Source organism: Mustela putorius, unplaced genomic scaffold, assembly GCF_011764305.1.
Source record: "Mustela putorius furo isolate JIRA1106 unplaced genomic scaffold, ASM1176430v1.1 tig00000242_pilon_pilon_pilon, whole genome shotgun sequence".
NCBI lineage: Eukaryota > Metazoa > Chordata > Mammalia > Carnivora > Mustelidae > Mustela > Mustela putorius.
In genome coordinates, this window is record NW_025421325.1 from 13,517,385 (window position 1) to 13,661,563 (window position 144,179).

Genomic DNA, 144,179 nt, shown 5'->3' on the forward strand with positions numbered 1-144,179 from the left:
ATATATGCTGCAAGTATTTTGTTAAATTGCTTGGAAAAGAATTTGGATACAAGTAGAATTGAGGTTGAATAGGTCCAACCAAAGTGTTCCCAGTTCCCCGGGGGGCGGGGGCGGGGGGTGGCGGATCTCATAGGCTGCTTTCTTCGTGCACGAAATGCACTTTGTCTCCCAAAGAAAGAGTAATGATGTATCTTCACATGGTGATTTTCAGGTGAGGATTCCTTGTAAATATTAGCATTGCTGTTTTCCTTCCCTGATGAGGTAAGAAGCAAATTAGATAATGAAGTAAGACTGGCGGTATGAAGTTCTAATGTGAAGAAGCTCTGTAATCTGGTTTCCCTTCTATAGAGCATTCAGGTCGTATCTTTTTGTTAGGAAATTTGACTTCATAGAACATTAACTAAATATATTATGTTTGGAGCAGTATGACAATGCCATGGTATTATTGGCCCAGGTTACCTGCCTGCAAATAAACTTTTCTGGGTCTGGGTATGTATTTTGTTGTGGCTGTCTCTGCTTCTAGGGAGGTCGCTCATAAACACAATAATGAGAGGAAGACTATTCATCTCTAGCTGGACTTAAAGAGACAGGCCGATCAAAGAGGCTGGAAGCAGGAGCTTATGACACTTATGGTAATGGTGGGAAGATTGATTTGGCGGGCCCAGGAGTCTGGTCAGTCTGGATATGGGAATGGGAATAGCAGGGAACCTTAGCAATGCCCAGGGTGACAAATGATGATGGGTTCATTTAATGGACTAAGTGAAAAATCTCATCTGGAATTTTAATTGTGGCACAAGATCTTACCCTTCTCTCTTGACTCAGGTCCCAAACACAGGCCTTAGGTAAATAACCAAAGTGGGTTGGATTTAAGCCAAAAAATTTCTTTGCCAGGTAAGTACTTTGAGACACAAATAATGTTGTCTTTTATGTCTGGATATTGTCTCTCTTCCCACATTCTCAGCATTTTGAGAAAGAGACACTTGCCTTTTCACCTTTGCCTTCCCAACAGGTCCTGGACTAGTCTTTGGTAATTATCAATTGGTGCCTGGCTGTAGTGTTCTTAACACCGTCCTGTGATGAAATCATCGTTTCCTGGCCCTAATCTCAGGTTGTATCATATACATGCAAGAGAGAATGTATACCAAAGAAACTTCCAAATTTATTCCTCTCTCTCTCTCCTTCCTTTTTTTTTTCTCTCTCTTCTTTCCCTTTTTCTTCTTTTTTTCTTTCTCTTCTTTCCCTTCCTCTCTCCTACCCTCCTTTGATTTTCTCTCATAGAAATGTGGGGCTGGGTTATATTGTCTTTGTTTTTCTAAAACTTTGGTGATCAAACTTCCTTTTCTCCTTTTACATTGTAGTAAGTATAATACATTGATTTTGTTGTTGTTGTTGTTATCTAGTATTGTAGAGGGGATCAATTAGGGGAAGCACATTAATATGAGATGCTAAGTCAAAACATGTGGAAGCAAAATACTTTAAAATAAACTTCTTAGAAGCCAAGAGAAACAGATCAAATCATTTCTTACAATGAAACAAGGAAGTATAGAGGCTAGTCTGCACATATGCCTGTGGTGGGAGTGGGGGTTGAAAGTAGGTAAAAAATGTAAGTTCATGTCCAGAATGATATCACAGCACTTTGTGAGATAAATGCTAGCGACCCCCCACGTAATTGCCGTGTTTGATACTCCGCATGCCTTTGAAAAATCCTGTGGACTTTGTTTTTACCAAAGTTGGTAACATAGAGAGTCTGGCTAGATAATGAGCAAACTTACCAACAAAGTATGACTGCATTGTAGTGTATTAAACTCATCATCAGAAATAAATGTTTGAAAACAACACAAGAATAAATATTATCATGAATTTGGCAGTCACATTGTGGGAGGCAACACAAATACCTAGAAACTTATAGTAATTAAGTCACTGTAATATTAATAATTTTTTAAAAAAATAGATAGACAAATTTAAGTAAACTCCAATCCCCCTCCCTCTTTTCTCCTTACCAGAAAGAAAAACAAAACAGTATCGTCTATTATGCCAAAGAGATACTGGGACAGTTTTGTCTGTCAGACTTCAAATGAATTGTATTTTTATGGGTGGAACACTATTTTTGAAGCATTTCACAATGTTACCTTGTTCCATGGTTGCAGAAATGTAGCAATTATCCTTTTATTTATTTCATCAAATATGAATTAAGTATACAATCACGATGCCTTCCAAATGTTAACCTTCCAGTATCTCTTGAATATGACATCAGAAAGACCACTGATCAGGAATGTCTGACCTAATGTCCACTGCTGGCCCCACAATCACACCACCATGTCATAATTTATTCTAAGTTACCCGGGGCCTCCAACTAAGAACACAGAGTAATCTATATAGTCATCGTTAATTCATAGATTTCTAGTTAGAATAGCACATGATCCTGAATTACATTCTAAAGTCAAAAGAATTCAAGAAGAATTGCCATAGGGGCCCATCCACCCCCATATTCTCTTGCTGAGACACTCTCCCTGGAAGTGCTCTCTTAGCCATCCTTAAAATTCACATGTTTTTCAGCTTCAGTATTCATTTGCACATATCTACAAGAGAATGAAGGCTACATTTAGTTTAATCCAGTAGTCTTTTTTAGTCTAACAACTTGGACGTTACTTTCTTTAAAAATTTTACTTATTTGACAGAGAGAGACATGGCGAGTGAGGGAACAGAAGCAGGGGGAGTGGGAGAGGGAGAAGCAGGCTACTGGCAGAGCAGTGAGCCCAATGCAGGACTCCATGCCAGGGCCCTGGGATCATGACCTGAGCCGAAGGCAGATGCTTAATGACTGAGACACCCAGTGCCCCCGGAGGTTACTTTTGAAAGAGTTGGAATGTTAAACAGAATTTCCTGAAATGTTGCTACTCAAAGAGGAGTCTATGGGGCAGCATGTTGGAATCCAAGTCTGCTCAGAATTGCAGACTCTTGGGTTCCACTTCACACATCATCTGAAGTTGAAGAAATGAGCACATCCTTTCTGAGGTTTGGTGTTCTGGAGGTTTGATATGTGATGCCTGCTGTTCAAGGTTTTTGGCACTAGAGGGTGACATTGGGCCACAAGGCAGAGGGAGCAAGGCCTCCCTCCAGGAAGCAAATGGGCATCTTAAAATGAGGTACTATTAAACATTTTTGGTCGCATGTTAATTTTCTCTAGTTACCAAATAATGACTGACAGTTATTTAACATGAGCTATGTGGCAAGCACTTGGGCCAGACCCTTCATGTGAATGGAGTCATTTAATCCTCACAGGTGCTATTATTGCCCTACCTTAAAGACAAATTGGGCTTCAGGGGGTCAGGAAGTACGTTCATAGTCGCACAGCTGAGAGTGTCGAGAAGCGCTGGGTCAGGCTGAGTCTGTCTGACTGTGAGCCTGGGTTCCGATCCGCCACCTCGGCTCCCCTCTCTTTGCTTCTCTCGGCAGCCCTGCAGGGCCTGCATAATGAAATAAACAACTGCGACTCTGTTAAATAATTAAAATAAAAAAACAGAGAATTAAGTTAAAATTCTGTACATTTTTAATGCACTTTCTTTGTGACACAGGAGAGCACGGAGGTTATATCTACAGGCTCTGAAGTTATTCTGATCAATGTGGAGCCACTGTATTGTTCAATAGCCATGCCTAGCTGATGAGCCCTTGAAATGTGGCTACTGTGACTAAAGAAATGAATGTCTAATGTGCTTAATCCTGACTAGGTTGTCATTAAAAACTGCGACTTGATTCAGTTTGGAAGCATTTAAGTGTGCTTGGAATAACTTAGGTATGTGAATCTTTTTCAACTGTCGAGTCGTTTTGATAAAAATTTCATATCTGAATTAAAATGTAGCCAAAAGTGTAGAATACACATGGGTTTTCAAAGACTAAGTATAAAAAAAGAATACAAAAAATTTCCTTAACGATTTATGTATCGATTACATGTTGAAATCATATTCTGGGTACATGGAGTTATATAAAATATATTATTAAAAATAGTTTCACCTGTTTCTTATTTTACTTTTTTATCATGGCTACTAGAAAGTGTTAAGCAACACAACAGGGCTCATGTCATATTCCTGTTGGACAATGCCACTCCTGGAGTCCAATTGTTGGGTTCAAATTCTCACTGCACCATTTAATATCTGCAGGAATGCTGTGTCCCTCCATGTCCTCATTTGTGAAATGGCATAAGAATACTTCCTTTGCCTGGTTGTTGAGAAGGTTCAGTGAGTTAATATTTGTGAAGTGCCCACTGGGTGACAATTCTTCATGGGCCTTTTGTGTTTCTGCACATTTTGTAAGGCAGAAGCCCTGAATGCCTTTGTTCTGAGCTATCTTTTCAAGGATGCCTTGAACCAACCTTGGAAAACACAGTAGCTTCTCCGTCTAACTCAAAGATCAGATAGGTTTGCATAGTGTCCATTATAAAAGAGTTGGTACTCCTATGGTCAAAGTTCCTTTTCTGCAGCTCAACCCGCTGCGTGTGCAAGTACCCACCTGGCCCTTTCTGTGATACTGTATGAAATGTGGGGCTCAGAAAACTAGGTGCTGGTTATGGCTATTGTTTTGAGTAATAAACTATCCTTTGTCTCTGAACCAGGAGTGTCATATCTTCTGTCCGCATTCATGAAATTGTGGCAGGCTAGTCTGTTAGCTTCTAAGTAGAGTGAAATTCTCAGAAGCTTCATTATTCTTTTTTTGTTTTTTAAGATTTTATTTATTTATTTGACAGACAGAGATCCCAAGTAGGCAGAGAGGCAGGCAGAGAGAGGAGAGAGCAGGCTCCCCGCGGAGCAGAGAGCCCGATGTGGGGCTCCATCCCAGGACCCCTGGGATCACAGCCTGAGCTGAGGGCAGAGACTTTAACCCACTGATCCACCCAGGTGCCCGAAGCTTCATAGTTTTTTTATGGTACCTAGAATAGGTGCACTCTGTATGGGTTAGATATTATTACTTTTACCCCCACTTATTTCTATTTGGTTTAGCTGAATTGCTACCGTGTTATGCCTTTTGTGTCCACTTTCATTTAGGAAAAGATCTTTTCTTCACTTTTTCCTTGGGCCCCTGACATTCTTCTTGGCTATACCTCAATGCTCCTGCCTCACAGTTCCTTCAGGTTGCCTGTGGTAAAATCATCAGAACTGAATCTTATACACAACTGATGGATTTGATTTTCTCACTAAGTGCTGTTGGTTATTGCTCCCAAATCCTTCTTTTCCAGGAGAATTTTGGACAACTAAAAACAAAAGCACATAGCGGCACTCTCATGCCCCTGGTTCCTCTGCCTGTACTTTGGGAAGTTTGGCACATGATAAGAGGCAGCCACCATGACTTCTGTCCGCCAACATTCTGTGTGGATGGCGCTACTTCTTCACTTATTTATACTCAGAGATGGGCATGCCCATCATTACAGTGGCATAGTTTCTACACATGCATAATGGATTTTCACTGTACGATAAAACTATACCTAGAGTTAAAATTTTTATTGGTTTAGGTCAAAAGCCAATGTAAAAAATTTCAGAGCAAAGAGTATACGGTGCTCTTTAGTACTGCAATAAATAGTACAGTATACTATTTGGAATAAGCTACGGGATCAAAACAGAACAGAGTTACAGGGAATGTGAAACATTTCAGTGTGAATTATATAATTCACCATATATATATATATATATATATATATATATAAAATATATATGAGATTATCAAACAAATATGTCAACAAAACATTTAAACTGAACTGTCTGAATTGCCTTTAGTTCTGGCTTTTGAAGTAACCAATATAAAAAGACACTCTAGGGGCGCCTGGGTGGCTCAGTGGGTTAAAGTCTCTGCCTTCGGCTCACGTCATGATCCCAGGGTCCTGGGATCGAGTCTCGCATCGGGCTCTCTGCTCAGCGGGGAGCCTGCTTCCCTTCCTCTCTCTCTGCCTACTTGTGATTTCTTTCAAATAAATAAATAAATAATCTTAAAAAAAAAAAAAGACACTCTATTTCATATTGGTAACAAATTTACATTTAATTAAAATTTAATAAAATTAAACATTCAGTTCCTCTGGCACACCAGCCACCAGCCACATTTCAAATGCTGGATAGCCCCATGTGACTGGCTAGTGGCTACTGTATCAGACAATGCAGATTAAATACCTTCCTATCATCACAGAAAGCTCTAGTGGGCAGCCCTGCTCTAAAAAGTGCATAAATATTTGAATCAGACAGTGAGTATTGTCCTCTAGTGAATAGCATTAAAAGTTGCTTCTGAGGTATATTGACATCATTTTAGATATGTTTAGAACTCTAACATGATATTATACCTTTATAAAGGTATAAAACTCTATTTCTGAAAACTCAGTACAACACAGAAATGATTTTCTATTTTTTTTCAAGTCTATATCTTCATTTAAATATATTTATAGACAGTGATATTTTCCTTTTTAAAGTGTTTTCTCTTTACAGGAGTCTTTCACAGTTTTCTTTTATTACAACATACTCTCTTGGCACAATTTCCACAGCTTAAAACTAACATATATTTTATTTATTGGACACCCAGCCTTAGCAACCAAGTTTAAGTTGATTTTGAACAGATAGATGAATTCCAACATACATGAAAATATTGTACTTGTTAGTGTGATTATGATGCTATTGCTGAAAATGAACACAACAGCTATGGAAAGAACAGCGGGCAGCCCCGGCTTTGCATCATGAGGATGACTGACTGCCACACGCAAATATTTACTCTGTGCTCTTGTGTACATTCTCCTCAATGAAGCACAAGCCTGGAATTAAGATACAGGACGTTCGTTTCTTTCTCTTTTGGAGGCAGAGCCATGTTTCCACTGGAGACAGTAATACTATTCTGTCTTTGTAGTTAAAACAGCCTATAAACCAGGTTTTCGATCTTACCCTTCAGAGTGTGGCCCATGTACTGGCAGCACTAACATGATCTGGAATTTAGTAGAGATCTAGAATCTCAGGCCCCACACTGGACCTACTGAATCAGAATCTGTACTTCAGCAAAGTCCCTAAGTGACCGAAGGCACACTAAACTCTAGAAGCACCCCTTTAAGACAATGAAAAATGAGACCTCGGGATGTGTGATGTCATTTCTGGAATGTGGTGTTATGGGTTGTATTGTGTTTCCCTCAAAAAATTCGTATGTTGGCATTCTAACCCTCAGTACCTCAGTACCTCAGAATGTGACTTTGTTTGGAGGTAAGATCTTTACAGCAGTATCAAGCGAAAATGAGGCCATAAGGTAAGCCCAAATCCAATATACCTGAGACATGGCTGAAATTTTTTTAATTAATTAATTTATTAAAAAAAATAAATATAGTGTATTTTTATCCCCAGGGGTACAGCTCTGTGAATTTCCAGGTTTACACATTTCACAGCACTCATCATAGCACATACCCTCCCCAATGTCCATATCCCCACCACCCTCTCCTGTCCCCCCTCCCCACAGCAACCCTCAGTCTGTTTTTTGAGATTGAGTCTTTTATGGTTTGTCTCCCTCCCAATCCCATCTTCTTTCATTTTTTCTTTTCCTACCCCACCAAAGCCCCCACATTGCATCTCCACTTCCTCATATCAGGGAGATCATATGATAGTTGTCTTTCTCCGATTGACTTATTTCGCCAAGCATAATACCCTCTAGTTCCATCCCCATTGTCACAAATGGCAAGATTTTGATGGTTGCATAATATTCCATTGTGTATATTATACCACAACTTCTTTATACATTCATCTGTTGATGGACATCTAGGTTCTTTCCATAGTTTGGCTACTGTGGACATTGCTGCTACAAACATTCAGGTGCATGTGCCCCTTCAGAGCACCACGTTTGTATCTTTAGGATATATACCCAGTAGTGCAATCACTGGGTCATAGGGTAGCTCTATTTTCAGTGTTTTGAGGAAACTTCACACTGTTTTCCAGAGCGGTTGCACCAGCTTGCATTCCCACCAACAATGTAGGAATGTTCCCCTCTCTCTGCATCCTCGCCAGCATCTGTCTTTTCTTGACTTGTTAATTTTAGCCATTCTGACTGGTGTGAGGTGGTATCTCATTGTGGTTTTGATTTGTATTTCCCTGATGCTGAGTGATGTGGAGCATTTTTTCATGTGTCTTTTGGCCATCTGGATGTCTTCTTTAAAGAAATGTCTGTTCATGTCCTCTGCCCATTTCTTGATTGGATTATTTGTTCTTTGGGTGTTGAGTTTGATAAGCTTTTTATAGATTTTGGATACTAGCCCTTTATCTGATATGTCGTTTGCAAATATCTTCTCCCATTTTGTCAATTGTCTTTTGGTTTTGTTAACTGTCTCCTTTGCTGCACAAAAGCTTTTGATCTTGATGAAATCCCAATAGTTCATTATTGCCCTTGCTTTTGTTGCCTTTGGCGATGTTCCTAGGAAGAAGTTGCTGTGATTGAGGTCGAAGAGGTTGCTGCCTATGTTCTCCTCAAGGATTTTGATGGATTCCTTTCGCACATTGAGGTCCTTCATCCATTTGGAGTCTATTTTCGTGTGTGGTGTAAGGAAATGGTCCAATTTCATTTTTCTGCATGTGGCTGTCCAATTTTCCCAACACCATTTATTGAAGAGGCTGTCTTTTTTCCATTGGACATTCCTTCCTGCTTTGTTGAAGATTAGTTGACCATAGAGTTGAGGGTCTATTTCTGGGCTCTCTATTCTGTTTATTGATGTATGTGTCTGTTTTTGTGTCAGTACCATACTGTCTTGATGACGACAGCTTTGTAATAGAGCATGAAGTCCGGAATTGTGATGCCACCAACTTTGGCTTTCTTTTTCAATATTCCTTTGGCTATTCGAGGTCTTTTCTGGTTCCATATAAATTTTAGGATTGTTTGTTCTATTTCTTTGGAAAAAAAAATGGATGGGATTTTGATAGGGATTGCATTAAATGTGTAGATTGCTTTAGGTAGAATAGACATTTTCACAATATTTGTTCTTCCAATCCAGGAACATGGAACATTTTTCCATTTCTTTGTGTCTTTTTCAATTTCTTTCATGAGTACTTTATAGTTTTTTGAGTATAGTTTCTTTGCCTCTTTGGTTAGGTTTATTCCTAGGTATCTTATGATTTTGGGTGCAATTGTAAATGGGACTGATTCCTTAATTTCTCTTTCTTCTGTCTTGTTGTTAGTGTAAAGAAATGCAACTGATTTCTGTGCATATACTTTATATCCTGACACTTTACTGAATTCCTATACAAGTTCTAGCAGTTTTGGAGTGGAGTCTTTTGGGTTTTCTACATATAGTATCATATCATCTACAAAGAGTGATAGTTTGACTTATTCTTTGCCAATTTGGATGCCTTTAATTTCTTTTTGTTGTCTGATTGCTGAGGCTAGGACTTCTGGTACTATGTTGAATAGCAGTGGTGATAATGGACATCCTTGCCGTGTTCCTGACCTTAGCGGAAAAGCTTTCAGTTTTTCTCCATTGAGAATATTTGCAATGAGTTTTTCATAGATGTCTTTGATAATATTGAGGTATGTGCCCTCTGTCCTGACACTTTGAAGAGTTTTAATCAGGAAGGGATTCTGCACTTGGTCAAATGCTTTTTCAGCATCTATTGAGAGTATCATATGGTTCTTATTCTTTCTTTTATTAATGTATTGTATCACATTGATTGATTTGCGGATGTTGAACCAACCTTGCAGCCCTGGAATAAATCCCACTTGGTCGTGGTGAATAATCCTTTTAATATACTGTTGGATCCTATTGGCCAGTATTTTGGTGAGAATTTTTGCATCTGTGTTCATCAAGGATATTGGTCTGTAATACTCTTTTTTGATGGGATCCTTGTCTGGTTTTGGGATCAAGGTGATGCTGGCCTCATAAAATGAGTTTGGAAGTTTTCCTTCCATTGCTATTTTTTGGAACAGTTTCAGGAGAATAGGAATTAGTTCTTCTTTAAATGTTTGGTAGAATTCCCCCGGGAAGCCATCTGGCCCTGGGCTTTTGTTTGTTTGGAGATTTTTGATGACTATTTCAATCTCCTTACTGGTTATGGGTCTGTTCAGGTTTTCTATTTCTTCCTGGTTCAGTTGTGGTAGTTTATATGTCTCTAGAAATGTATCCATTTCTTCCAGATTGTTGAATTTGTTGGTGTAGAGTTGCTCATAGTATATTCTTATAATTGTTTGTATTTCTTTGGTGTTGGTTGTGATCTCTCCTCTTTCATTCATGATTTTATTTATTTGGGTCCTTTCTCTTTTCTTTTTGATAAGTCTGGCGGGGGTTTATCAATCTTATTAATTCTTTCAAAGAACCAGCTCCTAGTTTTGTTGATTTGTTCTATTGTTTTTTTTTTTTTTTTTTAGTTTCTATTTCATTGATTTCTGCTCTGATCTTTATGAATTCTCTTCTCCTGCTGGGTTTAGGCTTTCTTTGTTCTTCTTTCTCTAGCTCCTTTAGGTGTAAGGTTAGGTTGTGTATTTGATACCTTTCTTGTTTCTTGAGAAAAGCTTGTACCACTATATATTTTCCTCTCAGGACTGCCTTTGTTGTGTCCCACAGATTTTGAACCGTTGTGTTTTCATTATCATTTGTTTCCATGAATTTTTTTCAATTCTTCTTTAATTTCCTGGTTGACCCATTCATTCTTTAGAAGGATGCTGTTTAGTCTCCATGTATTTGGGTTCTTTCCAAATTTCCTCTTGTGATTGAGTTCTAGCTTAGAGCATTGTGGTCTGAAAATATGCATGTGGTCTGAATGATCCCAATCTTTTGATACTGGTTGAGACCTGATTTATGACACAGGATGTAGTCTATTCTGGAGAATGTTCCATGTGCACTAGAGAAGAATGTATATTCTGTTGCTTTGGGATGGAATGTTCTGAATATATCTGTGATGTCCATCTGGTCCAGTGTGTCATTTAAGGCCTTTATTTCCTTGTTGATCTTTTGCTTAGATGATCTGTCCATTTCAGTGAGGGGAGTGTTAAAGTCCCCTACTACTATTTTATTATTGTTGATGTATTTCTTTGATTTTGTTATTGGTTTATATAGTTGGCTTCTCCCATGTTAGGGGCATATATATTTAAAATTGTTAGGTCTTCTTGTTGGACAGACCCTTTGAGTATGATATAGTGTCCTTCCTCATCTCTTATTATAGTCTTTGGCTTAAAATCTAATGGATCTGATGTAAGGATTGCCACCCCAGCTTTCTTCTGAGGTCCATTAGCATAGTAAATTGTTTCCCAGCCCCTCACTTTAAATCTGGAGGTGTCTTCGGGTCTAAAATGAGTTTCTTTTAGGCAGCATATTGATGGGTTTTTTTTTTTTTTTTATCCATTCTGATACCCTGTGTCTTTTCATTGGGGCATTTAGTCCCTTAACATTCAGGGTAACTATTGAGAGATATGAATTTAGTGCCATTTTATGGCTTGTAAGGTGACTGTTACTGTATATTGTCTCTGTTTCTTTCTGATCTACTACTTTTAGGCTCTCTCTTTGCTTAGAGGACCCCTTTCAATATTTCCTGTAGAGCTGGCTTGGTGTTTGCAAATTCTTTCAGTTTTTGTTTGCCCTGGAAGCTTTTTATCTCTCCTTCTATTTTCAATGATAGCCTAGCTGGATATAGTATTCTTGGCTGCATGTTTTTCTCATTTAGTTCTCTGAATATATCATGCCAGTTCTTTCTGGCCTGCCAGGTCTCTGTGCCAATCTAATGTTTTTACCCTTGTATGGTAAGGATTTCTTTCAGGATTTTTTTCTTTGTCGCTAAGACTTGTAAATTTTACTATCAGGTGACGAGATGTGGACCTATTTTTATTGATTTTGAGGGGCATTCTTAGCATCTCCTGAATTTTGATGTTTGTTTCCTTTGCTATATTAGGGAAATTCTCTCCAATAATTCTCTCCAATATACCTTCTGCTCCCCTCTCTCTTTCTTCTTCTTCTGGAATCCCAATTATTCTAATGTTTTGTCGTATTATGGTGTGACTTATCTCTCAAATTCTCTCCTCATGGTCCAGTATTTGTTTGTCTCTCTTTTGCTCAGCTTCTTTATTCTCTGTCATTTGGTCCTCTATGTCACTAATTTTTCCTTCTGCCTCATTTATCCTAGCAGTAAGAGCTTCCATTTTTTATTGCACCTCATTAATAGCTTTTTAAATTTCAATTTGGTTAGATTTTAGTTCTTTTATTTCTCCAGAAAGGGCTTTTATATCTCCCGAGAGGGTTTCTCTATTATCTTCTATGCCTTTTTCGAGCCCTGCTAGAACCTTGAGAATCGTCATTCTGAACTCTAGATCTGTCATATTACCAATGTCTGTATTGATTAGGTCCCCAGCCTTCGGTACTACCTCTTGTTCTTTTTTTTTGTGGTGAGTTTTTCCACCTTGTCATTTTGTCCAGATAAGATTTGCTTTCTCCTCCTCTGGAATTTTGCTGTTATCCTTGGTGTGTGAATTTGGTCTTGGCTGGGTTTCTTGTTGATCTTCTGGGGGAGGGGCCTGTTGTAGTGATTCTCAAGTGTCTTTGCCCCAGGTGGAATTGCACCACCCTTACCAGGGGCCGGGCTAAGTATTCCTCTCGGGTTTGCTTCCAGGAGCTTTTGTTCCCTGAGCGCTTTCCATAGAGTTCTGGAGAATGGAATGAAGATGGCGGCCTCCCAATCTCTGGCCTGGAGGAGCCGAGAGCTCGGGGTCCTGCTCCTCAGTGCACCCTCAGAGAAAAGCGCCAACCACCCCTGTCTCCCTGGCCTCTGGTTGTGCTTGGAGGAAAGCGCTCAATCTCTTGCACTTGGAGAAAAGTACCCGGTCTCTTCCATCTCCATGGCCTCTGGCCATGCTCTGAGCTCACCTAGCCTCTGACCAGTTCAAGGTAACCCCGAGCTGAGAGCTCACTCCTCGACTTTGTTGCTGTAGCCAGCTTCCCAGCTCTAATACCTGCGAGCTCTGTGACACTCAGACATCCCCGGTCCTTCTGTGACCCCGCGGGACCTGGGGTTATGCTGCCCCTGCATGGGCTTCCCCCGGATAGCCTCTGGAGCGATGTCCCTCCCTGGAGCAGACTTTTAAAAGTCCTGATTTTGTGCTCCGTTGCTCCGCCGCTTGCTGGGAGCCAGCCTCTTCCCCCATGGTCTATCTTCCCGTCACTTTGGATTCATTTCTCTGCAGAGCCTACCTTTCAGAAAGTGATTGATTTCCTGTTTTTAGAATTGTTGCTCTGCTTCTCTTTGATTTCCCATTGGATTTGTAGGTGTTCACAATGGTTAGATAAGCTATATAGCTGATCTTCTGCTACCTGATATCATTGCAGCCTGCTACTTCTCTGCCATCTTCTATTTCTCTATCTGGCTAAAATTTTTTAAACAAAAGATACAAGATCTCCGTGCTTATTTGTATGTTATATATGTTATAGGTATGTGATATTTTTCTGCCTGTGGATCATATTGGTGATATTAATTTGTGAAGAGTTCTATTTGATTGGCTTAAAGAAATATACGTGCTTATATAAATTAAATAAACAACTCCAAATATTTTTCAAGTTCACATGATCAGAGATAAACTTTGATAAATAAAAGTTCCTTTAGGTTGTTGGTTTAATATAAATAGGCATGTCTTTGGAGTTATCGGCATTAAATACGATGCCGATAAAAAACTGATTCCACCTGGGTTTATTAGTCAAATAAATTCATGTCTCTCTGTTACAAAACTTGTTAACAAGAAAATCCACTTGAGATGATGACTAACTTTGCCTAATGTCTCATAAAGTTTCTGTGAGTAACGTAAACATAATTGTTGGGAACAAATGATTAAGATAGATAAAAATGGGATAAGACTTTTTAGATGCCATAATTATGTTTTATGGTATGTGTACTTGAAAAAGTAGCTTCCACAAATCTTTTTGGTAACTTAAAACTGTCAGGTTTTGCTAAGTTAAATTAAACATGGGAATTTCATTAAATATCTGGATCATTTTCCAAGGAAGATAAAACACTAAAACATTAATCACTGAACAGAGGTTTATCTACTTTTGGCTTCCTGTTGCAGAGAAACTAAGATAAATTCAAGACTGTGAGTTAACCATGTCTTGTGCCACGTTGAAAGATTGTACTTTTCTAAAGGGCATATGCTTCTAGATATCATAAAATATATTTATAAATCTGTTGGCCCACAATTGCTTACTTCTTAGCTTTCACTAGTAATTAAGGATTCTAAGAATTAATAATTCTAATTAATATATGTAAAAGTCAATTCATAGGAACAATAAGGAGGGAAAAATGACTATATGAGGAGGAGGCAAGGAAAGTAGGGTGTGTATTGTCAGTAAGAGAAGAGTAAGTTGTAGAAAGTTTGTGGAAAAGAAATCTTTGAAAAGGAATTTTAACGTGTCAAGCTGGCTAAGATTAAAATGAATTTATTTAAAAATCAGTTTTAATGTCAAAATATACTCATGCAAAATTAGATTTTTTTCTCTGTTAAAAGGACATTTTCTGAATCATTCTTCTGCTCTTAATGAGAAAGTGTAAGCAAAGTTTATTTACCTTTAATATAATTTATCTAGCAAACAGAGGTTCTATGTTTTGTCTTTATCAGGTCATTGATTACTTGGAAAAGCTATATTTTCTCTATTAAAAGAGCAAACAAACAATCACCCACCAGATTCTTAAATACAGAAAATGAACTGGCAGTTGGCGGAGAGTAGAGAGATGGGTGAAGAGGTGAAGGGGATGAAGAACACACTTCTTGTGATGAGCCTGAGTAACGCACGGAGTTGCTGAATCACTATATTGTACACCTGAAACTACTATAGTACTGTATGTTAATTACACTTAAATTAAAAAAGAACTAAGTCTTTTGCAGTCATGTCACCTTCTACATTTGTCTTTGAAATCTTTTGCGCATTTTGGTTAAACGAATAATAAAATATTATTTTATAATTTTCTGTGCCACACATTTTGATAGTTTTCCTAAACTTCCCCAAACCAAATCCCAGGTCTTTTAGACTGTGAACTAACTTGGGTTTTTTTTTTCAGAGGGTCCCTAGAATCTCAAAGGATTCATCCTCTTTCCTTATAAAAAGGGAGATGTTAAACTAATTAGGCTTATTTGATATGTTTAATTATATGGGAAAACTGTCAAATAAGAAGTAATGCTGAACTCTATTTACTTTATGTTTTTATAGGCATCTGTAAGTGTCCCCTAAATTATATACAATTTCTAAAATTCTCATCATGTCCTAAAATAATATTATCAGTCATAATTTTAAAATGTGTGTTACAAAAATAAGAAAAGAATGTCTTTCACATTTATAGGCTGTTACTATTTTATCAATGCTTTTACAAATGTATTTCATTTTGGAGTGCCTGAGTGGCTCATTTCGTTGAGAGTCTGACTCTTGGTTTCCACTCAGGTCATGATCTTATGTGTTGTGGGATCGAGCTCCAGGTCCACTCTGAGTTAAGTGGGGAGTCTGCTTGAGGATTCTCTCCCTCTTCCCCTCCCCTCACACTCTCTTTTTCTCTCTCTCTCTAAAATAAAACAAATCTTAAAAAACAACAAAAAAAATGTGTTTCATTTTCAGAGAAATTCTTAGGACTCTGACGAGTTCTTTAGAATACAGGTCTCTGATAACTTCAGACCACTGAATTGAATTTAAGGAACCTTTTCTCAAACTATCTGTGATTTACGGCAGTTTGGTAAAATCTTTGTGCACCTATATGAAACAATGACTTTTTCCCACCATTGGCACTTTTTAAAAAATTTTATTAACATATAATATATTACTTGCTTCAGGGGTACAGGTCTGTGAATCATCAGTCCTACACAATTCATAGCTATCTGATACCTCAAGAATTCAGAAACTCAATGACTACTCTTATTTTCATGGTAATATAACTACTTGCATCAGTCTGATAAGAACCTGTTCTTGCAGATGGGCAGTTGCCTTTTCCATGGCTAAAATTCTATTAGAAAGGATCATTCCCATGTGGAGAACCACCCCCAGTTTTTGAACTTCATGGTGACTGGGGAACCCACTCTACTGGCCAGATACTTCGGCAAGTTTGTGTTGTTTGGCCAGTTGTACAGCATTTTCACTGTGCTTATCACCTTCAGCCTTCAGTACTAACATGCCAAGGGCATGATTAAGACATCATTCGCAAATCTGTAGAAACCCTTCAAATACCCTGGCTAAAAGCACCACCATTGGTCCTTCTGAATCTCAGATCTACTTCTTCTGGAACTCCTACTCCTAAGCTCTCCTCTTTTGAGATAACCACAGGGTGCCCAATGGACCCTACTTTTATCCACAACTGATAAAATGGTATAATTTTAATATTGTAAAGACCAATTGTTTTTGTTGAAAATAACCATACTTTAGCAAAGCAGTCTTTCCAAAGTACACTCCCAGGAGACAAAAACATCAGACATCAAAATCTACAGCCTGAAGATTTCATCACTGGAAAAGACTCCTGCAGAAAGACTCCCTTCAACCTCACTGAAAGGGACCTTACCAAGAATTGAAGCAGATGTCATCTGAGGCAGACCGCTTTCCCAAGGTGACTGAACCAAACTTGTGTACCTTTTTTTTTTTAATTTAGCTTTTTTTTTTCCCCCCAGACCTCTATACCTTTTCCTTGCTGTTGCTTCTGACCTTATTTTCTCTTTCTTTAAGACAATGCTTTTATTCACATTTCCCAGTCTATCACAAAAGAGGAAAACCCTGGGGCACCTGGATGGCTCAGCTGATTGGGTGTCTGATTCTTGATCTCAACTCAGGTCTTGATCTCAGGGTTGTGAGTTCAAGCCCCATGTTGGGCTCCATGATGGGTGTGGAGCCTGCTTAAAAAAAGACAGAGAGAAGAAAAACGGGGTGGCGGGAAGGACTTTCTGGCTGCTGGATGTGTCACCAGAGACTCCAGTCTGTTCATGATGTCAGAGTCCTCTTGGTCTTACCTGTAATAATCCCTCTTTAACCCTCTTGCCTCCGTCAATTATACCTGCAAGACTATGAATGTTAACTGTTGCCTTAAGATATTACAGCTAGGTGTTCCCATACCTTGTTTCAACCTCTCCCTAGTCATTACTGTCTAGCTCACTAAACACCTCCACTTTTGAAAACTGTAGGATATTTGGTTCCCCATGTTGTTTTCCTTATTTTAATACGATCTATCCCCCTGCACCTATGCCTAACTCCTTTTTACAAGGTTTTTAAAAAGATCTCTTTAGGAGTGGATGGTACCTCACAGAATGTCATCCCAATTCCTCTGACCCCTTGCTTAGAAGGTCGATCAGGATATTTCAGCTAATGGGTCTTTCAATGACCAGACCTTAGCTGGGTCATCTGTGCTCTACCTGGCTTCCTTTCGGTCTGTGGTGGATAGCATTTTAATGGGCATATGAATGTTTAGATAGCTGGCGAATTGGAGATCAATGTCTAATAATATCTGCTAATATCTGTAACAACTCAGAAACCTCCCATGGTCCTCCCATTGGTCCACCCCATTAAGCTTCTATGGCCATCTTAAACAGAAACTTCCAGGAGTCACACATAACTCTGGGTTTGCCCCAGTTGGGACAGCCTTCCTTCCTTGGGTCAGAGTAAGTGCCAATGAACATGTATGATTAAAAACCTCTCCCCAATGTTAAGAGAGCCAGCCGATTTCACAACCAAAGCAGTAGTATACTCAACAATGGTCACTTGACTCAATGGCTAAGGTAGTTTTGGACAATCTTATAGCCCTCGATTACCTATTTGCTGAAGAAAGAGGCATTTGTGCAATAGCTAATACCACTTGTTATATCTGAATAAATGCCAGTAGTGGTAGAAACACAATTATATGGGATCAGGGAACAAGGGCACTGATAACAATAGATTTTACCCAACTCTCCATGATTGTTTGGTTTGTTCAGTTGGCTACTTTCAGGTCTTATAGTCATGGTTCAGAGCCATCATACAATTTGGATTTGTCATGTTACTTTTTTTTTTTTTTTAAGATTTTATTTATTTATTTGACAGACAGAGATCACAAGCAGGCAGAGCAGCAGGGAGAGAGAAAGAGGGAAGCAGGCTCCCTGCCAAGCAGAAAGCCTGATGTGGGGCTCGATCCGCAGACCCTGAGATCATGACCTGAGCTGAAGGCAGAGGCTTAACCCACTGAGACATCCAGGCATCCCTGTCATGTTACTTTTAATTCTGTTTTGCATAATTACTTTTAAACTTTGTACCTGTTGCCTGTCGAATCTCTGCAGAAGTGATACACTAAAAATAGAATGATGTTAGCTCAGTGTTTTGAGATGATTTCCAGTGCATACAGTCGAGACAAGATATGAACTTAAGAGTGGAAAATACCTAAGAGCCCCTCCTTCTACCTTTATTGTTGTTCAAATGTGGCTTCTATGGTTTCCATCTCCACCTACTTTCTCTGTAGTGTGGGACATAACTCTCAGGAAAGGTCCTTCCTGGCACCAAGATACATAGACAGACAAAAACATTTACTAAATAAACAACCAGATTCTTGAGCACTGATGCATTTGAGGGAAGACCTAGATCCAAAGGGGCAAATGTGAAAATAAAGGAAACCGAATTAAAAGGCAAGTCAGGAAGCAAGGAAGAGAGTTCTCACTCATGTACTACTTATTACAGCTTACTCTACATTCCCCAGCAAGAAGAAACTTACTTTACATACTCCAGCAGAAAGAAGGAAGATTTTCTTCTGGCCTAGCAACAACTCAGCCAATGAGAAGCCACCATAACCCCAAATTCTGCTGTCCTCCAAGAAACTTTTGTTCAAAACAATCCCTTCTTTCCCACAAGCCCCACTCCTTTGTTCTTTGGACTTGCCTTTGTTCATCATATTTTGCATGTCCCAAATGGTATTTCCTCTGCTATTCTCAAATAAACTAATTTTTACTAGTTAAGTAACTGGCTATTTTATTCTTAAGGCTGACACTTCTGTATCATGAATTGTTCACTTTTTAGATGATGTCTATCAGGCATTTATGCCCTGCCTCTCACTAGAATATGGTATCTATCTGTCAGGTAGGGTGCCTATAGCGGTCTTCTTGAGAATACAGTTCGTGAAGAGAGAATAATGTTTCTCTCAGATTCTGACAGCAAAATTAGACAATAAGGATCCTGGAGGGAATGGTAACCTCCCTGTAACAGTGTACTTCTTGTACACAAAGCAAATGATGGCCAGAGATTAGATAGTGTGGTAGAAATTTAGAGAGAGAGCTGTGGGAAACAGGAAAGGACTAAAAAATGAACCAAGTACTTTGATTCCAAGAATACATCAGAGAAAACAACAAAGACCCACAAAAGGTAGGAGAAGAGGCTGAGAGACTAGAAGAAAATGAATAAAAGTATCTTTTCTAGTTAATGAAATTAATGAAATGGGGGTAATTAACAGACTTCGAAGATTTGCCAATTTCAGATCTGCAATCTACATGAATCCTGGCTATAATAATACCTAGTAGCAATACCTGTTAGAGCCGGAAGGAACCTAAGTCTCTCATTTTATGCATAAAGAAACTGAGTCGCGGTGCAGTGAGAGACTTATGCATTGTTACCTGTCTAAATAATTAGAGACACAAGCCCAGGATCCACATCTCACATCCCTAGCCAGGGTTGCTGCCAATCCACCTGGCATGTATGATTTTTAGTAGCTATAGATCATAGAACACAGTGTCTATGATAATATAAATTGCTTTACATCAAGCACATGGATTTTGCATCAAGTAGTTTTAATTATAAGGCTATAAATATGTCAAAAGCATCTGACAACATCTTATTAAATTGCAAGAGTGAGTTCAAGTAGTTTCTGATGTGGGCATGTTCCCAAGAAGAATGAATTTCATAGGCAGGAGTTACCCAGGCCTCTCCCTTCCTTTTCCTGCCCCCTTTTTCCTTTTTTAAATTTTGTTTGTTTTAAGCATTGAAAATATTGCATAGAAATCAAACATAAATCAAATTATGGAAATGAAAAAGAAATATTTCATCCAAGTTGTTTTTCTTCCTTTTATCTTCTAATTTCTTCAAATGATAGTAGGATTTAATATCTAGAGGAAATTGTATGGGACTCCAAATAGGAAAACCTGAGGTTTTTTTCTGATGCGATACTAAGTGTAGCTGCTATTTTAAGTTGTACTTCATTTGGAAATGGTACATAAGTCTACAAAAATCTTAACAAGAAAAAGAGTGAAAAGAAGTAAGTTCAAAGAACTATCTCTTATGTTAGTAGACTCTTGGACAAAACTTGAAGCTGATAATTTCTTGTTTTGTTTTGTCTCACCCTCCCCATTTTTTTTAGAAGCTCAAGTACATATGTGAAGTATGATAATTCTTTTTTTTTTTTTAAGTATGACAATTCTTAATGACAACTGTGAGAGTAATGGCCTTTTTCATTGGTAGCTGCCTGAATAATTTAAGGGTTTGTATCAGGTTTAGAGGAAGGATTTCTCTGATTACATCTTCCTGTGATCACATTGGGATTCGAGGCAATGATTTCTGAATGTGTTCTCCTACAGGAGATCTCATCATGTCGCTGTGTAATTCCACTACTGTTATCTCTCCTCATCTGTGTCTGAAGCACTCTTATGAACACTTGTATCGGGTTCTAAAAAAGGAAGACAGAAACCATTTCAAGTATTTACAACAAAGGGAATTGAATGCAGGGGTTGTTGATTACCCTGGTGATGGCAGAGTTCAGAAGCCAATCAAGGAAGAGGGAAGGAACCCAGAGAAATTAGCAACAGCAAGAAACACTCGAGTCTCTAGGCTGTTACCTACGTATGATTATTATTTTCCTTATGGCAATTATGCAGGAGCTGCTCTAGGTCTGTCAGGTTTATGAGAGTAGAAGATATTCTCAGGAGACTTCTAATCTGGTTGGGAAGGACAGCCATGGACAGGAAACACAGGGTGAGTGAGGGCTAAGTGGTGGGGACACATGCTAAGAACCAGAGGGCAGTGCCTGAGGAAGACAGAACTCAGGGGCCTCCCAGGCCACTGTGAAATGAGCTAAAGAATACTTTTCATGGGGTGATTTTTATGTAACTTAAAACTTTTAGAGACTAATCTGGCCTCAGGGAGTATCTTTGAATAAATACCTTATAACACTGTTTATTCTCTTAGAAATAATCATGTCTTATGCAGAAAGAGCTTTTCCTCTCAATGGGTCAAAGAGATGTATTTATTCAGGAAGAAAGGAGACCCAGATGAAATCTTTTTGCTCTTCTAAAGAAAATTGGCAGATTTAAAATTTATGTTCACAAAACAGCATATCTGACCATATACAAAGACTCTTGCTAAGGTCCACTGAAAGCAACACAGCAAGGTCAACAAAGTTTTGGGGGTATCTGCAATCACCTTTTCTCATGTCCCACCTTTTCTACATGCTTCTTCGTTTCAATGTGGGCACTCAGCACTTTCAGGAGCTCTTGTACATTTTCCCTTAGTGAGTCTAACTGGATTAAAAGGATCAGATTTAAGTCATTTACAACATAGGATACATTTAAATCACCATAACATCCTATGGCCTTTCAAGATATATATATATGCAATAACTGATCCTTAATGTTGGCATATACTTTGGGGAATAAAGTTTTAAAATTAGAACATGAAAAATGGAAAAAGGCAAGGATATTTTGAAGAAGTAGTTTGGGTACAGAATATTTAAAAATAAGCATTTATATCATCGGTATGAGTATTTAGGAAAAACTTTCAAATACTAAAAAAAGAATTTTAGAATAGCACATGTACATCAGGTCTTAAGATAAAGTTTAATACATTTGATCATGTTAAAGGACACAAACACAGCCAATCTAACCAATTTTCAGGCATGCATTTACATAAATATATTAAATTAAGAAAAGAAATTGTACACTTAAACATCCTTTTCACCTAAAAATCATTAAATCCACAGATCAACAATAAAAACCAATTCTCTGCATTTACCACTTCAAGATACAATGTTCTATTTTAAAGATAACACAAATACACTTGTTAGAATTTATATGCATTATACATATATTATATATTACATAGATAGTGTGTATACATATGTAGTGTTTGTACAGATAGATAAATATATATACATGTGTGTGTGCACACGTACAGATACACACAGATGTACTTCAGGCCATCTTTACTATTCTTGCTGGATTCTAAAGTTGAGCTGAATTGGAGCTGGTTGGGTTTGATTATTGTCTTTTGCTTCGAACAAGTTCATCATACCCACTGGGTTCACAATCCCGCACAGTAAACGTCCTTGCCTTTTCTGTAGCACATAACCATGCTAGGCACTTCAATAAATATTTGTGGAATTAATAAATGGAAGGATAGCTGAATAATACAGGATTGATCCAAGAAAACCGCATGTTATAATAACTGGGTTAAATAAATCACATTAAGTCAAATTTAGAAGGATTATCTGAGTCCATCATTTTGGTTGTTTCTCTTCAGGTGAACATTTATAGAAATTCCAGCTAATACCTGTATTAACTGTGCTCCCTCAAACATGTACCTGCTTTCACTACGGGTTCCTACAGCTTTTCACCTTTTAACAGAAGTTCAAACAAGGGTTTGTTCTGGTATCTTCTGTGAATAAGATTACAGACAAATTGTCCCATTTGTCAACAACCCAGAGGAAAATGAACAGCTGGGAAAACTACAACATGTTGGAAGAATGATAAAGTTAACTATTCTTTAAAACTGGACAAAGTTAATCCCAGGTAAAGCCAGGAAAGACATAGGAGTTTCTTTGCAGATTTCTTTTATGCTAATTGATGATAATAATTTGGTAATTTTTTCACTTGAATTAGAAGGGTTTCTTTCAAATTAATAGTCTTCTTTAACATGTCCTAGGGAGTCAAGCCCCCCAAATTCCATAGTACATTTTTATCATTTACCTTGTTACTACATGGTTCTTGGTGCAAAAATGTCCTGTGAATATGAGAGATGGAAAATACTTGACTTCCCATAAGACTGTCAATTCAGTTTCTCAATAGTGCTATGGAAAGAATGTATTAATAGTATTAGGTTCTACTATACATGAAATCTTCATTTATTCTAGAAAAGACATGTATCAGATTTTAAGAATGAGATAAAGAGAGATCCAACATACTTATTAGACAGAGGCTACACCAAACCTGCAACACATCATTTGTGTGAATGGAAACTATTGGCTAGTTGTTTTTTAGTGTAAAAGGAAATGTATAGCAATTGGCCTCTAACTGTGAAGAAAAGCTTATTTTAAATTTATCCCTTATGAATTTCCCATCACTGTTAATGTTCTGCTTTTTTCAATCCTATGTGCTAAAATGTGCTTTAACTTAAAATATTATAGTCAATTGAGGTAACTCCCCAAGCATTTGTTAATTTGCATGTATATGTATACATGTATTTTGATTTTAAGTAATATATAATCGACACATGCAAAAAAACTTGAAACTTGATATCTGACTTTGTGATATATAATGGCATGTAACTTTAGAATTCACATTGAATTAATATCTTTTTTTTTTTTTTTTTGTAAGTCAGTGTGTAGTCTTGCAAGGAAATAAAAAAGCAGTAACAAGTTTTAGGCCTAAGGCTTTATGTTAATGTGATCAATCCATTAAATTTTTCTTTTTATCTTTGCAACCTGCTTATATATGACCTTCACAAAAGAAAGCAAGGTAAGTGATGGGTGTCCCTTGGGCTCATATGTAACTGGAGATTTTAAGATTTTAAGAAAGTGCTGATTTGATAAAGGAACACATATCTTAATGACAGCTAGGAAAACTACTGCTATGATTGAGAACAATACAGCATGACAACCCTCATGCTCTCTTGAATACAGCTTACTCTCCTTTACAGCTATTTTAAAGCAATTTCCAAAACTTATGAGAAGATATTTAAGAGAAAGAAGCTTGGAGTTGGCTAGGATTAGTGTTTGGCAGATCTTGTGGTCATGTTTTTAGTGTTTTTAATATGGAAATTCTTCTGTTCTTAAGTTTCTACCTTCTTTGACTTCATTAATTCCTGGAGGCGTGACTAATTTGGGTTAGTGTGATGAAGAGAAAGAATGTAAGATAGTAAACATTTCTTCAGGATATTCTAAAGAGGAACTTCCTGAAAGTATTGCCAGCATTCATAATAAGGGGCCCACTAACTTCCTACGGGTGATACAGAAATATGTACATTTTTGGGGCATGAGACTTTGGTCTGATTTCTCTGCCAGTTCAAGTCTCATCCCGGAGTCCCAGAGGTGGGCAAAGAAGAGCTCTGGAATAATCCTTTGCAAAACAGACTCTGTAGAGATGGTCATGCCTGAATAGGAAATAGCTACTAGCTTTTCCTACTGTTAGCTCAAGCTCTTGCCTGGGATATTTGTGTTTTCCTGTTTGTGAATGATGGAAACAAGGTGAACTGGAGCATCCAGGCTGGTAGTCATGTAGGCGTTTGGTTATTTCTCTCCGTAACTGTAATAGATCAATCTAGTCTATTCGTATTTGTCTACTGTTCATGATACAGCATCTGAGCAAATGTGACAGTGGGAGAGGGTATTTTTTTAGGAAAATAAAGAAAAGGTCATAAGCAGGAAAATCAATAGCAACCTACCACAGCACATCTTCATTATGGGTGCACTGAGGACATATCTGTTCAGTCAAATCCAATAGAAATGGGAGGGAAGAAGAGGTTAACGGAAAAAGAACACATAGGGGGTGGGTGGGAGAAGAGAGAGAAAGAGAGAGGCAGGGGTGGGGGTAGAGAAAAATACTATAGGTACACTCCATAGAGATGTCAGAACTGTAATTTATCGATCAGCCAACTACATCTGCCTGTGGTATACCTTATTTTCCACTTAAAGATTTGGCTTTGACTTCTCTTTTCTGTTTCAAAGTTAAGAATGTTAGAGTAATAATTAAGTTTAAGTTAATATTTTAAAAGACCCTAGATACAGCATCTAACCTTGTATCTTTTGCCTGATAAGCTTGTTATACAGTTTATGATGGAGAGATAAAAGCAATATCAAAAGAAACATATTAAAGTTGTTAATACATTGGTATGTAATCATTTTCAAGGAAATCAATAGAGATTTCTGCTCTGAAGTATTGAAATGAAACCTATTTAGGTTGTATTTTTGGAATGTGTAGGTTTCGCTGTTCCTTATGAAGTAGTCCATTATCTGAGAAGACTTCTGAGTATCTTTGTGATAAAATATTTTACAATAGCCACAATTCTAAGAAGAAAAGGTACGGATGGAACTTTTTATCAACACACAAGGTTTTGTTTGTTTGTTTGTTTTTTTAACTCTTCCCTTCTTTTCAATTTAATGATGTGCCAATTCTGTTTTCTTCTCATTACCTTAACTAACTGGCAAGAAAAAAGGTTCTATGAACCAGCACAAGAGTCTAACAAGAGCAGTGGTAGAGAGTTTTTCTCCAAACCTTTATAACTAACTACCCTAATAGCACTTCACATTAAATTAACACCCACAGCTTAAGCTCCAGAATGGACAAAGGGATAATCATATACATTTTTCTATCTCTTTATTTTATTTTTATCTCACATCTCACATGAATCTACATTCATGCCAAGGACATTTTTCTCCGTTCTGATTGTGTGCTTTAAGAACCAAGTAGATGTTGCCATTCACAAGATAAAACAATCACTTTTCCCTAACTCATGCTTGAAACCAATTCCTACCTGCCTATCACAGAGCATTTAAGATAATTCTCCAGTCACATAGTTTAAAAGTCTTATTGGAAAAAAAAAAAGCCAAAAATTGTTTTTGAAATGATCACAGAGTTTCAGCTTTGTAGCTGTCAATTAGCCACTGCTCTTTACGTCTCTGCCAAGAAGAGAAAGAAATGACTCCAATGACTTCACTTCTTTGCTCAGATTTAAGATCCATGGTTCTCACTATCTCCTCTTTTAGAAGATTTTGGTCTTTTATTCTAATGACTCACAATAGAAAAGGCAGTGACACCTGGGGTACATATGCTTTTCTAAGACATCGGAAACTCTTTCACTTGGGAAAGGAGTGTGTAAAAAGTCTGCGCCTGATCAGTTTTATATAGATATTTTTAAACAGGAGGATTAATGGCAATAGAACACCTTTTCTTTTGGAGAGATTCTTTTGAAGAGCTAGAAAGATTAAGTGTGTAAGAAGAAACCTCGGATTTTTCAGATTTTGCTCAATCTATAGCAGTGTCCTTATTGTTTTCAGTGCAACTATGAACAGGAGAATGTGTAATAAAACCACACGATTTGACAGATTTAGACAGCTGGCTCCCTTACCAGAAGTTCACATTTTGTTAATGTCACCCACACTGAATAAGGGACGATTAGATGGTAAGATCCATTTACAAAAATGGTTGTCAGGACATTTTTTTTTTTTTTAATTGTAAAACTTTCTGTGATGGAATTCAGTAAAAGGGCTATGAAGAGAAAGCAAGGGAGACAAAAGACTGCTATTAACCTCCAGATGCAGGCTACTGCAGGTTCAGGGCAAGATTTGTCACACTCTTGGGCCAATGAAGTGTTAGTCTGACTAGAAGGGACCACCCCTTTTCTGGGGTAAGAGGGCAATTTGGTCTCCATGCTCATTTAATCCAGAGACTTCTTTGAATAGACTGTCAATTGAATCTAAATTGTGCAAAATTATGCATGCACTTTTTAATGCAGGCTATTGTTCACTAAGCACTGAACCAAGATTTCTCAACCCATTTCCATTCGGCATGAGGTCACTTGAAACTTAAGTAATCATATATGGAAGACAAGAGCAGTGTACTTAAACAACCTTTCTACATAAATGCTCAGTGTGCTTTAATTGCAAATCTCTCACCTTAAAACAATAGAGAAACACTAGTTACACGATTTTATTCTTTTTAATTGAGGCTCACATTCCTATAGGTAAGGAGCAGATTTGGTAAGGAGTCAGCCTGTGCTGCATAATCTACGCTAGCGTACAATTTAGATTCTGGAAGAACAGATGTTTACAGGACAACTTAGAGCCGGTGTGCACATCACGAGAGATGTTTTCTCAGTAGTGCAAAGAGGCCATATAATTTTGTTATGATCTGAATGTGGAGCACTGGCCGTGAAAACGAGTAGGAAAAATGTCTATCAGAATTTTGCTGCTTTAAATTTAGAACATGACCTCTCTTTAAAAACCTGAACAGAACATTTACAAAAAATTATTCATACATTAACCAAAGAGGGTTTTCATCGAGTACTAAAGGAACATATACATTAAAACTCATATTTGGAGAGAATTATTATTTAAAAAATTTGTACAAGTGACAGCTTACATAGCCAAGATTTGTTAAGAACAAGTGAGCTCTTCCCCAGTGAGTTTTGTTCAGTGGGAAATGTGCAACATTCTAATCACATATACACTGACAGTCTTGCTATGGTGAAAAGCGCTTTACATAAGTTTAATGCTGGAATTTTATAAGGATTGGCTATTTTCTTGCTTTTTCATCCGTCGTTAAGGATTACATGTTGGCACAAGGATACATGGCTAGATTAGATCCACAGCACATTAAAGACTGTTTGCTCACTCCCCTTCTTTCCAATTAAGTTGGTGAAAAATATAACTTTAGTATTTTACAGGACAGGGCAAAGGTGTTTCATCTAGGTGATGTCTATATTATAAAATAAAATAAAAAATATAAATAGGTAACACAAACCCAGTGCCTATTGTTAGATACAATATATAATAAAAGCAGACCTTTTAGGAAGATTGATTTTAGAATATGCTGTTATGATTTAATTATAAAACACTTGAAAACAATCTTGAGATTAAACTAGAGTAACCAGATTTCTCAGCCAATGAGAAGGTAAGTGAGTAACATTCTATAACTGGATACACAGATACAAATGAAGATTACAATTTTATATCAAGTCTCCCATTTGGAAATTCATCAGGGAGTTCTGAAACATTCTCTCACATTATAATCCTTTAATATAAAAATATTGCCTTTTTTTATTAGATCCATCAGATTGCACAGTCATGTTTCAAAACTCCATTAAGTTGACTTTAGTTATTACAGACAGAAAATTCCTGGGAAGTCAAATAATCTCCTCTGGTTACATAAAAATTCCGTTATCAATTTACAATGGAATTTCTGTGTAAATTACTTCACACAAGGAAGTATATATTTTTAAAACCCATCTGTTATGCAACCACGCGTATAGGGGTCGTGAGTGTGTGTGTGTATGTGCCTAGGTGAACAAACGTGCCAACATACACACACAGGATCTGCCCATTTCTGGAAAATTATTTTTAAATTAATAAAAGAAAATGAAATCACAGGAAGTGTGTAGCGGGATAACAGTCTTTCTTTTTAATGACAGGATAAAAATAAATGCCCATTGGAAAGGAATATTCAAACAGTCCCAGAAACTATACAATGTAACTTGTTAGATCCAGCAAATAAGATGTCATGTCAATGATCTGATCAAGAATACCTGCCCGGGTCACTCGGCGGATGTTTCTGTCCACTTGTTCACACTGAGGACCAAGATATCCTTTTTTACAGAGGCACTTGTTTGGTCTAACACAGACACCTCCATGACGACATGCTGGCTCGCATTTTGCTGGGAGGGGAAAAAAAAACAACCAAGCAATAAAATCACACTATCATTCTGTATGTCAGAGACAGCACCAAGTAGGAGGCCAACAAGTATTTGATGAGTAGGGGAAGGGAGGAGGAAGAGGAGGAGGTAGCCAGTCACAGAATGATCCAAAAGATAATGAATACAAGAAGGAAAGCAGGTTATGCGGGGGCTAGAAGTCAGTAGAGAATGGAAGACATTTCCAGGGAAGCAGAGATCATGAGAAACAATTTCAATCCCTTGCGGAACTCTGTTTAAAATGAGGATTTCAGCTCTTTCAAACCTCTGTTCCACTAGGGCACTTCCAAAAGAGGGCCTTCCAAGTAACTCTATGTTCCCATGCCTCTGGGGCAGGACCTTAAAATGGGAAGGGCCAGGCCTGAAAGGGAGACCCAAGGGCTTCACCATCTTCGGTGCAGTATAAAGGAACTGTCAGTTCTCAGGTTAGATGGGATCTCTCCCATGTGGACCGCCTTGGATTTTTCTTTCTCTTTGCTCCCAGGGAGCACATTCTATGGTTTCATCTCCAATAACATTTTTTAGCCCCTGTTTGGGGCAGTGCGGTCAGCCAGGGAAGGATATTCATAGCAATCCTTTTCAGGGTTACTCTATACACAGGATCTCTTCGTATAAGGATTTTTACCACTGCAATGGTAAATGCAGCGGACTTTGCACCTGAGTGACTTAGTCAGCTAAATGTCTGACTCTTGGTTTTGACTCAGGTCATGGCTCCACTCTGGGTACGGAGGCTGCTGGAGATTCTCCCTCTCTCTCCGCCCCTGTCCCCCCAAGCCCCACTTGCACACACTCTCTCTAAAATAAATAAACAAACGAACAAATAAATTCCCTTTAAAAAAAAAAGATCTACTGCTAAAATGAGATGCAGAGATAAAGTTGGTTGTATATGTTAACTGTGTTTTATTGATGGGCTAAATCTGGGATGTGCAGCAACTTTAGACAGAATTGAATTCCTTGAACATGTTTCTTTATACTTTTAGGGGACAAGGTTATTTTAACCTTTTCAAATGCATTAATCAAAACCCAGGGGTCTGGGGCGCCTGGGTGGCTCAGTGGGTTAAAAACCCAGGGGTCCGGGGCTCCTGGGTGGCTCAGTGGGTTAAGCCGCTGCCTTCGGCTCAGGTCATGATCTCAGAGTCCTGGGATCAAGTCCCACATCGGGTTCTCTGCTCAGCAGGGAGCCTGCTTCCTCCTCTCTCTCTGCCTACTTGTGATCTCTCTCTGTCAAATAAATAAATAAAATCTTTTAAAAAAAAAAACAAAAACCCAGGGGTCCATGGCTGATAAATGAAAAGGAAAAAACAAGAGAATAATTAGAGATTTTTTTTTTTAAATTTGTAGAAGACAAACTATGTTAGTGTATGAATAAAGCTCTTGCTTTGTTGTCAAAAACATCATGAATAGATAACTTTTATAAAATGGTTCTGGTTTATCATATATTCAAACTATTTAAACCAACTAGTAGAAAGATGAAAGTACTTTACTGAAATCAAACTTTATGTTATTTCAAAGAATGTCTGTTTTCATCTACATCACCTATTATTATTATTATTATCTATAATGGTATGTATAATGCCACTTATATTCAAAATAATTTGTTTACCCTCAGTTTAAACATACTATTACTAGAAGGCACTCAGTAAATTTTTGTTATCTGCTAACTTGAGGTGACTTAAGAGGTTAGGCAAAATACAAAGTAAGAAGTACAACAGAATGAACACTGTATAAAAGAAGCAGAGAGAATAGGTATCGTCAGGCATTAAAGAGAGCAGAAGAAAGATATAGTATCAAGAATTAGAATATTTGTGCATTTGAACAGTGATTCTTATTTTTGAATCAACTATGGAAAAAGAAGACAGAAAGGGTCAATAAAAATAAATATTTGTTTTAACTGATGTAATTACTTAGAGCTTTGATTATGACAGCTCTCTCCTAGACATATAACCCTAGTATTAATCAACCAGATAGGGTTATCCCTGCTGAAGCAACTTAAGCTTAAAATGTATACTGTATGTGTGACTTTAAATGTTGGCTACATTTTGTTAGACAATATATAGACAAGTTGTGGTTATAATTTTTGAAACAAATGTATGTTTAGAATAAATAAAAAACAACATTTAGGCATTAAAGATAATATAAAATATGAACTTGAACACATTTTCATTGGCAAGAGATACTTTAACATCTGAGATAGCAGAGATCAAGTTCTTTTGTAAGATTATGCATGTGCTGGTTGTTGTTTGTAAGAAAATGCATTTGCATTTAAAAATGCACTTATCCTTATGGGAAACTTTTTCCAGTTTTACTGAGAAATAAATGGCAGGCATTGCTGTGTAAGCTTCAGGTACACAGCATGATGGTTTGGTTTACATATACTGTGAAATGATTCCCACAACAGATTTAGCATCATCTCATAGATAAAATAAAAGAAAATTTCTCCTGAAAATGCACTTTCAATATATACATCTTAAACTAGGTGTCTGAATTTATCTAACTTTCTTCACATCAAGCAGAATTTAAACATCGCTGCATGTAATTGAGGAAATCCCTGGTTAAAGGATAGAGTAACCCTGGGATAAATCTCTTTGGCTGTCTTTGAGCAGCTGCACACCTAGTTGATGGGTCACAAGGGAGTGGGAAAAAGAATTAAAAAATCTCATAATGTGCCTCTAGATAATTGCGTTTTCCCCTTTTATTTAATAACACCCACTGAAAAACCCTGTTTTTAGTGCACTGTAGCAAGAAAGCAAGCAGTAAAGTTAGGGAGGGCATTTATGGGGTGTCTGGAAAATGCTGGCACTTGGGAGAGGGGCTTTGCAAACACTAGGTCATTGGCTGGTGTGAAATCTCAAACCTAGGACTGAGAGCCTGTACACATGATTGAGTTGTGCTATGTTCATTCTGTACCTTTTGAAAGGACTCAATTATTTAGAAGTCTTTTACATTTACGATTAACTTAGAGAAGTGAATTGTTTAAAATAGGAACACGGGAAAGATTTCATTTGCAAGTTCAGAAACAGACTAAGCGTTATTATGATAAATGGATAAGTTTTGAACCGTTGATCATTCTAGAATAAATAGCTGATGTTAGGTTCTTGAGTTCCCAAGGACTGTCCAATGCCCGGTCTTTCCTGGGGACAGCAAAAACACTCACCAATTCTGCAGAAGTCCCCTTCCCATCCTGGGGTACAGCAGCACTTGCCCGTTGGGGTACAGTAGCCATTCCGACAGAGCCGGGAACACTCTGAAGTCAGTGTCTGCGCAGGTTGTACCATGGCTTTGCATTCCTCAGGCATTAGAGGTCTGCATCAAAAGACAACATTTCCATGTGTATGTTGGTTGGAGATCAGTATTAGGACGAAACCCAGTGATTTTGTAGCTTGCAAAGAATTTCTTTGCTTTCTAAGGAGAACTTTCTTTTAAGCGGCTCAGAAAGATCGACAACTTTCTGAGAGTAGAAAATCCACCCCAGCGAAGCAAAATCTAACTGACCGGTTTTGAACCAGAGAATATATTAAATATTAAAAGGGACTTTATCGTGATCAAAATTCATTAAAACTGTAATTATATTGATATTTTCCATTCAGTAGCTAAACATTTCTAGCAATTAAAATTCTTAAAAAAATATTGATATTTTAAAACATTTTTTCCAGATCTATAAAAATTATTAGGAATAGTATCTGAGATAGTTTTCACATGTTATTGGCATATTTGGAAATATCACATATAACAGAGCTGAAGCATTCATCTAAATGAGCACTTGCAGCCTAAAAAAACTTGGGAATCCATTTTTGTTTCATTTTACATTTCTCTTGAAATACCTGTCTCAGATCGATTTTTCTTGAAGGGGTATCTGTGTGTGTTTGTTTGTGTGTGTACTATTGACTCAAAATTTCAACCTTTATGCAAAAAAATCCACATATACATACATTTTTATATATACATATGAATTTATATATATACAGAGATATATTTTGTAACCTATGAATAAAAAGAATGCTATAAACAAACAGAAACAAACATCGTATCTGCTAAGTGAAAAGTCACAGACTTTAATTGCTCTACGACTTTAGAGATATCTTCAGAAGATTTTATAGTTCTTACTGTTTTCGACACAAGAGGTTGTCTTTCAAGCTGAGTGAGGCTGGAAGCATGGTCACAACCACTCATTACCTAATCTTGGAGAAACAAGATTTCTATCAGTCACTGTGCCTGTGCAGCAGTGTGGTGGAGAAGATTCTTTTCAGTTCAGGAATGTAAACAAACGCTCATCACCGCTCAACTCACCACCATTAAGATGGCCAAGGCAGTTGGACTCTTCAAGCACCGTTAAACAAAGAAGGTGATAATTATAGGTCAAAGCCACTAAAAGAAGTAAATGATATAGCCTTCGGAGATAAGCCAATAATTTGGCCCTGTAGACTCCAGTTTTCTCGAGATAGGTTATCTTGTTATGTCCTTCTGGCAATATAAAGTGATTATACTTTGGGGCCTGACTTCAGGCTGTTCCTACGATGACTCAAAATCATATTCAAAATATATAGTGACTTCTTTAGGTCCTCTCGCCAATAAACGTCTAGCTCTGTGTTGAAAGTACTATATTTGCAACTAATGTGACAATTCAGAAAACTCCCTTAAATCTATTCAACCTCTTTTGAAAAATCTAGAAGTGGTCAATTTATGTGAAAGGTCATCAAGGCATTCTATGGACTGCACGTATTTTCACTCAGACAACACTAATGAATAATTTCCACGTGTTCCCCAAGAGAGTCTTTTGGGGGTAATGGGGGGGGTTAAGATGGAAAAATAGTGAAATGGGTATGCCAAGGAAAGTGGAGGCATTAACTTCGCCTTCCTGTTTTGTTGCTCTGTGTTGTTGGCTCTAATTCTTCCTCAATAAAATTCTTACTTTGTGAAACCGTGATGTCATTTTTGATCACTAAAAGAGCTGTTTTTCAATAGCCATGAAGTCTCTTTGAGTCGATGGCATTTATCCTGCGAGGCTGTGGCATTCAGTAAACAGGTATTTTACTGGTAACTGAAATTCTGTTTGTGCAGTTTCTACTCATTACTCCCTCATTCACTGTCTTTCTGACTCATTCAAAAAGAGATTCTAAACTAGGGTGTGCCAAAAATACATTACATGTTGGGGCACCTGAGTGGCTCAGTTGGTTAAGCGTCCAAATCTTGGTTTCAGCTCAGGTCACGATCTTGGGGTCATGGGATTGAGCCCTGCATCAGAGGTCCATACTCAGCAGGTAATCTGCTGGAGATTTCCTCTCCCTCTATACAACCCCACATGCTTGCTCTCTCCCTCTCTAAAATAAATAAATCTTTAAAATAGATATGCTTATATATAAAATATGTATATTTATATATATTACATATGATATACATGGTACCTATTTTTATATGTATCATATCATGCTATATATGATGCAAAATATGCAGGCACGCAGCTCTCACACTACTTGACAATATGGTTTATGGCTGAGCGGATGAATTTAAAGAGGAGAGGACATGATTTAGAGCAAGAATGTAAATTATCTGTTAAACAACCACCACCAGAAGATGTTGCCCATCTGAGGCAAAGTGTAGGGACACTGATTTGTGTGCACCAGGGAAAGGAATGAGGATGTGACAAATCAGGACCCAATAGTGAAGTAAAGTTCATCAGGAGAGGCATCTGCCTCTTGCTTCCCTGCTGATCCTCCAGTTTGTTGCTTCGACTGTTTTTCACCAAACATTCAAATATGTGGAAATTCTGATGGCGGGGGTGGGGGGGGTGGGGGGAGGTGTTAAGTTGTTTTTTTGCCTAAGATTTAGTAAATGCTTATCTAGCTGTCGATATAATTATTACATCCTTGGGTCTGTTTAGTTTATATAAAACTATGTGGCTATGATATATGAACATGATTCCCATAAGATTTTATTTAAATACCCAGAAAATAATCTTTTTTTTTTCTTTAATGAAGTGGCTAACTAACATTCCTCACTTAGCATGTTAAAGAAATCCTCTCCCTCTCTTTAAACTGTTATTCTACTGGGAATCCATTAATGGAAAAATTTTCATGAAGGACAGCCCCGTCCCCCTTTTTTAAAGTAGGTTTTATTATTATTTTTTAAAGATTTTATTTATTTATTTGACAGAGATCACAAGTAGGCAGAGAGGCAGGCTGTTGTGGTGGCGGGGAGGGGGAGGGGGGCAGCGGTGCTCCCTGCTGAGCAGAGAGCCTGATGTGGGGCTTGATCCCAGGACCCTGAGATCACAACCTGAGCCAAAGGCAGAGGCTTAACCCACTGAGCCACTCAGGTGCCCCCAAGTAGGTTTTTATTTTTATCATGGGGCTTGAATTCATTACCCTGAGATCAAGAGGCCCACACTCTATTGACTGAGCCAGACAGGTGCTCCAAGGACAACCCATCTCTCATAGAATGTCACTTTTTTAAATGATTGTATTCCCCTTTCTCCTTTTCCATCGCCATTGAAACGAAAGCTTTCTGAAGGCAAAGGGACATATTCAATCCTCCTGAAGACTAGTCAGTCACTCACTCAGGCAAGTACTACAATCTTTATGAGGTAAGACAAACAAAACAGGGTTCCAACCCTCATGGAGACACCAGGGAGCAGACAGACATTCAAACACAAAAGTCTAACGCAGTGTAACCTTTGTTACGATGTAGGTGCATGTGAAGTAACACAAGAATACAGACAAAGAAGCAATTAGTTTAGGATTGAAAGATGTTTTACAAGATGACATTTAAACCACCGAAGTATTTTATCTCCTTTAACTTCTTATATTCAGAAGAGCTAGAAAATACTACAGGAGCATCCAGTAAATGTTAATTGAATGCATATAGTAAGACTATGTTTCCCTCTCTTCTCCTGTGTCCCTCCAGGCCCTAAGAAAATGTGTAGAATATGGAAGATACTTAAAAGGCTATTGGATGAATGAATAAATAAGGATATGGAATTTTAAGAGAGTGCTTGTTTCTTTTCTGTGCTCCTGAGTAAAGATATTAGGAATATATGGAGTATTTAGGGGAATGATATTAATATCTAGCTGTTATACTTCTATATCATAAACTTAAAACTAAAAACACTTGCTATATTTCTGTCATCTTACAAAATTTTTCTAAGGCATAGTTAAATTCATTTTCAGTGAAACATTTTTACATTAATCATAGTCATAGTAAATAAACAACCAACAAAGAAGTAAGCATGATATGAAGATAGGATTGTCTTCTCCTCCAACTGGGAATCATGCCAATGTATTAAAATTCATTTTTCTGGTTATGTATTTGATAAAGTCTAACAAAGACTTTTGGTTATCCCAACCACTCCACTCACTCTCTGTTCTAGTGACGTTTCTTCCTTCCACTGAAAAGAACAGAAAATTGCAATGAGGAGAACAGAAAAGGGAATAAAACAAGTAAATGTGAACTTTTACGGTCTCACCTTGAAATAGACCATCATATGTGTATATAATTACTACATATACACACTACATGGCATCGAAGCAAAAATCCAGAGTGTGTATTTATGTATACATATGTACATATAATATACATATACGCATATAGTGAGAGGTTACCTCATTCTTCATTCTTATTTTTATTGGACTGGGAAGTTGGGTGTTTTAATGTAGGTGTACTAAAATTGCTTAAATAGTTTTGTTCTTCTTTTAAACAATCACTTTCTTAACTTTCAGATTCTTATCTCTACTGAATGAAGTCCAAGATAGCTTTTAAAGTAGAAAATTTAACCAAAAGGATATTGATGTTTGTAATAAGTAATATGTCAAATAATAAGTAATAATTAATATATCAAACCCATTTGTTGATAATTATCTCTATAGTCTTCAAACCTAATTTAAATCAGAAAAATATACTTTACAATCTTGACACTTGACAATGAAACAATAAGGACTAGTACCAAGAAATTGTCCAATATTCTTTAATGCATAAAGCATTGTTTCTGGAAATGTAAGATGTTTTCTTAGAAACCCACTGTGTCTGGGTTTGAGTAGAAGCATAAAGGTTGAAATACTTTCTCGAAATAAAGGAGAAGTTGAGAAGCGTAAGTGATTTGTAACATATCCTACATGATGACTTGTGACTAGCTAAAGCCAACAATGAACGTCTCCAGGTAGTGAGATTACAGATGGTTTTAATTTTATGATATTTAATTTGACAAATGAATAAACAAATCAATAAATGAGAAGTCGTCTGTGTACCTGGATGGCAGCACAGGGATAATCCTGAGTCTGGGTAGGCCTGCTTTTCAGATTGAGTACGTTAGAAATCTGTCTATTGAGTTTTCCACAAAAAGTGAAGGGACTCATTCTGAAATTTTTGTTAGGGGCCTAGATTTTAAATTCATGTCATTGTCAAACAAGGTAATAAATTGTAATAATACTCATTTGTAAAATCCTGACTCTGTAGAGGTTTCAGAAGAAGTACTCATTCTGAAGCTTCTCTTAGTCAGCCATCTGCTTCGGGGGGGGAGGTGATGTAAGAACTGTCTTATTCTTGGGCACCTGGGTGGCTCAGTCAGCTAAGCATCTACTGTCAGCTCAGGACATGATCCCAGGGTTCTAGGTCAAGCACCAGGTTAGGCTCCCTGCTCAGCTGGGAGTCTGCTTCTCCCTACCCACCTCCCCCGCCCCACCCTGCCGCTATGCCTGTACATGCTCTCTCTCTGTCTCTCAAATGAATAAATTTTAAAAATCTGAAAAAAAAGAAAAACCCTAGCTGTCTTATTCTTTAATCCATATTCACATTGAGACACCTGGAAAAATGTTCCTTGGCTACTGCAAACTTTGCAAAACTAGTTTTCTTGAATGCTTTTTCCTATTTTCATGTGAAAGGGAAAAGTGGTAAGTCTAAATCCTTATTACCCAAAGCATGGTACCAAACCAGAAGAACCAGCATCACACAGGAACTTTCTAGAAATATAGAGGCTCAGGCCCCTCCCTAGACTTTGATTCTACACGCTCCCCAGCTCCCCAGTTTGTCAGGTGATATATATTCAAGTTTGAGAGGCACTATTCTAAGTCAAGGCCACTTCCCAGCCAGTAGGAATCAATGTGGCCATGAATTAGTGTGGCCAGGGGCTTCCAGGGAGAGAATGCTTGGGTGAAGTCTTCACTCCCTCACAGGCAGACAGGCTTTGGAAGCCACCACCGGTTCTCTGGTTTAATGGGTTTCCTTACTGTGAGCATTTTGATATGCAGCGCTCCTTTCAGCAGTACTCAGCGAGCTCTTTTACCTAGAAAGGGGTAAGGGAGTGGAGACTTCTCCTGATGAGACAGATTTTACTGTTTCCCACTTGTCTAGCCTGGGACATAGGCGTAGCCCTATCTTTGCAGAATGGCCTGGTCATCTCTCACATACTCACTTCAATGCTTTTCTCCAAGGTCAATACATAAATTGATTTTTTTCTTTAGTCTGAATGTTCACTAAATTCTTCTTGTTCACATTAACATTTCTCTGAGTCGGTTTATCCACAAGGAGTAGAAGTTGCGATTTCACTGGATTTACAGCCTATTTTGGGACCATACATAGCCATTTTGTGCCAGCTAGTGAAACAATACAGGATACAAATTCCATTTGGATGCAAGGAATCTTATACAGTCATGCAAGGGTATAATGCAATCATATCCAGGTAAAAGAACAGAGAAAATGGAATCATTTCTGCATAACCATGCAATATTGGTCTCATTGGGACTTCGTGGCAGTACAGATGGCAATACTCATTTTCTAACAGGATTTTTCAAGTACCATTTGAGGTACTCTTTTAAAGATTATTTCTTTATTTAAGTAATCTCTATACCCAAAGTGGAGCTTGAACCCACGACCCCAAGATCAAGAGTCGCCATACTCTTTGGACTGAGCCAGGCAAGCGCCCCCTATTTGAGGTAGTCTATAGGAATACTGTTCTTGACATTATATCACAGGTAGGCTGCAGAAATATCCTTTTTAAAAAATATTTATTTATTTATTTGAGAAACCGGGAGAGGGAGCATAAGCAAACAAGTGGGGGACAGGCAGAGGAAGAGAATTTCCCAGCAGACTCCCCGCTGAGCGTGGAGCCCCATGAGGGGCTTGATTTCACAACCCATGAGATCATGACCTGAGCTGAAACCAAGAGTCAGACAGACGCTTAACTGACTGAGCCCCAGAAATATCTTTTTGTGTATGTCCCAAGCAACCTTGATATTGGAGTAAAGGGAAACATAATTTAAATTCAAGGATAGCTCTGAAGTTATATACATTTTGTATCATGTTAAAATTTTTAATTTATTTTATTTATTTATTTTTTATTTATTTCTAGAATTCCAATTTAGGATGGAGAAAGCCTTATTTCCAGACATTGCTTTGAACTACTACATTTCTCTACTCTACAATATGCTGAAAATATGGGCCTGGGCCTTGGCCGTTTTTTCTGAGACCAATGTCGTCTTCATTTTGAAGTCTGCAGTTTAAATGCTGAGTATATGCTTACCTAGAAATAGTGCTGATGCACTCTAATACCTGAGCAGTCTGGGATTGAGTGAGCACTGAACTCAAAGGGGGAGGAGCCAGTGATGATTTAGTGAGGGGAGCTATGGATTTGGCTATCTAGTGCTGACAAGATTCTCGAACTTTCACAAATATCGCTTAATTTTGTTCTACATCTGAAGATGCAACCACAATAAAAGCTAGTTACACGTAGTCTGGAACTATCTTCTGGACCAGTGTTCTTTCGACTCAACAGGCCCTCTTTAGGAAAAAGCGAGTAAGGCACCCATATTTCAGGCCCTGCTAATCTCACCATCCAAACATCACCACCACAATACACAAGTATCTGAAAGGATGTGTGGATCTCCTTCGTTCAGCTTTTCAGGTTAACTCAATGTATATATATTTCCATGGGGAAATTAGGAAATGAAATTTATGTATTTCCTTAAAGGGAAAACCTAGGAAAAATAATTAATGAGACTAGATGGTAATGTCATCTGCTTTTACAAACCAGAAATGGCCAATTTTACTAAATTGCCTTCAGTGTCTGTTGCATTGTTTTTAATGTCCTAAATTCAGAAACTGATCTACCCCCACTTATTAGTGGTGAATACAGAAAAACAGGCCTTTCCACTTTAATTCAGCATACACGTTCCTGAAAAATCTTGTATGCTACAAAATCGCATACAAAAAATAATAAGGTTTATGGGAAAAATAGGTTTGGGGCAGACCACTGAAGATCGGCGCAACTTATTAAGTAAAACACTAAAACAGCAAAATCTGGTACCTAGGGGGAGAGTTTGGGCAGCCCTGTGAGCGTGGGCAGTTGAGTTTAGGAATACCTAAAACCAAAATGGCGCTGGAGGTGGGCCATGAACTCCTGGGGGAACGTGCCACCTGCAGAGAGCCCAGGCTGAAGGCACACTTCACTGGAGAGGAGAACCAGTACCGACGCTTGTTTATTTTACCTCTCAGCTCAGAAACCTCCTCTGCTTTGCAACAGCCTGGCTGAGGGTTTGTTCTTTTTCTTATAATTCTGGCTATACTTGCTTGGAAAGCTACATAATTTCCATGTTATGTAGTCGTCATTCTCTTTTACATGTGAGCTAATTAGTGTTGAAGAAAAGCACAGTGGAGCAGAACGAACTGGGCCAGGGAGCCAAATCACGGTCAATTTTACCTCTCTCAGTATCCATAGCTCTCTGGGCCATTAATTTGGCAATTTATAGTGTATAATGTTCTCACATAATTGTTTTTGTCCCAAAGTGTTATCTCAAATAATATTTACATTTTTGATAATGCATGTGATCCCCAATTAAAATAAAAATAAGCTCCTTAGAGGATGGTACTAAGTTCCCCCTTATATTCTCCCTCTATAGCACATAATACATGATCTTGAATACAGGGACAGGTACAAGATACTTGTAGACTGATTAAATCTCCTGATTTAATCTTGGAGTATAACTGTACTTACTTTGATATGATAAAAATAAAAACTAGGAAAAAAAAATGCCACTGCTTCCTAATATAAAGAAGGAAAGATGGGGCACCCGGGTGGTTCAGAGGGTTAAGTGTCTGCCTTCGGCCCAGGTCATGATCCCAGGGTCCTGGGATGGAGCCTTGCATTGGGCTCCCTGCTCAGCGGGGAGCCTGCTTCTCCCTCTGCCTCTACTGCTCTTCCTGTTTGAGTTCTCTCACTCTCTCTGTCAAATAAATAAATAAAATCTTAAAAAAAAAAAAAAAAGAAGGAATATATTCTGTTCAGAATTATTGTCCAAAAGCAAGTTTGAACTTAAAAAGTTAATTCATAAACCATAATTTTAGGTAAAAAATGTGAGACATGAAATAAGAAATATTTGTAATTGGGAAAATAGACATTTCAAAAAAATGCTTTGATTACATTATAATTCAAAAGACTTAAAGCCCTACAGTTTTTTTTTAATAAATCACTAAATAATAATAATAATAATAATAAATCTTTTTCCCACTTAAAGCTGTAGAAGTACCAGTGTTTTGATTTTATATCAGAGGAAGGCAGAAATTTTAAAGATCACTGAATACTTTAAATGGGAAGCAAAAATTGGACATAAGCTTCTGTCCTTTAACAGAATGCAAGAGGGGCGAATGGTTGGCACAGTGGGTTAAGCCTCTGCCTTCTGCTCAGGCCATGGTCTTGGGGTCCTGGGATTAAGCCCTGCCCTGCATCAGGCTTTCTGCTTAGCTGGGAGCGTGCTTCCCCCCCCCTCTGCCTGCCTTTCTGCCTATTTGTGATCTCCCTGTTGAATAAATAAATGAAATCTTAAAAAAAAAAAAATCTTAAAAAAATAAGTAAAAGCTCACAACTCCTTTAAAAAACACACACACACAAGAATGTCCGTGTAAATTCTCTTTTAAGACTATTAGGGTGACAAATTCCCAAATTTTGATGTTATAATTTTTGATTCATTTGTCAATGTTGACAAAAGCAAGTCATGTGAACTTTTAACTTGAGCACAATGAATTAGTTAAAAAAAAAAAAATACACCTTATTCAGGGTACCTGGGTGGCTCCATTGGTAGAGCATGTGACTCTTGATCTTAGGGTTGTCAGTTCAAGGCCTGTGTTAGGTGTAGAGATTACTTAAAAATAAAAATCTTAAAAAAAAAATTAAAAATACACCTTCCTCTAGAAAACATCTTATGCAAATATATGTAGCTGTTTCATGCAAGGTTAAATCTGCCTTTATCTCAAATACTGCAATATCTGATACACTGCCTTACAATGCAAGTACAGAAAATTCAGAAGATCTGATAATATCTGACTTTTCCCATTTTCCCAGGTAGGGGAGAAACATGGCAATGAAAAGAAATGCTTTTAGGAGTTTTCAACACTTAACACCTGAGTCTCATTTTGAAAAATATGTTTTTCATTATTTTACACTTTATATCTTTTTAACAAGTACCATCGGAAAGTGGCAATTCAACCAAGTCTTCATTGCAATCTGTAGGCAGTGATATTCTAACATTCAAAGTTGATAGTTTAAGAGAGACTTTAATTAGCCTAAAGCAGAACATTCTTTTGAATGCTATGGTCATATGTCACATATCCAGGGACTAGGAGATATATAAATATAGCAGATATATATATACCTCCTTATATGAGCCTCTTAAATTACATGGTCACTTGGATAAAATTTTTTTCTTAACTTGTTATTTAATATTTTCTATTTATTTTGAAATGGGTGATGGCTCTACACAGCAGGGTGTGCCTGAGCTGAGTTTGTTTAAATGTGTGTGCATATATACACAAGCAAATCCTGGCAAAGTAGGACTAAAATTCCAGTGTATCCGTAGGTCATTACCATACATTATGTATGCAAGCTCATTCATTCACTGGAAGCTCCTACTTTGATCTTATCCCATTCTTTGGTAACAGATCTTCAAAATTTCAAATGCTATGGGGCAGCTTAGGGAGGACCACTTAGCCACAAATGTACTGCGTGTAAAGTACCGTGCATTAAGAATAAAATATAAGGGGGCATATAAGAAAATATCTCTGTCTTCCATTCTCGGATATGTCAAGAAATAATAACAGTGAAACGTAGAACATGCTTCCCTGTCTTTGAGACTTCAAATCCACCATGCTGAATGGATTTTTATAGGGCATATACTTGCTCATGACCTCTAGTGTTCAGAAATTCTGTCATGTTTGAAAACTAGTCCCTGGTGGAGCCCGTGTCCCTGTTAATAGCTGAAAGGTCAATGGAGCTGCTAAACAGTTTGTATTACTGTCCGGGTGGCCATGAAAACAGGGCCTGCGGCAAGAGGACTTGGCAGCTGGGTCAACAGGCACTGTGGGGATTTCTCAACCTAGGGGGGCCACTTGCATAAAACTTTGACTGATGAATTGGGACTTGACTGGCTTATTGGGCTAAAGCCTCTCTATTATGTGTGACTTTCTTTAGGATGGCAGAGCTGCCTGCTGGCTCCCTGAGACATATGTGAAGGATAAACAGAACCAATATCCTTTTATGAAGTGAGTTTTTTTGGGGGAAAGAAAACAATAACAACAACAACAACAAAAAACCCCCCAAAACCAAACCACTCGTCAGCGTCTAGTATAATTAGGAGTAGTATAAAGATATTAAGAGGAAAATAAGCAAAAGGCAGTAAGTAGGGCTACTGAGGGGAGACCTGTGGAGGAGGCACGGGGATGGGAGGTTGTGGGGAGCAGTCTTTGATACTGGTCACAGGAGTTTGGTGATGCAACATTTCTGTGAAATAACCTCCCAAGCCTGAATTTGCATTGTTAATTTATAGACCTCTCAGGGGTTGGATCACAGATAAGCAGTATGTTAAAATATAGAATGACTGGGTACGTAGTAATTGAATCAATACGATTAAGAATAATTTTGTTTTACAAATTCCTGGAGAAATAACCCTGAAAACATTTCAAAATAATTAAAAAAAAAAAGGCATTTGGTCTCATCTGACACAAAAATTAAAGATCTTTGGCAGCAGTGTGAAAAAAATTGTGTTCGATAAACACAAAGCTTAGAACGTACGTAAACTGTTAGAATTGTTTAATTTCCATCCCTCAGGTGCATTTATTTGATTCTGTAAAGACTGAATTAAGAGCAAACATCTAATGTTTGGATGATTAAGAGCAAATCATCCAAAATGATTTGGACATTTGGAAACTCAGCATCAAGAGCTCTTGAGAGCTCCATAGACAACTTTACTCCAAGGTTGGAAAGACAACCTTCAAAGTTGAGCGGTCACCTGAAAATAATTCTTGAATGCAGAGGATGAATACCAACCATATTAAAGCACTTACTGTGTTTTAAATGTATGATTTAGTCATCTTTAAGAGCACTCCGCAGAAATGAGGAAGAGCAGAAATACTGATGAACTCCATTGATGGGCAAAGGGGGAGAGAAGTGTGAAGGAACTTGATGCAGGCTCCCCCAATAAGGAAGATTCCAAGACAAGACCAGTTGCCCCCCTGTCCTGCCAGGATGGATTTGTTCCTAAAGTTGATCAGTCTTGGATGGCGTGACTAAGTGAAATTAAAATTATTGCCCACCTCTCTTGTGTCCAGTGTATTCAATGTGTTTTCTGGAACTGCTGGCCAAAGGAGCTCCCCTGACCAGGGCAGGCAGGACCCCCTGCTGAAGACTTTTTGGGACTGAGTTGATTCAGCAAGCTGGGTGACTGGGATTAACTCGAACCTAACTCCACTCTCTGACAAGATGCAACTGTTTTGCTTTTGACAATACTCCTGAAGTGTGCTCAGTGTTCTAACATGGAAGGAAATTCACCCCTTCCCTACTTTTTCTTTAAATGACTCCTGAGTTCTACTTAAGGAAAACGGAGTTGTAGCCTTATTAAATTTTCATTTTTTAAAATTATGAATAAAGGTATTTGGTTTTTACAACAGATTATCTTGCCATCCTTTTCTGAAATGGATGTCCACTGTAAAATGATTTTGAACTTCTGTAAATGATTATGTAACATAAGCCTTAGACCATACTGTCCTTATAGACTGAGGCAGTCAGTAATGCTGTAACCTCACCTGCCTTTGCCAAAATGGCTTCAGAATATTGAAGATGGTTTTTATTTTTTTATTTTTAAAGATTTTACTTATTTATCTGACAGAGATCACAAGTAGGCAGAGAGGCAGGCAGAGAGAGGAGGAAGCAGGCTCCCTGCTGAGCAGAGAGCCCCATGGGGGCTCAATCCCAGGACCCTGGGATTATGACCTGAGCCAAAGGCAGAGGCTTTAACCCACTGAGCCACCCAGGCGCCCCCAAAGATGATTTTTAAATCCCTTGTCTTCTTTATATGTGAGTGTGTGTGCGTGTGCGTGTAGGGAAAAACAGAAAAAACAAAACAAAACAAAACATACACCTACGATAAGAATGTAACTTCCATGGCATGTAATACAGACTTTTTTTTTTAAAGTTCATGTTGGGCATGAGCTCACGACCCTGAGATCAAGACCTGAGCTGAGACCAAGAGCTTGATACTTAACCAACTAAGCTACCCAGGCACCCCAAACATAAAAAGTTTATAATTCGCTGTTATTCTCTTCCAGGACCATGAGGGAAGTGCTGTGTGAAAATAGTGACTCTGAAAACATTATTCTAATGAGTCTGGAGACTCCTCCACAAGATACAATTAACCTAAGAATTTAATTTGAGTTAGATTTTTGATGAAACAAGAAATGTCTATCACAAGAAATGTTTTCCAGTTGATGAGGCCCTGGCTTCAAATTCTCCTTCAAAAGTTTTGGAGAAACAATTTGGCTCTGCAGCAGACATTCTGAACACTGTCACACTAGTAATTAGTTTGTGTTTCTAAAATAATCCCGTTCACATACACTAAAGTGTCTGCTTATACAGAACTTCAACTCATCTAGGGAGAAATACTATAATAATAAACGTTGGCATCCAAATTGAAACAGCATGAGCCTCCCAACAAATGTTTATGAAAACATTTGTTTTCTTACAGTCAGCTTCATTTTGAAATTTATGTCTAGGTCTGTGTACAAGGACAGTGTGTTTGGGACTCTGTGACTCCCCCCACCTTCTGAAAACCAAACACACATCTTAACCTTGGCCCCACACGTGACAGGACTCACCAGAAACAGGCACCGTAATGAGAAGTCAGGCCTTTCAGGTATGTCACTCTGAGACCACCCTACTAGAGGAGGCCCCAAGATCACAAAGCCAAGGTCCCTTATGGAAACCCTGGTAATTAGACACTAATAATGGATGGAAGGTGTAAAATTGACCTCAACTCACCACCAGCAGACTAAACAATCCAGATGAAGAGAGATAGATTTTGTGAGGAGGAGGGAGAATTCATTATGATACTACCAGGAAGCTTGTAAAAGCTTATAAAAGCTTACCAACTTTGACAAACATAATGGAATAATGACTATTTGGAATCGAAGGGCATGAGATCTGAGTGAAATCCCTAGACATCATTATGAATCAGGAGAATGTTGCTACTTTGTTTGATTTTTGTTCTTAACATCATCAAATTCAACCTCATCGAAATGTCTGATATTTTTTCCATTCATTACTTTGCTTTTCACAAAGAAGGCATTTGTTTCACACCCGCGGAGGAAAAGATCTCCTACAATGTATGGATGGGTGCTTCTCTTACTGTGGAAGAAAATGTGTATTGTTACATAGAGGAGGAACGCGACTGGGGTGTGACAGATGAATATATGTGATATGCCGACGACCATTTAGAATTGATTACTCCTCTTCATGTTCTGTAGTACAATTGTCCACTTAAACTTTTCTTAAGAAAGACAGTGTTTTGTGGTATGGGAAAAGGAGGAAGATCTCTAGTTAGTTTGTGTAGACCCAGGAAGGCTCTAAAGTCCTGCAGAGTCAAATCCAGCCCTCACAGGCCGGAACTGAGGGTCCTCCCAGGACAAGCACTTGTCCTATAGGCAAGGCCAAGGTGTTCGTCTTTGTGGACTGGTAACTATCACTCATCATCACCCATTTGAACACAGTAAAACAACTTGGAGAAACATTATTTGCCTTAAAGGTATATGAAGAGATCTCACCTTTTGGGATCTACGATTTTGTAGAGTTTTCCATTGTGAGTCTGGGTCATACTTTTACTACTTGATAGGATATAAACTTCACCTGTGAAGATAGAAATACAGCAAGTTAATTTACAGTATCACAAGGCCTTACTGCCTATTGCCTAAGCAGATATTTGATAGAAATCGGTAAGGGGATATTTTATATTTATTTATTTATTTATTAAAAAAAGATTTTATTTATTTATTTGATAGAAAGAGAGATCACAAGTAAGCAGAGAGGCGGGGTTGGGGGCAGGCTCCCTGCTGAGCAAAGAGCCTGAAGTGGGGCTTGATCCCAGGACCCTGAGATCATTACCCGAGCCGAAGGCAGCAGCTTAAATCACTGAGCCACCCAGGCACCCCTTATATTTATTTTTTATATCTATTTGTAGTTTAATGTGTATATGTATGTGTGGGTGTATGTGTATTTGTGTGTATCTGTATCCATCTGTATTATCTCCATGTATCCTCAGGAAGATCACTCGCCTAAAGATGGTGAGAGTTTTGCAAGTCTACCTTCACAGTGCATTCAGAATCCAATCACGTCTCCCCACATCCTGCTACTATCCCAGAGCAAGCGGATATCCGTTTCTCCTGGATTAGGACAGCAGCCCCCTAACTGATCCCCCCACTTCTACCCTAGCTCTTCAATATTTAATTTCAACATACCAACCCCAGAAATTTTTTAAAAGCAAGTTAGATCATTTAAGTTGGATCATACTCCTTTATTTCAATACCTCCATTGGCTTCTGCTCTCTTATGGAGCAAAAGTAAGTCCTGACATTGACCTGTGATGTCCCCCCTTATTGCTCTGTCCGGCCTTCTATCTGCAGTGTGTCACCCTCTTGTCCCCTCCTTTCTAGTCTCACTGGCCTCTTGGCTTTGCACACAGGAGGGACCCGTTCCTGTCTCCTACCTAAGGTCGCTGCTGTTTCAGGCTTTTCCTGCCCCAGGCTCCCCACTCCCTCAGCTTCTGTTCTAGGCTCTACCTGTCTCAGCATTGGTCCCAAGTTGTGTCTGGCTTTAAAATTCATATTTGGCTCTCATTCATGAAATAGTCCTTGATTTAGTCTCTATTTTTGTATTCTACGATACTATGGTTTTTTTGTTTTTTGTTTTTTTTTTAGCACGTTCTACTACTTTCTTACTTCTGGAAAGGATGTTTTGGGGCTTATACTAAAAATACAGACACAATAGGGAAAAAAATAAAGTTAAGAGGCATAGAAATGTGAGCAAAAAAATTTAATATTTATTTTGTCAAGTACTTTATGTATTTTATTTCACTTAATCCTTACAACGAACCTCCTGGTTTTATAGCTAAAAACACACACACACACACACACACACACACACACACACAAAGAAAACAGACTCTCAATACTTTTTGATTCAAAAAGTGCAAAAACCTACTCATTTTCTTATATGGCTTTTTAGATTTTTTAATCTTCTTAAAATTTTTTGAAGTCTTATCTATTTAGGTAATCTCTACACCCAGCACGGAGCTTGAACCCACAGCCCCAAGATCAAGGGTAGCACACTTCTCCCGTTGAGCCAGCTAAGCACCCACTTTAAAAAAAAAAAAGGAATCCCTATGCCCCACATAGGGTTCAAACTCACAACCCCGAGATCAGAAGTTGGGTTGCCCTACTGACCTAGCTAGCCAGGCACCGCCCCCCCCACCCCAATGTGGCTCTTAATTAAAGCCAAAGAGTTTCACATTAAACATAATTCAGTGAAAGCATCTTTAATTATAATTATATAGTATATACGAAGCTATAGCTTCCAGACCCTAAGGATTGTATACGCTTCCTTTGTTATTCTGCTCCCAACATAGTATTAAGGGCAGATGTCTGGGTATTTTAACCAATGGTGGTGACACTAACAGGTGATTGATGGTGAGTCCTTTGCAGTAAGATCTGGGGGAATCAGAATGATTCAGTCACAGCATCTAAATATTCATCTCTAATTCTGCCACAAACCATTTAATCCTCATTTATATTTTAAAACCAGGGTTTGCCAGTGAAACTTAGTCGTGTGATCCTGGGGTCCAGGGATTGAGCCCCGCATCGGGTTCCCTCCTCAGTGGGGTGTCTTCTTCACTCTCTCTGCCTGTGGTTCTCTCTGCCTGTGCACACTCACTCTCTCTCTCTCTTTCTGACAAATAAAATTAAAAAAGAGAAGAAAATAAAAGATTCTGATTTAGATGGGAAACACACTCTTCTTTCTTAAGACCTAAAATTCATCTTGGAGGCTAAAGGAGCATAGTGGCCATGGTTTATTTGGATGCTGTTCTTTAAATAGGGTCATTATGAAAGCTACATTTATCTCTATAATTTAAAATTAGAAGCATTTTCACTCTTCAATGGTATTCCAATTTCAACTTCTTTTTGCTTGTAAGCTGTGCACATTTTGATAACATACTAACAAATATGGCACAGTCCAGAAGATAATTTTTATTCTGTTGGAAAGCAGAGCTACAAATTCAGCTTATTGTGTACAGACTACATGCCCCAATGGACTCCCCCAAAAAACAAAAATTAAATTAAAAATTCAGAAATAGAGGATAAGGTGAGGCTGAGATTACAACAGATTTTTTATTTATTCCAAGAGGAATGGATAAGTGGGAACTTTTCAGATAGAGAATAGAAACAAATGACTCAGATTTATCTGAAATATCAGTAGACATTTAAGACTTTCTTTCTTTAAGGACCCCCAAATTCTCTTTTGTTCATGCCTTCCATTTTCCTGCTTTGTTACTTTTATATTTTTGGAGTGGAAATAAGATGTAAAGACCCCCCAGAGAAAGGTCACTGGGAGAGAATATGTAGCTGGGTTGTCTCTAATCTCCATGGTAGGTCACCCTTGCTGCGGGTTATATCGCCAGCAAATGGAGGGCGAGATTGTTACACTTATTCTTCAGAGCAAAACAAAGCCTCCTGGGCAAGGGAGTGAGAATGGAACTTCACAGAAATAGTGTGTACAGTACCTAATTCATCTTCTCCAAATCCCAATATGTGACCTGAAAAGTAACCTCTACAGGAACCACTGTTGCCCAGACAGAGTGGTTTTTCTTGCCATTGCTTGCTCACGGGACTTTGCTGGAGAGTTAAGAAATTCCTACAACAAAAAGATACCGTAAACTTACAATGAAAATATGCTTTTGCTTAAAACTAAATAAGTTAATCAATCAAATGCTTGGAATAAAGTTCACAATGTATAAGTGTTGTAAGATACACCTGTCTTCTCAAAGGAAAAATATTATAGCCCATAATGTGTGCGAATACTGTGAAATTCTCATGTGGGGAGAAAGTACTTAAAGATAGTATTTTGTTTGGAGGGGGGCACTAAAAGTACCTGAGTATGAGAAAAGCCCTCCCCTTCATCCAGAGAATGATACTTCCTCTCCAGGACTAGACTCCATGCTGTGCTATTAATCAGAGAGAGGGACAGGGGGAAGATCATGGGGTCAGTAAACTTTTCTAGTTCCTTTTAGTGACCAAGCATAGAAGCTCTGCCATCTGCCTGAATGCCAGTGACTTGGGAAACAAGATTCATAATTTGGGTTTCATCACTAAGAGTTCCTGAGAATTATCCACACAGTGACCTATAAAAAGGAGGCTAAAATTTAATTGTGTAGTATTCTTACTGATAGAGACAAATTAAGTTCTGTTGTTAAAAGTTCTAAAAGTCTGGCAAAAACAAAATTTCTTAGCCTTCCAATTTCCGAATAATTTGGAAAATATTTACACAAGTCACGTATAACAATAGTTTTCAAATTACTCATTGTCATGGTAAATTTATGTTAAGGATGAAGGGAAAAGCTTACATAATATGAAAAGTCCATCTGAAGACTTCTCGGTTCTTAAAAATTATTTCATGAACTTAATCAAATTTGTTTAAAAAGCATGTCTTTGGAAGTTCTTTAATTAAACCATCATACATAATGAAACAGAAAAGAAAATAATAATGTTCGTGTGTGTCCCAGACCTGATCCCCAAAGAGAGACAATCATTTGAATATTTTATGGCAGTTTGCCTCCTAATCAATGGATATGTCATCTGATACATCAAATTGTGGTATCAGGGAACCTACCCATTACGGTCTCCAAACACATAGCTTCCGTACAGTCTTTCTGACTGGCAGCCCCGGTAAACAAATCCACCAACCAAGGGACCATTACTGAATGGCTTGAATTCCAAAAGTGATGGCTCACTTTCTGGAAAGAAAGAAACATAACATTAGATCAAATGAAACATTTTTATGAAATAAAAGTAATAGAGGCCTAGCAATATTATCATAATATTATTATGGTAATTTACGTTAAATCTAAAATGTGTTCCATGATACACAAGATGAATCCTTGTTCTAGATATTTAGTAAAAATAATTAAGTCCCATTGCTTAAATAGTATAAAATACAAAAAGCTTCCATGCAAAGCTTACTGAAATGGAAATGCTTCGCAAATGCTTGCTGTTATAATTGCCACACATACCAAATTTTCAATGAAATTAGAATCTGGATATTTTGGAAACCATGGTTATTTACTTAAGAATCAAAAGACTTTAAAAAAAATTGTTTTAAAATGGATTTTTTTTTTGTAGAAATGCTTCTACATATATTGAGTAAATTAAGTCAGACCTCTGTCAAGTTATATAAAATGTTTGAAAAATCATATTTTAATGAAAAGGAAAGTATAGTACATAAAAGGCCTTTAAAACCACATTTGTATATTTAAAAACATTGTCACTCAAGTGATATCTTCATTTAAACTATTTTAATAGTTTTGTTTATGGAGTTCTATGGCTAACAATGTCTATTGCAGCCATTCTTCCTAATTACAAGTGTATAGTTACATATCTCAGACTTTCCATGCATGTCATTATATACTTGACTACACATACGCTAATTGCAATGGAAAAGATCTAAAGCCAGTTGCAAATTAATTTGAAAATTACTTATTATGCGCTTAATGTCAAATAAGTCATTATCAACAGGCAGTATTTTAAGCAAAAGCCTTTGTGGGAAGATGGTAATTTTAAAGTAATTCTCCCTTCCTATGTAGTTATGGTGACTGTATTATAAAAAATAGAAAAGATTAAGTTTTAACCAGTTCAGTGAGAGGCAGCATAACTGAATGATTAAGGTCATGAACTCTGGAATCAGTGGGGCCAGCTTCAATCCAGACCTTGCCACTGTATGTTGTATGATCATTAACCTCTCTGGGTCTCAGTTGCCTCATCTGTACAATGTGGCCAATAACGGTGCCTACCACACAGTTGTTCTGGGAATGCAAGGAGTCAGGTTGATACAGTTACTATAGGGGCTGGCACGTAGTAAGTACAGTGGATGTGGTTATCTGGGTTTTATTTTTGTTTTCTGCTTTATTGGAGTAAAAATGACAAAGTTGTAAAGCATTTAAAGTGTACACCGTGGGGATTTGCTCTATACATATGCAGTGAGAGGACTCTGGGGATGTGTTTTGAAAATAGAAATGTAAGGCTATCAATATTGTAGCCAGTTGCAGCTGAACCCCAATTAATGTGATTGGAGAATTTAATTTAATCTGCATAAGTATAGCCAAATTCAATCAAACCAGTGACTCATATAAGATTTTTTTCAAACTGTGTCATTCTTTGGTTTGGCTTTTTTAAGTTACACACACACACACACACACACACACACGAATGAATACCTGAAAAAAATAATAAAGTGAAATAACTGAATACCACATGAACTAACACAGCTGTTTCATTCCTGGTGCTAAATAAATACCTGTATTGAATGAGTAAATAGAAGGAGCGATCAATTTAATAATCTTAATCTACTGTGTTCCCTGAATCATAATAATTTTGATATATTGCTTCCTCCAAAAGGAGTAAATACTAAAACACTAAAAAGTGTTAAGTTTTCTGGCCTTCATTATTATCCAACTTAATTTTTATATGCATCTCTAAAACACTCCAGTAATCATGTTATTAAAAATAATATCTACACACCCCATTTTCATGACTTGCGTAAATAACGTGTTTTTACAAGTCTATCATGTTGTTTTCTCTAAAATAGGCACTTCAAAAATTGCATTCTTATTTGAAACACTTACTATTTTTCTAATTGCTGAGACTAGCATATAGGGTATTGAGAAATTTCTTACCTTGAACTTGTTTTTTCTGCTGTATGTAAGATGTTAAGACAAGTTCTCCTTTATATATTAAATAAATAGAAGTTATTCATTTTTGACTCTCAGATGAGCAAAATATAAACAGCTAATTTTTGAAGGTCCATTAAATTTTTGGACCTACAGAGCACACTTCAGTCCATGGGAAAGGTAATTACCCAAATGGAATTCCTAGGGCTTGTAAGCGTCACTGGACCTTTAAAAACTTGTGCAATTTACTCCCTTACCACTGTTAGGTCAATGTTTTTATGCTTTCCCAAATGCTCCTTTTGTAGAAATCCGTTTCTCTTCAATTAATATCTTAAAATAAAACAAGGCCCAAACTAAAGCCAAATCAACAAATTATGCGCTACGTACCATAATCTTTCCCCTTTATTATCTGTAGGATTCTGGCAGATGATCTGTTCTTTCCATTGGAGTCTGAACAAAGTATTGTTAAATTGATGTTTATATCAGTGGGATGGCGATCCACAGCACATCTGCATAACAAAAGGGGGACATCCATGATTTCTTACCAGGGTCTTTTCTAAACTCTGACTGGAGATTCCCGACATAGGAACCCCTCTGTGGGCTGGCAAGAACCCGCTGGCTATTTCTTTGGGATCCTCAACAGAAACATTCAGATTTGTTTGTTTACTCTGCTCAAGCTAAACAACCTCTGGAGAATATTTCCTAATTTTTCTTGGTATCTATCTCTAGTATGAATGTGCACAGAGACTTAGAACATTTGTTAGTATGTTATTAAGGACTGTCACATATATAATGAATGCACTGGTAAGGTATGCAAGCCAGCGGTATCATCAACTCACATCAGCGACACACAAAATAGAATTAGTTTTGACATTAGTTTTGTGTTTTGTACATGGAATTGTTATAGTCTAAAGCTCAGGCTGCTCTAACAAAGGAAAGAAAGTGTACGCTATAATAATATAAATAAAATAAAAGAAAGCCTGCCGCCACAACCACTGAAGTCTTTTACATTAACTGTGTCTTCATGTCACCCCCAGACTGGAACTAGAATATTTCCATGACCTAAGCCATTGACTGTAAATTCTATGAGCACAGGGACCACTTCCAGCTTCTTTATCCCTGTATTTCTGTTACCCTATTCAAACCCAGGGTTATAAAAAGGGCTCAATATTTGTTGAATGTTTAAGTCCATGAGGGACTGGGCATGTGGAGTTTGGGTTGGGAAGAGAATGAAGCTGTATAATATAATTTTTGAAGTTCTCACAAATGTGGAAAACAGTGTTGCCTTGTTTTTAGGTTTCTCAACTTTGACATTATTGACATTTTGAGCCAGAGAATTCTTTGAACAGGAGACTAGTAGAGGGGAGGAGAAGGAGGACTCTGTACTGAGCACATAGGATGTTTAGGAGCATCTCTGGCCTCCAGCCACTAGATGTCAGTAGCATGAACCATTCCAAAAATGTTCCTAGACGTTGCCAAATGTTCACAGGAGGCAAAATCATCCCACAAGGAATCACTGTTTTAGGTCAACAAAATGCAGTAATAACTTGACAACCGAACCAAACCATTAAATAAACTAGAAAACAAAACAACCTGAGAGTAAGTTCTGGGTCTTGAAAAACGTTAAGAGTCATATATCATGTCAGCAGTATCAACAACTGTGGAACAAAGACTGGTGCATCCAAACGATCCCATTCATCATAGGGAAACTACGAGCCTGAGCTGCCAAAGAAAAGTTAGCTGTTCTGTGGCAACAGTCCCTTTATTGTCCTCTTTAATTCAGTGTTTCAGAGTACAATGCCTGGCAAGGAACAGGACACAGACGTGATGTGACTTAAGGTGGAACTAAATCCATACAGGCAGAGAGAGCTTTCCTGTAATGTCTTCCTTTTAAAGATGAAGAAACGACGACAAAAGGTTTGACCTCTTCTTATCAAGAAAGAAGCAGATCTAGAAGGAAAGCCCAGGCTTCCCAAAGGTGGAGATGCCATCAGGCCTAGCTATGGCTGAATACTATGGCCACTGAGAACCGCTTGACCCTTCTAACCTTTAGTTTCTTATGGAAAAAAAGAAGTTGGACAGTGAAACTCTGTAGGATACCCTATGGTGGGTACACGTCATTATACAACCATCCAAATCCATAGAATGGACAACCCCTGGTGAACCCTAATGGAAACTCTGGACTTTGGGTGATGAGGATGTGTCAAGGTAGGTTCATGCATTGTAACAATGTCCCACTCTGGTGGTAGATGTTGCTACTGGGGAGGCTATGCCAGGTGTGGTGGTCGGGGGGTATATGGGAAATATCTATGTTCCAGGCCAGCTACCACCGAGTACTGCTGAGAGGCATAAATGAACTAAAGTGGTTGAGATACTAAGTTCAGTACTCTGCACCCAAGGTGCTTAACACAAGTCAGCTTTACTTTTAGCCAGTAATTATCTGAATTTCCTTTCTGCTTTATTAAATCTTTCTCTGCTTGAAGTGCTCTTGGAGGGAGGCACAAGTTCCCTTTATAGCCCCCTCCTGCCCAAGGAAGGAAGACTCCACAGCTTAGGCGTCCAGCCATATGCAAGATCTGTAAAGCGCCTCACCCTGCGTTTTTGCATGGAGGGCCCAGGACCCCCTGGAAGGTTGCACGAAAGCTCCAGTGAGACTGCCGTGAGTCAGGGTGCAGGACTTCAAAGTGCTGCTTTGCGGTGGTATCTGAGAGTTCTGAGCTATAGGAATGGAATGTGACAGTTTCCTCCACATCCTGAACCCACCTTAAGTATTCCCTGTCGCACAGATTTTAAGATCTGCTGAGATGCCAAAAAGGAAATGAACTGTAGACTTGGACTTTGATGGAGGGGAGATGAAGGGCATGAGGGATTATAAAAATAAAAAGTTCAAGAAATACTCACCTTGCACATAGTGAACACTCAATAAACATTAAATAGCAATAATAACTTAGCTAGTAAATGAATGAATGTGGCCAAATATCCCATAGTGTGAATAAGGGACCACAGATTGGATGAAGCTTTCATCATAGAATTGCTATAATATACTTCATAGCATTTTTAAAGTATACCCCAAATTTCTCACTCTACATACATCTTAGTATTCCTTTCTTTATAGTTCATTATAGTAACAATCAAGATGAATTCCTTTAGATTTATAATTTTTTTCCAAGGGAAAAGAATGTTAACATTGAGCTCCAGTCCTTACGAACTGATACTGTACCATTGTATGTAAAGCTATGATAAGACCTGTAATTTATTTAAAACCTACCATGTGTGTCAGGCATCTACTTTGTGCTTTACTTCTAGATTTGTAATAAATCATTATAGCCTTCTTGCAAGGTAGCTATTACCACCCCCATTTAATGTGTATGGAAATGGAACACCTCTTGGTTTCAGCTCAAGTCATGATCTCAGGATCATGATCCCAGTGTATCGATCTCAGGATTGTGAGACGGCCCACCTGTGTGGGGCTCGGAGTTCAGCACAGAATCTGTTTAAGACTCTCCCTCAGCCTCTGCCCCTTTTCTCCTGTCTCAAATAAATGAATCTTAAAATAAATAGAAATAAATTTAAAAAAATTAATGTGTATGGAAATTTTCATTTAGAGGGGTTTAAGGAGACAATTTAGAACGTGTATTATCTCTCTAAATTTGAACAGCTGAAGTCTTAATCATTATACCGGTCCAACAGCGTTTATCTAATCACACTCCAGAACCTTAAAGGAATTTTTCTCCATGAATTTGTTCTTTTCGGTAATGCCCAATCTGCCTTCTCTATCTGCTTCATGCAGTAATAGAAGAAAAGAGTGCTCAAATAATGGGCTGGTGTGATTTCTGGAGGCGAAACCTTGGACATCACCCGGGGATGCTCTGTGCGTGGACCCCTCTCTCTTTTCCCAGTTCCCGAATCCCAGCCCAGCTTTAGAGCAGGCGGGTGGGGGCGGGGTGCAGACTGTGTTCTCACCTGCCTGGATCGTGCAGGCCATGTGCAAACACTTCTGGGGGCTGGTTGGTGCTGTTGAAGTGCGGGTTGCTCCTCGGTATGGAATAAGGCACGTTGCACATATCCGTGTCTACGTCCAGCCGGAGCACCGACCCTGTGAAATCACTGAGAAATTGGAGGACAAGTTTCAGTATTTTCTGAATTTTTGTTACGTATTTCGCCTAAACCAAATTTGGGGACGTTGCCCTACAGTCCAAAAAATCATTCCCTCCTTTGAGACGAAAATAGTAAAGTTACAAAATTCCGAATCGTAGGCAACGAAACCAGGGGCAGGTTGGTTTCCGACAAGCGTCAGCACGCCGCGCAGCTCGATGGTGGCGGAGGACTGCAGCATCCACCGCGTGCAACACCGCATTTTGCAACTCTTCTTTCTCTTTTGCCGGTCCATGCCTTTCCCCGCGCCCACCCAAGCGCCCCGAGCCCGGGGGTCCAGCCAGCAGGTGGCAGGAGCTGCGGCACAGAGCCTGCGGAGGGAGCTGCACGTTTCCCCGGCTGCGTATCCCGCAACCCACGCGGCACTAATGCACTTTCCAACTTCTGGGAACAGCGATTTCCAAATACACCACCCGCGAAAGACAGACTTCTTCATTTAATAAATGCAGACATCCATAACAGAAGTTAAATAGTTAACCGAGGCGACATAATTCAAAGACAAGTCTTTTTTTTTTTTTTTTTTTTCCCATCCCAAAGACAGTTCTTAACTCACTGGACCTCACCCCTTTCCCCCTGGACTGGCACTTAAAAACATTTTAATGTCAAGGGGAGCTTTTTTTCTTTTTTACCTTAAACCATCCATTTCTTCCATATCATCCAGTGTGATCATCCCATCACCGAGAATGATGTATAAAAAGCCGTCAGGGCCAAAGAGCAGCTGTCCTCCTAGATGCTTTCTGTGGAGTTCTGCGACTTCAAGAAATACTCTGGCTGTTCTCAAATCAACTTGATGGGGATTTTTTCTACATTGTAGGGAGGAAGCAACACCGTTGTTAAAGCTGTAAGGGGAATCCGCCGGAAAGTAAACCGTACACAAATAGGGGAGGAGGCACTTAGAATGCAAATAAGGAAACATACGCTTGAAATGGATCTAATAGAAATTCCCAATAAGTGACATTATTTTCTATGTTTTAGAAGGAACATGTAAGCTGAAAGATAACTGAAGAAAAGTGTCAAAGCTACCATTTCTCTCAGTTCTCCTTAAGGACACACACGCGGTTTTCAGCAAGGTGGAGATTGTGGTCTAATTACTGTCACCTTAACTTCTAAAATAGTTAGGAAAAGAAAATGAGAAAATAAGATTGAAAAGTATGTCCTGAGGCATTTTAGTGATACCTGGATACTGTGTATTCCACAACTCGAAGAATGTGGTCATGAGGCCCGATAGCCCATCGTTCTTGGTTGGTGGTATAAGACACATACAGCTTTCCATTTTTCTTGTAATTGGGATGGAATGCAAGGCTTAGCAGACCTCTTTCATCTCCTCCCTGCAGTCAAATGAAAAACACAAAGAATTGTGAAGTTAATTATGTTCTTTATTGTGTTTCAACTGGAACCCCAAAAGAGTCTCTTTCTTTCTTCTGGATAATCTTTGCCCAAACTCTTTTCTTTTCTTCCTTGCCTACTGCACAGAAAAGGATTATAAAACATTTCACTTTGTGGAACTCTTTAAGGGTTAGAACAAGACAATTGTCTTGTGTGGTTATCTAGGCACAAGACCCTTACACCACTTTTGTCAAGTGATTTGTGTGTGCAATCTCAGGAAGCTAGGAAGACAAGTTTAAGTGCTATGAAGAATTCTTTGCCGGGTTACTAGGTTGCTTGTAGTTCATAGAAGACAAATAAAAAGGTTCATAATCAGCAGTCACTTCTAATCCAAGTCTCCTAAACCTAAAACACAGTGTGGGCTGCCAACTCCCACTGTCTTGGCAATATGTTTAGAAAACAGTTAAATTGCTTGTGTAATATGTAAACCTTTGTTTTACCCTGGAGGCATCTACATCAGTTGTCACAACTATGGTGGTCTGTTCATCATACCTAGGTAATAAGCAGCCTTGGCCTATCTACATAGGAATGAGGTATTTTTACATGTATCTTTCATAGCATAGAGCTTTTCTTTATAGAAGGTTGGAGAAACGGGAGGAGGCTAAAAACCAGGGCTGGCATGGGGGTGGGAGAAATACTAGAGAGGAAAGGGGACACTAGGAAATAAAAGAAAGATCCCAAACAACTTTCTTTGTTATTATATGAATGTCAAGGTTTGTATACGTTAGGCATGCCAAATGCTGTAACAATTAAAACATCATCATGTTCTTAAATAGAAAGGCATTTTATCTTTATTTTCTGCTAATTCAGCTTGATGAAACTCAATATGGTCTGAGCATTTGTTTTATCCCACAAGCAGTCTAGGGATTTCTATAATGAAATTAAAGTATCTGAAATTATCTAGATCAGAGTTTTAAAGTTCAAAGTCTAAAAAGCCAGTGAGCTCTTTCTCTGTAGTTTGAGGAGTTAACCAAACCGGCATACGACGTGTCCTGGAAACTATGAAACAACTGCGGCTAGGGCATCACCTTACCCACACGCCTGCATTACACACCACATCTCCTGTGGCCAACAGCTGGAAGTGACTTCTTAGGCGTCTTACAGGAGGGAGATGATCTCCAGCACTGTGACTTCTTCACAAGGTCATGCTCAGTAATAGAAGCACCCTCATGCTCTTCTCCCCAAAGAGAGCATGTGTTGCTACCAAAACTGAGAGTGGGTCTGGTTTGGATTCTACATGGATTGAAGAGTTTAAAGGTTTAGGCATCAGAGCTCACTTAAAGTAAACTTTGCTTGATTTATCTCCTGGATTAGAGAAAAACTGCTTCAGATATATGCCATCCAAAGTGGAGACATCCAAACTTAAAGAGCGTGTAAATACTAAAATGGATACAAATAGCCAGAGCACTACCAAAGCATTATTCAAGTGTCAAAAAAGTCAACCTCTTCATTTGCATGTCACAATACGCTTGGTAGGAATTTCAATGAAGACAATCTCCCTGACGGGTATGGATCTATGACCTAATGATATGATTAATGGAAATGAACCTCTGTTTTTCAGATTATCTTATAGTAATTTTAATACTGATTGGATGTTGCTGTTTTTTAATATTTTCATTAAACAAATATTTCCTCTTACGAGACATTGAAAGCTGGGATGCATAACTAAAGACTGATTGTAGAAAAGCACATTTAAACCTCTTTGACGGACGGATAAAAAAGCCGAGGGGTGGGATTTAGTTTGTGATTAATTCCTCTTCCGAGTGTATTTCACTTTACAGCTGTGAGTGCAGGGTAAGGACTTTGTGCCCACTTCACAAATATTTGTGTTCCAACTATAAGAAGCTTTTGCTGAAAGTAGTTCTTTTGTAGTTTTTAATCAAATCATTCGAGATACAATTTGAGTTGGAGAGCAGCATGGCTTAGAATTTGCTAGCTGCTTTTCAGGAATTAGGAATGTAGAATTCAGGTACTGTAGAAAGATAGGGAAAGAGATTTAAACAAATCCACAAGTGACAGAAGACAACGGTTCACTTTAGAGAGTCACCTATCACATGAATGAATTTGGGGGCATCACTGGCATTTGTTGAAGTGCCAAATACAGAAAAAGAATGAGACATGTGAGTGACAAGGAAATAAATTTAAAATGGAATCTTAGAGAGTCCATAATTCTGAATTTTTCAGGTCGTAGGATTTACATTTGTTTGGTTATGACAAATGATTTCGTATTTTTAAAGTCAGCTTTGAGGCGCAAAGTAGTGATCTGGTTGGCTTAGAAACGTGACTAATGATTCTTTAAGTTATTTCAGAGAAATACTCACTTTCATAACTATATTGATGAAAAATATAATGTATTAAGTAAATATACTAGAATGTCTCCCGAAATTAGCTTTGTAAACTCTGTAGTGTAACGTGACTCCTAAATGTTCAGAGATTGGGAAGGGGGGATATATCACCACTGTCAGGAGATTAAAGTACTTATTTAGCTTGAATTGGCCTTCAGAGTTACTTTGTCGATTTAAAGTATGTGACTGACGAATCATGATTTACCTCTCAAATGCAAACCTACATTTGAGGTAGGGGCCATTTTTCAAGATTTATATGGAGAAACAGGTTGACTGGGCATTAAAGGTTTAATTTTGGAGCAAGGTCTGCTAGAGTCTACAATGCAGACATTTGAGGCCTCCAGGGCTCTCTGGTTGCTTCAACTATGGTCTTCACCAGGGAAGCGCCTAGCCTGAGACCCTGCGCACTGGCGCCAGGAAGCAGGGCAAGCCAGCCAGACTAGCTCTCAGGGGAAAGCCCTTGGGCTAATGACTCTTCTTCCTTCCCTTTTACCTCAATTACGTGTAGCTTTATTGATTGAAAATCACGCACTGTTTCCAGAAATTTCAAATTATCAAATTGTTTCTAGTGAGCATCAGGGAGAATGAACCTCTAGTGATTAGTTCAGTCAAGCTGGCTGAAAAGGGAGAAAGACAATTAACAGAATGGCAAACAGGAGAGTCATGGTTCAGGGACATTGCCTTCTAACATGATACTTTTGGAAACATTAACCAATGTCCAAAATGCTTATCCTGACTCATGTGAAAAGCTGTAATTTATCAAAACATGCCCATTATACTCTGTACTCTATTATTTATACTGAATGCTTGATGTGCACCTTGTGCTTCTGGGAATGTACATCAGTGCTAGAAACTGGCAAGTAATTTACAAATAACACTTTAGAGTTCTCTTAGTTTGGGGCTAATGCCTTTCTTTTCTTTTCTTTTCTTTTTTTTTTTTTAAGTTCATTGACTGAAACTTCACCCAAGCATCATAGGCTACCTACCACAGGACACTTCCTTTACCTCTGCTTAGCTTTCTCAAACTGCATCAACTTGAGGGCAGCACCAGACCAAGCACAAATGACTTATCAAAATCAGATAGTTGAATGATTTGAAAATAATGTCCTTGTATACTTTGAATTGACCCATGTTTCAGAGTATATTGTAAAACTCTCTTAAGAGACGTTAAATAAGTAATTAGCTGCCATTCTAGTTATCATTCAGCTTTCAGGAGCAATTTCACAGGCTCAACAGAAAAGAGTAAAAAACCCCAAACAGAGAGTATTGATGAATTTCATGTGAGTACAAGATCAGACGCAGTCCTATAGTTTTGGGACAAACGCTTCCCAGATGAACACATCAAAGTTCTAACCGATTGACCAAGAATATTCCTTTTCTTCGAAGAAAATGGAAATATCTATTAGAACAAGAGAGGTAATGATAAAATGATTATATAATTTGTAAGATAAATATTATATATATATAAAGATTCTTTTTTTAAGAGACTTTGTGGGAATGGTTTTTCATTATGATTTTTAAGGAAAACATTCCCTTCATACTTTCAATGTGGCTAAGGTCAATTTTTTCTGAACCCTATCTTTAAAATTTGCCTTAATCTTTTCAGGGAACGCTGGCTTATATATTTTAGGAAACAAGACTGGGCAGCACTGAACTATAAGCACCATTTCTCACTTCTCCTTATTTTTTTCTTAGTAACCCTTTGGCAAGGGACTAGCTTCAAGTTTGGTAGTCTACAGAACGGCCTTACGGTATTGAGAAAGCAATGAAATGCAAATTAAATTAAATAATGCAGTGCTAAGTTCATGATATGCCTTGTTATATATAGTCTTTGTAAAAAAAAAAAGTTTGTATTTGATATTCGTTCAACAGATATTTATCAAATACCTACTATGTGTTAGGCATTGTACTTGGCACCAGGGATAAGAACAATTCTCTGTCCCTCAAAAGCTAAGAGTATACATGAAAACAGATAACAAAGTAAGTTTTTTGTTGTTTCATTCTCACCAAACTTCTGCATGATGTTGATTTTTGGGTTTGGGGGATGGGGTGAGTTAAACATGGCTACACTATTAGAAATGCACATAGCCCGAAAAACAAGTAATGTATTCTGGGTAACTTTGGACACACAGGCTAACTAGTATATTAGCACCCAAGGTTTCTCCACTCTAAAACTTTGTAAGGAAAAGAAAAAAAAAGCTTGGTTTTTATGAAATCTAAATTACATGAAGAATGTTAGGTTGGGTTTCTGCAAACAATAAGACTATCTTCCAATTTATTTTATGCATATGACACAGATGTGAATGAAGACCTCTAGTAGAATTGGTATTCTCTTAATAAGAAAGGAATTTCTGAGAATTAATATAAGAATAGTGACGTGGTATTTTTTTAAACTGTTTATAGAATATATACTTTATTAGGAGGCATGTCTCCCTTATTGTTATTCATATATCTATATTTTGTGTTCCTACACACCAGGAAAGGAACTAGAGAGCTTGGACACCAACAAGGGCTCCTCCTCATGCAAAAACCTTTGCTTCTCTTAGGCTGGAAACTTTTGCTATTCCGAAATGAGAAGTAGGTTTGTTTGAGAATTGTTAGTTCAAATATAATACCAGATGTATTCATTTTTCATTGCTACTATATAGAAATTATCACTTAGTGGCTTGAAATAACACAAATCTATTATCTTAAAATCTGTAGGTTAGCATCCAACATGGGTCTCCCTGGGCGAAGATAAATGTGTCAGTAGGGCTGTGTTTCTTTCTGGAGGCTCTATGGGAGAATCCATTTCCTCTTCCTTTCCAGTTTCTAGAAGCCATCTGGCACTCCTTGGTTTATGTCCTCCTCCTTCCATCCTCAAAGCCTGTAACAGGGATGAACTGCCTCCTGTGGCACCACTCAGACCTCCTCTGCTCCCTCTTCCACTTTTAGAAATTTGTGATGCCACTGAGCCCACCCAGATAATCCAGAATAATCTCCCTATGTGCGGTCCAGCAACTCAGTTCCATTGCAACCTTAATTCCCCTTTGCCATGTGAAGTAACATATTCCAGGGATTAGGATGAGGACATCTTCTGGGAGGAGGCATTATTCTGCCTACTACATGGATATTTTAATCTGTTTTTCAAAAAGGATCCCAAGTTACTTTCGACCTGAGCCATCCTCGCCACGTTACTGGGGAGCATCCTGAAATGTGGAGCTCAGCACAGGTGAAGCTCATCTATGAATTCACAGAGATATTTCAGGGAAGCTTTGTCACAGCAAGCACCCTCTCTTGGCTGTCAGTTATGAAAGAACAACCACCGCCCTCTAAGATGACCCTCTAATAACACCTTTCAGAATTGAGGAGGAGGAGAAGTAGAAGACCAGTAGTTAACATGTGGACACATATGAATTCAGTCACAAGCCGAACTGCTGTGTTAATCACAGGATGCAAAGAAGGTAAAAAGTAAATGTAGACAAACCATTTCTACAAACTAGAGGATTTCAAACTCACTAAAACTGTATTATTTTGTTTTGTTCATAAGTTTTGAGACATACTGTAGAGTATTAGTTTCTTCACAAATCCTGGAAGAGATGAGAAGAAATGTTTCTCAGTAATTCCAAAAGTGTAACTTGGTCTCAGAAGGAGTCAGTTCCCTAAGGATCCCGAGTTAGCTTATAATAAAGTTATGGTATAATGAAAAATATATTTGGTCTTTGTCCTGGGTTCCTGGTCCAGAGCTCCTAAAACAGCTGGAATTTCCTGAATGACAGGGGTGTCTTTTGTTATTCACAATAAACCCCTGTCAACCTTACCTGAGTCTATGCTAATGAAGTCACTCTTGGTGGGCCCCTGGATAGCTGGTGGCCAGAGGAACAAAAAATGTGATTAGCCTTAGCAGATTGGAACTTTCAGCCACCCCTCCAACCTCCAGGGAGGGAAAAGAGACTGAAAGTTGAGTTCAATCACCAGCTCACATGATTTAATCAGTTGCATCTCATGATTAAATGATAAAGCCTCCATAAACCCCCCACGCAACAGGGTTTAGATAGCCTCCCGGTTGGTTAGCATAATGAGGCGCTGGGAGGGTGCCCTGAAGGGTCCTGTCCTCCCTCCCCCATACCTTGCCCGATGCATCAATTCCATCGGGCTGTTCCTGAGTTGTAGACTTTATAATAAACCAATAAAAGTGAATAAAGCAATTTCCTGAGTTCTGTGAGTTAGTAAGCCTGAGGAGAGGCTTATGGGAACCTCTGAATTTGTAGTCAGTTGGGGAGAAATGTGGAGAGCCTAGGCACACTATTTGCAACCAGTCCCAGAAGTGGAGGCAGTCTTGTGGGACTGAGACTTCAATTGGTAGTGTCTGGGCTAACTCTGGAGAGTTAGCATCAGAACTGAAATTACTGGACACCCAGCTGGTGCTGAATAATGGTTGAGTAAAAACTCTCATTTGGTGTCAGAAAGCACTTCAGAGAAAATCGGAGAGGTTCATTAGCCCATCTGCCTTGCCAGGGAGAAAGAGATCATGATCTACTCTGCTGAAGAAATTGAAGTTAAAGAGTACTTGGGAAAAATTTGGTAGTTTTCCTGTCATATATATCTTTCTTAGAGATTAACATTTTTATAAAATGTCTTTTGTCATTTTATTATTCACTCTTTGGTTTTTTTTTTTGTTGTTTTTGTTTTTTGCTTTTTGTTTTTCTTTTCTCCCCCACCTTAATTCTCTGAGAAGGAAAGCAGCCATAATATGCTGCGGATCTATTATAATACTCATAGTTTTTCTTTTCTTTTAAAACGTCCCCTATTTTTTCAGATTTGGCTTTTCTTGTAGATATGTTTTTAACTTACTCTAATTATTCTTTTGGTTTGCTGAAAACTGAATTCTCTTCAAGGCACTGTCTTGTCTCTTCAAGGCTGCATTTTTGTTTCATTGTATTCACCCACTGTTCTAGTTCTCCAAGAAGTATATACAATTTTCAAATGCTTGCAGGACCCAAGCTCGCCTCTACCACACTCCCCTGACAAAGAAATCTGACCTGCTTCAAATGAGGTTGGAAAGCTGAGGGAGGACACCCAGCAATTCGGAGTTTTTAGGAAGTTTCTCATGAAGTACACGATTTCTGTTATGTAGAAAGTGGTCCATGCCAAATCTGTGTTCAGGACTATACATTTTTGTCTACTGAAGCCAATGTGAAAACAGACTTAAAAAGTACAAATGAGAGCTATTCTGGATAGAAACCGCTAGACCACTAGCTTTCCTCAACAATTCTCTTCCCCACTCTTTTCAAACATAAACAAAATAAATCAGTCTTGCTGGGTTTAAGTTACAACCTACACCGAGGAAAGATACTAGAAGTGGTTCTTTCTAGAAATCCAGCTTCCTAGTTGCTTCTTATTCCAAATATTAATGTTCTCTTGATATCTCACAGCTATGGGGGAAAACCATATAAACATACTCAATTATGTACTTAAAAACTATTATGGCCCAAATATTTTATGTATAAGATTTATTTTACATAAACTTTATGTTTGTCAGATGGAATGAAATTTCATATTTCTATTTTCTCTTAAGCTTTTCACCTATTTGAACTATGATATTTAATACAGTATGGCATATTAGATAGTGGATTGACTTGGACCTTTTATCTTGTCCAGGCTGTGGCGAGTTGCCTTAAAACCTGTAATAGATGCTGCCCAAGGAATCCACTATTATACCAGGGAACCCCTTGAACACTGGGCTCTTTTTGTCTCAATATGTGTCACAGGATAATAGTATCTGTGGTATTCCAAAGTTCAGTTCTTTAAAACACCTTCTCTAAAAGAAAAAAAAATGCCTCAATAAAATTAAACTGTGTGAAACATCTATTTGAAATAACAAAATAATAAAACTAGTATCAATAATAAAAAAGTATCAATTCTCCAAAGCAAAATCTTGACTCTAAACACTTTTTTGAAGAAGGAAATTTTATAGAGATATTGGAAGCATTTAGAGAAAGCTAAGCTTTTATGTTGTGTGTTTAGGCTACATGAAAATAAATTAACAAGAATTTGACAGAAACTACAAGAATATTCATGAGAAATTAAAAATGAATAAAGATGATAATCAAAAAGAGTTTTGTAGCTATACTAAACTTTGATATGACAACCTAGCGGTTTAATAGTTTTGGGACCTTAGATTTGAAAAAGTACACACTTCTAGACTGAACTGTAAATGGATAAAATACTGGGCAGCTACCTTGTTAGACACAGCAAATGTCAGATATGTAAATTAGGAACTAGACCAATTCTCCACTAGACTGCAAGCTGCTTGAAGGCAGGGATCTCTGGTCTTTTTGGTGTCTTGGGAAGAATCTTACCTACATTGGAAGCTTCGTTATAAAAGGTAACGTAGTGAATTCTTCCTATGTGCCAGAGACCATGCTAAATAATTTACAAGCATTATCTTGCTTAAATTTTATAACAACTCTAGAGTTTAATACTATTTTGTCATTATCTTTATGTTCTGGATAAGGACACAGAGGCATAGAGGATTTAAATAACTTGTCCAAAATGCACAACCACAAGTGGCAAAGCAGAGATTATGACTGAAGGACAAATAATGTAAACTATTATGTGACACTGCCCCACCAACTATTTCCTAAATGAAGAAATGAACAAACAATGGATAGATTGTATTTCCTCATCAGTATCCATTGTTCTTGGCTTGAGGCATTACTGAAACTGTCTTACTTAAATTTCCAAAGCTTTATGAGGGAATAAAATGAAGGTTATAACTCCAGTTATTTTAACACAAAGGTTAAATTAGTTTTAGGGCAATGAATATCAGTATACATTTTACAATGTATATCAATCAGCTGATACACTGACTCTCTGGGAAAAAAAAAAAAAAGTCCTGATTTGTGTATATTTCCATGGTGTAAGTACTTTCACCGTGGCCAATTTCAAAGCAGCAAGTTGATGTCACGGACTGGTATGTGAAGAGACCAGCACAATGAGCTCTCGTAAGCCCATGACCACCATTGTAGAATACTTCTATTCTCCTTCGAACCTCTTCCGTTCTTTTCCTCCTTTAATATTGTGCTCCTTTCTTTTTTCTCCTGCTTTAAAATTTTAATTTACCTGTCCTTTTCAATGTGAAACACCCAAATATTTCTGTGAGTTAAGCAGGGGTTTAAATAATTAAATAAATAATTATTTAAATATGAGGGAGGAGGAATTTCGTACTGGATTTTTATTTACTTTATTCATTATTATTATTGTTGTTGCTTTTCCTACTGGATTTTTAAGTGAAACATACATAAAAACTAAAATACCACCTAAAAATAGAACAGAACACTCAAGAATCCTTTCAGCAGGTTTACTTGGTTACTTAATGGGGCAGGTGAAAACTTCTCAGGATCTTTCCTCCCACTCATAATGTTGCTTAGATAATCAAAGAATGTAAAATCACTTTGTAAATTCCACATTGTATTTGAATAAAAGTTAACTATTACAATGGATAGAGAGGTAACAGTCATCCTCAAATTCAACTGACCTGTAAAATAGTAAGATTTTGGAATGGAATGTTATTTTGAAATATAGAATGTGTAGTCCTATGTTTTAATTGGATGAGGAATACATTTAAATTATGTATGGAAAGTATTATTTGCTGTTTTCCATTCAAAGAAATTTTAGACTTCAAAAACTATAAGCATGGAAAAGCATACTTATATTTACCACTAGACTCACCACATAGCTTTGATAAAGAACATTCCATATCTCTTCAAAAGATTTAGATGACATCTATTACCAATGACTTATTAATAAATGATTTGCAAGACTGGAGGTAATCAGATTTTATCTTTGAGTTGAAACATATGTTTCAATTGGCCACTGTGGGATTATTCTTTTTTTCTTAGTTAAACAAATACATACAGTGTTCATACACTCTAAGGTTAAACATGAAGTGATTTCTTTAGAAATTAACCCCAACATTTGAACTGATGCAGATTACGATGACCTTTCCTTCCTACCAAAAGCAAACTTTATCTAAAAACACACATCCAAGATGATAAAACATATGCATTCTTGATACTGACAAAGCTGTGACAATGAGTCAAGCAATGTTGAGTAGTACAATGCACTTATATGAAGAAAAGATGCTGAATTTAGATTCAAATTTGGATATCCAATTATAAGCTAAGGAAGAATTTAAGATTATTCAAAAAGTGTATAAGATAATGCATATCCATTCAAAGATATACATATACCCAAAGAATAAAGGAAATATTTGTATTTGGGGGACTTTCATTTTTTCCCATCTTATACTGTCTCAAGGATTCCTTCCTAGGATAATTCTTAAAGTATATTATTTTCAAAAAATTGTTAAATTGATAAACTTGGGGCAAAACTTTCTAGAAATTTCTGCAAAGTCCCCAAATTAATTTTCTTGATGAGTAGGAAAAAGAAGATGTCCTTCTATTGTTTTGCAAATTAGAAATATCTTTCTTAGAATGACTTGGTCTATAATAAGGAAAAATAATTTTTCATTGTTTATTAATAAAGGTCTTAGGAAAGTTAATGGTTCTTATGTTTGTAAGAATAAAAGTAAATTTTTATGGAGTTATTAGGAATATTGAATCTCTAATTGGAAAACAATGAAATAAAATGGACTAATATAATTTCATTTATTATCCTTAAAGCTAAGATCTTTGAGGTACAAATTTTAGTCTGACCACTTTGTTTTAAACATTAAACCTAGAAATATAAAGCATGTGCCTTTGATAGTGTCATCTGTTCTATACATCTGTGGCTTGAGAATTCTTTTTTGTCCTGTCTGAAAATGGAAGATTCAGGGTGCTTTCAAAGAAAGAATCACAATATTAAAAATAAATGCTTAACTACAACAAAGAGCACAAAATTGTTTTTAACGAATTGGACCTCTTCCTTTTATCAAATTTGTTGTTTATGATGTGTGGCTAATATGGTGGTCATGCAGCTAAAAGCATTATCTTCAATTCATTATATGGAAATATAACACTAGGACACTTGACTTTCATAGCCATGTTTCACTGCTTTTTGCCATTAAATATTTCTTATTGTTACTCTAAGAACTTAATTGACTTATATGAGACCAAGCATTAAACAATTAAGTAAGATTATTGCTTTGAAAAGAAACCTTGAAAAAAAAAACCCTCACAATTTAGACCACCAAGGAGCACTAATAAATTTAAGAAAATATGCGATTTCCTCTATGTGACTTCTCTTCAAAAGTTACACAATAGATTACTGCAACTTCAAGGTCATATAAGAATTATGGTACTTCAAAAATTATTTTCTGAGTAGGGTTTGTATTTATGTAATTTGTATGTCAATTAAACTGACAATTTATCAAAATAGCAAAATCAAATTCTTTGAATCTTTGATACATTCATTAATCACTATCTAGCAAAATGATAAAAACACAGGATTTTGGCAACACTAAAAAACTAAAAAATGATCAATTAAAACATTTTTACATTGAAAAACCACCCCTATTCCAAAATAACAATAGTTATAAATCAACGTTTAGAAAGCAACCTTTTGCTATGTGTCAGATATTCAAATTCAGCAACCTTTTTTGGTATTTAACATATTATATGTTTATACTAATTCTGAACAAAAACAATTGATACATTTTTCTGAAAAATGTATCCTTGGTGTTAAATTATATAAAAACTTAAAATATAAATTTTTGCAGTTTCGTGTTTTCTATAATCAGGAAAGTATGATACTATTCCATTAGGATGGAGTAAGTGTGGAAACTATATGTTATTATATGGTTTTTTAGGTACCTGAAAAATCTGAAGTCCATACTAAAGATAGGAAACTAATTATAAAATTATAAAGAAAGGCTAAAGGGAAGGCTTGAATTTCTTAAGTTCAAAAAAGAAAAAAAAATCTGAGAACACGTACCTTGCCTCAAATACATGAAGATGAATTTTAAGGAAGACAATGTCTGGCTATTCACCTTTTCCACGGGAGTGTCACAAAAGGACAATTTTCAATGCACAGGAAGATCTGTTCCCTATAATCCTTAATACAATGCCACATTTTCTTTAAATATTTAGGGATAATAAAACTGGGGGCCAAAAGGGAGAATTTGGGGAAATTTCCGATATTCAAATTGCATGAAACTGTGTTCTTTTTTTTTTTTTTTAAAGATTTTATTTATTTATTTGACAGAGGTCACAAGTAGGCAGAGAGAGAGGAGGAAGCAGGCTTCCTGCTGAGCAGAGAGCCTGATGTGGGGCTCGATCCCAGGACTCTGGGACCATGACCTGAGCCGAAGGCAGAGGCTTTAACCCACTGAGCCACCCAGGCACCCTGAAACTGTGTTCTTAGATGACCAAGGGAAGTGCCAAAGAGAGAAAGACAAAGTAGAGTTTCCTAAGGTCTATAATTCAACATCTGTAGCAATTTGGACGAAACTGATGGCATGTTAATGCTTCCCATCTGAATGCACAGTTCCTGGTTCTAAATCAAATGAAGTGTTTATAAAGGTTCCACTTTCCGGATAGGCAGCACCCACCCTCTGCAACACCTGTAATGTCATTACCATTTGTCCTCTCCGATGGCACAGCCCTTGCTCTCAGATTCCCAGCACTGTGCTCAGTCATCAGGGGTAAATATGGTAAGCCAGTTGCTTCCGGGTCACAGTGCATCAAATTCCTATCCGTTTGTGTTGAAGAGCATGGGCTCACGGGTTCAGGTTGCCTGGGTTTGGAACTTGGCTCCTTCACTTGCAAGCTTTTTGACTTAGCCTCTCTGTGTCTCAGTTTAATCACCTTCAAAACAGGGATATTTCCTGTCTCCTAGGCTGTCCAGGAGTAGTTAAGAGAGAAAGTATAGATTGGGACCCCCACGCTGTTGGTACACAGTACATGTGAGCCACTGTTACTCTATGCCATGGCCACGGCTATTGTGTTTTAGTTGGCAAAAGAGACTTCCAACAAGAGCCCTCAAATAAGTACACAATTAAATTTTGAAAAGGACTCTAAAAGAATAGGGAGTTAGGGGAGAGCATATCAGGGGAAATCTAATTTAGAGAGGGGTCAGGGAAGACCTCTGTGAAGATATACATTCAAGTCCAAACTTTGGGTAGGGGGGGGGACAGAATGGAAAGGGGAGAAAAGTCAGAGGAAAGAAAAATAGCATCTCCCAGAGAGAAGTTTTATCGAGTATAATTCTTTGGGAAAAGAGAAATGCAAAAGAAGAGCACAAGAGTGTGGAGACTCTCCCATATTTGCTCTCTGACCATGGGAGTGTTAGGGATTTGAGGGCACACATTAATGGAGTGGAACAAATGTGGGTTCTTCAATATGACAGCCGGGTTTGAATCCTTGCCTTCTGACCTACAGGCTGTTTGACTCTGGGAAAGTAATAGAACACCCTTGAGCTTCAGGGTTTTTTCTATCATAACTGAATTACAACTTCTATTCCACAAGACTTTTTTTTTTTTTTTTAATGACAAATCCACAAAATAGGATTTCACCATTACTAGCACTCAGCGGGTGCATATTTGGTGCTCACAATCAGCTCTTTGCTTCCTCCTGCAAGACGGCAGAGAGGTGGGCTTGTAGTTCATGTAGGAGACAGAAGGCAGCAGGTATACTCTTCTTAAAAGTAAGGGAGGATGGAGAGTTTGAGATGATCATCAGGGATGAATCATTCATTCATTCGTTCATTCACTGACTATCCTGTCAGAGCTATAACCCCAAACTAAGATGTCACTCTTAAAAAGTAAAAGGTCAGGGGCACCTGGGTGGCTCAGTGGGTTAAGCCGCTGCCTTCGGCTCAGGTCATGATCTCAGGGTCCTGGGATCGAGTCCCGCATCGGGCTCTCTGCTCAGCAGGGAGCCTGCTTCCCTCTCTCTCTCTCTGCCTGCCTCTCTGCCTACTTGTGATCTCTCTCTGTCAAATACATAAATAAAAATCTTAAAAAAAAAAAAGTAAAAGGTCAACTTCAAAAGAGAGGAGAGGGCACATGGGTGGCTCATTCGGTTAAGCATCCAATTCTTGCTTTCAGTTCAGGTCATGATCTCAGGGTCCTGGGATCGAGCCCCATGTCAGGCTGGGTGCTCAGCGTAGAGTCTGCTTCTCCTTCTCCCTCTGTTCCTCCCACTTCTCTCTTTCTTTCTTTCTCTCATACATAAATAAAATCTTTAAAAACTAAAAAAGGATAATTCAATGATACCTCCTAAGCACTTAAATTTTCCATTTCAGTAGGAAAAACTATTTTTTTTCCATTTTGATGGGTTCAAGTGGAAAGCTATAGTTAGATAAAAGGTTTGATTTTTTTCCTCATTGGACGGTGTGTGCGACAAGTGACTTTGGGGGTGAGGGCATGATACACGTGGTTCTCGTATGTTGCATTGGTAGTAAAGCTGCTTGTTTGTCTGTATGTTTGTATCATTTGAAATCAAATAAAGGAACCAATTTATAAAGGCCTTCCTATATATGGAATCTGAATTTACACAGGCTTATTCAATTATATCAATAAAGATACTTATATTTGTGTTAATACATGATGTTTGAATATGAGAGAAGAAAATATAAACATAAACACGTTAACAAAAACTATATAGATACTTCAAGAATCGTCATACAGTTAAAAAAAAGTAAAATTCTTGAAACAGCAGTTCATCAGCCAAATTATGGACACAAATTTCAGCAATATTAACAAAGTACTTTGTTCTTCTCTTTTTTAAATACTTCCAGACACAAAACATATTCCCTTTATTTTCCACCTAGAAGCCTGGATTGTGGGAATCAGGGACTCAGGAAATGTGAAATTATTTATCAAAATTAATATGCATGATTTAAAACTTTTTAAGGATTTTCTTCTTACAATCAAAACGTAAGGCCATGTTGATGTGAATATTAGAAATCCAGGTATCTGGAAGCCCACACTTTTATATAATGACAAAGTAATTTCTTTTATTGAAAAACTGGAAATCTTTCCAACGTGTTATAAACAGCGGGCTATCACAGATATATGTGAGATTGTATAGAGAAATCTCCAATATATAGTGAATATTATTTTGTATAATACCACACATCATTCCAGAACAGTCTAGAAGCAGGAAATGGCCCAAGACAGAACTGCCCTTATCAATGCTGGAGTAACTTTGGCATCCATCCACTGAGCTGGTTAAAACATAGTATAAAGCTAAGTTTCCTTTGAAGCAAGTAATTTTCTGAGACAAATCAAAATAGAGTTAAGAAAAGCATGGACAGGATAAGGGACAACTCATTTTTCTTCTTTGGCTATGGAAGTTTTTTGTTTTTATTCCCTGTGTAAGAGGATTCGAACAGCCTTTCCCCACTTCTCACACAGATTTGTGACAAATAAATCCAATCATTTGACTTTGCCTCCTTAAAACACTAACAAAACTTTCTGACTCTCACCACCTGAAGAATTAGTCCAAATTATTTAACAGGGAACAAAAACCCATCACAAGGCAGCTCTTATCTTCTTCTCCAGCCTCAACTTCCTGCTCTATCTCATGTTCCTCCCATTCGAGCCAGTCAACTTCCATGTTCCCTAGGCTCTCACATCCTGCTGCCGTGGCTCTCGGGTACTCGCTCTGCTTGGAATACCACCCCCATCTACTTGCTCTGGAGGAATCTGTTGATCTTTAAGACCCAGATCAGTTCTTCTGCAAAGTATTCTCTGACTCCAGAGTTCAACATGCTTCTCTCTTTTCTCTCTAGTACTTTCTACATATTGCTAGAATACCACTATCATTTCATTTTGTATAACACACTACCAGTCTCCCTACAGGATAAAGCAGAATTCTTCAATGGAAGTTAAGTCTTTTTATTATTATTTTTTTAAACTGGACTCTAGTAGTCAGCCCAATGACTGATCTCTAAAAGGCACGCGACCATTTGTTGAGTATATGAATAAAAGACTGTAGGACCTGTAACTCTATCTCATGTATTTTGTTCATCTTTAAGATTTGATTTTATCAAATAAGTCATTTCAAAGGATTTCTCTAGAAAAGGTATGACTTCCACTTAAAATTAGTAGAACAAAAGAGAATGTTGCTAACATAGGCTATAAAATACGAGTTTAAAATTGTTTTTCAAGTTGTAGACTAAGTGAAGCAGTAGTTCAGAGAAAAATAAAAGGTAATTATTTCCCATTACAAGTTTTAACAAATTTGTGCCTTACTACCATGTTGTTTTTTGGGATAAATGTGTAAAAGACAACTCATGATAATATAGTAGTCCTAGAATCACTTCCTAGGATTAATGTCATTAGAAAACATAAGGCAAATTATTAGGGAGCAACACTAGACAATTTGTTTTTCCTTATAACTACTTGTCTAGAGCTACAGAGCACAAACACTAATAAAAGTCAGTCATCATTATGATGTCATTCTCACAATTTCCTTAGAAATAAACTACTGAGTACAGAAAATATTTATAATGTACGACATCATCTATGTGCCTTTCCATTGCTTAAACTTTGGGTTATATTTAGTGAGGTTTCCTGTTTGTTATAAAGAACACCTTCTGGGTGAAATAAAATACATTAATAAAAGCTTTCTGAAGTCAAACTATCTTTTCAAATTGCAAATATGCAGGTGTACTTAAACACTATGGCCCGAGACAACTGTATGACCTAATCCGGCATATTAGGAAAAGTTTTTTTCATTTTTGCAACTCAAACTCTTTGGAAGGTGTTTATCTGTCACTGAAATGCTCTCAGTATCTAAAACCAGCTAGCAAATATTATCTGCCTACTGGTATGGCATGGGCCCCAGATGACATCAATAACACACCAAACTTTTGGGAGAAATGAGTGCTCCAATGACATTTTTAGTCAGAGTTTTTGATGCTCCCACTTTAAATCTATAAAATGTCATGCCCTTTACCCAGGTTTGATTTACGAGTAATTACATCTTGCACAGAATGGGAGACACAGGAGTACTGAGAAGTTTTGTGTGCATGAGAATAAATCCTCAACCTTTCCATTCTTGCATATACTTTCTTGTTTGATGCATTTCCCCACTTCCCATTCTACAGGTGTTTCATCGGGCAGAGTTAATGAGTATCTACCACTTTACATAGTCTCTTGGACATTGAACACGCTCCCCATGACGTGTGCCTTTTGGAGTGGAAAATGGACTTAGGAAAACAAAAGAACAAAAGAATCTCGGGTTTCTTCAAATACATTAGAAGGGCATAACCCTTCCCCATAAGTTCTAATATTTAGACTCTTAATTTATTTTGGCAGAAAAATCAAACTTCCCACTCACCCACGATAGGGGAAGCCTTATCTCACCACAGGTGAAACTTTTCCCTAAGATCCGCATGAACATTTTCACCTGCTGGCTGCTTACGACGTCAAAAAAAGAATCTATCATTAATTCTACAGAAGGGCGCTCTGTCAACCAGCATCAAACTGGGGCTCTTCTAGCAAGCCCACTTAGCTTCCTTTACAATTTATACTGCCGAAGTCCAAATCAAACATAGCTACCTTTTCTGCTTCAACAAGTTAGTCTATGGTTGAGCCCTATTTGAAAACGGGCTGCCTAGACCAGGAACTTCAGTGTAACTCTATTAGTTTATCATGTAAGGCTCATAGAAGACAGCCCCATTGGCAATCAGTACTGATTCTGGAACAAAGTTTTTTTCAAAGGTTCACAGATTGGATCTTAAATAGTTATTGGATGAATTTTGCACAATTACTTGAGTCAGACACCATGAATTGGAACCCTAGCTCTGCCAGTTACCAGATCTATATCTTTTGGAAGATTACTTAACTTTTCTGAAAATGAGTTCTCTTATCTATAAAATAGGACAATAATGCCCAGATTATAGGACTATGGCAAGGACTAAATGGATGCGTGTTTTGTAACATCTCTGAAAGTTCATGGACTTATCAAAGGTGCAACCCCATCTCTAAACCAAAGGTATGTAGAAGACCGGCTGTATCAGAGGTGAATTTGCCAGAGACTACATTCAACCCCTTTGTGTTCAGCCAGTGTCATCTGAACGGTCTTACTTTACACGGAGTAGCTGTCCTTCTTCTTTGCCCCAAAGCACTCTACTTTTATGAAAGCGATGTTTATCGCAATGTTATGAGACAGGACACAGGAAGAGAATATTATCAGGATATTGAAGGAGACATACGTAGGATGGCATGCTGTATTATTCAGTTGTAACCAGTGAATGATAAGAGGACTGGCTAAGTACCACAATCACATAGAACGACAAAGCTGCAGTATATTACCAAGGAATAAATCCCCCTTGCCCTGAAGACTTGATCGTCTTTTTTTTTTTTTTTTTTTTTTGAAATGGGGAGAGAGAGAGAGAGAGAGAGAGATCACAAGTAGGCAGAGAGTCAGGCAGAGAGAGAGGAGGAAGCAGGTTCCCTGTTAGGCAGAGAGTCCAATGCGGGGCTCAATCCCAGGACCCTGAGATCATCACCTGAGCCAAAGGTAGAGGCTTAACCCACTGAGCCACTCAGGTGCCCCTTGATCGTCTATTTTAAGCCAATCTGTCATGGGGCCTGAGAAATAAAGAGTAATGCCTTGAGCAACCATGATTTGGAAAGAAATCCAGGTAAGCGTCTTCCTTTTCAGTGTGTACGCTTTCATCCGTATTCTGAGAAATTCTTTGTCCCTGTGACTGTTGAGGCCAGACTAACGTCTGCTTTGCTGAGAAGGCTGTGGTCTTATGACAAGCCAGTAAATAGCTCTACAGTCTCATTCCTTTGACCCCTTCTCTCCACTCAGAGTGGTTTACACCTTTAATAACATTTTAATAGTTTAGATAAAGTCTACAACTTACTAGTCCAAGTTGTTACCGGAAATTTCATCTCTAATTTAATTTGGATAGGCAGAGAGCAAATGTCTTCCCAATAATCTTTTTCAAGAACATTTCCCATTTTTATTTTGTTTTCAATATTTGAACACATCTTTCATCCCCCGCTCTCCCATTCTAACTCCAGTAGCATCTTTAATCCCAAGACATCCTACCTACCCTTTGGAAAGATACACTTAATGCACTCAGGATGACAGATAACAAAATGTTGCGTTTTAACCAGTCTTTTTCCTTGAACACCTTTTATGCTGTTTCTACTGATTTTTTTGAAACTTTGCAACATTTCCCCAAAGACTGCTTCTCACTAATTTCCTGGCTCTTAAAAAATTCCTTTTCTTCAAGTTTGGTGTCATAATAATACTTCTCAGAGCCTCCAGGGAGAATACCGAGCTTAATTATATTATGGCCACTGTAATTTGGTGGGTCAGCCACACTTACTTCCTTAACCAATTCATATGCTACTCAAGGCTAAACCAAGAGTAACCTCTCTTTATGCTTCAGCAACAAGCTGTTCCAAGAAAGCCGTTGTTTATAGTATTGAGAAACTGTTCCTCCAAGCCACATCCCAGTGTAATGTTCAGTTGGCAAAAAGAAGGTTGTATGTTGTTCAACACGGAAATCTGCCTCATTCGACCACCCAAGAGGGCAGCAAAAATAAGTCACCTAGTAAAGGTGGTCTTTTATACAAAGGTCAAACAGAACTTTACTGGAAACTTTGGGTGGATTGGAAAGTCCTGGCTGAATATAGTGAACTGCATAATTTAACTTGTGCTCAGGTTTTACCATATAAGTGAGGCTTATTGCAACATTGATACATGCTTCATGACGTTTTTTCTTTATGAAACAGTGATTAAAAAAAAAAATGAAGCAAGATGGCTTGTGCAAGATACTGCTTCCTAATCTGGACACAAGCCTAAATCAGCTTCCTTCTCACTCCTGTTTTGTTTTTGTTTTTTTTTCTTTTTCTTTTATTGGCAATTGTCTGTAGTGGCAGCCACCTGCTTTTCCTGCTTTTCGTGATGACAGAAAGGAGGAGAAGAGATGAGGGAAGTAGGAGAGCAAGAGCAGGAGCCTTGGTCATTGTGTTGCTTGTATCAGGTGCAAAATATATTCAGTTAGTCAACTGACATTCTCTCAATTTTTAGAACATTTTTGTTTTTAGTAATTTTGTTACCATCATCAAGGTCATTTTTATACCCATTTTATGATAGAGTTAAGAATCAGGTGTGGTATAGTTAAGGACATTTTATAACTTTAAAAATATAAAACTTTAGGGTGATCATTTGTCCTAGTTTGCTTGAATATAGTTCTGGTCTATGTTCTTTTTTTTTTTTTAATTTTATTTATTTATTTTGACAGACAGAGATCACAAGTAGGCAGAGAGGCAGGCAGAGAGAGAAGGGGAAGCAGACTCCTTGTGGAGCAGAGAGCCTGACGTGGGGCTCGATCCTGGGACTTTGAGACCATGACCTGAGCTGAAGACAGAGGCGTAAGGTACTGAGCCACCCAGGTGCCCCTAAAAGTACGTTTTTAGACAAAAATATCAGTTTTGTTTAGTATATGATTCCAAAGCCTGGCATATAGGAAGATGACAGCAGTATGGTCCCTGTCTTCTTGGAGGTTATGGTCTACTTGGAGAGATAAGGCAGTATAAAATGGTTTGTGATACAGTAAAGGATGCAGCTCAAAGACTGTTCTTGGGCTATTTTGTATAGAGCAGAAAAATGGAGTTATATATAGACTATGTTGCACTGTTGATGGTAGAAAGCAGCAGTATATAGAGGGGGTCAAAATAATGCATTTGGGATTTGAGATATGTATAAAAGCCAGAGGTGTGCCATTGACTGATGGAAATCCAACATAAGTCCAACAACTTCCTTAGAGAAGGAAGTTGCAGAATGTAATCAAAAGCACCTATATTTTCTTTTTACTAGTCCCATACATAGAACTCTCAGAAACAATTCTTGATAATGGTGTCTTAAAAATGCAGAACTCTAAGAAATATAAATCATTAAAAAATTAATTTTTTAGATAGGACTAAAATGTTCATTTAGATAAATACATTAACTTTTTAAAGATTCCCCTAATTTTGTTGAAATATTGTACAAATGATATTCTAGTGGTCTTCAAAGACTTAAAGCAATATAACTTCTCAAAAAGAATAACTGAGAATAACTGATCATCATCTAAATTTGGGGTCAACCAACTTTTTCTTAATGGATCAAATAACAAATATTTAAGGTTTTGTGGGTCATATAGGCTCTCTCTGACAAGTACTCAATTCTACTATTGTAGCACAAAAGGAGCCACAGATCATATGTAAACAAATGGTATGACTGTGTTCCAATAAAACTTTATTTATAAAAATAGGCAGCAGGCCAGATTTGGTCTATAGTTTGCCAATCCCTAATCTACGTGATTATTACCATATAGTATGTCTTTTTTTTTATTTTAAAGATTTTATTTATTTATTTGACAGAGAGAGATCACAAGTAGGCAGAGAGGGAGAGAGAGAGAGAGAGAGAGAGAGGAGGAAGCAGGCTCCCTGCTGAGCAGAGAGCCCGATGTGGGACTCAATCCCAGGACCCTGAGATCATGACCTGAGCTGAAGGCAGAGGCTTAACCCACTGAGCCACCCAGGCACCCACCACATAGTATGTCTTAAGTATACTTTACTCTGGCCTACAAGTTACATAATATCTACATATGTTGAAGTAGTAGGTATAATTTATTACATGCTTTAAATTCAATTATTTAACTATAGTCTTAAATTTATTTTCCAAGAACCAACCATTGTAATCACAGTGATCTTTTGTTAATATTTTAACATTACTAAAACAAAAAGAAATGATGTTTTTAACAATGGGTCACATTTTATATTCAGAAACTCATAAATATATCATACTTAATTCTTTATTTCTTCTATAAAAATGAAGAATAAGGTACAAGCATTTGCTTTGGACATTTATCCTAAGTGAGGATCGAGATTGAAAAAATATTTTCTCTCTGTTCAATCTGATCCAAGATTCTTTATTTAAAAAGATTCTTTATTTTAAGAGACCATCAGATTGCATATGAATAATCTAAGCAAATTAATATGGGCTCAAAATTTTTGTGCAAGGATGTAAAATCCTTCTCCACACAGCAAAGGGTGTGGAAACACATCTAAAGACACATTTAGTGTCTTTAGGGAGTGTCTGGGTGGCTCAGTCAGTTAAGCATCTGTCTGGTCATGATCCCAGGGTCCTGGGATGGAGTCCCGCATCGGGCTCTCTGCTCAGCAGGGAGCCTGCTCCTCCCTCTCCCTCTGTTATTTCCTACCTCCGTGCTCTCTTTCTCTCAAACAAATAAATGAAAATGAAATCTCAAAAACAAAACAAAACAAAACAACAACAAAAAAGAAAGTACAATCCTGAGATCTGAACAATGGAGCTTAATTCTAGAAGTTACTACTTTAATGTGTACTAGATTACAAATCTAGAGACTTATTTCCAGTGCTCAAACCCCCTCAGGTTTCACATTTCTTCCTCTTTGAACCCAAAGATTCTCAAACTTTCTAACCATCAAAATCTGCATTTGAGAAAAGAGCTGAAATCTCTAAACTAAAAAGACTGGTAAGGTTAAAAGTCAGTTTTCTCAGGGACACTGGCATTTTAAGAGATCAGACTAATAAAAATTTTTCTGTTGAACTTTAAAAAATATATTTCATACATTCTTGCTTTTGTAAATACAACAGCATTAATCATCAACAGCATTAACAGTGTCGTTTCATGTCTCCCTCCCATAGAGAAATTCCATTTAATTGAAATATCATTGGAAAGTGAATGCATTTCTCTTTTTCTATTTTGGCATTTGAGGATTTTTTCCTTTTCTTTTTAATAAGATTTTTATTTATTTATTTGTCAGAGAGAGAAAGCAGAAGCAGGGGTAGATGCGGGCTGAGGGAGAAACAGGTTCCCCACTGAGCAGGGAGCCCAAAGCAGGACTCGATCCCAGGACCCTGGGATTATGACCTGAGCTGAAGGCAGCGGCTTAAGCAACTGAGCCACCCAGGTGTCCCAACATCTGAGGATGTTTTGAAAGAAAGAAATCTAACCCAGGGTGACTAGGTTGGCAAATAGTGCCATGTAGCCCCTCACTTTGTGTTCATGGATAAGCACTACTTCCACTTATGAAGAGCACTTGAACAGGTATTGCCATCCTGACATGAATTCATCAGTCGTGCTGTCCTTCAGGGTAGGTTATGGTATGTTCTTTCTGCCCTACAAATCTGCTGTTTCCTACCTTGCTATCAGTTTCCACTTCTTGGTAAGTCAGCCCCTAGAGTGCCCTCTGTGTTCTCTATGTTTCTAATCTACTCTTCACCATCACTCAGAAACGTGAACATTCTGGGAAAACTAACAGCAAAACATCAGCCTTGTTAAATAATGAAGATTAACTTTACATATAATTCCATGTTAGTATGACTCTGTGTGGCTAACCAACCTCAAACAAATTATTTCGTTTCTCCAGGCTCTAGTTTCCTCAACTGCAGGATGAAAGAGCTAGGTTAAGAGCTTCCAAAGGTCCCTTCGACTTCTAAAAGTTTTATGATTTTATGACTAAAGCACATGGTGCTTAGTGACAGCTATTCTCTTTGAAGCTCAGAAGCCATTTCTGCTTAATTTTGCTTTCTGGGCTCTGTCCCTAAACGTTGATGTTGAACCAACTGCCAGGCAACGAGACGCTAAAGCACAGCGCTATGATCTGAGAGGTCCGCGATCTTTTCTAGGTGTTTTTGCAATCCAAAAAAACTTTGAAAAGCAAAAGCTCTCTGTTAAGTTTAGTGCAAATTTATTTGCCAGCAAATAATATAGACCTGAACTGCTGAGAAGCCTTTTATAGTCTTTCTGGCTTCCACTCAGTTTGCATATTCAGATGTTTTTTTGTAAATTTATGACAAGGTGCTATTCGGGGCCCCACCACGGTTGCCAGGTAATATGTAATAAGTGAACCATATTGATTCAGTATAAATCAGAAAATCCTAGAATTCTGAAAGCTTATCTTGTCGTGTAAAGGATGGTGAGGGAGAGCAAACCCGATACGTTTCCAAGGATGACTTGAAAGTTTCAAATTTTGCATCTAAGAATAAATGATGCTTGGTATTATTTCCATGACACTTTCATGTGTATTCCTTGATAATTTTCACCATGCATCTTTTAAGTTATTAGCTAATCAAAATATCCAGCTACTAAGAAGTGCCCATTCCCTGTTACCGCTAAATGGAAATGTTATGCATCTTAGTATTTCACAGGCCAATGTTGGGAACAATCAGACAGCCTTGTACCAAATAAAGGAATAAATAAATGGGGAGATATTTGAACCTGCTTAAAAAGTAACCCAGGCACACAAATCCAAAAGCCTTCATTCGCTCCATCTTTCTTTCTTTCTTTCTAATACTACCAACCTCTATCTGAACGTTTATAATTAATTCATCATAATCCATCAACATACAAAAAGAACATTTCTGGACTTTCCCCAGTTCCTCTGGCTTAATCCGAAGCGGTGCAATAAACATTAGCTTGATGAATGAATCCATCAGTGAATGAATGACACAGCTAAAGTCATCTCCCCCCTTTGGAGCTGAGCCATACTACTTTTGCAGATCTACAAAGCACAGGGGAAACATTCAGTGAGTTCCTACACAAAAACCCTCCGGAAAATAGGCTATTCCTCTGAGCTGAATTCCATAGCCCTGCTTTTCGAACAAACCAAAAGTACCTATCTTATTACCATCTATCTTCTGGTTAATAATCCTCTGGCTGGATCCCATCTGGACCTTCTAAGAGTGAAAGGCGAGTTTCAAAGAAAAATGCTTTCCCATCATATGACATAGCCTAGTGGCAGAAGGAACAGACTGACGAGGGGTCAGGGTAGTGAAATAAAGCAGAAGGGGCAAGTCATTTCAACTTTCTACATGAGCAAATCAAACATTGTTTTTAGAAGGAATGAATGTGACTGAGAATGGTATAATATGTGTCACGGAAAACAAGTAAAGTTTTTAAGTGAAGGCTAGTCCTTGGGCATGATTTTGGGCAGAGAGAACAAAAGGGAGAGTCCGTCATACACTTATGTAATAACTACTCTTATTTAAAACTCAGACATATAAGATAGAAACTATTTTTTTTTCATTAAAAAGAAACTACTTTTTATTTTTGAGTGCTTATTGCATGTCATTAGCACTAATATGAAGAGCATGTTTAAATGTGAAGAATTCAATGAGAAAACAAATGACTACTTTAAAGATTTTCCTGTTAGAGATAAAAGTCTACACATTCTTGGGTGGAGTCAGGATCTGCACTTTTTGAACTTTTTCTTGCTTTCATTTAAGTGAATAAATAAGAACAGATTTTAATATGCATATTAAATACCTAGCAAAGGCAACCTAAGAGACTCATGTAAATATTCAAAGTATACAAACAGTGACAATATTACTCTTTAAGTCGTTTACAGCACATTAATCATGCTATTATGACTAAAGACAAATTAAAAACATGTCATACTTGTTTACCAAAGTTAATTAAATTGCACGTAATGGAGCTTCAGTGGAAAGGGAATGTGGATTTAATAGCCGTAGGGTGCAAAATATTCTCAAACTATATGTTATAAAAATACAAAACTTTATCATTAACTATTTCATATTCTCTGAGCATGTTGGAGGCAGTTACCTATATACATCTGGTGTCCTTGTAGATTTGGATGCAAACTCTATAGTGACTCACTAATAAATGTGATTAATGGATGCAACTGAAATAGAAGTTTTACAGAAGCCTTTCAAAGTAGGGAGAGGACTGTGGGTTGTGTAGCTGTGTTTACTGAGGGGTCTCAGTGACCCTTTTTTGGAGCAGAGTCATATTTTTCAGCTTAGAAGGTATTAAGCCAATCTCTTGGACTCCATTGTTTCTGGTGATTCAGCACTGTTTCCTGATGCATATTTTACTGATCCATCATTTTTAGGTATCTTGGTCTCTATGTCTTACAAATGATGTGGACATAAGCAAGAAACTAGTATAAAGTGAACATTAACAGAGCACCACAAAATTAGGTAATATTGTACCTACAGAAAGCTTTAGCGGGGTTGCTTTGCAACTCTTGAATGTCCCTATGATATGACACAGATGAAAGCTCAGTAATAAAAAACATGGGGAGGAGGGTAGACCGAATTAAATACTAAGAACGTGGAGTCATTCCGAGCAGGCTTTGCTGCCCCGTGAGCAGTGAAGGTCCGCTGTGTGCCTGAATAGCCCAGCATCCACGCCCTTTTCCTCCAGGAAGAACACTTCAACTTTCCTCTGCGGCACTACCCCTTCCACGCTTGGCTTCAGTGCTTTGGCCTACGCTGATCTCTGCCCCTAGCTCCAGAGAAGGGCGAGTGACCCATGCCTGGCCAATCATGGCGGCACATGTTCTGAAATCCATGAGTGGCCTCGGTTACAGGACTTCTGTTGGAACTCTTAGGAAAGAGCAGCTCCTACTCCTCCGGATTTGGGGGTGAGCCTGGAGCTGCTATGGTGTGCGCCAGAGAAGAAAGTCTGCCCAAGAATGAAGCTAACATAAGGGAAAGCCCCAAGGCAACACAGGGGAAAGCAAAGCTGAGAGTTGTTTTGTTTTGTTTTTGGAGTAAGCCCGTTTGAACTGAGTTTCTGTTTTTCCTAGGATCTTCTCCCCTTGCACGCATTTTTCAATTGTTTCTAGATTCAATTCTGAAGTTGTCTTGCCCTCTGGATGAGGAAAATCTCCCAAATCCCCTACAAGGGGAAGCAGAGCAGTCATGGCTCCTGAAGAAGCCAACTGGTTACAAAGAAGCACCATAGGGCCGGGGCCTGGCCATCAGTCCCTGTTGTCTACCATAGAAAGAAACTCTGAATCCTTCGCTGAGTACACACAACCCTTTATGAGTACTGTCCCTCACCCCAGTTTATATGTCTAGCCTTATCTCAATCCCCATGATGTTTCCTACCTCAAGAGCTCTTGTCTCTTTTCTGCCAATGCCCTTTAAGATTCGTTCCCCGTGTACCAGGTAATTTATTATTTCCCCTCCCTCATTATATTTTCCTCATATCCCTATTGCTTTTCCTGCTCACCATCCATTCCTTGTGGTCAGAGCACTCTGATTTTCCTGGGGGGAACTACCTTCCACCCTCCAGGTCCTGTGTTTTGGGTTGGGTTCCATAGATGGATCCTGTTCAGTACCTAACCCACGTTACACATTGTCTCCTGGTCCATGTTTAATGATAATTTAATAGCAAGTCTCCAAAAGTGATAGTGTGTGGAGCAGGCTGTACTGGTTAAAATCACCAAGATACCTAAGCATATAGTTTTTGATGAAGCAAAACAAAAACAAATACACAAGCAAATAAAAATCACCTAGCCATATATCAGAAGGGGTAGACATGATGCCAAACAAATACTTCTGGTAGGATTAACATAAGCAAACAGCCTAAGACAGTCTGAATATTAGTGTCTTCACACATATCATCGATTTTGTTCTACCTCTTGTTTCCATATTCGATTCAAAATTGTGAGCTTGCCATTTTCTCAAGTAAAATCTTCTTAGGGTTATCAACAAGTTACATCAACGTTCTACTTTACTAGTAGTGTGTTTCCCAGATTCAAATATAAACAACTGGGACCCCTCCCGGTGGGGTGCAGGGATAGAAGCACATGCCCATGTAGCCCTAACATTAGTGTCACCAGTTTAATATAGTCTCCACCATTTAAAGATTCCTTTCTGTCTGTTGACAACTCTTTTGCCATTGAGTTTCTCGCCTGGGTGGCATTTAAGCTATATTTAAAACTTACATCTTGTTTATATATGCTCTTGAGCCAGAACCTTTGATTTCCAGAAAGGAATTTGCTGATCTCTTCCTTCCCCACTAAAAAATTACTGATGTTACAGTAATTGCGTCTACGACTGTCACTGTTGATCTCTTCAAAGGGTTGATACCAAATGCAAAGCTTAGATAGCTTGGCTTTGCTTCTGCTTTCATCCAAAATAAAAGTCAAAAAGGTTATATTCTACATTTAGTCTATGCATTTACACTTATATACCTAAACACTGTCTGATTAGGTGTATCATTTTGGGGAAAAGCTTATCTTGAGCAATATTTCGTTCAGCCACACCGGATTCTGTTATACATATGCATACATGTAAACATGTAAGTATTACATATTTTTAAAGCATGTAGTACAGTTATAGACAATAAAACTGAGCAGTGAAATACTTTTCTTGAGGGAAGAATTAAAAATACTGGCCCATTAAATGTCATCCAAAACTAATGGGAAAAGAAAAGAAATTAGACATTCATGCAACTGAAACATGAACGTCGGGGTCAACCAAGTTGTGCCCTGGTCATTAATGAAAAATTAATGGTCACTTTGTATTTTATAACTTATAAAAAAGCATTATTTCCCAATGTTTTCAGTCTAATATAGCCAAATAAGGGTATATTTCTTCATCCAAAACTGAATCTAAATTCCTGTTAGATAATGTCAATGTACATAATTATCCCAAAAAACACAGTAAAAACTTTTGATGGAGACAAAAAATTAACAAGACTTATTCTCAATTACTAAATATTTTGTGAAAAATTAAATGTATTCTGATGCAATATCATCATTCATCTTTAATAACTTATAAATTTTCAAGTGCCACAATAAATTCAAATTAGCACAATTATGGGATTAAATTTTCTACGGTGTTTTCCAACTGTCACCCAAGGCAGTCATAATTTAACTATGAGTCTGTTTTGAACTCATTTATATTTCAACCCATTAAATGTCTGGTATTTAAAATTAAGTGTAACAAATTATAGAAAGGGAAAAAATTAAATTGTAGAAACAAAAAGCTTACTGGCAAGTTTCATCTGGAAGTTTAACGGCAAATGTGTGGCTAAGACTAACTCATGGGTACAGGAAAGGTCTCACTTTTCATACGATATCCAACAATGTGACTAAGTGCCTCCCAGAAATTTAGAATTAGAAATGCAAAGGTTAGATAAAGTTAAAGGTCATCCCCCTACAGGCAAGAGGGGGCCAGCTCCCTACCAAGTTTCTAGCAGACCTGCTTCCCTAGGGCACATCATAAAAGTAATTTACTGACAACTCACCTTACCAGGGGTCATTGGGGGCCTCAAGTCTTCTGGAATTCACTTTTAAGAAGCATGATTAAGTGGGGACAACTACTGGCCCTAAAATATTTATGCTGAGAACAAATGTCTGTCAGAATTAAATTCTTTGTGTGTGGTGGTTTCAGACTTAAAAAAAGATGTGTGGCCTGATGAAAAGCACATATATTCTATTCACCAAATTAAATCTTAGAATGAATATTGGTTAATTGATTTATTAGGTTTTAAAAAAATACTCCAGAAATCCAAACAGACAACACAGCCTAATAAAGTGGAGAATGGATTTACCAAGTTAGTTAAATCCTTTTCAATCTTTTCTAGTCCAGTTTTGTCTTACACTGGAGGAGAAAAAGCATTCACATTATTTCAAAGAAAAATGAAAATGTCATTTAAACCGAGCCAAGAAAGTTGACTTACTTTAAAATTTTTGCAAGAAAATCGATTTCCTGATTAAAACAAATCTCCAGCTTTTCGTGTTTTTGATAGTGTTGACATGAACTATTTGGTTTAATATTAGGTTGAGATGGCTTTTCACATTTAAAAAAAATTACTAAAGGTTAAAAATGTGCAGTGGGCAAAATTAAAGCAGATTGTCTGACACTGTGTGTGGGATACAGCCCTGATCTCTACAGTGCACGGAAGCAAAGCTGGTACTTTGAATTGCACAGCACACATCTCAGTAATAACAGGGGATGAGGCATACAATTTCAAGGAACACCCACAATGAAAATTAGTCTTTCCAAACAGAGAATTGTTTTGGAAAAAGTTAGGTTAATTGGCACCATGGGATTTCTCTCAAAGAAACACTGAGCACTGAAATCCTTACAAGTGCAAGTAAAATGATCAAGCATTACCCTTTGTCCCTTTTCAATTTTTCACATCTAGTTTATTCTATCCACAACCAAAATTAACTTTTGTAGTTTCCCAGGCAGGTAGAAAAGGAGATCATGTGTTGCCAGCTGAATTTATAGCCTGAAGGACTGGTTAGTTAAAGGAGGTTCGGTTGCCAACAACAATGAAGAAACTCACTGAGTCTATCTGGGAATACTCTACTTCGGAGAGTAAATTATGGGTACTTTATGAGTCAAGTCATTATTTTATAATTTAAATAGTTAAAAATTCCCTGCAACAACATTTGCATGTCCCTCTTATTAGAGGTCCGTAGTTTTATATTCTGTCATCGCTTTAATCCTCTCAACTTCAAGATACCTGGAATTGTCTTCTTGTATGCTAAATCTGAGTATAATAAAACTTAAAAAAAATAATCCTCTGACCCCTTTCTCCACTTAAATTTGCATTTCCCAAGGAGGTATGTGTGCCTGTGCGTGTGCACACATACAGTATTTGTCTGTGGTTACTATTTTCAGGAATTATCATTTACAGCTGGCGTAGACTAAGCCCTCTTCTTAATATTACCACAATTGATATTTTCCTGTCATTTACACCCTTTTGCTGGAACCCATTAGTGTCCTGTGCTGCTAATGTACCAAGTTTGAAAATTCGCTCTTTAAACCTATAGAAGAGAGGTATAAATTCAGTAAACAGCATATGTAAAAATGTTTATATTTAATAAGGTAATTTTTTTTCCAAGATTTTTTATGTATTTTTATAGAGAGAGAGACTGAGCATGAGTGGTGGGGGCAGGGGTAGGGAGAGGGAGAATCTTAAACAGGTTGCACACACAGTATGGAGCCTGATGTAGGGCTCGATCTAACGACCTTGAGGCCATGATGTGAGCTGAAATCAAGAGTCAGAGGGTTAACCAACTGAGCCATCCAGGTGCCCTAACAGGGTAAATTTCTAAACATTCCTCCAAGTATTGACGCACCAAAAGTTGGAACTGAAAGGAACCTCACCTATTGCTGATTCCTTCATTTGCAGATGAGAACTTAAAGCTTGAGTAGTCAATGACTGACTGACCCATGGGCACAAAGCACATCTGCAGCAGAGCTGGTGCTAGAAGTCAGTACTCTTTATGTCTGCTTTACCTATACCTCTATGTCCCTGCTCCCTCCCTTGTCACTCCTGGTCTACTCTCAATGAGGCTGCTGCTGATCTTGTTTCAATAGTTCATCAGATCATGTCACTCTTCTGTTCAAAATCCTCCAGTGATTCCCCGTTCCACTTGACGTAAAAGCCAAAGACCTTCAAACATGCTAAGTCCCTACATTAAACAATGCATGCTTCCCATCCTGACCAACACACAGATGCACAACTCTGTGACCTGACCTCCTAGAACTAATTTTCTCTTCCTTCCCTCAGCTCTGGACTGGTCTTCTCCTCAGCCCACTTTAAGGTTATAATCTGTCTTCACCTATAGACTTGTTGGTTTGAAAACTTACCACCCTATTAATCCCTATACCTTAAAACATTCTCCTGCCATTATAAACTGAAACCTGAAGTCTCACTTCATGCTGAGTTACGTAGCTTTTAAAAGTTTAACCAGAGTAACAATGACCACACAGAAAGGTGAGGGCACTTACTGGCCAGTGTGGTAGGATGCCCAATAAGCTTTGCACTAGCAGACGCTGATGGCGTTTCTGCATCAGGACAAAGGAGAATAACAAAAAAAATCAGAATAAAGCAAAGTAAGCCCCACTCTCCAAGCCTGGGCAAGCAAAAAGCCTCTAGCGCCTGAGTCACACCGATGGCTTCTCTTCCCTATCATTCCCATGGATACAGTTGGAGACTTGCACTGCTTTCAATTTCATGGAATTTGGGGCTAAAGAGGACCCATTAAACCAAGTCCCCTGACTTCAAAGATGAGGATGCAGAGAGCCCAGAAGGTTAAGGCAGACTGTTCCAAGTCCCAGAACTGGCAAAACTGGTACCCTAGTCTTGGCAGTGGATGAGTGCTATTGCCACACAGTGAGGTGGGATATGACAGGAATATAACACAGTAGGGATCAAAGGTGTTAAAAATTGATGCTGTCACCAGAGGTTTTCCTTAGTAGTGCCGGTAATAATTATTTACAAGGGAAGAAACTCACTGAGTCGTTCATGTCCAAAAGTTGTGTTTTATTTTTGTTTGTTTCTGTGCAGAAGTTTTATATGAATTGACTTTAAATCAAAGCCAAAAACTTAAAATAGACACACACCCACACACCTACACCCTCCCACCCACACACACTCATATATAAGCTTCCTTGGACAAGGAGATACTGTCTTTAGGCTGCAATTAAGAAGCTATGCCAGCTATTGGATAAATCTTTTTCAAGCTAGGCACATTACTGCGAGTCACAAAATCCTAAGATCAGCCCCAGGTGACACGCACAGAGACCCTGGGTGTAAATACATTATTGATGTCATGGGGTTAATCAGATCTTCCAAACCCCTGGAGTTTCCAAACTTCCAAACAGAAGTTTAAATAGTGGTTAAAAGGGGAGGGGGAAAAAACCCCACAGCAGACTGGATAAGAGAGAATGAGCTACCTGGCTTTTTCAACCTCAGGTCATAGGCTTGAGTCCAGTCTAAGCTTAGGAACTGATAACTTATGACAGATGTTCGGTGACCTGTATGTGAGAGGGAAGTCAGTTCAAGCTTTGTTTCACCTTTCCTGAACAGGTGTGTTCATGTCCTTCCAACAAAGATGTTTGAACTGTGAGAGCCTCATCATCAATTCTTTCGGAGAATGCCCAAGATTTAATGGGAATTAAATTTGGTTATCTTTTTATCCTTTTTAGAGTAATGTTTTCCTAATTTTTTCTATACTCAAGAGTCTTCCATGGTCACTGTATACACTGGTTTTCTTTTTTTTTTAATGTGTTTTTTTTTAACAGTTTCGAACTTTTGGCTAATGGTTCTTAGAACAGATGTGTTTTCCCTATCTAGAAATAGACTGAGGTCGGATGTAATTTTATTTAGGTTTGTGATACACTTGGATCAAAGGTGCTTTAGGATAGGAGGCTGGTTTAGAAATACCTTATTAAAAAAATTTTTTTAAAGTAAAGAATTTAGCTACTCTTAAAGAGAAAGCCAGAATATTTGATATTTAGATGTTTGAAAGGAATCATCTTTTCTGAAGAATTTTTTAACAATATGTAAATTTTTAAGATCCTTTTGTCATAACATTTTTATATGAGCTTCAGTTTATTGGGTTCAGTTCACAATCAGATTAAATGATTGTAGTTTCTAGCAATGATGAAATTAAGTTCATTGATCTCTTTTTCTGTTCCTGTTCTACTACAATGTATATGATAGAATAATTGGCACATATTTTATCTTAAAGAACTATTTTTTACAGATTTTCAGTGCTATGAAATTTAGGCATGTGGAATTACGCATTATTTTAAAATGAGTGAATGGATGACCTTAAAATTAAATTATACATGTCATGCCCAGATAGAGTAAAATAGAAATTCATTGGCTAAAGGATTCAAATTTTACCTCCCTTTTGATGTTAATTCCTGAGAGCCTTTGTGACCACATGTGTTGTTACCTGGTATCACAAAGTCATGCTGAGATAGAAAATTAGATGGTTTAGAAAAAGATTTTCTCAAGCTTTTCTCATTATGATATATTATAGAATGACCTCAATAAATGGCACTTTTTTTTATTTTTCAAAGCATATTTTGACAAGCAAAGTCCAAAGTTGATTTTATATCAAGGTAGTGACTCAGTTTTTAAAAGCACTTTAAAGGGGCACCTGGGTAGCTCAGTCAGTTGTGTATCCAACTCTTGATCATGGCTCAGCTCATGATCTCAGGGTCATGAGATTGAGCCTAACATCGGGCTCCGGAGTGGGCATGGAGACTGCTTAAGACTGACTTATTTAACTTTGGTGTTTTCCTTTAAATTTCTCTCTTCCCTGATTTCATGGTACGTTTTACCGATCTGCTATTAAAAAACAAACAAACAAAATTGTGGAGCAGTACGCTATGTCATGACATTAATGGTAACTTCGTAGCAACTCTGCCCAAGTGCTTTCCTCCCAAATCCGGAGAATCTACATCTATGCTTGGAGCAATAGTTGCAAGTGGGCAAAAATATGAGCCTTCTTAGTTTTCAGTCCCAGTATATTTCCTTTGCAAATCCTACAATTTATTAACTCTACGGCAGATTGACACAAACCATGTTCCAAAACAAACACACAAAAAGACCTTCATTACTATAATATCCAGGTTGAGAGAAACTACTGTGGCAGCACAGAAATTCTAGTGAGAGGCTGTGGCCGTGCTCGGGGGTCGCCGCACTGTGCTTCGTCATCCTTAGGCATGTTCTCTGAGAACCCCCAGGAAGGGACTTTGTGTTAGGAGGCAGGTACCAAGGCCATCCATCTACTGTCTAGAGCTGATGTCGCAAAAGTGAAGGTTTTGTCTTTCTTTAGTTACACACTGAAATAAAAGTATGTTCTAGCTTTTTCTTTTTGAACTAAAGAAAACTCACACACATACATCAACATAACTTTGTTTCCCTGGGTCTGCCATGTAATTTTGTTGCAAAGGCTAACACTATTCCACAATTTCTGTAGGTTACAATTCAATCCCATATTAAGGGGGCTGTTATACACGAGGGCATCTAGTTAACAGTGGACCCTGGAGCCTGTGAGTCATTCTGGGGGCTGGTCTTGTCTTCCCTCCTCCCCCCACCCTTTTCATGTTAGAATGATAGATGATAAGAGCTAAAACTCCCAAAGCATTTCAGATTCATGTGACATTGGACATATGAAGTGTGAGGTGCAACCTTTTATTATCTCTGTTCTGCAGATGAAGAGGCTAAGACTAGAGAGACTACCTCACTTGCCTAAAGCCAAATCACCAGCTCATGGTGTGGATGCAGTGATGGGAGCCCAAGTTTGTATGCTTGATGCCAGATCTAGGCCGTCAGCTCACTGTCCTGCTGGGACGAACATCGCCCATCACCAATCACAGCTTCTTTTTTTAGTTTAGTTTAGTTTTTTTTTTTTTTTAAAGAGTTTAGTTTAGGGTTTTTTTTTTGTTTGTTTGTTTGTTTGTTTTTTAAATTAATTTATTTGACAGAGAGAGAGATCACAAGTAGGTAGAGAAGCAGACTCCCTGCTGAGCAGAGAGCCTGATGTGGAGCTCGGTCCCAGGACCCTGGGATCATGACCTGAGCTGAAGGCAGGGGCTTTAACCCACTGAGCCATTGAATTCACCCAGGCGCCCCCCAATCTCAGCTTCTTGAACATACTTCTGTCTTTCCTCCTGAGCAGTTAGCTGACTAAAGGCAGAGAGCAGCAGAGCACAGGGGTTTCAGAGCATGGCATCAGATAACTGCCTTGGAAATCTGGCTCCCGTGCTTGCTAGTTGTGTTAGCCTGGGCACTTTGCCTAACATTGGGCCTCAGTCTCTTCATCTGTGAAATGGGATAGTAATACATGCCTCACAGGGTTACTGTCAGAATTACAGGGGTCATCTATGTTGTGGCTTAACAAAGTAAGAGCTTAAAAAAATGACAGCTATGATTAGTAAGAATGAAGACTGTAGGATACTTGCTAACAACACAGCTTGCTTGAGGTCTGTAGTTTTGAGAAAGAAAAGCTATTCAATGGCTCAAAAGGGAGTGCTACGCTCCCTTCTACCATTTACAGGTAGCTTTGTGATGCCTGCTATTTTCTTTGCTTTAGATAAGACAGCTCCTGGGAAGCAATGACAGGTGGTATCAACAATCGCTCTTCTCTCTTCTCTTTCTAGTCAGATACTCTGAAGTGGTAGCAGGCACGTTCAGACAGAGGATTTTTACAAGTGGCAGAGTCTTTCTCTAGGGTCCAGACTTTTTAGTTTTCCCCTTGTTTTAATGATTACCATAGACTTCTGAGATTTATAGGCTCTATTTCCTCTGCCCTTCAGGTCTTAGATAAATATAAAGACATTAATGTAAGAACTTTCCTCACCTCCACTGTGACTTATGGGACCTAAAATGCAGGAGAAAGCAGGCCTTTCTCTGCTCAGCTGGAGGGACATTACAGCTGCCTCTTCAGTTTCTGTCTCAGTAAAAAACGTGATGCACGATGGAAAAGAATTTATAGATTAAACTGGCTTATACTGGCATACAGTACATATATACACATCTATATTTATCAAATGTTTTATCAATGAGATTGCAAATGCCAAAATAAACACATAAGAACATCAGAAATGAAAACTAACTTAAACCAAACAAAAAATGACACTGATTATTTCTCATCAGCAAGGGACTTTTTGCTTTACATTAAGATAATTGCTCCATGGACATTACTACTAGATTTGAAATGAGATTCAACTTATTTAAAAATTTAAAACTACATGATTCAGAGCGTATAGGGCATTTTGATATAAAGTATCTGTGACACTCAATTAAAGAAAAATAGTTGGGCTTAATGCCATGTCATTACTACCTTGATATGAAAAAATAACTGTGGCCCAAATTTTACTTGCAGCTGTGCATTTTGCTTACATTTTAACTTAATAGTTTGGAACCAGAATGTTAAACCACAAAGAAAGGGAAGGCATTAAAAAGTTTTTATTTGGGGGCAGACTATTTAATGAACTTTCTAACCACTTTCAGAATGAAGTTGTCTAATAGCTATTCCCACCACTCATACATAGCAATTCTCTTCGAATGCAGTAATTTGATTGACCCAAAACTTCAAAAATGCCACATATACACTTGGGTGTTTTAGGATGGTGGTTCTTCTATTGCAATATTTACCAAAGATATTTTACGGCTTTCTTCCAACCTAAAGTATGCTTAAGAGCTGACTTCTAATGATTTTCTGAGAAAGTATTTGACACACGGTTGAATCATCGACATACACATTTGCGTGCACGCTATATACCCACTGCTACTTTTGATAAGCAAATTGCTTTTTCTTCTGCCCTGACTTATTTCACTAGAGCAATATACTAGCATTTCATGGGCTGCCATAAGACAGCAAGTTGAAGGCAGAGGAAAACACAAAAGGTTAGGTCTCTGACAAACTTTAGAGAAGTACGACATCCACCCCAATGGGTTGATGAGCCCTTGGATTTCATTAAACTTTCGATGCTCATAATTATGCGTGTGATTTACAAGCATGTGAAATCAGAGGCTGCCCCACTGGGGCTTGCCCCGGCACACCCTGCGTCCTCCTCCTCATACTCCCCTGGCTCCCGGGCGCCCGGGCCACTGTCTCTCAAGAGTCCCACCTCAATGGGCTCAGTCACCCGGACAATCAGCAGCTTTCAGCCTTATGTCCTCCCCTCCCCTGGTAAAAGGATTGCTTCAAAAAGCATCTTTTGAAATGAGGATCCAAGTAGATAGAAAGGGACAGGAGTCCAGTCACACTTGTTCCAATGATAGACAAGTCTTTCGGCATTGTCTGCTGCATGCTGCTAGCCCAGAGGGCTGCTGTGGGTGTGAGCCTCTCCGTCTTCTGGCCGCTCATGAGAACTGAGTGGCAGAGAAAGCTGTGTGTTGGTTTCCTCAAGAGGCCACCCTGTGGGTAACAGGTGCAGGCTTGTGCTTCCTGCACACACACAAAGCTAAGGCTGACTTTCAGATCCTTGGTAGTCAGAAGCTTGGTAAAATTACGCTAGAGTAACTTTTGGTGTCCTCGTCATTTTTACAGGGGTCTACATATTTTAGGGGCAGGGATGACAGTTTGCCAACTAGCTGAATACCAGGTTCCAAAAGGAACAAAAATGGGAAAAATTTAGAGGCAAAGAAATTGTCCAATTAGAATTGTTGAGATTTTACAACATTCTTTTTCAAAACTTTATATCAAGAATCTTATATGGTGCAAGAATGAACTCCTCTTCTTCCTCAAAGTGGACAAGTAATACGTATAGGCCAAGGAAGCGACAAATGACAAATGACAAAAAAAGCGACAAATAACAGCTAATATTCAACCATTTGCTCCCCATGGACATTTCAGTAGTAGCACTTAGGCATAGTCTGGGCAGGGAAATGTGTCTCATTCAATGTGAAACTGACCCAGGCATTTAGTTCGGTCTAGATCAGGGGCTCTCAAATTGGCTACACGTTGAAATTGCTTGGGAAAGCTTTAAAATCATACCAATACCTAGGTACCAATCCCAGATAGTGCAACTTAATTTGGGCAGCAGAATTTTTTAAAGGTTTCAGGCAATTATACTGTTCAGCCATTCCTGAGAACCACTGGCTTGTCATTCCCAAGGACTTCAGATATATGAAGCTGATTCGAGCACTTGCCAGAAGGTCTGACTCAGAATTCAGCTATAAGCTCAATTTAAAGATTTCAAACTACCAGTATCCTTTTTTTTTTTTTAAGATTTTATTTATTTATTTGACAGAGAGGGAGAGAGAGATCACAAGTAGACAGAGAGGTGGGCAGTGAGAGAGAGGGGGAAGCAGGCCCTCTGCTGAGCTGGGAGCCTGATGTGGGTCTCAATCCCAGGACCCTGAGATCATGACCTGAGCCTAAAGCAGAGGCTTTAACCCACTGAGCCACCCAGGCACCCCTCAAACTACCCAGGGACATAGATAGTATGATTTTTAAAATTTCTCCCTTTGGGATGAAACAGCAACAACAATAACAAACAAAGCATGTGCACACTCATACACACACATACACACCCACAAATGAAGATTTTAAAGGCTGTTCACCAGTTGAACACTTGGGTCATTCTTCAGTGTATTAGTGGTTAGCTTATACAGTGCACTACAATCAAAAATCTATGAAATCACTACATCCTTTTAAAACAGTTTTCTGACTCACTCTTCACTTGGCAATTTCACAAAGCTCAGTCTTTTAGGATTTGAGCTGTTGTGAATGGAATCATCTCTTCCCAAACAAATGACAGTTTAAATTCACAGGGCATGAGAATTTATTCCATTCATCCAACTCAACAATGTATTTCCTATAGCAAAGACAAGTCATTTCTTTAGCTTGTTTAGCATTTTTGCATATAACTTGGGTTGGACAGACATAGACAATTACACGTACTGAAATCTCCCACAATATAGGCAGCACAATATGGGTGTTTAAAAATAAGACACCCTATTTTAGCTTCAGACAGGACCACTTAGGGAAGAGTTGTCTAAGTTCCCTGGATGACTGGCTGTGTTGATGGCACCTCTCTGAAGTAGCTTTAAGAATCAGGGCTACTAAAGGTTCGAGGACACCAAGCATGTTCTGCTTCTTGCCACAAAAATGTCAGGCCTTTACCAGGTGACAGAAATCCCTGTTGATTCTTAATTGACAATTAGCAGAAACGGAATTCCAGATTCCCTTACAGCAAGCACTAGCTTTCAGAAACTCTTATAATCAGGAATTCCTCTTTATGTTTGTTTTAATATACTCAGACGATCATTAATTAATATCATGGGGGGATCTCCACTGTGGTTTGTCTTGTTTTCATTTCAAACATATGAAGGTTAGGTCGAGTATACATTATTAATTTCTGTGATCTGAGTATTGCAATCAATACTTTAGTCAGTTAATAAGGCTTTATGCCTTCTCTTAGAATTTTAAAACTGAAAGAAGAGAAAGTAATAATTTATGAAATTGCTATTTGTATTATTTACATAAAATGATTGTTGACAAGCACAGAATTCTGCCATGAACACACTAACTATTCATATATCAAGAAGCCTGAAAAAATTACTGTGAAATAGGTGTGAAAATTTTTTTACTTCAGAAGTCTCTAAGGGGCATATCACAAAAATCAATGGTATAATCAACTCATGAATGTGTTGGCATCCACCCCATCATACCCACAGTGGCCTCTTCTAATACTTCCAATTCATGACTTGCGAGGGAAGTTCCATAGAGCCTAAGATAAAGGAGAGTTGTAGCATCACCTACCTGAGGTAACAAGGCTGTCATCTCATTACTGGCTATACAGTATACACTCGACTCTGCCGTGATAGGTTCCTATCTTATTGACATCACTAGTCCCAAACTCCAAAAGAATTCAAATATTGAACTTTAAAAAATAGGTTATATTATGTATTCTACAAATGTAGAATCACAGATTTTTGAAGTTTATTTTAAGCCCTGTAAGGCCTGGAACTGTCGTAGGAAATAAGGGACAATGAGGGTTCTACAGAATTTTCCAGAGGCTTGCAGAACATACCAACTGCCGAATCACGGCACAGTCAAAATCTGGCTTATACAATTTTATTGCATGATGAAATATCTGCAGGTCGGAGAAGATAAACTTTCGTTCACTACCCCAATAAATGGGCGTGAGATGAAACAGACACACTCTGAAGGAACCCCAAGAAAAGGCTGCCATTACTTAGGCAGGTAAACTGGTAGAAATGAGAACATTAGTTCTTCACTTCTTACAATGAAACTGAGCCCATTTCTTACACCTACATTTTATCATGCCTTATCTTTTTAATACCAATATTTTGATTCAAATATTTAAAAGCTGTATGTCATTCTTTCAAATACTTAAAAATATACTCTAAAACCATTGGCAATGTGTATCAGGGTTTATGTCCTTTGTCTCAGTAATGCTCTTTCTGTGAAGGGACATTAAGGAAGTCATGCATGATCAGGTTAAATAATACACAGGAGAATGATAAATCACATTACTTACACTGATAAAAAGAAAATACCGGAGTCACTCTAAATGTCTCATAATTAGGAAACTGAATACCCAGAAGAGACAAAAACTAAGTTTTTGAGAGAAGTTTTCAAATCTGGTAACATACTCATGACATACTCTTATGTCAAAAAAAAAGAAAGCTAAAAAGATGTATATATGATTGGATTTCAATTTTATTTTAAAGCTGCTTGGGAGAAAAGTAAAAAGAAAACATGTTCTTGTATGTTTCCACATTTATTAATATGGACCTATATTATCTTGGAAGTCAGGATAAATTCATCTAATTTTATTATAAAAGCTGGAAGTATATCAAAATGTTAGTAGTAGTATTCTTTAACTGATGAGATTATAGGGGATGATTTTTAAAATACATTCCCCCAATTTTTTCTTTCATAAAGAGTACATATAACTTTCACAGTAAGAAAAATACACCGCAGGGTGCCTGGGTGGCTCAGTGGGTTAAGCCTCTGCCTTCGGCTCATGTCATGATCCCAGAGTCCTGGGATGGAGCCCTCCATCGGGCTCTCTGCTCAGCAGGGAGCCTGCTTCCTCCTCTCTCTCTGCTGCCTCTCTGCCTACTTGTAATCTCTGTCTGCCAAATAAACAAATAAAATTTGTAAAAAGAAATACACTGCTAGTGAGTAATATACGTGCTGCTGCATCTTAATTCTTTGCTCTTGTACCTATCAGAACACATTTCAAAATGTACTTATTAAAGTCTTATATGCAAAACACTAATGCTTCATTTTAAGAGTCTTTTGGTGATTTTGCTGTGAATTCTAATGAAAACTTTTATTGGGAGAAAGTTGAGACTACTGACTTAAACAGATTTTCCAAATGATCTGTGTGTTGGTGCTGAAGCCCTTTTCCATAAATGATCATACGTACCATCAAGTACTTCTCTTATGCAGGATTTCTTGGTGACAGAGTCACAACACACACCTGAATTTGGGTGCTACCAACAACATGGAATATATAATCTCTGTATTCTAACTGAATCATCCTAATTATTTTATTTTATTATTTTTTTTCATCCTAATTATTTTAGATGGCAGGTAATGAATCGACATCAGGAATGTGCCTGTTTTTTCCTGGCTTATTTCTTCTGGTTTTGATATCCGTACCTTTGAATAGAGCTCAACAAAGCAAGGAGTTCATTTCTATATGAGTAGAATATACATCCTCCTTTGACTTTTCTCCCCAGGTAAGAAGTACAAAAGACAACCAGTTCTTCTCAAATCGCACTGCTACTTTGTTTCATTCTAAATTAGTCATGAGCTATTGAATGTGCCTCAATTTTAAAATGTCAGTTTACTTTACAGCTTCGTACTGCTAATAATATAACATATGATGCTCTTGTCAAACTTGACAGTGATTTTATGTATATACTAGGACATTATCTAACATGAGAATCCAAACTGGAGAAGTGAGAGAAAGCAGCATATGCATATGTAATATAAAAATGGCTAACTATCGATGAAAACATTTGACTTACCTGTAAAAACATTGTACAAGGAAGTCATAGTAAAGGTAGCATTTTTTTATGAGAGACACAAAAACAGATGCAGTAAACGAATGCTTTGCTGTTGCCAAACCGAAAGACCTCTTTGTTTCTACCAGCAAGTGCAGATACACAATTCTAAGTATTATGCCTAGTAAACAACATTTAAACACATACTTTATAAAACCAGGTATTGTTTTCAATGTGTAAATTACACAAGGAAAGCATGTCAAGATATCAACCTGATGGCACTGTTTAAGAGTCACCAAAGAACATTAAAAAGGTCATGTCACTGTCCCCAATCAGTTGTCGTAAATTACTGTCCCCTTAGGTTGTCTCCTTAAACATTCTTTCTTTTTATTACAAATACTTTCAGCGAGAGCAGGAACACTAAAATAAAATCAACATAGCCAGAGCAAAGAGAAATAAAATTTAAAAAGCCAACCTTTATTCCACTTTGAACAAGTTTGTGAATGTCCAAATAAGGCTCCTTGAAAATTTCTCCTTCGGGGGTAAGTATCTTCACGTAACCTTCTTTTTCCAGAATGAAGAGACGGTGCGAGCCATCCCCACTATGCAGGGCGCCGACAGGCTGGCGCAGCCCACTCACAACCTCCTGAATACAGAAGCAGTTGTGTTTGTGCTTTCTAAACAAATTAAAGAAAACCAGTAAGCTTTTCTTGAGGTGAAGGAGGGAAAGGATGTACTTGCATCCTTTTCAAAATCTATTTCCTCTAGGAATCAATGGTTTTTGAGAATCATGACGTGCTGTTAGCCCAAAAGTCACCGTATGATTCTTTAAAGTTCTTTTCAGTGGAACAAATAGCCTTCTACCAAAAAAAGTCAAAGAGAATCAAAATATAAATTTTACAGATTTTAAAATTTCATGAGCTCATCATCTTATCTTTTAGTGACTCTAATTAAAATTAGCTTTACTCACAATAATTAAGCCTTACAGAAAGGCCCTCAGAGAGAAAGTTCTGAGATCTATTTATAAAACTCTGATTTGCTAATAAGACTTGCACTATTTCCATATGCTAACAACAGCCATAAAGGTCAAGTTTAAAACTATAATCATGAAATTCACATGACTCACAGAGAGGCCAAACTCATAATAAAAGATTAGTAGTCTAAGCATTAAAGGCATTTAAGCAAATATGATGTTAGACAAGCAAACTACCAAAAAGAAAAAAAAAAAGCGTCTGGAGGAGATAGCTGCTGGAATCAAACACAGACAGTGGATTCACTATCAAAACCACAAAACTGGTCAGTTGGTGTTTTGTTTTTGTTTTTGTTTTTTAAGATTAAAGAGCATTTATCTTTATGAACCTGCTGATCTCTTCCACTTTGTCATAGTCTTCCATCTGGTCCAAGTAGTTAGATGCTGGTCCTCTGATTTGTTTTCTTGGAAAATCTGGAAAGCACAACCCACCATCTTTTCTTGCATAGTAAAAACAAAACTCTTCAGCAGTAGTTTGAAGGAAACCTTTAAAAAAATGCAGAAAGACTCATTAGAAATATTTAGCATGACAGTAAAAATGCCCTATTTGAAAGATAACATATGGGGAACATTTTTTAGAAAGTATATGAATATTCTAGGAAAATAATAAAAAGAAAGGACCACTTTTTGGCTTGGGATTTCCTTTTTTTTTTTTTTAACCAAAATTGAAGAATTTCTGTTAAAGTGAAATAATATGGCATGGGATATCTTAAAAGACTCATACGGAATACACAGAATCCAAATCCAGCATTAATCTTATTGCACTGACCCTTTGCAAGCTTCCTCATTTACCATATGTTGTACTTGTAAGTTTATCCCATCACTGGTCAGCACTTCTTCCCCCTACCGTAGAAAATAACCTCCTAAGAAGAACACACTAGAGTCAAGAAAGAAATAGACCATCAGGTGCCTATTTGGGTCATTTTATAATCTTTTTCTCTGTCACTCACATGTGATTGAATAATAAATCTACTGACTATCACAAGGCCCTTATATGTTGTAATAAATGACTGACTCACTGTGACGGTGTTAAGAACAGAGCCTCCATCTTCAAATACGTATGTGCCTTTTTCCTACCCATCGCTTACAGAAAATAATGCTTATCTTGTAATATAAGAACTATATTTAAACTATCCCTTCAGTCTTCTCAATCAGAAAGCTGGTATGCCACCCTCACTGAAAAAAATATGACAAGTCAAAACAGAAATGCAAAGCAGACTTACTTAAAGGGATCTAAAAGATGTTTTCTCTTCTTTTACCAATTAAGAACTTTTTTAATCAAATAAAAACAACTATATTTACTAAAGGAGAGGAGGACTTTATGACAAAAAAAGAATTTTGACATTATTTTCACAATTTGAGTAAATAAGGTGTTTTTTTTGGCGGGGGGAGGGCACATTACTAAGATTCCTTCCATATTCTGATTACTTCTGCTTTCAGAATATGATGTTGTTACCAGAGTCAACCTTACACATAACCCTTTGATTTTTACCTAACAATTTAGATTATTGTACATATAACAGCTTTGTGATGAAGGTACCTTGTAACTTGGCTGATGTTTAGAAGCTGTATAATGGATTCAGGTTTGCAAGGATTTCTAAGAACAAGAACTGGGGACAACCAAGTGAGACTTATCCATGGAACGTGAAAGACTAAAGGTCTATTTTCTAGGAGCTTGACTTGGGCCCCCTCAAACTTAAAACTAATCTTAGAATTCTGAGAGTCCTGATGTACATTTTGACCTAAGTTTTGGGTAAAATGCATCATCCCTAAATTTCTGAGACAGACTCTTCAAGACCAGTACGGGACGAGGCTGTTAGGAAACATCTTCTCCTTGGAAATCGGGCAAGTGAGAGCAGATGTCCTTGGGAGTGTGTGTGTGTGTGTGTGTGTGTGTGTGTGTGTGTGTAGGGGTGGGGTAAGGGTGAGACTGAAAGGAGGCATGGCAGCTGGGAGGGGTGCTTCATGGGAGGGGCAAGGCAGCTGGGAGGAGGTTATCTTTCTTTGAAAAAAATTCAGGGATTAGAAATTGGGGAGAGGAATGAAGGCGGCAGTAATTTACCCTTCTTCAGTGATTCACTGTGTACAAAAGATGACTTTTCTCCTCCGTTCTTTCCTGGCTAAGCACATAGATGAAAACTGCTCAGTAGTGTTGAACAAGACTGTTTGATGTAAAAAGAGAAGGAAAACTGCGTTGCTAAAGCAAACTTTTTGCAGTTTGGGGCTTGATCTTTTTCTGGGGTGACACACACACACACACACACACACACACAGCTCCCATCAGGCATCAAGATCTCCATGCCAATATTATGCATGCAGGAATACTGTCATAATATGGATATATTTATAACTGAATGTGTAAATGAGAAATTTTGCTTTAATATGATCTTTGTCTGCAAGATCACATAAAAATTTCAAAGTGAAATTGGTAAGAAATTTCAAGTTTGCTTTTTAGAAATATCTCCATCCAGGATTACTGTCTGCAAACCAATACCATCTTAAGAGAAAATTAACAAACAATGCTGATGGCTGATTCCATTCTACAAGGTTATTAGCTGGGGACAAACGTGGAAGTGACAAATCATTTTCAAATGTAACACTTGAAGATTAAAGAGTATAGATTCATAAGCCCTATGGCTCCAAAGGTGTTCTCTTACCAAATTAAAACAAAAATGGAATTAACAGTGAACTACTCCTGGCTTTTTTACAGAATCTATGCAAACTGAGTAAGGGTAAAGGAGGGAGCCAACTCAAAAGACACATAAAAATATGGACATTTTCCTCCTAATTACAATATTTGAATTGCAACATCTTCTACTTTTGTTAATAGTTTACCTTAAAGGATCTGATTTTGTGGACAGTGATGACTAGGATATATTTTCCTGTGAATAGCTAAAAGGGACCTGGTTTCAGGACACTGGGTTTACATTTGTTTATTGTCAGGGAAGATATAATTCACCAAATAGTACCCTTCTATTTGGGACAATACCCCGAGCGGCATTTTACCGAAGGTGGGTGTTAAGTTCACCTTGGATCATCATGGTATGATCAAGGCTACTGATGATGGAAATACATGGATTTTTCCAGCAGCGGCATCTTTAAAATTCCTGATAATTTATCAAATACCCTGGACCTGTAACTATTCTCCTGGATCACGATGAATCCAGTCCTACTATAACACAAAGTGATGCACAACATACTGATGTAAATAAATATTCTCTGTGGAATGTTCTAAGCTCTAGCTTTCCTCTTGGCCATGTATACTAGAGAAAAGTTACTCTTCTTCATTATGTATGCTGTTCACCATAATAAGGAAAAAAACAACACACAAGAAAACCCACTGTCAGTAAGGTCTGCCCTTGACAGCATTTTCTAATAGAGGTCGTGGATTTTGATGTATCCATCCATTCCGTCTGGTTTGCTCTCCCGGGGACTAATAAGCCACATGTGTAAGGTATCTGACTGGGGTCAGGACTGGCTATGGACTACAGAGACTCAGTGGAATCAAACCCTTGACCTTGGCCTCATTAGCAACAGGATTAAACCAATTGAACTAATTGTATACAGACATTTCGCACTAAATAACCTACAGCTGAAGAGAGGACGGCCTGAGAGTGAGAAAAACTATATCATGATACTCGTGGTAACAAGTATAAAGGAGGAAGGAAGGCCACTGAACGTGCGTTTCCACCCTTTCCACAGAGTGTGCTGTTTGCTGCGGGAACAGCAAAGCATCGCCCTGCTCGTCATAGGGCAGGCAGAGAAGGGGGCCGCTGGTCTGAGAAGGGAGCGCCTGTGTGCCTGTGTGGGTGTTTGTTTTTCTTTTGTTTTCAAATGCAATTTTGCTCTTTTATGAGTTTTAAGAATTTACTTCCTTAAGTCAATTCACAACTGGAGAATATTATGATTAATAAAACCCTAGTGTATCCCCACTACCGTCTTTTAACTTTTCTCATGTTTTGAATATAGGCAGACCATGAATATTTCTGAATTACAGTTTCTTTTTTTTTTTTTTTAAAGATTTTATTTATTTATTTGACAGTCAGAAATCACAAGTAGGCAGAGAGGCAGGCAGAGAGAGAGGGGGAAGCAGGCTCCCCGCTGAGCAGGAAGCCCGATGTGGGGCTCGATCCCAGGACCCCGGGACCATGACCCGAGCGGAAGGCAGAGGCTTTGACCCTCTGAGCCACCCACGCACCCCTGAATTACAGTTTCTAAAGCACAGTTATCTTCAGGATGTTCTTGGGTTCCAAGGTGACTGGTGCTTTCTTAAACTCATGAAGGTGAAGCAAAGGGATAGAGCATTTCTGTTTATTTCTTCACCTCCTGGGCAATGGGGGGAAAATGAAGATGTCTTTGAGATTTTTTTTTTCCCCTCTCTCAACCCCTTTCGGCATGTGCCCTAGTGGTGGATTTTCAAGTTATTCATGTGCAGGAAATGAGGTTATTAATGAGGAAAGTCAAATATATTGACTTCTTATAAGAAAGAATCACAAACTATCTCTTTCCTGCAGTTATGAACTCTAGAGGATAGTAAACCATGTCATTCTGTAGACTTAAGAAGGTGAAAATGTTAAAAATTTGTTTTGAGGGCAATTTCTGAAAAATAAGTGTTCCGGAACCGTGAAGAGCCTTCTGCGTTGGGGCAAGGGCTGAGCGGGGAGAGTCCCATCTTATCTATCATACTTTAGAAAATGGTCAGCTCTGTGCCCTGGATCAGTCTGGAAGCAAATTGGTTAACATAAATTAACACAAAGAGTGTGTTATTACAACTCACTTTTGGGACCTGTCTTTAGAATGATTATTAGCTTCTGACAGATGCAGGGGAAGTCCCCTCTGCCTGTTGCTGGAGCCTGTAGGCTGTCCCTGGAAAGCACCCTTGCTTCTCTACCCACCACTGGAGTGGAGCTGTCATCTGGTTGTCTTTCAAGGCAGCCTGGGTGGCCCCCAAAAGCACTTGACATCTTGATGCTCTTCAGCAGTTTTACATATACACAAACTTTGTAGAAACATAAATTTGTCATTCGTCACCACATATGTTGATCTGGGGAGCGAGGTGCTTGCAGGTCTAGCTCCTGAGCTATTTGCGGCACTCTCTCTCTTTTGCTGGATGTTGTTCCCTGTTGTTTGTTTTGGAAGCTAAAATAACTCACATCTATAGAGACCTTAGGGGTGAGTCCTTAAATCCAGCACCGTTGTATTTATCTCAGGTAGATAAAGGTGGACGAAAATGGTAAGTGACCATATTACTTTTCAATTTATATTGGTAAAGGCGAACCTTCAAGACTTGAGATTTGCAGCAAACCTTCATGGTACCTAATCTGTTATCGCTTCTTTGCGGGACATCTAGGCAACCGTGACCTGTTCTCCTCTGCCTTGGGGAATGTGATAAAGGGGAAGAAACAGTTGGTTCAAGAAAAGCCTTTCAGACATGGTGGTAGTTTACAAAGACAATAATAATATTTTCTCACGAATGGGTTTAGATACACGTATGGTGCACCAAAGGAAGCAAGCAACCCTAGCAAAATGTTTTCTTAGGTTAGTAAGAGAGCTCTATTAAAAAAAAATAAATAAAGAATGTACACTTTTCTGGGTCAGAGAAAAATGTAAAATATGCATAGCAGTTAAAAAAGGTCTCCAAGCGCATCCTACAGTTCTTAAAACTTATCTTTTCCTTCAATGCCATTTAGTTTTATAAACTGTTAGCTTCAGTAGATTTGTTTGTGTGTGACTCTGCCTAACTAAACAGAATCTGTCTCGTTAAATTCTTTTGTATCTCTATGTTGATTTTTCCAACTGAAGCAACAACAGCCCAAGTTTACAAACTTTGGATGGTAAAAGTAACCAAGGTCCAAGAATCTATTTGTTTTTTAGGGTCCAAAATAGGGTAGTGAGCACATATATTTGTGACACTGTCAGCCTACGAACTTCTATATCTGTCCTATCACTTCCTCGCCACACAACTTCGGTTAAGGCATTTAACCTCTCTTGAGGCTCAGTTATCCTCCTTGGTCAAATGGGGATGACTCCACTTTTCTTTCCTGCAGCACAGAGTTTTTAAGGAGCAAATTCGCATTATATGTGAAGGTGCTGTGTAAGGTGTTACTTTGGATTTCTAATAATTCTTTATTTAAGGAAATAAGACCTTAAGAGTCTGTGGGCAATCTGCACTTTGGTATCAGCTAGGTAGAAAAGGAAGCTGTCTTGATATTGATGCTGGCGGATGAAAAAGACATCAAGAAATCTGTACGGATAATCCAATGCCTATAAAGACCCCAACTGTATTTTTGATTTAGCAAATGTAAAACATCTCAACAAAACCAACTGTAGACCTATGAACTGTTGTAAGCCTTTCAACAGCAATTCTGAAAGTTTACAAATTTGTCAAGGTTAACTGTGAGGTAAAAATAGGTTTTTGGATAGGTGAGATAAATTTTACCCCCTCAGAAGTGAGCATTTAAGAACAGGTATCTTATAAGGATATTCTGCAGTAGTTTATTTAATTTGTCCTTTTTTTTTTTTTTTTTACCTGGAATATGGCCTCGGCAAGTATAAAAGAATTCTTTGCAATAGTCTTTGCAGAGCAGGGGAAGTGCAAGGTCTCTTTCCAAGGCTTCTCTTTCAGGTGAGTGGAACAGGCTCTGGGAATGTGGAGAGCAAAGTGCACATTTGATTTCCTCCAGTAACTTCCCACATTCTGTGTTGTTGGTAACAGAAAATATCTGAAAGCCATAAATCAGAAACAAACTTCTCTTTAGTCACATGAAGTTAGGTTTAGTTATGTTTTTTGTAATTCTATAAGTAGACTCATGTAACTTAGCCATAGCGGTTGTCTGAAAAGAATTACCATGTCACAAATACAGAATGCTTTTAATAAGGATATAAGTAGAGTCTCTTGGGCTGACATGGGGGAGCAGAGGGTAAGGATGCCCAAAAGTGCTTCTTACTCTTGCAGGTCAAAGTCTGTTTATCTTTCAGGTATGAAAAACTATATGACAATAGTACTGAGACCCTTTAACCCTTTAGCATTTTACTCTGTGTCAAAGTGTACAGTGACTGATATTTACTCTAAATACCTTTATCCTCTAAATCCTCCAAGTACCTTTATCCAACTGTATATAAAGCAGAATTTTCAAAGACATGGTTATTTGTGTCTCAGGTAAAAATGTAGTTCACTCCTGATATTCCTAATATGATATTCTCAGGGATATTACTGGAATGACATTTCTCTAATTTCAGGTAATTTTTAATCTACAGATTGCATAGGGAAAGTTTCCTACAGTGGGGAAAATACCTTCTTTTCATGTTGTATAAAAATAATATCTGAAGCTGAACTGGTTTAAGACCAATTTTTATTATTCATTTTATCTTAGCCAGGAAAAACTTTCTAACTAGCTCCTCAGGTATGTTATATACACGAATAAACACAGGGGTTTAATAAAAGTGCTTTGTATAGGATTTAGTGAGTTTTAGTAAAAAAAAAAAAAGGAATACTTTATTTATACAGTATTATATCTTTTATTTCAGACTTTTATCTTTATTCATACAATATTACATCTTTTATTTCAATAAGACTAATTCAGGAGTTACTGATTCATGAGGTTAGTAATTTGTCAATGAAGTTGGTCTTGGTGTCTAGTACTAATTTTAAAAAAAACCAACTTCAGGAGCTCCTCCAATAGATATGGAAGACAATACCAGCACAATATTTGAGACTTGAAATGTAGTGCTGCCTAAATTAAGTATTGATTTTTCATAACAAAAAAATACCATAATGGGAATAAATTTCATACCTTTTCTGTTTATATAACTACATTTATGCCTAATTATTTCTTTAGAACTATGAACTGAAATTAACATCTGAAACTTCAGATCATTGTTTAAAGCAAATACTTCATTCACAAAAAAGCTCTAATTTGAGTAAATGGCATGGCTTCTGGTTTCTATGAGAAAGATATTCTAGATGATCACGAAATTTGGACTTGAGAGAACAAAGTGACTAAAAAGTATCACTGAATACAAGCATGATAAAACTTTAGCATGCAGTAATTAAAAGTCCCATAGAGGTTACCCTATTTCAAAAAAACTATATATATTTTGCAATGTGTTGTAACTATCTACAACACTCAGAAACGTTATTATTAATCACAATTATATTTACATTTTGATCTTTATCAATTTATGTAAATGACAGTTGCTTAAATGGTTAAAGTTTTCTGAAAGGAAACATACGCCAGACACTTAGAATTTGCATTCCAAGAATGTTTTAAATGTCTTTTATTGTCCATATTCTGGCAGACCTCACCAGATCTATTCAATATTAATACTGTTCAACTTTGTTCTGTTTGCTTATCGTACAGCAGGGCACTAAGAACAAAACAACTGCAGGATGCTAAAGTCACCTTTTTTGCCGGCTGAAAAACTGGAATATAATTACCTTTAGTTTTATGGAGAATATGCATGCTTCCATTTTTTTATAGCTGAAACAAAATGATCCCCATACACCCTCCCAGCTGCTGTCCAGGAAGAGCTTGATTTTAGTGCCTGAAGAATTTTGTCTTTTACAATTTTTGGAATGTGTTCTGGCCACAAGATCTCTCATCAAAAGTTTCAGAAATAGGATTCAATAAATTATCTGAAATCGAGTATAATGTTATTCTCTGTAAAGTTTCATGCTGTTCCGGCCCAGCAGGATGGTAACATTTTGCTCTGTGTGAGGTCTGCAGTGTAAATACCTATTTGAAGATAGATAGAGCCATCATTCTGGCTTTGGTTTCAATGAACCAATAGTCTTACTGAAGTCAATTAAACGGACTCAGTCCAAGCTGCAACACTGTTTTAGACAGATGAGTCCTGGTGTGTGTAGGGTAGTTTTTCTTCTTTTTTTGCCTATGTGCTTGTGTCCATATAGGTCCTTAACTTTACGTCTGACAAGGTCATCAATCTTAAGAAGAAATTTAAGCTAATTTCCTGTTTCGATTTTTAAAAGCCATCTATGAAACCATCAAATTATAGTGGTTTAAACTAAATATACTTTGAAAGTCATGTAAAACTTCGAAACATTATTACAGCATGCCTAGTAATGATTGTGGCTGTTGCTGACTAATTTATAACATCTGGCAGGTCATCCTTTAATCTTGAGCCACAAGAAAGGAAAATCCATAGAAGAAAGGTAAGATAAATACTGGAATACACACAGTGGAGCGTGGCCTACAACTATAGCTTATCAACAAATGGTAAAATGGGTGACAGAGACCTTCTGTATTTCTCTTTATTTATCAAGTAACTGAACAATAGAGGATAAAAAGGCACCCACATGGGTTCGATGAGCAGACAAAAGGAGAAAATACATGACAGTATATTAAGATGTCGCCTTAAGATCACTTGGTACACAAAAAGTTATTTCTAAAAATCATATGCCTACAAGGTTGTTCAGCTGTTGGCTAGAACACATGCGTCTCTGGACTATAGTGCTGGATTATGTCATTAAAGAGTTCAGTTTCAATTTTAGGCTAATATGTAAATAGATCATTGTACTAAGGCAGCTGTTAAAGGGACCCCAGGATGAGTTATTTGTTTAGTTGGATGTGTTCAACAATAGCCTTTGTCCCTGAAAGAGCCAGAGCAAACAAATGATTGTAAAAGGGCACACTTGAAAACAATTACTTTTCACCCATTCCTTGACAGCTTTGGCTGTGAAACCACCCAAGGTAGAGAGAGCGTCTAAGCCTCTGTGGCTACAAGTTAAGTTTTAGAAATGGGGGTATTTCAGTTGGCTGCGGATTCAATTTGGCTAATGGGAATTAGATCCTTTTAGCATGTTGTATTTAGGAGCTGCAAAAAAATATTGCCAAGACAATGTAACTTCCTAAATTTTGGCAGTATTTATTTATAACGGTAGTTAATAATCTCGTTTCAATACACGAGATTACCAAACTGTACTAAAAAGTTAAAATATGAAAGCATAATACCATGGCCAAAGGATTGAACTCAATCTTAGTTCATTACTTTAAAGAAAATGTGTTAGTTTGTAAACTTGATTTAATTGCACAGTTGAGCATGCTTAATATTCCTACCTTGTTTGCTACTATCTATGAAGTTTCTTCCTGTAGGAGGAAGCTATGCTTGTAGTTTCTTGAAAAGTTGCACGAATCCTTCTTGGGAATTTTTTTTTTTTCATAAGCAAAAACGGGTCCGTTCAAATAGCCATCATCTCTCCTGTACACACATTATGAAATAAGACCCTAACATATATTATAAGCCAGAAAGGCTTAGGGGAAAACAGGGAAACACTGAAGTTTATTATAAAATAACATGTTTTAAAAACTATTAAAACTTGAGAACTAACATAGGTCAAGAATGCACATGCATAGCTATATCACTACTCTGTTTTGAACAATTTGAGTATTGTTGGTTTATAAAGCCCTTGTAATGGAACCAGCAAAGTCTAGTGTACCAAATTTAATTCAGACACATTTTCCAAATGAGTAGGGTTTGTTGGAGATTGGAAGCACGTAAAACGGAAAGGAATGTGGATAGCTAACGTGGCAGATTTCTTCCTAAAGAATGATTTCTTAAAAAAAATTTATATAACTCCTCTTAAGGGTTATGACTCCCCTCAGTTCCTCCCCCCACTCCTCCAACTCCTCATTCTATTTAGTTAACAAAGTTTTCATTTCTCCTGTTCCTGGATGAGTTCAGTATTGCAGGGGTCTGCAGATCATTGGTACATTCATAGTGTACATTGCACACAGGGAGACTTAATGGCAAATATTTCTAAGCCCTTCTATCAATTTCCTGGTTCTTCTGGTCTCCTGGTAAAACCCTGCAGATAATGTGAATGTAGGTTTTTTTTTTCTTTTTTTTGGAATTTAATTCAATTACCATACAGGAGCTTAATGACATTGTTTTGAATAAAATGCTGGAATATCTGTTCCCTGAATCTCAGACTACTGCTGCATATGGTAAGAATAAAGAGAGAGTTGCAGCTGAAAACCTGCAGCAAGACAGTTCTCACTCATCTGGGAATAGAGGGAGTTGGACAAATGCTCCCTCAAAAGGCATGAACATTTGGACAGAGCTGGGGACTGAAAGAGAATGATGTTCTCTAGTTTCACCCATTAGTGAACCAACTAACAAACACAATGGTGTTGTTGTTATTCTTTTGCCATAAGCAACAGGACTCTGTGTGTGGGCAGCAGTTTAGTGGGGAGGAGGATAAGTCGACCCCTTTTTGTCCTATTGATTTTTTCCTATTTGCATGACTTGAGCAAATTAAATGATGCAATATGGCTTTTTGTTACAAAACAAAGTGAGAGATACCACCCAGACACATATGTTGATTCGTAGGAGCTGTTTACATGAGAATAGAGTGAAATCTACCGTGAACTGAGCATAAAAATTAGATTCAGCCTGGGTATTTTTTTTTTTTTTTTAATGCCTGGGCCAGCAAGACTGAAGCACAAGTTTTCCAAGAGTCTCTCAGACCTTGACAACTGCAGTGTTGTGACAGAGGAATTCTTAATTAAACCTAAAATGGAGAAAGGGAGGGGGAGCAAAGACACCTGATTGTTTATTTCCCGTGCAGGGATTGTTAATGACGTGATCCCCCGCCTGCCTTGCAGTACAGTAGAGAGCACACGTTGCTGCATCCCATGACAAGAAAGATGTTGCAAACTCAAAAATAAGCTTGCCTTTACACTCAACCAACACTCTTTCATATTTGTTTAGACTTGAAAACACAAGGAAAGTGTAAATGCCATTACTCCTAAAACCAATTTCTAGAGAAGATGTTCTTAGACAACTCACTGCCATGCAAAGCCCGAATTTACAATGTTTCAAAACATTACAAACCGAGGCGGAGAGAATAGTCTCAGTTTTCTGAGACAAATATGCCCCAGCAAAATCTTTCGCCAGTCTTTCGGGTTCTCAACGGGAGTACCAGGAGTTCCTTTTCGCAGCTTAACTATTGTAATGCAAGACAACCCCCTCTGACGGGGCTGGGGCTCATAAACCAACCATGCTTCAACATCCTTTGCGATTCAATCCTCTCCCTAACCGAGCACGTGGAGAAAACTGCACAAATCTTGTTACCCTAGAAAAATAAACCGGAAACCACAGCCACCTTAATTTACAGTTTCACCGCAGCCAATGCCCGATTCGATCCAAAACACACTGCTAATCGCGATTCTTTTAAAATATTTACCCAGCCCAGAATGCGGGTACCACAGAAGCTTCTCTTTTCTGAGACCGGCAGTTTTGCACAGCATCCCGACCGCGGACTCTTGGGGGCGGGAGAGCTATCTGCGCACCCCACAGAAACACACGACCAAATCACACTAGCACTTCAGAAAAGTTATCGAAAAGAACTCTCCGAACAAGTTTCGCCCTCCTCCCAGCCACCAGCATTTCTAGAGCCGCGGGGAACCCCCACCTAGCCAGGACGTCAGTCTCGCATCTGTGAGGCGGGTGCGCGCTTACCTTGTTATCCAGGCGCCCCAACCCTGGGCTGTCATTCCGCAGGCAGCAGGACAGCCGAGGGTAGAAGCCACCGCACAGCATCTCTCCCCCACTCAGCAGCTCCAGCTGGGACATCATCCGCCTATCTCTCCTTTTCAGGCGCTTCGGGGGGTTCCCATTTAGGCACCTTCTCCTCCTCGCTCCGCTCCCTTCACTTCTTTCCCCAAACTTAGCATCTCCTTCAAAGAAGCCCAGAGCCACGGCCAGAAGCAGCAGCTTAAAGGAGAGCATCTTCAGCATCGTCTGCCCGGAGCGGCAGGGGCTCGGCGCAGGAGGATGGGGGGTGGGGGGGGGGAACGCCACTGCCCAGCAGGGGCACTAGGGCGCAGCTCCAGGAGGAGGCTGCGGGGGACACTCGAGAGGCAGAGAGTGGTGGCGGGGGCGAAAATATGTGGAGCGATGCAACTTTGCAAAAAATTAAAAGACAAGGCGATGGGTCCAATGCCTGAGGGGAGTCCGAGGAGCGAGATAAAGTTGTCCGGATGACACCGTTAGCAGTTGCGCGAGTGTCAGTTGGGTTAGGGGCTTCCTGCTGCGGCTGGGAAGTGGGAGGAGAAGGAGTTGGAAAAGGAGGAGGAAGAAGAGGAAGAGAAGACGGCCACAGAGGTTCACTTGTCCGTGTAACGGGAGTTGTTTAGGTGAGACAGTAGCAGGAACAGAAACGGCGGCGGCGGCAGCGGCGGGGCAGGCGCGGGCAGGGCCAGCGCTGGGCTCTAGATGATGCTGAGGTCTCCTCTGCCGGCGGCTGCAGCTTCTCACACAGCCTCTCATGTTTCGCTCCCTCTTTTCTTCTTCTTTTTAACTAGCGCGCGGGGAGGTGCTGCCACCGCGCGCTCCTTGACGTCACCGCTCCTTGCGCGCCCCCGCCCGGGCCGGGCTGGGGGCGGGGGGGCAGGGGTGGGGGGCGGCCCCAGCGCGAGCGCGTCCCCGGGGCCCGACGGCCTCGCGGCTGCAGCGGGGAGGGGCCGCCACCAGCGGCGGCGGACGGAGGGGGAGGGCCCGGTGGAGCCCTCGGAGCCAGCCTCGAGGGCGCGGGACCGTGCGCGCCCGCCTCGCCGAGGTGCCCGGCTGGGGGCGTCCATGGCCCTAGTCCTTCGGCCCGCGGGCCCCGAGAGACAGATTGCTCGCTGGCTCCTCTCTCCTCCCCTCAGCCCCTCTGCACTAACCCTGGGTAAAGGAGGCCAAGCCCGGGCTCGGAGAGCAAGTGAGTAAAAGTGGGCCGCAGGGGGTGAGAAGGGAGGGGCCCCTTCCAGGCCTCCCCGCCAACCCTCGGCCCGCCCCTCGCCCCGGGCGGGGGAGGATGCACGGAGTGGGCTGGAGTTGGCGGTAGGTAGTTTTTCGGTCCCTTTACCGTCTCCCGGACGCATGGATTCCCCTGTTCCCCGGTGATTTCCAACGTGAAACTCGAGTCGGTAAAGCTCTTCCTTGGGGTCTGACTTAGAGGCGGGGACGACAACTCAAACGCTGAGAGCCGCTGAGTAGGTTAAGACGGTTTGAAGACTGTTGGAGAAGTACCCATCCTTGCTGAGTGCTGCGCGCTCCCGAAGTGGCACAAGCGCGTGTGCGCGCGTGAGGTGGGGTGTCGGGTCCCCCAGCCTGGCGGGCGGGCCCCGGACTCCCCTTTCTAAGGACCCACCTGTGCCCTGGAAATCATCTGGGCCCGGCCTGCACCTCCCCGGGACGCAGGAGCGCAGGTTCCTCCCTGCCAGGTGGAGGAAACTGGCCGCGAAGTCTGCGTTCATTTTCAAGGGGGTGGAGGAGGGTCCTGGGGAGATTTCCCCGGGGGTGTAAATACAGAGGCTACGGAGGCGTTAGTTCTGGAGAAGAATTAGTAGCCGCGTTTCGGGCGTGCAGAAGCGGGATGCCCAATGTATCCCGTGTACCTAGATATTAACCTTTCTTCCAGGTAGACAAAGTCTGTGTAAAAATGTTTCTGAAAAGATCTGTACGTTGTCAAGTGTGGTGACTTGACGTTTACGGGATCCCCGCAAGCTGGCGTGAGAAGAAGCCTGTTAAGGGACGCACACAGAACGTGCTTTCTGCCCGTTTGAGTATTTTTAAACAGGGGAGCACATTTTCTGTTAGGATTTTGAAGAGGAGATAAGGCAGATTTCCCATTTTGGCAATGGAAGAATGTTCCCCATATTTGGATTTGCTTCACTTCTCGGACATAAACTTCTCCAAGCTAACGTGAAAGTTGGTGGAGGTGGACAGCGGATTAAACGAATTACTGTTATTAAAGTGGCCGCAGTGGCTAGATAAGGCTTCTCCTTGCCCCTTTCGATTTCTGGACCCTAATTTACGAGTGGAGTAAGGATTTCCCCCCAAAGAGGTGACCGATTAGAATAACTGAAAAAAAATCTGCTGCGATATTTGGTCCAGTACTGAGCTCAGTGTAGGTCCGGGATGGCATGCTTACCATTTCTCTCAGGGGCTGTTGTATACGCATGCCTTTTTAATGTGTGTGATCGCAGATGCTACTTCTGATCCCACAGACTGCTTTATCTGACGTTCTTCCTGCACTGAGGACTTTTAATATAAAATAAATCATAGAGCTATAAGGACTTAAGACTTTAAACTCTCATTTAATAAACAGGAGAAGACAGATTCCATCCAGATTAAGTCACTTGCACAATCTCAAGTAATTAGGTAGTCCTACAACCAGGACTCAGGGATCCCATCTACGCTTTCCACTATCCAATCCTTTATTCACAAATAACCGGTTTTATGTTCAATTTCCAAAATAAAAATCATTAAAAAAATTATATTTCGGTGGTTTGAGCTCCCACTCCAAATGATGAATTCGTCTTAGTAGTTTTGGAACAGGCCTTCCTTCCTTATGGTTTGTACTTCAAGACAAGGACATTGAAAAGTTAATTTTAGTTTTAAAAAATTATGTGGCTCTTAAAATCTGTGACCCTATGTTTTAAGAAATAGATTTATAAAAGATTACTGAAATGAGATAAACATGTTCTTTTTTGATACATGGGAGCTAGATTTGATCCCGTATGTTGTTCGTCATGGCAGTCAATAAATCGGATCACTGATGAAATAGCAGTTTATTCTCAGTGCCACTGATATAATTTCCAAAAAGTCACTAAGCAGTGCTATAAAAGGGAACTAACTTCTTCTTCTTCTTCTTTCTTTCTTCTTTTTTCCAGAGGGAAACTGCACAGCTCACCTAGAGCCAGCTTGACAGCGTGATTTTTAGAACTCAAGAATCAGCATTGATTTATTTAAGATTAAGCCTTGAAAGTCCACTTGGACGTGGCACACCATGTACACACTGGAACATGGAAATGATCTTCCCTCAAGGACATCTCTCTCTTGAGAACTGGTTCCAAGAAGAAGAGACCCCCTATCTGACCAAACTCAGCCAGACAAATTTAATCAGTGTTTTGGAGCAAGGAGTAAAGCTGTACAAGGGTGGCCTGATCATTCCTTTCTGCTTGCGTCCCCACGGAGCATCCCCCTCCAGGATGGCCACCTACAAGCAGGTTGTGCCTTGTACCAGGGCACCTGGCTGGGACAGCCAATGAGAACTGAAATCCTGCCAGGCTCCACTCACCAAGCCAGGTTTTTGGGTCCGTGCTTGTGTGTACTGAGACGATGTGGCTCCTTTCCTAAGTTGTACCAATGCACCCTATATGGGCGAGGGGCAGTTCTGACCATCCCCACACCATATCCCAGTTCTGCCTAGGATTCCTTACATCCGATGGAATGAAGATTCTCATGAACAGATTAGGTTTGTCGTACAAGATGAAATTTTTGACCCAAATAGAAATTAATTTCATAGATAAAGCTCAAAATATTACTATGGATGTGAATTATGTCTGTGCGTATTTATATATGCCTATATATGTTGCTGTAGATATGAAATATGTTTGTATGTATTTATATATACCTATATATAGTTATGTGGATACACATTTTTATGTATCAGAAATTAGCACAACTTAAACTTAGTAAATGTTGAAATTAAAACTATTTTGGGTATCGGAGTCAGTTTTATATATGAATTTCTGGTCTCGTCACAGAAATATATACTGTTACATTTTAACAAATATATATTAAGTGCTAGGCACTGTGGTGAACAGTATGTATACAGTAATGACAAATAATACTTCTGCTTCTAGGTAGTTTATTATCTAGCAAGGAGGCCAAATGATAAGGTCACAGAATAACTTAGGATTTTATAAATTGTGCTAAGGGCTGTGAAAAACACGCCAAGACAGAGAATAACAAGGCACACTTATTTCAGATTAAGTGACTGGAAAAAGTCTGTCTGTGAAAATGACATTTCAGTTGAGACCTGAGCTCAGTTGGAACGAGTTTATGGTGTAACTCCACCCTAACGTTTAAAGTAGAGAAGCATTTGGATTCAGACTAGAATATGAGACATTTAAGGGAAGGCACAGGATAAAGAGGTAAATAAGGGGAGAGGTGAAGTTAATAGTGTAGTGTATAAACTAGGTAACTAATGAAGTCATATTCATGGATTTGTCCTTTCCTTTTGCAAATACCTAATCCTCATTGCTCTTTGTCTCTCTCTTTAAATCCTTGGTTTTTACTCAGCTTCTAGGGCTTACTGTAGTTTGAATGGACATGATAGTGGCCATTGCATCTTACCCAACCAGCACTTAGGTGTGATGCTTTTGTTTTCATTTGTGCATTGTTGGTAACTGTCTTTCATTCATGGGAGTTAAATATCCATGAGGTTTTAAGCTCTATGAGGGCAGGAATTACATTTCCTTCCTGTTTGGCTCCTCCAGCAAAGACTCTTAATTTCATACTCACCATTCTACACATACCATGCCCTACACCAGCCTCATCACGCAATGACCAGTCTGTCCATAAATTCTGCTGACTGCCCAGTCTTGCTTGACTTAATACTTTTAAAGTTTAAAATGGAGAAAATATTTGCGTTATAAAAAAATTTCAATTGTTAAACAGAAGGGAACACACAACTTAAAGTGCCCATGGTGAAAGAATTTCTGGAGATGCTGGTACAAAGTGTGGCTCCACGGAGGAAAGGCAGCCAACAAAGCCAAAGAAGAATCACACATCTTTAAAATGAAGACTCTTTATAGTTCAAGGGTAGGGCTACTGGTAAGGGTTTTGCTACAGTTATTCGGTCTTCCTTTCAAAAGTTGGCACTTATGTGCCAGACCCTGCTCTGGGTACTGGGGACACAGTAGTGAACAATTATCCTCTCATGGAGCTTGCATGCTTCTGGAGGAGGCTGCAGATAACAAACGGATACAAAGTATGCCAGGAGGTGATGCCTGCTATGGAGGAAAGGGTTTATGGGGCAAGAGAAGGCAGGAGTTGTGAGAAATAATACTTTTGTATACACTGTCAGCAAAGATGTCTCCAGAGGTATGGGCAGAGACTTGAAGTAGTAAAGCCACATGCATGCAGTTGTCTACAAGCATAGAGAACAGCAAGTCAAAGGCCATGAGGCAAGTATGCTTGGTATGTCTTGGGATTAGCAAAGAGACCAGTGTGGCTGGAACAGAGTGGGTGACAGAGGAAATGACGAGAAACGCTGGCAGAGAAGTAGCCAGGGACAGGGCACAGATTGCATAGGATTTTGTAAGCTATGTTTCAGATTTTGGCTTTCACTCTGAATGAATGATTATCACTGGGGGTTCTTGCCAAAAGTAAAGAAACTACCAGTTATTTCCTATATCCACAGAGTGAATTAAATATAAAACATTGGTTAAATGGGTGTCAGGAAACTGAAAAAAAGCAAAAAGGGAACACAAGGAAAACAGTAACGGCAGGGAGCTGCTCCCATCTGTAGGGACTGAGGAACAAAAGAGGAATTGGTGTTACCAGAACTAGAAGCTGACTGAGAGCCTCGAGGCACCTCGTAGAGGGGCGCAGCCCAGCTTAGGGTGGGTACTCACCAGCATGAGGAAATGAAGTTGATTATGGGAATGCTAGAAGAAAGCTGGAGACCGGAACCATGTGCCACGTGCCACTAACAGGATGCGTTTGTTTTCTAAGGCTGCCATTACAAAGTACCATAGACAAGGTGGTTAGAAACAACAGAAGTATACTCCCTCACAGCTCTGGTGGCTGTGAGTCTGAAATCAAAGTGTCAGCAGGGTTGGTTCCTTCTGAGGGATTTGAGGGAGGATCTTTTCTGTTTGTCTCCTAGTTCTGGTAGTCTCAGGAGTTCCTTTCCTTGGTTTGTAGATGGACTTCCCTTTATGTCTTCATATCATACCCCTATGTCTATATCTGTCTATGTGTCCATATTTCCCCTTTATATAAAGACACCAATTCTTGGATTAAGGTCCACCTCATCTTGATCATCTGCAAAGACTTCATTTTCAAATAAGGTCACATTCATAGGTACCGAGGATTAGGACTTTAATTTCTTTCTTTCTTTTTTTTAAAATTTTTTCATAAGTGTATACTGTATTATTAGCCCCAGGGACACAGCTCTGTGAATCGCCAGGTTTACACACTTCACAGCACTCACCATAGCACATACCCTCCCCAATTGGACTTTAATTTTGGGGGGGGGCACTATTTAATGCATAACATAAGGTAAGGAGTCATTGCTAGGGTGATGCAGATAAGATCAGCACGATAAAAAGAAGGAACAAGTTCTTTCTGCCATCCTTTTGCCTCCTGTCCTCACATGCAGTCAAATAGCAGTGTGTCACTTCTGACTCCCCCCAAACTTAGCTACTGATACAGCCTATTATTAACTGGAAACCTGACCTAAAACATAAACATTCAATTAGCACATATTTTGTATGTTATATGTATTATATGCTGTGCTAGAGAAAAGAAAATGTGGAGAAGATCATGAACAAGAGAACAGATAATACTGTACTGCTTTTATTGAAGAAAATCTGCATATAAGTGGACCTGCACAGTTTCAACCCATGTTGTTCAAGGGTCAACTGCATTGCGTTGTTACTCTTTTAATTCTATAGAATTTGTAGTAATGTCATTTCTCTCATTTCTGACATTGATAATTTGTGTCTTCGGCCTTGCTTCTTGGTCCATGTGGCTCAAAGTTTATCAATTTTATTGGTTTTCTCAAAGAACCAGATTTTGGGTTCATTGATTTTCTCTATTGTTTTTTGTTTTTTATTTCGTTGACTTTCCCTTTGATCTTTATTGTTTACTCTGTTTTGCTTACTTTGGGTTTCATTTGCTCTGATTTTGCTAGTTGCTTAAGATGGAAGCTGAGGTCATTAATTTGGGACCTCTCTCTTTCTCTAATATAGGCACTTAGCACTATACATTTTCCCTTTTGTACTGCTTTAGCCACATTCTACAAATTTTGAAATGCTATATTTTCAGTTTCAATCAATTCAAAACACTTTCTAATTTTTCCTTTGACTTATTTGATTCAGAGGTTTATTTGAAGTGTTTTATTTAGTTTTCAAATACTTGGAGATATTTTTGAGGTCTTTCTCTCATTGATTCTAATTCAATTACATTGTAGCCAGACAGTATATATGGTGAAAGAACTGATTCTTTAAAAAAAAAACTCTGATACTTTTTATATGTAGGAAATGGTCCATTTGGGTAAACATTCTGTGTGAAATTGTAACAATGTATATTTTGGGTGGGGTGTTCCATAAGTGTTGATCAGGTTGATTTGGTAGATAGTGTTGTTCAGTCTTCATCTCTTTACTAGTTTTCTGTCTACTTGTTCTGTCAGTTATTGAGAGACAGAAATAATGACATCTCTAACTATGGTAAGGACTTTTCTGTTTCTTTTTACAGTCCTATCAGTCTTTGTTTCATGTATTTTCAAGTTCTGTTAATTGGCTGTGTAAACATTAGGGATGGTTATGGCTTCCTGATAAATTGTCTATTTTGTTGTTATGAAATGTTCTTCTTTATCCTTGGGAATGATCTTTGCTCTAATATCTATTTTGTTACTAATGTAACCACTCTTTTTTCCTTTTGATTAGTGTTAACGGATTTTTGTCCATGCTATTTTTAATTTATTTCTGTCTTTATATTTAAAGTGTGTTTATTGTAGGTAGCATATAGTTAGTTGGGTTTTGTTTATTTTTGCCAATATGACAAGCTATGACTTTTATTTTTTTTTAAAGGTTTTGAGAGATATTTTTGAGAGATAGAATTTGGGGTTGACAGTTCCACCTCCCACTGCCAATACTTTAAAGATGTTGCTCTATTACCTTAATTATATTTTTCCAATAAGAACTTGTTCTTGTTCTTATTTAATTTTTGTTTTTGTTGTTGTTAGTGTTGTTTTGTCTTTTCCCCCCCTCTGGTTCCTTGTCACATTTTCCCCTTTTTAGTGGATTTAAGTCCTTTAATTTTAACATACCTTGGTGAGGTTTTCTTCATGGTTCTTGTGTTTGGAATTTATTGAGATTCTTGGATTTGTGGGTCTATAGTTCTCATCAAATTTGGAAAAAATTTTGTCCATTATGTCTTCCAATATCCACCCCTCCTTCGAGGATCATAAATACATGTCTATTAAGCCAGTTGTGTTCTACAGGTTACTGAAGCTCTCTTTATTTTTTTTATAGTCTTTATTCTCTCTGTACCTTATTTTAGATTGATGCTATATATTTAAGTTTGCTAGTCTTTAATTCTACAATGTCTAAATTGCTGTTTATCCTATCTCAGGTATTTTTTTTTTTTTATTTCAAGCATTATATTTTTCATCTCCAAAAGTTTATTTTGGGCCTTTTAAAAATCTTTCAAGTTTGTATTTTACCTACTCAGTCCTTCCTCTACAATCTTGAACATATGAAATATAGTCCCAGTAACTATTTTGATGTCTTTGTTTGACAATTCTATCATCTATGCCAGTTCTGGGACTGTGTTTATTTACTGATTTTTGTCTTTATTGCAGTTTATATTACCCAACTTCTTTGCATGCCTGATTTTTTTTATTTAATTCCAAACACTGTGATTTTTTAACTTGTTAGATGCTTAATATTCCTATAAATATTCCTGAGATTTGCTGTGAAGTGCAGTTAAATGACTTGGTAATCATTTGATTTTTTTAAAAAAACTTGCTTTTAAACGTTGTTATGTAATATCAGAATTATCTTTAATCTAAGGCTAATTTTCTCCACTACTGAAGTGATATCATTGTAAATGCTCTTCCTCGTTTTGATCTTCCTCTTTTGGAAGATCAGCTTTTCCTGATTTTAATCTTCCTGATTATGAGGTTTTCCTCTGTGGCTGTTTGGAACATGAACCATTCTTGGACCTGTCTGAGTTCTGTGTATTTGCGCCTTTCAAGTGGTTCTGTCCCTTTCTTAGGCAAGTTGTCCATAGTCATATGCTACTAAAAACTCAACTGAAAACTTGAGGGGTGTTCTCTGTGGATCTCCACAGCTCTCTTTCTGTGCAGCTGTCTCCTCTCTGGGACGTGGCTTTTTGAACTCCACCTCTCAGCCTCTCTAGACTCCATGTGTCTCTTCTGTCAACTCAAGGTTACTGCCTGGTTCTATTTGGATTCCCCTCCCTGCACTGCAGCCTGGAAAATCTGTCTGGACTATATGCTGGGGCAGTCTTGGGCTTACCTTGCTTGTTTTCCCTCTCTCGGGGCCAACATTCTCTACTTACTTAGCTGATATATAGTGCCTGAATATCTTGTCCAGTGTTTTAGTTTTCATGGTTATAACATTATAATATTAACTGTTTAGTTGTTTCAGATGGTGTGGTGAATCTGCTCCCTCTTACTCCATCTTGGCTAAAGCAGGCATCCTACAGTATCTTTTTTTTTTTTTTTTTTTTTTTTTTTTTGGTGAGAAAGTTTTTGATGACGAATTCAATTTCTTTACGGATTCAGGAAACAATAGTAACCAAGCCAATGGGGGTATTCATTTCAGTTTCTTATTGCCAGCCTATGTTCATGTCTTCCTGCCTCCTTAGACCAATAGCTTTGTATAATCTAAACCTTTATGAAGTAGTTGGCAAGAGTTTATTTTAGTCTTTTCCCATTTTTGCTCTTCATTACGTTTCCCCTTCTTCACATCCTTTTGTTTTCAGATCCATGTCAGACCTTCTTCCTGGCTTTGCTATTACGCTGGGGAAACTTGACTCTCAGAACATTTTTCCCTCATGCTCCAGTAACAGTTACTTATTTTGTTTATGCTAAACAGTGTGTTAAATTTATCTAGAAAATACCCCCCAAAAAACCTACTTTTATTTTTTTTGGCACCTGGCTGCTCTGTATTCTGAATATAAGGATGGGGAATAGAAGCAGACTTTCAATACATGCTCCTGTTTTCAGCCCTCTGTCGTACTATGCTGTTCATCACACCTGGTGTCCCTGAGTCAGTAACCCCTCCTAAGCTCTGAAAGGCAGAATGCTTCTGTCCTTGGCTGCAAAATCTTCATATTTATTCTGGGCTGTGTCTTTTCCTAGCCTGCTTCACCTCTCTCACTTTCCACCTCACAGAACTCTGTTGAAATAGTTCCTCCATTGATAAACTCCCTCATGTCCCTTCTCCCTGCTCTGTTTACCCCTTCCCTTTAAAAGTGATATATTGTGACTTTAATGGGATCTGAAGAATGAGGGGAAATTAATTCCTACGCTCAGTTTGTAATCTTGAATCTGCATGGATTGCTATTTAGTTACTAAAGCTAAGAATTAATTTCTGGAACTTACATTTAATTCTTTAATTGACACTACTGTCCAATTCCTTTCCTTGAAGCTGGACTTTCCTTATTTAGTAACTCTAATCTCAACTGATTTTCCTTCTATTTTTCTGGATACGAATCCTTAGTCTTCACTTCCTTTCTACATCTCTTTACATGTTTTTATACCCTAGACTTATATTCTTGACCTTCTTCTCTGCTTGGTATTCCTATTGAACACTTGTACTTTGATATCTGCCTGGTATTTCAAACTCAGCATACCCCAAAACAAACTTGTCAATGTCCCTTCTAACTCTGCTCCTCACTTATACCTCCTGCCTTGATGAACAGTACTTCCATACTTCTAATCACTAAGCCAGAAATTTAGAAGCCATCTGTCTCCCCCTTTCACATATAGTTGGCTCTCATGTCCTGCCTGTAATATCTCCAAAGTATTCACTTCTTTCTATCCTCTGAGCTTCTCCTTTTTTTATTTCTCTTATTCTTAATTTTTATTATAGGAAAATTTAAACATAGTAAAATGCACCTATCACTCAGTTTCAACAATTACCAACATTTGTCTAATCTTGTTTCATCTCTATGCCCTTCTTATTTTGTCCTTTCACTGGATTATTTTGAAACAAGTTCCAGGTGTCATATCATTCATCAGTAAAAACTTCAGTATTCATTTGTAAGAGGAAAATAGTTTTAAAACATGGGCACAACTTTATCATCATAAAATAATAGCAATTCCTTAATAATATATTTATATATCCAGTAAATGTTTATATTTTCTTGGTTATCTCATAATTTCTTGTTTTTACAGTAGATTGGCTCAAATCTGGAACTAAGCAAGAACCACACATTGCATTTGGTTGATATTTCTTGAGTCTCATTTAGTTTAGAGGTTCTTCCTACTTTTTGTTTTGACTTTCCATTTGTTTGCTGAATGAATCAGGTCATTATCCTATAGAATTTCTCACATTGTGGATTTTTCTGATTGTATCCTCGTGGTTTCTTTAAAACTTCTTCTCTATCACTGTATTTTCTATAAACTCATATTTAGATCTAGAAGCTTGATTAGAATTTTTGTGAAAATGCTCTATAGATGGTTCCTATGCCCTTAGGGGGCATATAATATAAAAATTTCTGGTGGCTTAATGTGTTATACTAATCCAGCCATTAAAAAAAAATCCCTATAACCTTTTATCTAGTGGTTTTAACAGCTATTGATGAGTATTGCCTAGGTCCATTATTTATCAAGATCCTATCATTTCTTTTAAAAGATTTTATTTTTATTTGTTTGGCAGACAGAGATCACAAGTAGGCAGAGAGGCAGGCAGAGAGAGAGGGGAAGCAGGCTCTCCACTGAGCAGAGAGCCCTATGCGGGGCTCAGTCCCAGGACCCTAAGATCATGACCTGAGCTGAAGGCAGAGGCTTTACCCCACTGAGCCACCCGGGTGCCCCAACAGCCTCTCATTTCTTACCAGATTTACTGCAACAGTTTCTTAAGATTTCCACACCTATAATTTCTTTCCCTAACTTGACCTCATTATATCCATTGCCACTAAATGGATTTTTGTACCTTGTAAATAATTTCATGATTCCCTTGATAAAATTCTTCAGTAGATTTTTAGTGAATTCACAATAGAATCTAAAATCTGTAGTAAGATATACAAAAGCCTTTACTTCTGGTCCCTGTTTCCACTTATATTCCATTTATATTTAATTTATTCATAATTCATTATAGTTATTTTGTTATATATAATTCATTGTAAAACAACTTTCAAAAACCACATATTAATTAGGCCTTACTGCTTATACATTACATATTATATTTCCTTATTCAATTCAACGGAATAAAATTTTATTGCTATATGTAAATTCCACAAGAGCAGGAACACCAATTGGCAGATGTTATTTCCATGAGTTTCTTTACAAATAGTTGACCTTTTCTAAATATGTACAATTGGTCCTTAATCATGCCTGAGTCACTGATGGACTGATGGAATCGTGTCTGGATCAAATGCATTCCATCTGCAGCATTCACTGCACTTAGCCACAGCTACAGGGACCGTGATCTGCCATTATCACCTAGCCTCTTTCATGTAGCAGCTCCACATCTAAAATGTGCTTCTGAGTCTCCAGTGACTTTGCTAATGTGCCTTTGAAAATCCTCCATTCACTGATTTGCTCTTTGCTCATTGACTGGAGTAGGTCTCAGTGAGAAGAACTAAGTTAGAGTGGAGATCCCTGGGAGCCTGAGAGAGTTTCTTGTGTAGAAACAGGAGGGTTTTTTTGTGTAGATTTCTCATGATGGTTAGCAGTTGTGTCTCTTGAAATCAAGTGTTATCGATTCAAACTTATTTTTAAAAAGTAGCTTTATTAATAGCAGTGACTTTAAACTGTTATTTTTACAGTATATGCTAGGGTTTTCTTTAGTAAATGTCAATTTCTTATAATACCAGAATCAGCTGCAGTGGTACAATTTGCTAATACGTTTTACTTCTATGGAATTGGAAGTGTGAGCTAATGGGAACAGAGGGTGTTCAGAAATGATACTTAATTGTAAAATAATGGAAAATAGTCTACATCATGAAATTACCTCATAAACAGAATGATTACAACTGAGATGATTCAGTAATTAATGATTACATCAAGGAAATTAACTCATTTGTATCTTAGCTCTACGTAAATGATGTGAGAAAGTATATAATACCTTAACTATGTAGACAATTAATAAAATATGGAAGACATTATAAATTCACAGAATTGAAAGCCCACAAAGCTATAGAATTAATTATTTTTGTGTGTACTAAGTGTTTTGGAAACTAAGCATTAATTTTCTGGCTTTGATTCATATCAAGACCACCCAGTAGCAAAATTTAATTCCTCAATGAGTATGTATTTATCATTTAGCTGAATGTTTGGCAACTAAGCCCCAAAACAACATATGCAAATGAACATTTGCTAATGATTGAATGAAAACGTGCTCTATTTCTAGATATGTTTAATTGAAGAGTAATATAAAAATACTCAGACTTACTTATTCAAAACAGGCTACCTCAATCAAGATGAAGAACTAATCTTCAAAGATATCAAGCTGTGTACAATTTTGTCAGTTTGACAATCTGGCAAAACATTTCTTTGGAAATATGAAATATAGGTCCAGTGTGAATCTAATTAAATCAAACTTAAATATATGATCATTTAAACATTTTCAAAAAAACATTTAAAATATTACTTATCTTACAAATAATTGTCCTGGAGAAAATTTGTGTTACAGAAACTTTTATTGTATGGTTTAAAATGTGGATTTGCAGTTGTCTTGTGGCTATTGGTCTGGATAGGGACAGATACATCTGTAAAAGAATGTTCTGACTAAATGAAAAGTTAGCATTTAAATTTTAGGGCCAAAGAAATCGTTACATCTAAGGCAAGAATATATAATAATTTGATAGAATGTGATATAGTTAAAAATTATTTGTGTGGGGTGGTTTGAGACCACAAATTTGGCCTTATTCTAAAACTCATGAATTGCACATATCCTTTTATTTTCAAAATGAGTGGTTTACTCATCAAAGAAATTCTTCAGTTCTTTGTTGGAAATGTGTCTAAATTTTATGTTCTGGCCAAAGACATAAAGTTGTGCAAAATGTTCATTTCTTAATAATTATAAACACCTGGGCATTTTGTAGACATTACAGATATTTTTACACGCACAAATTTAGAATAAATGTTGGATAAGAAAGAAAGCTTTCTAACTTCAAAATCTATTTGTATTTCACAAGACCATAGGTTCCACAGGATTCAATCTTTTGGTGTTTTGGTTTGTTTACCTTACATAAAATGTGATTTTTCTATTTAAAATATCTGAATTATATACTCTCAAATATCAACTAGTTTTTGAAATATGTTTGGATATTTTAAGTGTAAATTAACCCAAATGTCAGGATTTCATATCCTTTAAAATGGATGATTTTTTTCTTCTTCATTTTTTGGTAAAGGAATGGAGAATTGTGGGTTTATTCTTGGGAGCATGAATTTAAAACATACTGAGCTAGCTCTTATTTTCCAATGAAAAATAATGCTATTTTAATTACCAAATGTACATTTTTATTGATTTTAAAGAATAGCATAACATGATTTATATGTACCTGAGGAAGAATAATTTTATTTTCATCCTGAAAAAGTGAGTGGCTCTACTGGTGAAACCAACCCAAAGGCTGGCACTACACATGGAAATAGTCCTTAAATGAAGTCTTTTTTTTTTTTTAAAGATTTATTTATTTATTTATTTGACAGAGAGAGAGATCACAAGTAGGCAGAGAGGCAGGCAGAGAGAGAGGAAGGGAAGCAGTCTCCCCGCTGAGCAGAACCTGATGTGGGACTTGATCCCACGACCCCGAGATCATGACCTGAGCCGAAGGCAGCGGCTTAACCCACTGAGCCACCCAGACGCCCCTAAAATGAAGTCTTTGTTCACAGGTAAAGAAACGTTTAAAGGTGTGTTGAATAAAAAATAAATAAATAAATAAATAAATAAATAAATAAAGGTATGTTGATCTTGTACAGATATTAATTTAGTGTCTCTTTACGAAAAACTTAGATCCTATTTCTGAAGTTCAGTGTTGCATTCTGTACATTTTTAATACAGGCTTATCTCATTTCTTTAAAACCTAGGATTTTCCTCTATCTTCATCTCTGGTGGGACGTAATGGAATTTTCCATTTCTTTTGTGCTATTCTATTTATACAGATGAGTGTTATTTAAAGATATTGATTCTTCTAAGAGCTTTCTCTCTTTAACCACCTATGTGACATTGCTGTCTAGTCTTTGAATCTGTTTGATCAATCACTCTTGTGAAATGAAAGTTTCTTGAATGGAAGAGCTGTCCTTGAGCAGTACTTATGCCAGGTGCAGAGTGTGTTTTGCATCTATCACCTCATTTCATCATTGTAGCATCTCTACACTGAAATACATTTTACATAAAAGAAGCAAAAACCCAGTGAGCTGAGGAAGATTTCCCATGCCATGTAGCTGGTAAATCACAGAGCTATGGTACAAATGGACATGTCCAAAGACTGTATTCAGTCAGTTCACTATGGTGCTTCCAAAAGAGCTGGCCTCTGTGATGATGATTTTATACCAAACACAGAGGCTCCAGTATGGGGCTTATCTTCTCATTATTAATGTGAGAACATCTTTCTGTACGTGCACTGCCAAGAGTTCTCGGTACTTGCTTTCATCATGGGTTTTTAAAGTCTGAATCTTGTTGCATATGTAAGTTCTTGGTTATTGTGAAACAAATTACACAACTTCTCTCTCTAATTCTCCTTATTTCCACTGACCCTTTTCAGTCACTTCATCTCCTCTACCTCCCTTGGAGATAATGGTCTGTGCTTTGTCATCACCTCTGGTTTGATAGTTCTCCATTTGACTACATCCTCTCTATTAATTATATATTCTTTGTAACAATATCATTGCAACCTTGGCAGCTTAAAAAAAGATGCTTAGTATCTCATAGTTTTTGTGTGTTAGGAGTACGGGCTCAGCTTTAGGGCCTCCCAGTGATGCTATACAGACTCAGCTGAGGCAAGACTGGGGAAGGACTTGTTTTCAAGTTCATGCGGTTGTTGTCAGATTTCAGTTTCTTACAAGCCATTGAACCGAAAGCCTTAGTTTCTTGTTGACTGCTGGCCAGAGGACATTTTCAGTTATCACATGGCCCTGGGCATGGGTACATAGTTCAGCTCACAACACAGCAGCTTGCTTCTTCAAAGCTAGCAAAGAAGAGAGGGTGTCCTCTTCCTGTGTAATGTAATCATGTACATGTAATCATGTACATCTTCTTACGTTTGCCGTATTCTGTTGGTTAGAAACGAGGCATAGGGCCTGCTTACTCTCGAGAGAAGAGAATCACAAAAAAGTGTGAGCAGTGGGAGGTGGACACCCTGGGGGGTCACCCTAATGTCTGCTTGTCCTCCTGTCTTCAAGGCTTTCTGCTTAACTACTTCTCCTCTGCTTGTTCTACCTCATTTATTGCTCAAGTCCATTGCTCTCTCTTCTTTCTCTTGATGAAGAGAAATAGTTTCCTCCTATTTTTACCTCTCATTATCTTCCTTAGATTAAAATCCTTGCTCCTGTAGGAGTAGTTCAACGACTGTCTTGCTAATGACTCCCTTGACGCTCTGTCTGTTGGCCACATTCACCTGAAAAGCCTTTAACTCTAGGTGATCCCAATAATCTCTCTCCCCTGAGTCTAAACTCAAATGGCACTACTATATATACATGCTCACAAATTCAATTCAGTTCACAGCAGTGCTCAGCGATTCTACCAGGTCTCCGAACTCGGTTTGCTTTCCCACTTTCCTCAACTATTCCAAACTTCCTTCAGTCTCCTCAAATCTCCAAGAACCACTCACCCTACCCTGTCATTATCAGCATAAAAGTTACTTCCTATATTATGCCCATAAAAAGAGAAACCATCATATGGGATTTCCCTTGACTTCCTGCCATAAAATTTACAAATCTTCCTGCATCTGCCGCTGTCTCTTCCTTTTCCCCCACTCTCCCTGGACAGACTGCTGTCACCTATAAGAAGTGATATCCTCTAGGGAGAGGGTGGTTGGGTTATGGACACTGGGGAGGTAGATGCTGTGAAATGTGTAATTCTGATGATTCACAGACCTGTACCCCTGGGGCTAATAATACATTATATGTTAATAACAATAATTTAAAAAAAATCATATCCTTCACCTGAATCTCACCTCTATTTTAACATACAGCTTCAACTTCTTCATCTTACTGGTTTCTTCTCATCAATATTTAAATATGTAAATATTTAAGCCATTCCTTGAAACCCATGTTTCCCTATGCAGCCACGTTATCATCTTTCTTCTCTTCACTGGTGGTCTTTTGTTTTTTAAAGATTTTGTGTTTTTATTTAGTTAGAGAGAGTGTGAGCAAAGGGAGGGGCAGAGGGAAAGGGAGAGAGATAATCCTAAGCAGATTCCATGCTGAGGACAGAGCCAGTTGTAGGGCTCGATCCCATGACCTCGATCATGATCTGAGCTGAAATCAAGAGTTGGAGGTCTAACCAACTGAGTCACCCAGGCACCCCTTCACAGCCTGACTTCTTGACAGAGTTGTGTACACTGTCTCTTTCACCTTATTTTCTACTAGCTTTTCACTCCATTCCATTTCAGTTGCCAACATCCGTCCTTCTCTGTAGTGATTTTTGCTAATTTCATTCATGGCCTCCCAGTTACTATATCCAAGTAAGATATTTCAGCTCTCAGTTTATTGAGCCACTCAGCCACACTCAATAGAGTTGACCTTTTTTTTCTTAAAATATTCTCCCCCCCCCTTTTTTTTTTTCACATGAAGACACATTCCAGGTTCCCATTCTGGCTATTACTTCTCAGTGTTTTTAGCTATATTCTCCTTCTCTATTAAACCATTAAATATTCTCATTCCTCCACATTCTGTCCAAAGTCTTCAATTCCTCTCCTCTTCACGGTCCACTCTCTAAGCAATCTCATTTACTCTCATGGGTTAATTCAATCACTGTGCCAAATAATTCCAAATTCATATATGTAGATTAGGTATCTCATGTAGCTCCAGAATTACATATCTGCCTTTTTAATATTTCTACTTTAATATCTCATAAGCATTTCAAATCCAAATTCACAATCTTTGTTACACAGGCCTTCCCTACTTTTCATGTTTTTACTCCAATATATGGCACTATTATTTACTGATGATTTGCTCAAGTTAGAAACCTGTGAGTTATCCCAGGTCATCTCTCTCCTCACTCCATAGTTTTAATCAGTTACCAAATCCTGTCCTTTCTAGATCTTAATTAGCTAACCTATCTTCTTTATGTCTACTGGTATCGTCTTAGTCTAAGTCACAAGTATCCCTCACCTGGACTATTGTGTCAACCTCCTAACTCATCTTTCAGTGTATATACTTACCCTTTCCAATCCATTCTCCACACTGTAACTAGAACAATCTTTTAAAAATGCAAATTGAATTAATTAAACTTTGCTTCAGAGACTTTTAATAGTTTTTTTAAAAATTTCCTCATGACAAATCCAATTCCTTAGTATGGTCTATAAGAATGTAAGCTCCATGAAGGCAGAGACCCTGTGTCTTGTACACTGGTGCATCTCCAATACCTACTTAGCATGCTTCCCGATACATAGTGCTTAATGAATATGGGAAAAGTGAATAATACTCTTAAGAGACCATATATTCTGTGCTCTACTTGTATCAGTTAGCTTTTATTGGGTAATAAACCACCCCTAGACATAGCAGCTAAAAACAATAATTTTGCTCATAATTCCATAGGTCAACTAGGCATTTCTCATCTGGGCTATTTTGGCAGATCTCTGAGGTCATCCTGCAGCTTTGCTGCAGGTTAGATACAGCCTCACTTATATGTCTGGCCATTATAGGTTGGTTCATCTAATGGACCATACATTTCTTCTCCACATGATCTCTCATCTTCTAGCAGGTTAGCCCAGGCTTGTTCACAGGTGGTGGTCTGAGTTCAAAAGAACAATGAGAGAGAAAACTTCATGCCTAAGCACTTTTCAAGGCTTTGCTAACATCCTTTGATGCTGTCCAGTTAGCCAAGGCAAATCACATGGTCAGGCTTAAGTGAATACCTGGAGGCACAAATAAATTGGTGGTCATTTCGACAACAATCTGCTGCAGCACTTTCACAGCTTGATCTTGATAAATCTACCCCTTTTTAATTCTACATCAGACATATTGAACATAAGTTTAGTTTCTTAAATGGGTTCTGCAAAATTATCCATTTGTCTAGAATGAGGTCTTCTTCTTTTAGTTTACTTAGCCTGTTCCTTCAAGACATTATTAAAATATTATGCCCCACTGTGTTTAACAGAGAACAAAAATAACAGTGGTTTAAATAAAACTAAAGTTTATTTCTAAGTTGTTATGGCTGCTAGACTCTGAATATCATCAGAGGCCCATACTCTTTTGTTATTCTTTACCTAACCTCATAGAATTTCCCTTACACACATTCTCCAGAATGCCATGTCCCCATTGTCATATTTTAGACAGAAGAATGTGAGCAAAAGCGAAATAAGTTCATATACTTTCCCTCTTGGGGTAGAAAACAAAAGTTCCATACCTTGTTTCTATTCATATTTCCTTTGCCAGAAATTAGTCATTTGACTCATTTAGCTGTAAAGAAAGTAAAGAATCTTTAATCTGAATCTCTACGTATTCAAGTAATGCCCTATTACAGTGGAATAAGGAAAAAAAAAAAAACAAATATTGGGAGACACCTACCATTAGATCTCAGCTTAAATATAATTTCCTCCAAGAGACATTTTAAAACCTTAGTCAATATTAATTCTCCCTTATGGGAGTCCATAGTATTTTGCACTTTTTCATAGAATCTGCTTTGTTTGTTTTTGGTTATTATTGGTTGAGTAGCAGTTATTCCTGTTAGATTATAAGCAGAACAGAGATAATATTCTTCTTAGTCCTACCATTATTTACTTAGTACCAACCATAGTGTGTGGCACCTTGTAGGCAATTGATAAATACTGGTTGTAGAATAATTGTGGCCAGGGTCAAATCAATTACAAACAGTTCTAAGAGAAAGGAAAGCTGTTTGCTTTTATTTTATCGTCCACATTTATTTTCCAAAATTTAAATGAACTGAAAATAACATTAAAACATAGACTAAAAATCAAGATTTGGTTAACAGCAAGTAAGATGTTTTTGCAAGTAATTGGTGCACCACCCTAATTAGGTATAATTAAAAGAAATTCTAGGAGGCTGCGTCTGAGTGGCTCAGTCAGTTAAGCATCCAATTCTGACTCTTGATTTTGGCTCAGGTCATGATCTCAGGGTTGTGAAATGGAACCCTGCTTTGGGCTCCATCCTAGGCATGAAGACTGCTTAAGATTCTCTCTCTCCCTCTCTCTCTGTCCCCCCCTTCCTCACCCCTGTTCCCCGCCACCCCCTACACCAATGCACCAATGGCAAGCACATACTTTCTCTCTTAAATGCAGTTTTTAGAGATGGGACTTCCTTGGACAGAATAGCTTTGACCACAGTTTGGCAAAAACAAAACAAAACAAAACAAAACATTATCAAACAATTTTCTTAAAATGTATGAAGTAGAGATAACCTCTAAACTGCAGAATAAGTCTGTACATCTTTTGAAAGCAATTTCATAATGTAATAAATAAATTAAAAGTGAATTCTTAACATTGTAGATATTCTCAATAAAATGATTATTGTACCACTCATTCAATTGTAAATTTCTACAATATTTTAAAAGGCTGAAATGGGGTGCCTGTGTGGCTCAGTCAGTTAAGCATTAGATTATTGTTTTAGCTCAGTTCATGATCTCAGAGTTGAGAGACTGAACTCTGCATCAGGCTCTGCACTGGGCATGGAGCCTGTTTAATATTCTCTCTTTCCCCTTCCCCCTTCCCACTCCCCCTCTGTCTCTCCCTCTCAAAAAAATGATGCTGAAACATATAAACTACCAAAACTGAAGAAGGAAGAAATAGAAAATTTGAACAGACCAATTACCAGCAGTGAAGCGGAATCAGTAATCAGAAAACTCCCAACAAACATCCAAATTCATTCTATGAGTCCAGCATTACCTTGATACCAAAACCAGATGAAGACACCAGAAAAAATACAAGACAATAGTAGTATTTTCTGGATATAGATGCAAAAATCCTCAACAAAATATTAACAAACTGAATCCAACCATACATTAAAAAAGTCATACACTATGATCAAAGTGGGGTTTATTCTTGCGATGAAAGGATGGTTCAATATTCAGTAATCAATCAATGTGATACATCACATCAATAAGAGAAAGGATAAAAATCATATGATCATTTCAATAGATGCAGAAAAAGCATTTGACAAAGTACAACATCCATTCATGATAAAACCCCCAACAAAGTAGGTTTAGAAGGAACATACCTCTTACCCTAAAGATACAAATGTAGTGATCCAAAGGGGCATGTGCACCCGGATGTTCATAGCAGCAGTGTCCACAATAGCCAAACTATGGAAAGAACCTAGATGTCCATCAACAGATGAATGGATAAAGAAGATGTGGTATATATACACAATGAAATACTATGCAACCAGCAAAAAATTGAAATCTTGCCATTTGCAACAATTTGGATGGAACTAGAGGGTATTATGCTTAGCGAAATAAGTCAATTGGAGAAAGACAACTATCATATGATCTCCTTGATATGAGGGAGTGGAGATGCAATGTGGGGGATTTGGGGGTAGGAAAAGAATAAATGAAATGAGATGGGATTGGGAGGGAGACAAACCATAAGAGACTCTTAATCTCACAAAACAAACTGAAGGTTGCTGGGGGGAGGTGGGTAGGGAGAGGGTGGTGGGGTTAAGGACATTGGGGAGGGTATGTGCTATGGTGAGTGCTGTGAAGTGTGTAAACCTGGCGATTCACAGACCTATGCCCCTGGGGCTAATAATTATATATTTATAAAAAATTTAAAAAATTTTTAAAAAAGCAAGGAACATACCTCAACATAGTAAAAGCCTTATATAAAGAACCCACAGCAAACATCATACTCAATGGGAATAAGACTGAGAAATTTTCTCATAAGTTCAGGAATAAGACAAGGATGTCCACTCTCATCACTTTTATTCAACACAGTACTGGAAGTCCTAGCCACAGCAATCAAACAACAAAAAGAAATAAAAGGCATCCAAATTGGTAAGGAAGAATTAAAACTTTCATTATTTGCAGATGACATTATACTCTATACAGAAAACCCTAAAGGCTCCACCAAAAAACTGCTAGAACTCATAAATGAATTCAGTAAAGTCACAGGATACAAAATCTGTGTACAGAAATCCATTGCATTTCTATACATTAATAATGAAGTAGCAGAAAGAGAAATTAAGAAAATGATTATATTTACAATTATACCAAAAATAATAAAATACCTGAACATAAACTTGACCAAAGAGTTGAAACACCTGCACTCTGAAAACTATAAAACACTGATGAAAATTGAAGATGACACAGAAATGGAAAGACATTGCATGCTCATGGATTGGAAGAACAAATATTGTTAAAGTGTTTGTATTACCCAAAGCAGTCTACAGATTTAATGTATTCCCTATCAAAATACCAACAGCATTTCACAGAACCAGAACAAATAATCCCAAAATTTGTATGGAAACACCAAAGACCTTGGATAGACAAAGCTATCCCGAAGAACAAAAACAAAACTGGGGGTATCATAATTATAGACTTCATGTTATATTACAAATTGTTATAATCAAAATGGAATGCTATTGGTATAAAAAATAGACATTTAGTTTGATAAACTAGGATAGAGAGCCTAGAAATAAACCCATACTTATATGGTCAGCAATCTATAGCAAAGGAGGCAAGAATATACAATGGGGCAAAGACAGTCTTTTTAAGAAATGGTGTCGGGAAAACTGAAAAACTACATGCAAAAGAAAAAAACTGGACCGCTTTTTTGCATTATGTGCAAAAATAAACTCAAAATGGATTAAAGACCTAAATGTGAGATCTGAAACCACAAAACTCCTGGAAGAAAATATAGTCAATCATCTCTTGGACATTGGCTTTAGCAACATTTTTCTGGATGTCTCCTCAGGCAAGAGAAACAAAATTAGAAATAAACTGTCAGGGCTACACCAAAATGAAAATGTCTGTATAGCAAAGGAAACCATCAACAAAACAAAAAGGCAATCTATTGAATGGGAAAAGATATTTGCAAATGGTATATCTGATAAGGGTTAATGTACAAAATATATAAAGAACATATATAAGTCAACATGAAAAAAAAACAACTAATCCAGTTAAAAAAATGGATAGAAGACATGAACAGACATGTCTCCAAAGAAGACATACCGATGACCAATAGACACATGAGAAGATGTTCGACATCACTCAACATCAGGGAAATGGAAATCAAAATCACAATGAAATATCACCTGACGCCTGTCAGAATGGTTAAAATAAAAAAGAAACAGTGAATGCTGGAGAGGATATGGAGAAAATGAGAACCCTCGTGCACTGTTTGTGGGAAGGCAAACCGGCGCAGCCACTGTGGAAGATAGTATGGAGATTCCTCAAAAAATTAAAAACTACCGTATGATCCAGTAATTACACTATTGGATATTTACCCCCCAAATACAAAAACCTGGGCGCCTGGATGACTCAGTTGGTTAAAGCCTCACCTTCGGCTCAGGTCATGATCTCAGGGTCCTGGGATCAAGTCCTGCATCGGGCTCTTTGCTCAGCAAGGAGCCTGCTTCCCTCTCTCTCTCTCTGCCTGCCTTCTGCCTATTAGTGATCTCTGTCAAATAAACAAATAAAATCTTAAAAAAAACAAACAAACAGAAACCCTAATTCAAAGTGATATATGTACCCTTATGTTTATTGCAGCAGCATTATTTACAATAGCCACATTACGGCAGCAGCCCAAGTATCCACTGATAGATGAATGGATAAAGAAGAGGTTTTATACACACACACACACACACACACACAAATATATATACATAATATACATAAACATATATTTATATGAATATATAACATACATATATACACATATATATGTGTATATATGCACACACACACACACATGCACACACACACACGCAGTGGAATTATATTCAGCTATAAAAAAGAATGAAATCTTGCCATTTGCAACAACATGGATGGCTCTAGAGAGTATAATGCTATGTGAAATAAGACAGTCAGAGAAAGAAAAATACCATATAATTTCACTCATATGTGAAATTTAAGAAAACAAAGAAACAAAGAAATTAACAAAAGAAAAAAAGAGAGCAAAAAACAAACTCTTAACTGCAGAGAGCAAACTGATGGTTACCAGAAGGGAGGTGGGGGGGGAGGGGTGAAATAGGTGAAGGGGATTAAGGAGTGCACTTGTGATGAGCACTGGGAGTTGTATAGAAGTGGTGAATCGCTGTATTGTACTCCTGAAACTAATATAACAGTGTCTCTTAACTACACTGAAATTCAAATTTAAAATGCTTTCGACGTTTTCTTTCTTTATAAAAAAAAATGTACTTTTGAGGAACCAAGAGACTTGTGAATCTATGTTACTTACTTTCTGTTATACCTTCCAAGTAGTATTATAGTAATGATGAATTGTTTTTAAAATATATGAAGTGAAAGAAAGAAGTATTTTGGATCCCCTGATAAAGACCCAGAGAAAAGTGAACATAAAAATACTGTTTTTATATATGTTGTGAAATGGCAACAGTTTCATATTCCCTAATAACTTGCTGTTAAATTAGCTCCAATGTGCTTATGGGTAATGTCATTTGCCTGGAAGGAGTCCCCAATAACTCCAGGGACAAGACTTCCTGCAAGGCAGAGAAGTAGACTGGGGTGTGGGAGGTAGGTTACAAACCCTGAGAATGTTAACATGTTTCTGGTAATCCCTTTACAAAGAGATTGGTCTGAATTTATTACGAACTGGACAGCCTCTTCAGGGCTAAGTGGAACATTTTCTATGCTTCTGTGTTGGCCTGGAGGACCGGACAAGACCCTTCTCATAGACTCCTACTACAAGGTGGTTCTGCTGTCATTGTGTGCAACTCACCCCACAAAAGCATAAGGCTTCTAATGACCCATGTTAAGTCTTTTGGATCCTTTTTCTCTTGGTGACTAGGGACTTATTTCTAAAATTAGTGATGCTATGAATTAACAACAACTAAAACCCATCAGAATGTAGAGCACTCCAACTAAACCAAAGGAACGGTTTCTAGGAATTGTGTCTCCTTAACTTGCATTAACTCTTTCATAAAGAAATGGTAGCCCAGTGGCTGTTTTACCTTATCTTCATATTTTGCACAGGGATATTTACATTGATATAACAATATGTATGAATAGAAATCTAGGGAAGTAAGATGAGCTTGATTTTTTTTTTTCATAATAAAAGTTGCTCCTGGCTGCTAATATTTTCTTCACTGATACCATTTCACACTTGCTCTTTAAATGGAGGTTGATGTCCATGTACATAAAGAAAATAAAATGGACTTGAGTTGTTTTAAAACATACAGTCAAGTAAAATTCAGTGGCTATTGTCTAATCCAAAGCCAAATGGGAAAATTCTTACTTTTGCTTCATTACTGAATTAGTATCCACTGGTAAAATCAGATTTTCATATCTGGTCTAGTGTCATGACAAGAATAAAACACATGTCAGAGGGCAAAAATAAATTCTATCTTTAGGGAATAGGGCTCATTGATTCCTTAATAAGAGTTCCGTATGGAACTGGGAGAAAGATATAGAAACCAGAAGAATCTAACTTTTAACTTTCATTCATTAATATATGACAGTTAAATCAGGTTTATATTGTTAACGAAACCAGCAGAGTCAATGTCAATACAAATAAAGAGGAAAGTCCTTAAGACATTAAAAAGTTGGGATTTTAATTACACCACAGAATAATTTTTAATTTTAAAAAAACCTTACAGAAAAACAAAGAGAGGACTTGCCCATGTCCAAGTTGGGGAAGTAACATTACGCTAAATGAAAAGAGCAAATGAATGGGTAAAACCTTTCCATTTGCTCAAATGTTTTGTGTTATGAAAACCCCCTGCATGCTTCTTCTCTAAATGAAGTCCTCCTTAATTTAAACCTACTGGCATTTTAAGGAAAATTTAATAAACAAACGCTTTCCTGGCCCAGAAGAATTCTGTGCTATGCAAACAATGAAGAGAACCATGACAGAGGAGGTTGAGAGCCTGCTGAGCCAGGTTTCAGTTCCATTCCCCAGATAGCTTGCTCACACACAGAACTCCTTGGAAGTCAATGAGAGGAAATTAATGTGCCACCCAGAGTAGAGAGCATTGAAATGTGCTGAATTAATATTTTGGATCATAAAACCCACTCAAAGAAAATTCTTTCAATAGGGTGCCAACCAGAGTCTGGTTATATAATTCTTATATAAACCTTATTTTTTTCTTATGAAAGGAAATTTTGTTTTTTTCTCAGAAAGAATAATGGTACTGCTTAACATCCCCACCCCCGAGTACAGTGTGAATAAGTTTACTTTATAAATAATTCTTAATTTTTTCCTATTATAAAAGAAATACATTCTCAATGTAGAAAATGTGGAAAATACAGAAAACCACAAAGGAAACAAAAGTCATAATAATCCTACTCTATCCCCTAGCCTGAGATAAAAACTGATATATTTTGATATATTTTAAATATTGTATTGCTTTATCAGGAAAGGATAAACAAACTGAGGGTTGCTGGGGGGAGGGGGTTTGGGAGAAGGGGGTGGGATTATGGACATTGGGGAGGGTATGTGCTTTGGTGAGTGCTGTGAAGTGTGTAAACCTGGTGATTCACAGACCTGTACCCCTGGGGATAAAAATATATGTTTATAAAAAATAAAAAATTAAAAAAAAAAGAAAAAAAAATAAAGCCATCAGTAATTTAAAAAAGAATAAAAAAATTGTATTGCTTTAAAGTTAATAACATTGGCATACATTATTACTGAAAAACATGAATATATTTTATCTGAACGATGGAGATCTATATATATATCTACATCAATGTATCTGTTAAATAGCAAGAGCAACTTTTTCCAACAGATGCCTCAAAAAGAGAAGGCAGAGTAAAGAGAAGGCAGCATGGTACCCTTGAAAACTGAAATCTAGACACTTTAATCTACTGATGGTTCCTTAGCTCCAGCATTTTTAAAATCGCTTTCTCAGGATTGCTCTCAGAACCAATTTATGAACAATAAGACAAAATCGGCTTGTAGTTTTATAAGCTAAGTGCTTTCTTTAAAAACTGTTCTATTTTTTTGTTGTTGTTGTTGTTTGTTTGTTTTATTTTTCAGGTCATCTTTATCTGGAGAAACAAAGCAGAGTTACTTGTAGATCAATTGTGGGAAATACATGTCTTCAAGTAAATTATAGTTTTTATGTGTATTTAAGGTAGTTTCAACTTCAAAAATTTTGGCTAATATGAAGTGACATCTTGCATACATACTCTAAAATTTCATATTAGTCACTGGTTTCAACCTGTGCAACATATCTGTTCCTGTTACATGTGCTAAAGAGCAGCTCATCAGATACAACACTGACAAATTTAAAACTTGGTTTTCAGGGATATACTGATGAAGCAAACTCAAACTCCTTTAGAGATTAGTCATTTCAAATATAGAGGTTGCAAGACTTCTGGAAAAGACTGAGGACACAGGAGACTGCATTAGCATGTCTTACTTAACAACCATAATGGCATATAGCTGTGGTTATGAGGTAAAAAGACTTGATATGTATGGGCGAATTGTAGGCACTGTCTATAATCACACTATGTACTAATTGACCAATAAATATAGTGGCTGGGTAGTGGGGAGGTTTAAACTCCAGTTATCTTTTAATGGAGGAAAAAGAGCAGGGAGATACAAAAAAGGCTTAAGAGCACTTTGAAAAGAGGCACCTGGGTGGCTCACTTGGTTAAGCACCTGCCTTTGGCTCAGGTCATGATGCCGGGTCCTGGGATCTACCCCATGTCAGGCTCTCTGCTCGGCGAGAACCCTGCTTCTTCTCCCTCTCCCTCTCCCTCTGCCTGCTTGTGCTCTCTCTTTCTCTCCCAAATAAATAAATAAAATCTTAAAAGAAAAAAAGAGCACTGTGAAAAGAGAAGCCTTGCATAAATTCAGCATCCCAAACTTCTGATGACTACCATTCTGAAAGTCACCTTCTTGGGTGTTTGTGGGATCATTACATTCTGATTTTTTTTTCTTATTTCTCTAACTACATCCAAGTAGATTTTATTCCATGGATCACGAATCCTCTACCAGTTTTCCTGAGGAGAGTTAACTAATGAGTCATGCCTCTACCTCATGAAAAGCACTGTTGCATGTTGTTCCTCTTCTGTGTCAGGTGGCTGAGGCAAGAGGAAGGGGCCACATTAAGGACGGACGACTGAAGATCGATATTCCCTCTTCACTTGCTAACCCATTTGACCAACAGGAAACCGCTGCCTTCCCTACTGACAAAATCACCTCAACCTCTCCATAGTTATTAGTAGAAAAATTCTCACTTTGAGAACAGTAGGTAGACCTAGGACTCACTTTTACCTAAGGGACCACCACGTTTACTGCCACAAATGTCTCAGGAGTACAGAGTACAGAGGTGGACACAGGATTCCTCTTTGCTGTCTGCATCTCGGCACTGAAGAACAACATATTTAGCAAAGATTTTGAGGTTGGGGTTGAGTGAGGACAAAAGGGAAAACAAACAAACATACCCGGAGGATACCATGAATTGAAATGGAAAGGGTTACAAAATGCTTTTGGTCCCCCAGGGCTGGTCAGTCCTGTCCCCTCTGAGCTCCCGGCCAGCCTCTCTGTGGTGGGCATGTTTTACATCAATTATCAGGAGTCTCCACCCTCTTTGAAGAACAGGATCAAGACAGTGAGGTCCAAAGGAATAAAAGTTCTTTCTTCTGCAGGCTGAAAGTCAGAGTTTTGGGTTCTTGTTTGGAGACCTGCTTTTTTCCCAGTTGTTCGACTCTGGCAATCCCCGTGTCCATCAAGGGAGATCATAACAGTCCATGATCTTCTCTGGTCTTCAGTATCTTAGCTCTACCTGAACACAGCACAATAACCCAACAACCTGTAGGAGTGAAAATATCAGGAAAACTGCCTCATTACTGGGACTGTGAGAAAGTGACATTTGAAATTTCTAAGCCATTGGATCCTCATCTGTAAAAGAGAGAAAACACCAATTTCTCAGACTGATTATCCGGATTAAATGAGACTACGCCAGTGAAAATTCTGTATAGGTATGTATCGTGCTTTGTAAATCGCTATTATCTTGAAAATAAATGCTTTCCTTGCCTCCGCTGGCGAACTTAGGTTTTGGTTTGCAAAGTTTTATATGTCTATAGTTTGTCTTTGAAACTGGTTTGCTGGTTTCTTGAAGACGTATTTTGTGACCCTGCACTTTGTGCCACACACAATAAATACCTGGCACACAGTTGTCCAATTTCTTTTCCCTGATTAAACTTTGCCATTGCTGTTAGGACAGGATCTGCGCTTAGAATTTCTAACCACTGCTACTTGAACTGTTCTGGGCATCTGGAGAAAGGATAATCTGCTGTGGCAGCTTTTCTCTCCCTCTTGACGGTATGACTCAATCCAGTCCTGTGCTGTCATCATTCCCATTAGCAGCTACTCCACATGACTCAAAGGGAGAAATGGAAAT

At 38.0% G+C, this 144,179-nt stretch overlaps 2 protein-coding genes across 2 annotated transcripts; one reads left to right on the top strand and one right to left on the bottom strand.

Moving 5' to 3' along the window:
- Nucleotides 1–21,746: 21,746 nt before the first annotated feature.
- Nucleotides 21,747–114,514, bottom strand: LOC101677400 (hedgehog interacting protein). The gene is made up of 13 exons (XM_004757992.3): nt 114,236–114,514; nt 108,285–108,477; nt 102,085–102,241; nt 101,201–101,402; nt 58,176–58,327; nt 57,629–57,802; nt 56,808–56,951; nt 53,232–53,353; nt 50,792–50,915; nt 49,686–49,816; nt 46,679–46,760; nt 31,764–31,912; nt 21,747–28,573 (listed from the first exon to the last, which is right to left on the bottom strand). Exons 1-13 carry the CDS (start codon nt 114,512–114,514, stop codon nt 28,380–28,382), a joined length of 2,103 nt encoding a protein of 700 aa, XP_004758049.1. The 3' UTR covers nt 21,747–28,379.
- A 477-nt stretch (nt 114,515–114,991) lies between these two features.
- Nucleotides 114,992–118,261, top strand: LOC101677215 (homeobox protein Hox-D9-like). Its single transcript, XM_045078352.1, has 2 exons — nt 114,992–115,478; nt 117,436–118,261. Exons 1-2 carry the CDS (start codon nt 114,992–114,994, stop codon nt 117,468–117,470), a joined length of 522 nt encoding a protein of 173 aa, XP_044934287.1. The 3' UTR covers nt 117,471–118,261.
- Nucleotides 118,262–144,179: the final 25,918 nt, after the last annotated feature.

Coding starts and splice junctions, on each gene's coding strand:
- LOC101677400 (XM_004757992.3), bottom strand. CDS start 114,514: ATGCTGAAGATGCTCTCCTTTAAGCTGCTGCTTCTGGCCGTGGCTCTG. Junction 57,803..58,175: donor GTGGAATACACAGTATCCAG/GTATCACTAAAA, acceptor CCTACAATGTAG/AAAAAATCCCCATCAAGTTG. Junction 46,761..49,685: donor ATTTGGAGAAGATGAATTAG/GTACTGTACACA, acceptor CTATCTTCACAG/GTGAAGTTTATATCCTATCA.
- LOC101677215 (XM_045078352.1), top strand. CDS start 114,992: ATGATGCTGAGGTCTCCTCTGCCGGCGGCTGCAGCTTCTCACACAGCC. Junction 115,479..117,435: donor AGCCCGGGCTCGGAGAGCAA/GTGAGTAAAAGT, acceptor TCTTTTTTCCAG/AGGGAAACTGCACAGCTCAC.